Consider the following 142,439-nt stretch of genomic DNA (forward strand, 5'->3'; position numbering starts at 1 on the left):
TCATACGTAGCTCGGAGTCTCGATTGTAAAAATGTTTTATTTCGTCATGGCACAACGAGGTTGCGGTTCTGCTGAGCAACAGGGTATCGTGATGTGATCCGTGAAGAAACACGTGTGTGTGTGTGACGTAACCCCCTGTACGATGGCCGCGGAGGGTCCGATTATTTGTCTACTTCTCTCCATCTCTCAGGCGGTTTTTAACAAACAATTTGGCGGATAATCTGCTCCCGTACCGTTGAACCCAAAGACACAGACGATGCCCCCTTTTAACCATGTGTTCATTTCTCTGGTCAAACTAAAAAAAAGAAACAACTGAAAAAGAAAAAGCACAGCAACTGTCGTCGTCGTCTGTCTCCCTCCGTCTCTATGTGTGCAGCAGAATCCACAACTGGGCACTTTAGGGTGACATTTTACTTGAAGACTTGCTTATTAATCAGCGCTGCCTCGTTTATAAGCACCATGTAAAATGCCCCTCCTTCATCACTCACGCCCACTTTAAACTACTTCACATGTGGAGTTACTGTAAATAAGCATAAGGTAGTTCAACGACACGTTAGGAAGAGCTTCAAGTAAGATGTTACCCATGTAAAGAAAACCTGTACCCGCTGTCTTTCTGGGAATATGTCCTTTGTAACCAGGAAATATTGTTACAGTAGGAGGTTCAATGTTGCTATATACTGTAAAATACAGCTTATTAACGATGCTCATGATATATTGTATTTGACACATCCACTCTTCAGATCAATCGGATAATACTAGCAAAATGTGAATATGTAACTAAAGGTTCCACTCCATAGCTTTTCCTTTTTTTTTATTTTCCAAGTTGACAATGAATCCGTTGTTATCGACGTGTTGTGTTCGGCACAAATGTGAGGTCCTGTTTAACACTCAGAAAAGATTTGCATTGTAAACACACCCTTTACTCGTTAGACACCAGGGATTTGCTCATTCGAACTCTTTTTCGTTTTGTCGATTTCCACCCGCGTTATTTTTCAGAAACGGGAGATCTGGGTTTGTCTTGTGCTCGTTAAGATGGAGTGAAAAGCACTGAAGCTTAAAAAACAACAACAACAACAACAGCTGGAAATAACATGTAACAGCCCTCAGACTCGCCTCTGGTCTGATCTGATGCTTAGCTACCGGCGGCGGGGGGGGGGGGATGGTTTGCACACGCTGCATAAATATCAGCTTGACACATCTGATTGCCTCACGCAGAATGCCAGATTGCGAGCGCATGTTTGTGCAATGTGTTGTTCTGCTGACGTCTGTACAGGAGACTGTCGCTGCTCATGTTCCTGCGTGGAATATGATACAGCGGGGCGGAAAAAACAATGAGGCAGCGTTCGAGAGCGGCATACGGACAACAAGCTGGAGCGGGAGGGAAGGGAGCTGTGCTATTAATAGAAGTGGTGTGAAAATGTGGAGTGCAACTGCACCAACCGTGGCCTGTGTACGACTCAAATGTGTGTGTGTGTGTGTGTGTGTGAGTCCGCTGAGTTTCCTCCCATGGCTTGTCTCATCTCATTTAACAAAGAAACATATTCACTGCTGCTGTGTGTGTTGTGTGTGTGACTACGTGCGTTTATCCATCTATGAATGCAATCACCTATTTGCATATTTTGCCTATCACTCTGGCCTGCATACGTTTGTGTATGTGCTTGTGTGTGTTTACGTGTGCGTGTGTGTGCTGTTGTTGCACCATCTTGTGAAGTGTCTGTCAGATGTTTGAAGCTCTTCCTGTGGAGAATGCCTACACATTCTGCATGAGTCATCCTGCACTGCTCAGTACTCACACACACACACACACACACACACACACAGTATATTCAGCTGTATGGAAGCTGAACATACAGACTGCATGCCTTCATGCACACTTACACAACTTGCACACACACATTCTATTCACACAGGCCTCGTCACTGGCTGTTTTCCTCCTCGTCGCTCTCCTACACGTCACCTCTGCTTCTCCACCAATTCTCTCCCCTGAAACTCCCGAGTTTCTTTCATTTCCTTCCCTCCCATTTTTCTGTGAGTCGCTTGCACTTGAACAGACTGAAGGTCGACACCGCTCACGCCCGATTGTAGATAGTTGTAAATAGTGTTTAAAGGACTTAATATTTCAGAGATGAGAGCGGAGGAGGAGGAGGAAGAACGGAAGCTGTGGGTGGAAGGTGCCTGCATTTCTTTCTTATAGGGAAAGTGTCCACTTGGAAGCTTGTACTTGGCTCCAGAAGAGAGCTTCTTTATGTCGGCTGCCATGAAGTTAAAACTTTGGGCTGTTTCCAAAGTGTGCTATAATTTTCTCTGCAAGGTAAACCGACAAACTGACATTTGCAGAGACCCAAAGTGCCCAATATCCGATGAATGAACAGGATGATCACAAATAAATATCAACTAATTCTGAAATAATCCAGTAAATGTTCCAAATTCATCCTCCTTTCTTTCATAATAACAACAGAGTTTTTTTGTCATTTTTATTTAATTCCAGCAGGTTTTATTTTGGACTTCTCTTATTATCATTATTTAAGTGTTATATTTTCCTCAGTGGTTTTATTTTATAACACCACCTTTCATCACAGTCTTTGTCCATCAGTCAAAAAAACAAATTCAGTGATGTGATTGGCTGACTGCTAAATCAGATCTAAAGCAGCAGCCAATTACATAACAGGATCATCTCGGTTTTGAACTAAATTTGCACCGCGATGGTGTTGTATAGTAAACGCAGACTTTGGAAGGAGGACATTTGACGCGCAGAATTGCTGGAAAGAAATAAAAATGTTGTGTTATTGATAAAAGAAGCAGGATAAAGTGGCATTTAATGAAACTGAAGCTGGATCGGTACCAGGCAAAGTTCACCTCAGAGGTCACAGGGGGGACAGGCTCATACTGCAGAGGAAGCTTGGTTCACGTGTGTTCTTCCATTGCAGGCAGGGAAACACGACCATGTGGCGCTGAAACAAAGGGTAAAGTGTTGGACCTGAATACACGATAACAAGTTTTATTTGTCCATCAGTCTCATTTTTACCAACGAGGGCGGGTCACCGTCCTGTCAGAGGATCTGGAGGAATATCAGCTCTGGAGGACTAGAACTGAAAAAAAAAAAAATGCACCCACTGACCCCGTTGACCTCTCCTGCTCACCCCTTTACTTCTCGTCTGATTGGCTCAGAGCCTCACAAAAACGTTTCTGCGGACGGGGTGTGGGGAAGGGGCGTAAAGTGGGGGGGTTGTGGGTAATGTAGTTTGGTACTATCCTGTCGCTCTGGCTCTTCATCCCTGCATGGTCCCTTATTGGTGTTTCAGCCAGCATGAGAACAAGGACACAAACTGTGAATCATCTTTGTATTTTTTAAAATAAAATTCCTCAGCAGCATTTACGGCTTCAGTTTTGCAAATGGTTTATTTCTTTTTAGCACTTGTTGTTTTTTGTAAATTATTGGAAAACGAAAATACTTCTGTTGGAACTTTTTATTTATTTAACTAATTATGATGTAAAGATATTTATTCTAGCAATAGTCTTCCTATTAAGATATACTGTGCTGATGCATCCTCTGAATAACTGAAAATAATTATATATATATAATTATATATACGATCATAATTATATATATATATGGTAATAATAATATTCAATCTGCAAAATGATTTTCCTAATAAAAATGTGAACTGCAGTGTTTCTCGTCTCTTTGATTTGTGGCTTATGGTTTACTGAAGGTTGGTAGTTTCAATAAAATTATTTTATGCATAATAATGTATTTATCAATTATATTCTTATTATTAATCTGAAACTGCAAAGTATCTAGAAACTTAAGTTATCAAATAATGTAGTTGAGTCAAAAGCTCTTTCCTCGTCAAAGTGGAGTAGAAGAAGTATTACAAAATAAAAACACTCTTGTTGGCCTAAGAATAGTACTTGAGTAAATGTACTCAGTTACATTCCACCGCCTCATGCTAAAGCTAAACATGTTAAACATCACAGCTGCTTTAGAACATGTCAGTATTTTCACTGTGAGCATGTGAGCTATGGCTGAAGTTAGTGTTTCTCTCATGGCGGCAGCAGCAGCAGAGCAGCGGCAGCAGCTCGGCCTCAGACCTCTGACGTGTCCTCGCTGAATTCACATGAAACACTCCGAGACAAAGTGAGTGCAGAGATGCTGAGTTCACAGCCTCCCGCTCCTCCCTCCCCTCACTCCCACCTCTCCCTTTTAACCCTCGCACATCTGCTCGGGGATGCTGGGCCCCGCACGGTTGCTATGGAGACCGTGTGACGTTGACAACGGTTGTCGCATCAGAGCGTGGTGTGACCCTGGTGGGGACTGAGATGCGTTACGACAGGCACAGGTCTCCCAGGCCTCTGCTGCTGCTGCTGCTGCTGCTGCTGCTGCTGTGTACATCAAAGCATAAATAGGAGTCTCACCCTCCAGGGCCAGTGTGGTAACCCCTCCTCTGGATCTTAATGAGAGAACCCTCTCGTACACACACACACACACACAACACACACACACACACACACACACACACACACACACACACACACACACACACACACACACACATAGGCTTCGGGACATCTGGGAGAGCCTGTGTTTTAGGTCAGAGATATGAGTTCAGAGCTGCATGATCCAGGACTCAAATTTGTTCTTAAGCACCACTGACCTCCAGCTTCTCAGATTGAAGTATTCACTATTTTCTTGGTTTTCCGTGATGATAAAATTTCAAATTTGGGTGTTAGTCAAATCCCAAATGAATAAATGCCGCAGTTGACCAAAGTGCTTCGCAAAAAGAAGAAGACACAATGTGAAATGCAAAGAGTAAAATAACAAAGACAGGTGAGAGTGCTGTACAATAAAAAAAAAGAAAGACACAATGTAAATACAAGAACAGAATAAAATTACAAAGACTAGCAAAAAGCTTTTGGGGCCCCTGAGGGTGTGGGGGGGCCCCTTGGTTGCCTGCTTTATTCCAGCCTCAAAAAAACATGTGGATTCGAGCACCACCACCTCCTTCAACCTGCGTAGCATCTTTATGTCGTGACTCATGGGTTTCCACCAGTTATTTCTTAGAAAATGAAGAACCCTGCTGTAATCGACTGTAACCTACTGCCTCCTCAACACAAACACACACACAGGAAGAAGGGGAAAAGGGAGGGGAAAGAGGGAGGCATGGAGGAAGGAAGCAAGACAGATGAAAGGGGGGAGAGGGGGGAGAACAGTGGCGGGAGACGGAGGAAGAGAGAGCTAAAAGGTGAGGAGAGAAATGTATAGGCATCAGCATAATTTCACACATCAGTGGAAATGAGGCCAATGCGGTACTGTGTGAGATATAAATATAGCTCTCCTGTGGCTATATTAAGCAGCTTGAAACGGTTTCCATAGAGCCACAACGAAGACCCAGCCGCAGAAGTGGGTTTGCAAGAAAGCAGCATATTTTCAACTCTGTATGTTTCTCAGTCTGTGCATGAAGTATAACGCATCTGCAGCTGTTCAGTTGTATACTGGAAAATATCCGTTTAAGGAGGTATTGCCTGATTAAAAATGAAAGTCAAGTTTCCCCTCTGTGCACATAACTCCCAATTCCAGCATATATACACAACAAGTAAAGACAATGAATCAAGAAGAAAAGATAGAGGTATGAAAAAGTCAAAAACTTTAACTATAAATATATTAAACTATCAATAAGAATTTGTCAAACACTGAATTAATCGTAAATGCATTATTTTATTAGCTACAATATTATATATATATATATATATGATGTATAATACATATCGTAATACATTCTTATATTGATGAAGCTCTTGAAAAGAAAACAAATTGGTTTAGAGTCTGTTTTCAACAAGAATATAACATAGAAACATTTATTTGTCCTGAGAATGACCTGTTTGTCTAATTGTCCTTATAATTTGTAAATACAGTTCTGAAAATCCATCCAAAACATGATGCACTTCATGTAGGGGCACAGGGGGGCACTGGTCCCAACTGAAATCTAATTGGCCCCTGAAGTGCCCCTGTCCGGTCGGTAGTCTTTAAAACAACAAGAAAATAGGCACCTTACTGAATTGTGCATGGAGGATGAACATATAATTGGCCCCCCTGTGTAAATTGTGGCCCCTGATTTGGAAAATTCCTACATCCGCCACTGACTCCATGCACTGCTCTCCATCTCGATCCGCATCACCAGGATTTACAGCCTCACAAGCCAGATTTAGTGTAAAAATAAAACCTTTTCCTACACATTAGACCTTTGTCCTCTTCATACAGATGCAGCCAGCGATCCTGCAGCAGATGCAGCACATCCCAGCGTCGTGTGGAGGAGGAGTGGACTGTGCAGCTCGGTGGAGACGGAGGATGCGTGTTTGCACTGGGCCTGCCAGGAATAGAAGGAGCGGCCCACACCTCCCCGGAGAAGAGGGGAAACACGGTTACAGGCCGATGGCGCCACCGTGTGGCAGCACAGCGCAGTGGACTCATGTCGGGAAGGAAGTCATCTGTCGCACAGATCTCCAGATGTGCGTGTTGGAGGAAATGAAATCCATGTTGCAGGTTGGACAAACAGGGAGCAAAGGTCACAGCTGTGGTGTGGAGCGGACGTCTTTCTGTCAAACAAGGTCAGGCCATTTCATTTGAGCACAAAGACTTTAGTTAAATAAGAGTCAGAGCAGAGCAAAGTCAACAAGTATTTATTTTTCATATCCAGAATTCAGAATCAGGGTTTATTGGCGAGTAGGTTTACACATACAATGAATTTGCTGTGGTGTGTTTGTTCAAGCATACATATAAAAATGTTTTTAAAAAATTGGAAACAATATAAAAGTATTATAAACACTAGAATAAGGATTGTGCAATATGAACAATCGATATTTACAATCTGAAGTATGTAAAGTACTTGCTTAAGTCAAGCACAAAAAGAGTATTATGACGAGATATGAAGTGAGTATAAAGCTGGAGATTAAGTTTGTTTACATAGTTTATACATATATATATATGTTTTATTATATGTTCTTCGATAACATGTAAAGCAATATGACGTATTTCAAACCCAAGAATATGTATAAAGTGGCTAAATAGATATTTGTAGCCTTTTTGTGAGACACTTAAAGGTTAAATGCAGTTTTTGTCAATTAAATGGCTGTAAATGGAAAAAAATATTATGCTAAATTCAACAGTAGCCTGTGTTGTGTTCACTTTAACCAACAGCTGCAATCTCAATAAAATAAATACGCTAAAAGTGTATATATACATGTATATATATAATCTGAAAACTTGCAGGCTGAGTCTTTATCAGCTCCAAACAAGGCACCAGGGGTCCTCAAGAAAAAACACATGATCTACTTTATCGCCTGCAATTGTTTCTGCCTCCATGAGGATATATTTGGCACATGTGCATATTCAAAATCCTAATGATTAGTTGGTGCTGGTGTTATGTGATGTTGGTCTGGGAGCCCCCGGGTTACAGCGGCTTGTCACCGGCTCGGTTGGATGAAGGGAGGGAGAGAGGGAGAGAGGGAGGCAGAGAGGGGGGGCAGAGGAGTGGACAGACACTGGTATCGGAGGGGGAGGCGTTTGGCTCGGTGAGGACGGGGAGCGAGCGAGCGGAGCGGGCGAGGAAGCAGCGGATCTGTCCCTTTAAATCACCAATACAGCGCAATCGGAGGTGAGTTTGGAGATATTCGGGTATTTTGTTTTTTTCCTCCCCCGTGTATAATAATCCTTACGCGTCCGTGCGCCTCTGCACACAAAAAAAACATCCCCCGTTCTCCCGACACCGAGGGCGGCTGCAGCAGCAGGAGAGAGAGAAGAGAGAAGAGAGAAGAGAGAAGAGAGAAGAGAGAAGAGAGAGAGAGAGAGGGGCTTCATCAGTGTCACGAATCCGGATTTCCCCAGCCCTTTGCCGGCAGAGAGGGTGGGGAGGACCGTGGACAGGGTCAGTGGAAGATTTCCTTCAGCTCGCCAGGACGCACGAACCACTGTATTCCCCCCCCCCCAAAAAGACAACAACCTCTGGATCTCGTGCGTTGAAGTAGAGGCCGTGTCAATTTGCGTAATAGCGGACCATAAAGGCACGCGCTCCCGTCTTGTGCCCACTGTCGCTGGAGGGGTTTACATACTGGGCTGCCTCCCTCCGAACATGTCACCACCCCGCTGCCATGCACGGCTAACAACAACCAGGGCCTTTTCTGTAACAGGGCTGAAACGCTGGTGCCCACAGGAGAAAACGTCTCAGGCTTTCTGATACAGTATGTGCACAAGGTCTGCGCGTCTGTGTGTGGTGTGTTTGTGTGTGTGTGTGTGTGTGTGTGTGTGTGTGTGTGTGTGTGTGTGTGTGTGTGTGTGTGTGTGTGTGTGTGTGTGTGTGTGTGTGGATAGCCATGGGAGAGAGAGGACATGCTGTTCTATCCATCAAAATGCCCGCATTGTGTTTTCACACGGCGGAGCAGCGAGCAGGGGCCTGTGGTGGAGGATGTGGCTCCGTGCTGCAGGCCCCGGCCCCGGCCGCGCTCCGGAGCTGCTGCTGCTGCTGCTGCTGGGATCGATAAGGGTTGATGCATGTTTGCGCGTCTTGAGAGCGGCCGTGCTGGGCTCGCGTGGCTGCAGGCTGCGTGGCTGGGGCCTGTCCAGCTCGGGTGATGTGTTTGGTCCAGGCCAAGACAAATGTCCATCTCAGTGCATGGGTCCCTGCCCCTGCTCTCTCTCTCTCTCTCTCTCTCTCTCTCTCTCTCTCTCTCTCTCTCTCTCTCTCTCTCTCTTTATATATATATATATATATATATTTATGGGTGTTTTCAATTTGGGGGTGTGAAGGAAACAAAGGCTGTGACTATGTGTGCTGGTTTTGTTAATGGTCCAGCTCCATTCTCCCAGCAAAGAAAGTTAGATCCAATCAACAGGCTGAGGCAATCCAAGCTAATAATATCTCTCTGTGTTCTCTCCACTTCTTAAAGGTGTTTCCACGTTTGTCGCTTTGGAAAAACGTGGAAACAGCAGAACCGTCTTTTGCTTTTGAACGTTCAACTTTCAGAAAACACACCGAAGAATCCCACGTGAAAGTTACAACAGGTTGTAAAAGGAGGAGGACGAGGAGGAGGGTGTGAGGAGAAGAGTCAGCTTGTTTCAACATCACCCTGGTGTGAGGGATTGGTGTCACTTTTATCCGTTCGCCTCAAAAGCTCCAGTCCTGTGTGTCCAAGTGTTTTTTGTGGTAAATGTAGAGGTTGTAGTGTGTGATGTTGTTGTGTCCTGCAGTTTAGCATTTCCTGTTTAGTGTCTATCTACAGTATGTAGATGTGGCACACGGGGTGATTTAGGGACACGGCTCAAATCCTGACAGATAAGGACCAGCATGCAATATGGTGTGATGGAAAAAGTGTGTGTGTGTGCGTGCGTGTGCGTGTGTGTGTTTGTGAGATAAACATATTTAGCTGCAGAAATCTATTGGCACATTCACAACACGGTCACTTACCTCCCATTAGGGGACAAAAGGCCTGTCCCACAAGGTAAACATGACCTCAGAGGATTTAAACCTGTCCTATTTATTCACTATTTGTCATAACCTCGGTCTTGCTCAGTGCTTCTGTGATATGGTTCAGTGGTCAGGTTCAAATTAGAGTAAATTTCCAATAGGGCATAATAAATATTATAATCTGATACCAAGTAATCCCAGGGCCAGAATCTGCAATAATAATAATAATAATAATACCTAAACCTTTTAAGATTTAAGTGGCTAATGTAGGGAGAGCTATGTGCCAGAATTTGTCTCACTGGGATTAGGATTTGGGCTCAGGATTAAGGTTGGGATTTGGATTAGTATCAGGGTTAGACTGGGGGCACAGCAGCAGACACTGATTTTCCTCACAAGTATAATAATAATGAATGAGTGTGTAGGGATGGCGAGAAAGAGAGAATTTCACCTGGTGCTAAAATGTAAGTCTTTTCAACCCTCACACACACACACACACACACACACACACACACACACACACACACACACACACACACACACACACACACACACACACACACACACACACACACACAGGCCCTAATTACAGGCATGAATCTCCGAGCTACTCCACAGTCGGAGTAATTAAAGCAGGTCTCGCTCTCCTCGGGAGAGAGGGCGACAGACAGAGAGACAGAGTGAGAGACTCAGTGGTAACACTCGGAGTGACGTGCGTGAAGAGCGAGGTGTTTTTTGATCGTATGTGGTGCTGGTGGGGAAACTTCCAGGCTGCGATGAGAGAAGTGTAACAGACAGAAAATACAACATTTACAGGGTTTTACCTGCTAAAGGTGAAAGATAACTTTTGAAAGGGGCTTGATTTGTGTCAATAATACAGTAATAATACCCACTATCTGATCAGTGAAGTGGGGGGGATGGAAAAGGTTGTGATGGTGGATATGATAAAGCCCAGGATCTTTATAAATAGTTTGTTTGTTGTTGTTTTTTAAACTTGACCTTTATAGTTTTTTTTGCTTTAGCATACAAGCACAAATATTTTCGAATTTGAACTTGAATTTGAACTTCTGAAGTTAATGTGCATTTTCCACTTCGTCATAAATTGTCGAGTTCTTCCATTTATGAGTAAAACATTTTCTCTCACTCCAAGCAGATATTTTTCTCAATGGTAAAAACCTGTCTCTTTATTTATAGTAGTTAGTAGTTGGTAGACAGTTTGAAATCTTTCTCATTGAAGCCTGTTTTTTTAATTCTTAGAAAGAATAACAGTTTATTTAATTCTCAATTTCATGTTCAAATTCAAATGTTATGTCTCCAGGCAAACCTCTACCACTCTTTACTAAAACAAAAATCTACCCATACAGTTTTGGGCTTGAAAAATGTGGAGATCCCCGGGTTTACGCACAAATGCTTATGGAAACTATTTTAAGTGTATAAATAAATATGAATTTGCTTTATCTTAGTTCCACAATCGCCTGCTCATGTCCCCTGTTCTCCTTCTACTTCCAGAGTCAAGCCGATGTGAGCTCAGCCCTGCGCCCGGCTCTGTCGTTTTGACTCAGCAACTGTTTTACGGCCGCCCCCCCACCCCACCCCACCCCACCCCACCCCCACATCAGTGTCCAGAGAGAGAGTCCTGTCTGTGCACCATCACCCAGGTAGCACACTCACTCTGTTCCCACAGCACTCGGTCTGAAGAACATCTGTGAGCTCACTGGAGTTCCACTGAAATAAGTCTTCTTGCGAAATAACAAAGTGAACTCACAAATCTTGGAAACATTGAACGAGGGTTTATTTGAAGGATTTTACCCAAAAGTCACATTTGTGTGTGATATTCTGCATAAATTCGGAATATTGATCCAACATATTTTGACAAGCAACGCCCCATTCTTAGTTATACTGTGCACAGTATCTCCACAAACTGTATTTTCATCAGGAAACTGCCATATTTCTATATTTTCTTGATTATTAGTGTCTTGCACCACCATGTTTTCACCTCAGGGTGGTGCTATAAATCTACAGCTGAGGCCACACTGTCCTCTGAATGCAGGCAAAATGACTCACGTGCTAATTCACTTTAAATCAGTGCAACACCAATGCAGATTAATCACAGTTTAATTATTGTCTTACTAAACAATTGTACCAATATTAAGATGTGAATTTGCATAAGATTATTAGTGAGGTGTCAAAAATATACTTTCTTTTGTTTTCAATCTGCCACCAACAGTGATGCAAAAGTGAAAATGAAAGAAATGGCCTCTGTGCGAGTGCTTCGTGATTTATTGTTTTATTTTATCATTAACACTGATGCATGAATGGCCTCATTTTAATGTTATCTATCAGGGCAAAGCTCGTTTTAAGCACTGTTAAGTTCAGTGGTTCCCACAGTAAGATGATGTCCAGAAGTCTTTTATAGTCTTTTAAATTTAAACATGACCAGAGGGTTGCATGTTTTAGCCATGATTATTGCAAAAATACAAAAATAGTGGTTAATTTAAAAATAAAATCATTCAAATAAAACAGCCCTCAGTTTTGCTCTGCTGTTAAAGTAAAGTGAAACCAGTTTCATTGACTAAAGTGCAGGTTCCTTGACTCCTACTTGAGATTCTCAGGCTTTTTCCAGCCGACACATGAGGATTCGAATGTTGTATTTGATACATTAGTTTAAATAGAGTGTGTTTATTCATAATCCTAATTTAGAGGACAATGTGATCCTGTTTTAAGACAAATCTGTACATACTGTCAATGCAGATATTCAAAGGGGCTGGTTGCAGTTAGACTACCTAAGGCGTGCCAGCATATTTGATGATAATCATTTATCACAATCATGCATAGTGAACATTTTTTGGACATCTCCCTCTTGCTCTCTTTCAGTTTCCTCCTGTGCTGGTCAACTCTGATGGATCAGTATGTCTACTTCTAATAATATCGCCCAGGCCAGGAAACTGGTGGAACAGCTGAGGATTGAGGCAGGGATCGAACGCATCAAGGTAGGACGGCAGTTTACTGCCATGTGTGTGTGTGTGTGTGTGTGTGTGTGTGTGTGTGTGTGTGTGTGTGTGTGTGTGTGTGTGTGTGTGTGTGTGTGTGTGTGTGTTTGTTTGTGTGTATTCATCCATCAATATCTGACCATATACTCTCTTTACCTCCTTTATCATCCCCCTTTCTCTTCCTTGTTGGTCCTGCTCCTTATGCTCCTCCTTTCTTTTTCCCATACTTGTCCTATCCTTATCTACATCTCCTCCCGTTTAAATCACTCACCCTCTTTTCTCCCTTCCCCTCCCCTCCCCTCCCCCTTCTCCCATCAGGTGTCTAAAGCAGCAGCAGACCTAATGAGCTACTGTGAGCAGCACGCTCGTAGCGACCCTCTGCTGGTCGGGGTTCCCACCTCCGAAAACCCGTTCAAGGACAAGAAACCCTGCATCATCCTATAGCTGCGTTCTACTCCTCCTGCCCACACACACACACACACTCACAGAAAAACGCACATAGACACACACAAACAAACATACACTCAGTACCGTAAATTGACCCCCAGACGCACACATGCAAACACACAACTTCAAGCACCTTATTTTAGGGGGCTATATCTAGAAACCACACGCACGCACACACACACACACACACACACACACACACACACACACTCCCAAAAGAGCCACTCTGGAAAAGCGCCATACCCCAGAGCCACAGCTCAGGGGCAGGTATCATGTGCACCCAGTGGCCGACATCAGTATATCACTGAGTATGATCCAAGGTGCTTTGGTAATATTCATACATGCTGGTAAATTAACTACAAGTGTCATATTAACTTGAAAAGGGATTTGGACATTATTAACTAACAGAAAAGTGGGATTTTTCTTTATTTTGGTTTGTGTGTGAGGGGTTGGGTGAAGGACGGACAGCTGAGCCATAGGCCGGGAGTGGGAGGATGCATGTGGGCTACAGACACGGGCGGTAGGTGCTTCTTCCAACCGAGCCAAACACGTCCTGGTGTCCCGCTAACAGGCTTAAAAGTTATTTTTATGTGAGAGTTCAAAGGGTCCGAGAGCTTTGTCCCGGTGCAAAATCATAGCAGGGCCTTTTTGGAGCAAGTGGCCAAAGGCTTTTCCTTTATCGGACTATAGCATGTTCCCACTCAAACCGGCATCACCAGACCTTCTCTGCCTGTGGCCTCACTGCGGCCGTCTTCAGCCTTTGGCCAAACCTCCCAGCTGTGCCAACCTGTGCGGAGAGTCCTCTCTATAGATGCCGATCTGCCGTCACTGATTCCGCCGCAGTTTGTTATGGTGGCTGAAATCAACGTCTAACCCGACCTCAGATCTGCACCTATGAGGTGAACACAGCTGGACACAGAACTCAAGCTATTAACCCCGGACGTTTACTGCATTTTTCTTATCAAAAGATACTTGTTTGTGAACTCAATGTACATTTTGATATTTTTCGTTGAAGCGTTACTTAACAGACGATACTGTACTTTTGGGGTTTTTTAATGTTTGCTTTGTGTTGCCCCTGGTTGATCAGGTTTCTTTTTTTCCCAGCTAGTGTTAATGAAACGGGAGGAGATCTGATCGAAAACCGAGGGTACAAACCTAACCAGATACCTGCTATAGCAGCTTCAAGGTTTCTATTGTACATCAAGCCTCCCTGTGCTTTAACCCGAGAGAGGGCGAGGTCGCAGTTTGACCCTACCCGAGAGACGGCTGGGGGAGAAACCCCAGACTTAAAAAAACTAGAAATGAAGCTGTCCCCAAAAGTTAAAAAAAATGAAGCTTTCTGTTTCTTACCTTCTCCGCTCATGTTCTTTTTACTCGTAGCGTCAAAAGGTCGAAATGAAGAGAAATCATTGGATTGTGCAAAGCTGGAGGAGTTTGTTTTATTTGCCTCTACAGTCGAGAAGGGAATCTTGTTTTAGTGCAAAAATAATTCTGCCTCTAAATCAGATAAAATGCTCGGCTTTATCAGTTTTCAAAGTTTCCAGTCTCCTCCAGTGTAACAGCTCACTTTAACGTGAGCTAACACTCGGTTTCCTCTTCTCTCCGCTCCTCCACGATTCTCCTCCTTTCTGAAAAACCAAACTTGATTGTAAAAACTGAAGATGACGTGGGGGGAACAATGAACTTAAGAGAAACAAACTAAGTGTATAAACTTTCTTTCAGACATGTGCAGAAGTGATAAGTTGAAGAGTAGCTGTTTTGGGTTTTCTTTTTTTGAGTTTTCTTCTCTCTGTGGAGTCCATGGAACCTGGTCAGTTGAGTATTACCCTGTACAGTGTTTGTAAGATACAAAATCTAAACACAGAATCCCCCTGTGGATGTTTGGATTTTTTAGTACTACTTATTCTGTTCTGTCGGTCAGGATCATGTCTGTCATCTTTTATTTATTTTCACTTTTCTGTTAATCTGGTTTTAGAGGCTTGTGATAGCGTTTTTTAACGACAGATGCAAATACAACCAACACAATGAGGATGAATAATTTAAAACAGAAATGCGAGTCGTGTTTGGTTTAGGATTTTACTCTGTTAGAGGATGAATCGACTCATTCGAGATGCAAAAACCAACCTCCTGATCCGTCCTCTAACACCGGAGCAGCCCACGGGTTTTATTCTTCTCCAGTGTTGATTTTGGTGGGCGACAGACGACGAGGACAACACACACATCCACACACACGCACACCTACACTCTCCCACATTTGCTTTTTAGACTCGAAGGATGAATGTCAGAGGTCAAAAGTTGGAGCCGTAAGGACTGAGCATAGAGGGCTGGTTTTGACGGTTAATCGCTGAAAGAAGAAAGCTTTGTGCCATCATATTTACACTTTAGCATTTAGCTCAAGGCTTTTGTGAGGAGTTGCGTACAGTGACAGAGCAGGGTGGGGTCACTTGTACAGGACTTAACACCACTGACGTACTGTCACGGGGGGGGTTGAGCCCACTGCTCTGTTCGCTAATGACTAGGTCAATACGGCCCACCTGTTAGGCTGAGGTCTGGGAGTTTGGAGTTGGAGGTGGTGAGAGCTGGGCAGTTTGTGTGTGAATGGCTCCACACCTGCTTATCGATGAGCGTGTGCCTGAGTGTTGAAGGCCACTGGAGGAAACCCTGCTAAAAAATATACTCCTTAAAAAGTAATATTGTGTTGCATCTGAGGTGTTATTGCGCTCCATGTTTTCCGACTTCTTTTTGACAGAAAATGCAGAATAATCTGAAAAATTTGTTCCCAAGCAGGAAAATTCACGTGAACACCATGTCGAGTCGGAATAACAACTGGGTACACGAGTTGCTGCTCATCACTTCTAAACCAATTAACATAATCAATCTAACCCCTCTTTAGCCAATACAGACATTTGTATGATTAATGTGCATATGTTCAAAATTATCTATATGCCCATCACATCCGATCCTTTTTCTTTGCTCTTCGTTATACTAAGTTAATGAATGCACAGTGGTACCACTCATGTCTGCTGCGTAACTATCAAGCTATTGCCAGCCTTGAGGTAGCTTAGCTCTGCATAGGCTGACCATCTCTAAACCTCAAATATTTACACATCATTTTATTATTTATTCACAGTTTTGAACTATACAGGTGCTTGAAGGTTGATTTCCTCACCTGTAAACACAGTAGCTGTAGATGTTTCCCCTTTGTTCAGTCTTTAACAAGCTAACAAGCTGTAGCTTCATTTTTAACGTAGATCATGCGAGTGGTGTTCATTTTCTCATCTAACTACCAGCAAGAAAGTATATATTCCCCCTAAATATCATACATTTCACTATCCTGATGAAACAATGTTAAAACACTAATTAGTTTGCCTGATACAAAGCCCTGCTTCATCTTTCCTTTGCGTCTGGTCCTGACAAAGAGCAGAGATAGTAGGAGCTGGAGAAAGGCCACAGTGAGGGTAGATATCGAGGGGGTGTTTGGATGTATACATGTGTGTGGGTGGGGTGTTGGTCAGATGTTAGCTTTTGGTAGCTGAAAACGATGATGTGGCAGAGCAGTCGGCAGAGAGGAGAAAATAGAGGTGTGTGTGTGTGTGTGTATGTGTGTGTAGGAGAGACACAGTGTTTATGAACACAAGGGGCCTCTGGAGTGATGCTGTACCTCAGTCCTGCCATTCCAGGTCATGGTGACTCTGACCGGAGACGAGGTCATGTGACAAGCAGCACGTATGGCCTCCCCCTCCAGGCCAGTGTTCACATTTTAGGGAAGCATAACCGTAATTATTCAGTTTAGGGTTAGGAAGCTATTTTTGATGAGATGACCACTGATAATAGTCACAAAGCTGTGAAATTCAATGATTTGAAGACTTCCCTTTTCAGACTAGTTATCCCAGGGTCTTATGCTAAGCTAAGCTAGCTGTCTGCGGACTCTAGCTTTATATTTAGCAAACAAACGTGTCTGTGTCTCATGTCTTTCTTTTGCCAAGCAAGCAAACCAGCGTGTTTCTCGAAATACCAAATTGTCCCTTATAATTACATGAATATATTTTATCTATATGTGTGGAGATAAACGAAGAGGAAAACTACAAGGAACCAACTGAGGAATGATGAAAACTGCACAAACAGCTCCTTACCCTAACCTTTACCATCACAACTAAACGCCTAACCCTAACCTAATTCTAACCCCAACCCTAAAAACAAGTCTTAACCCTCAAACAAGCATTTGAATTTGGTATTGAACCAAAATTGGCCCTCATAACTACAGATAGATATCCACATACACACAAACATACACACATACACTGGTGTTGTCCTGATGGTGACTGACAGATACGGTTTTATTTTGTCATCGTTGTTCATTTCAGTCATTCCATAGCTGGTTGGGCTTACAATCAGAGACAGCCGTCCCCCATCGCTGGTTCGGCTGACAGTTTGTCTGATTGGTTGGTTGTTAGTTTGCCTTATAGTGGCGTATATTGTGTTAATGCTGGTGTTGGGGTTATCAGATCCACAGAATGAACAGTCTTAAAGTACATCACGTGGCTCCAGATGGAAATCCACAGCGAGCCCGGTGAAATTCATGTCTGCTCGGGTGGGGAGAGCTGCGGCTCCTCGCCGGTGGACTTTCATATCAAACATCAGTGAAGCGGCTCTGAGCCCTTTTCCGAGACTCATGTTTTGTGTTCTGATCTCCTGTGTATGCATACGGTATATGTAACTTTTTTGCCTTGATTGATTATGAAGAAAATATATCTATTTTTTGTAACTGTTCTCTGATGTGCCATAACTCATGTTTTCTTGCACACTGTTAATATTTTGTGGATATTGCTGTTAAAAAAGATGATATTGAGAAGTAGATAACATTAATAAAAAGATGATATAATAACTTGTCCCCTTGTGTGTGTTTTATTTGACGCTGATGTCAATCTGCCGGCTGGTTGGTCCAGACTGAAACATCTCAACAGCTATTGGATGGATTCCTACGAAATTTCTGTACAAACATTCATGGTCCCCAGATTTAAAATCCATAGACTTTGTTTAAAGATGGACGACATGACAGATCCCCAAAAGTGAAGCCAAAACGTCTGGATCGCCCCCTGATGGCTGGCTGCAGTATAGGTCATCACTCCTCCTTCTCAGTGTTAGTGGATGGGACTTGGACCAAATTAAATAGTCAAAGCACAGGTTCTTATAACACTGATGTATGTTCAAGTGTTTATTTTTAATACTGCGCGGACAATGACATCAAAACCACAAGATGGCAGCACCCATATCCAGATATTCTGGCTTCATTTTTGTTCAACGGGATGAAGTGAACACGTGTCGTCCATCTTTATTTACAGTCTATGCTTATATCTATTGACTGTGGAAATCACACTACTTCAGGTGCATTTATCCTGTGATAAATTGGCACAAAATTTGGTACAGACATCTGGGATGTTCAAGGTTCCCAGACAATGCATCATTCTTTCTTTCATGAGCCCCCTACTTTTTGTCTAGCGCCACCATGAGGTTTGGGTTTTAACTTTTCATTCGGCACAAGGATCATGTCCAATACTTCGGTGTTTGAGCCTCAGTTTTACTTCCCTACTTCAGTTTTACTTCCAATGCAAATACCATAGTGGGCAAACCAATTTAGGAGAACATTGCACATATTATCTTCCATCAGCATGTGAGCTGCTTTGCTTAAGTGCAACATGTCAGAGCCACATGAATCCCTGCAGACTCTTTAGACTTGTTAATTATTAGCTGCATTTTATTGAGTTTCTGTTTTCTTTTCTTGAACTCTCTAAGTTACAGGGTACGGCTTTCTCACACCGATTGCAAAGACAGAAATGTGCAAGCACACGTGAATACATGTGCGTGTGCAGTACACTGGACACAGTAACAAAGAACACAAGGTAAATCCTCCCCTGTTGTGTCATTTCGTAGAAATGCTATTGTTGCAAGTCCTCTGTCTTGGGCCATGTGTGTGTGAGTGTGCTCTTTGAAACTGTGCTCCAGCAGTCACGAGTCTCTTCCAACTTTCAAACCACACTTCCCCCATGTCCCCTCTGCAAGTCAGAGCCAATAAGATTTAAGGTGGGTGCGCTACAGCCAATCAGAAGTCACTTCCTTGCTCGGCTGCTCGTAAACAAATGGGAGGCCCATGTGCCGGAGTGTTCCCTCTCTCCTCTGCTCTGCATGTCAGGGCTGTGAGCAGACATGTGAGAGTGGGGGGAGAGCAAAACAGAGCTGAGGACAAACTACTTGTTCCTCGTTGCAGAACACATCCTGCTACCTGAACATGATAATGTGGCTCGGGTGGAGTAACATCAGAGAATCATTTGTAGAGGCCTTGGCTGGCAGCAATTTGGAACTTACATCTGAAGGTTTAGCAAAATCATGAGTACACATTAAACTGCAAATTGCTTTCATCGAGTCTTGAGTTTCGACAGGTAACTTGAATTTTTTCCCAGCAACCCCCCACCTCACAACCCACCCACACACACACTTCTTGACTTGTAGGGGCTGTGGTTCTGCTCCAGCTTGTTTTTCCTCTTCATCCCAACACAATGAGTTTCTGTCTCCACCCTGGTTTCTCTCTGCAACGGACTTACGCTTGCGGCAATAGAAAAGCGTGACAACACAACACGAGCCGCACCGATGACTAAGTCTTTGTCCCGACTGCGCATGCTTTTTTTTTTTTCCATGACTTAAACTCAAATGTAAACTGTAGTCGTGTGACGCGGCTGCTTCCATGACGCACGTGTGATGGTTGTTCTTTAAATGACCACTGAGCAGAAAGCTTTTGATGAAGCAATAATCATTTATTGACTTAGTTAACAGAGCACAAAATCAGATAATAAATACCTTCTCAAACACCTGATACAATCAATAAATTAACAGTGTGTTCACTTAATGTTTGTTTGACAGCATTTTATCAAAAAGGTGTTATTCTTGAAGGCACAGCAATATTATTCTCTAACAATTTCAGACAACACAGTTCAATCGGTGTCCTCCTCTGACCAGAGAGTACAATTATTTTCTTCGGCCCTGCGATGCCGATAAATCCTGTGTGAGTTCAACTTCCAACATCGTTTTCATTTCAGTTTCCATGGTGACGATTCCTCCGCAGGTTCAGCAGCTCATTTTCAAGAAACGCACGCCTAGTCTTTCTCTAAAGAAAGACTTCAGCATTGTACACGCATACCACACATTCTCTCTCTCTCACACACACACCTTTCCTCCAAGGACCTCTCCCGTGTCAGATCACAGGAATGTTGGGCATAGTTCACCACTGCAGCATTCCTGTCCAGTCCATAGAAACACACACATCTCCCAGGAACTAGTCGGGGTGTGGAAGTCTTGTTTTCGAAGCTACTACACCTCGATTACCGTCACACCCCATAAACATTGTGAGCAGCCAAACAGAAGCATGACAAATGAGCTTAGATTGTGTTTAACTGACAACGTGATCTTTCCTGTCTGTATCTTTTGCACAAAACCAATCATAGAAACCAGTCTCCACTCCCGACTGCGTCACTACAGTCGCTGAAAGGGAGTCCTTCATCCCCGCTCGTCATCGGTCAGGACGGCCCGTCACAGACCCCTCCAGGACATCCCTGCTTGACGGGACATCCGATCCGTCAGTTCATCCCCATCCGAACCCAGAAAGAGCTCATGTTTGTAGGTGTGTTTTGGGGCCGCAGACCCCTCAACGTTCTTGCAGGACCAGTTCGGGAACCCACTGGTTGTGGCGTCGGCTCTCCAGGCAGTAGGTCCCCACCTCTTGTAGCCTGCAGTGGTCAGCCTGGGGGTTCTGCATGGGAAACAAACAAGACGTCAAATTCATGGTCATTACAGAAATCGATTTAAATCACGAGGAAATGACCGGTATATAGTTGATAAATGTTCCAGAATGTGCAACAACAGATTATACCAGGAGTACAAAGCAACATTTTTAGCCACTTCATGAACACTGCTAGTAATAACACATTCCCACTCTCTGTTACATAAGAGCTAAGTGGTGCTGAGTCAACGCACCGTCACCAGCATGCAGTGAAGGTCTTCCTGGTTTCTGTTGGCATCCATCGATCCGATCAGCTGCTGGAGCCGCTGAAAGCCGGAGACTCGCAGGATGGTGATGCCGCTGTCGCAGCAAAACGACTGCAGCAGGGTGAAGTGGATCTGCAGCGCCACGTCGTCTTCATCGTCGGCTGCCAGGACGCACAGCACCACACTGTCTGGATCCCTGAGGAGGAGAGAGACAATGAGAAAATGATGAGTGCTAAGGCAGAAACTTGCGCTCACGTGCCAGGGACTGTTGGGTTGGGCAAAGTTAATAACTGAAGAGAAAGAGAACAGCACATCCAGTGCCCGTGTGTTCTGAAAATTACAGGTGTAAAGCCAAAGTAAATAATTCCAACTCACGCAGTAAAAAGTTTTGCAGATTCGTAGATGCCGATGGTGAGGCAGTCTTGTTTCTGAGCCGTTACCAGCAGCTCCTCCAGAGCCAGACCCGCAGACTGCATCCTGAGGGGGAGAGGACGGAACAAACAAGAAGAATCAAAACACAGGATCATGGACACAAAGCTGCTGCAGAAGCTTGTTTTCAAAATTAATCCATGGAAGCATCAATTGAATTCACAGCTGCACGTGAAGTTCATGTTACATGTTGATGACTGTGATAAAATAAAGATGATAATGTCAATTTATGATTCAGATTCAGGGTCCAGATAAAAACACAACATAGATTCAACTACATACAAAAGCCCAAAGGAGAAAAACAATATATTAACATATACATATTAATATAATATTAGTAGTGCTAAACTTTATAATTGATAAAAACCAAGATGTTTTTACTGAGCCTGCAAATAAATGTAAAGACATGAAGTATCAGTTGTGTGGGTCCACACATGAGACTTTACTGCAGACGGTGCAACATGCATGGACAGAAGTGTGCAAACAGAGCTTCAGAATGACATCGGGGGGGGTTTTAACGACGTTTCTAACTTTTAAATAACTTCATGCATCAGTTGTTGAAGTTGTAATGTGCCTCGGTGTTGTCAAACATGTATGGTTTAAAAGGTCAAGGGAGGTTTCGGGTTGCAAATCTGTGCACTGCAGAAACACACAGTGCTAAATACACACAGTATCCACACTTATCATCAGTGACTCTGACAGTAAGAGCAGACACTCATCAGGAAACCTCACCTGTTCTCGGTGGAGTCAAAGCTCTCGCCTGGAATCATGCTTCAAAAATCAAAGTAATTAATCCCACTGCGTAGAAAGCGTGATAGTCCGATTCCGTGGATCCGTGGATCCCTGAGTGTGCGTGTGTGAGCTCCGGAGCGCGTGCAGCAGTTTGTTGTGGCAACGTTGCGAAACTCTTTTTATACCAGGGCTGAGAAGAGGGCGGGGCCTAAACGCTGCAAATGCAAAAACTAAATAATAAATAAATAAATAAAAATTAATCCAGCGTATCTCCTGTTTGTTTGGTTACATATCAGCGGGGACTTTTTTTACGCAACGCTGCTTCGGTGGTTGTGGTTCCTGTGTCACATAACAACGCGTGAAATCTGGTGATTATCAATGAAATTAATCGATTTACATCATCTGATATTAAAAAATAATCCGCTCGAATGCGTTAGAAACTGTTGTGCAACATGATCCTCACGTTTTCATAACGTTGCGTTTCCATAACTGAGGAGGACTGCGTTCATTATGAGACTGTGACTGACATCTGGTGGCCGACTGAGGGAAGGTAAGAAGGTAGGTAGGTAGGTAGGTAGGTAGGTAGGTAGGTAGGTAGGTAGGTAGGTAGGTAGGTAGGTAGGTAGATAAGTAAACTCCTACCTGGATGAATTTCCTGAGAGTGGGAGTTTGAGACCTTTTTAAAACACGATGTTCAAAATAAAACAGGTTCAGGTCAAACTAAATGTTTAGAATTTTGTATAAAATCCATTCTCTCAGGCCATCACTGCTTCCTCCTCCAGCTCCTGCTTCCTCCTCTCTGCTGCAGCAGGTGCCGTGCAGCTCAGTCCTAAATGAGATCAGGCGACAGTCGAGGGTTTTCTACCTGTTCAGCCTGAACAGGTCTCGAGTTCCCTTCACGGGACGTTTAGAGTTGCCGTCCTGCAGATTGATGACATGTCATCCAGTGAGTTGTGATGCTTTTTGGTGAATGTGGGTTGACAGAATGCTCCTGTAAACCTCTGAATTCATCCTGTTGTCTCCGTCAGCAGATAAATCAACGGTAAGAGCCAGTGTGATCAAACCGTAACAGAACCATTACCACCACGATAGATGAGGTGGTGGACTTGGGTCATTTGTTCTCTACACTCCTCTCCCCATCATGTTGTTTTTGTGGTTATTTCATCATTAGCTGCAGCCTGACCTTTCTTCTTTTGAGCTGTTTTTTTTTTAACCTTGTGGTGCATCCTCTTCTTATCTTCTCTTATCTCGTTGACGAGGAAACACATCTGCCTACGACGTGGAGAGTATTTGTGGCTTACGGTGATTTTCCACTCATCATTAAATAAGACTTTATAAGGCTCTGCAGTCTTGATTGTTATTTTCTAGTTGTCCTGTGAGCACCATCATTTTTTGTGAAGTGTTCACCCACTCTCCATTTGTTTGTTTGGTTTGTTTCTCAGTAGGAAGCCATGAATCGTGGTGGAGGGACGAGACATGGGCCAAGAAAGAAGTCAGTAACTTTTGGCACAGATGTGGACAAAGGAGAGGATACAGGAATTTTTTTTCACGTACTTAAACATGGTGTTATTTATTTATTTACATTTTCACAAATTTCCCTGGGGATAATTCATGGATCAGGTATATTTAGGTATGTCAATGATAGTGTTCAGTTTAGTGCAGCTTGCCTGAATTTAAGGGGACTGTCGGGCCGAGGAGGAGATGGCCAGTCTACCAGTGCCAATTTAGCTTTACCCAGTTGTTTATTTTGGCAAACCGACTACTCTCCATAAATTGCAGTTATAGTTTGTTGGAACTTACGCAAAATAAAAAACCACAGTGGATGTGAATGGGGCGGCATGGTGGTAAAGTGTTCAGCCCCCGAAGGCCAGCAGAGGGCTTTCTGTGTGGAGTTTGCATGTTCTTCCCTTGTCCCGTGTGTGATAGCATGTGGCACCATCCAAGGTCAACACCACATCTCACCCACTGTCGGCTGGGATTGGCTCCACCCCCCCCCCTCAAAGGATACGCACTGCAGACCTGAGCAGAAACTTCAACAGTATAATATTACAATAATAATCAAGTTTTGAGCTGCTGCACATTCATCATTTTATTCAATATCCACGAGGCTGCATTTGCATTGACGTGACTTTCAACAGACTTTTTCTTTTTAAATGGTGATGCACATTCTTTATTCATTACATTACTCCCCCAACCCCCAACATCTCGACATTGTAGAGACAAGTACAAAGTGACAGCTTCTCAATCTTCATCCCATCAAGTTTTAATCCAAAACACTCTCCTCTGCCTCTGCTTACCCACAGTGCTTTGCTCTCTGTCTTCATGAATATCATGAATGAAACAACACACGGTACATACACGACTTTTGCACATGCGGGACACATACATGTACAGACAGTTACAATTCACTTGGCTACTCTGGGGTTCGAGTAACCGTTACAGAGCTGGTTCGACCCTGCGATCCCGGTCAATCGGTGAATGTGGCCAGTGTGTGTGTGTGTGTGTGTGTGTGTGTGTGAGGTTTGGAGGGAATCGTGAGAGTTGTGATGAATCTGAGTCGGAACAACATGTGTGAAAAGTGTAATTCCATCCACATTATTTGAGAAAGTGATAAAATAAGAAATTGATTGCACTAAATAGAAACTAGTTGCATTCTTCTCGCGGATAAACAAGTGTGTTTAAAAGTGCATTTATATAATTAGAAAATATCTTGAGGACAATTTAGAGGTATTGAAAATGCTATTTTTTCGTGCAGCATTCACACTAAGAGGAGAATGGTCGGTGGTGTCGTTTTGTTCTCGTGCTTTGGTATTGAAGAATCTCTGTGTGTCTCATTTACACCGGCGTCAACGTTTTAAAGGTAAAACAGCAACAGAGCTTTTAACCTGCGAATCTTACACATCTCAGCATGTGACGTCCAGAGAGGATTGAAGAAGGAAATCCACGTGGTTAAAATGTAATACATTACATCAGATATTTCCAATTACTCACTTGTGATTGTATTTAACATACACTGAGTCTAAATCTGTGAAATATGGTCTGAATTACAGGGAAACTAGTGAGGTGAGAGCATTTAAGCTGCTTTTTATTTCCATTGAGGAAGTCCATCATTTAAACCCAAGTAAAAATGTATTTATCATTTATTTATTATCTAAAAAACCCTCTCCCGTATACTTTCCTGTACACAGATTTAACGTTAATTAGGATTGTAATTAATAGGCAATGTGGCACCAAATTCCATAATGTATTTCAGGAAACTTGTGAGAATTTATTGGGAAGGTTTTATACTTTATACTTTTTATTTATTTAATTTTCAATGTCCAGGATTACTTTGCCTCCAATTATATTATATATAACATTCGTTTTATTCATTCTTGATTTACAGAGAACATCTTGTAAATCTCTCATTTACATTGACTTGATCGACTCACCCTTGATTTTACACTGTGCAAGTTAGTCGACAACATACTTGATTGACGACTATGATCATGTCCATCACATTTACGATTAAAATACATTACATGTCAATAGTTTTAACATTTTCTGAATATAAGATAAAAAGTCAGCACATGACTCTACAAAAGCATCTGTAGTCTGATTCCTTGTTAGCATTTTTATCAGCACATGTAATGGATTACAATTACGGAGCCATTAATTAATAAGATTACTTTTGTAATGCTGCTGAATTAAATCCAGTATTCTAATCCCTGCTGACAGATTTGTCTTTGCCCACTCAGGTTCATTAATCTCAGGCTCAGTGGGCGATGATGATCGCTCACTGGCAGCGGACACAACAACGTCTTGTTTGCTCGGCGGCACAATTCCTCTGAAAGCAGGTACGACACACGGCACAATTCACCTGTTTGCTCACAACAAACACCTGGACGCTGTGAATTTGAGTGAATCAAAATAAATACAAAGCAAGCAATATCTTCACAAAGTTTGCACACTCTTGTCATTAGGGAAAATCTTGAGCTGTTTTTTTACACTTTTTTCTCCTGTTTTTATCCAAGACCGTGATCTTTCAATTTGAAAACAGGACATTGATTATACTTTCAGATTTTAAGTTGCTTTCACTAAAAACCCAACGCTCGCACTAAAATACCACCAGAGAGCAAACGTTTCACACGTGCACAGATGCGGCGTGAGCGCTATGGGTACGCTAGGGTTTTGAGTAAAAGTCTAACAAATTCTGAATGTGAAATCAATACGTCCTGCTTTCAAACTGAAACATCAGGCTCTTGAATGAAGATAGGAGAAAAACAACCTTTGAATTTCTCACAGGTGAACTGGTAGAACTGAACTGGGCCCAGAAACACATCTTAGGCTGCTGTCACTCAAACAACTATCACACAGTGCCTCTAACCTTGTGTTTGCTAATAACTTTGACTAATACATCCTCAGCTTTTGTGGAGCTGCATGTTTGCAGCTCGTCTTACAGTCAGTGTGGTTTCCTCTCCTGTTGGGCACAGGGTCATTGGTCAATAACATCATGCAGTTCTCTCCACAGGGACATGTGTTCTCCATGGACGAAGAGAAGTAAGGGCTCTTAATGCAAAAGAAGCCCACAGAGGGGATGGGGAGGATTTTACCAATTGTTTTCATGCAGTAAAGAGCCTTCAATTTCCTTTATGTCCCCCTTATCTCCATTTCTACAAAACTCTTTTGACTCCTAACAAACACATTTCCATCCCTTAGCTCATATTCACCCTCCACCTCTGCACCTCGCAGCGAGCCTCAGAACTCGATCTTGCAGGCGGGGAAGGTCTCGTCCTGCATGGCGACAGTGCTGTTGGATCCCAGCACGGTGATGCCCAGCTCTTTCTGTCTGTCCTGGGTGTGCTGGTACCACTCCTGCATCGGCACGGACTCAAAGGTAGGGATCACCGTCACCTGGAGATACGCAGAAAAAGGCTCACATTTAACCTCAGCTGTTTGTCGATGTCCTAGTCAGATGATATAGTTTTCCATGACTCCAGTTTCTGCAGTAAACCATGGATACTTAACAGTCAGAGTGAATCCAGTTGTTTAAGTGTGTGTCTACCTGTATGGTGTCAGACCAGGACGCCTTTCCATCCAGCAGAGCGTCCAGTGTTTGCCTCATAAGCTCCTCCCTCTCCTGACTGTCGCCGCTGATGATGTAGCAGGAGGAGCGGACACACCTGAAGAAGTCCACGGTGACGGTTGGCGAGGAGGCTCCAGAGGGGATGTACGCCAGGTCCACGTACACGCTGGCTTCTCCGACAGAGGTAGCCTTAGAGCCTGGGGTAGAAAACGACGTGAGAGGAGTCAGTGGACACGCTTCAGTCTGCAGAGCTACTATTTGAGAGGAGAAAGAAAACACCTGTACCGGGACTGGGGGAGGATTTTGCTGGTGCTGAGCGGGTGCTGGACGAAGGCGTACGAGTGGAAGACACGCTCCCTTTGGTGACTCCACTTTGGATTCCCGTCCTGCTTTTCCCCGAGGCGGATCTGTGGGGACCCTCGACAACCTGGTTACACAAAAAACAGCAAAGCTCTAGACAAGGCTCGGTTTCAGATTTCACTCCACACACATGCCACACCAATGTCTGTATAGAACGGTGACTGGTTCAGGGCCACAATAAAACTGTTTATAATATAACAAATTCAGCCTAAATATATACGTTTATGCACGGCCCTAAAACAGACATCCTTATCTTCAATGCTCATAAGACAAACTCACCCCTGGCATCTTTTTCCCTCGCATGCCGCCGGCTTTCGCTCTCTTCCCGTGGGCGTCAGGGTCAGACTGGGGAACAGGCATGGAGGTGTCAGGGTGTGGAGGCAGAGGCGGACTGTCCCTGAGCGCGGCAGGAGGAGGGTCGCAGGGCAGAGCCTGACTGGCGCAGTGGTCGTGTGGGGAGTTTGTCGGCTCACTACACGACTCGTCCTCGTCTGAGTCCAGAGCTCCATCCGCCGTGGTGGACGGGCAGTCCTCTGTACAAACGGGGGCGTTTGATTCGCTGGGTGACGCGTCCTTTGGGTTGTTGTTGTTGTTGCCGTAATGATGCGACGAGAAGGCTCCTCTGGACGGTTCACTGGTGGCCGAGCTGGAGTCAGGATGTTTGAAATGCTTGAACTCACAAGGAGAAACCAGACAAAGATCCACGTCATGAGGTGAAGACTCAAAATGAAGCGTGCCAGGAGCCGGAGGTCGCCCCATCTCTGAACCTTGACCTAAAGATCTGGGCGGCTTCTTCATTGGTAAAGACATCCCGGCAAAATGGGCTCCGTTGGAGTGGGAGTGATGAATGCTGTCATCCCCCTCTCTCTGGCTCACATAGCCTGGTCCCTGCTCAAACGACATGGACAGTGACTCATCTACTTCTGTGGACTGAGGTGAGCTCACCTCTGCTGGCATGGAGTGTGTGGTGGTGGTGGTGGTGGTGGTGGTGGCCACAGAGGCAGACGGGTCTGAAGGTCCGTCTTTAAAAGTCCCCAATGACAGGAAACTGAGATGCTTCTCCCTGGGGTTTGCGTGGCTCTCTGGAGGGTTTTTGTTCTGGGATGGCTGCCCCTCACTTTGTCTGGACGATCCACTCTGCAGGTTGACGTCACCGGACTCTGAGTTTCCCATCTGGGCCTGTAACTTGCTGAGAGTGGCACTGTTGCACCACACGTCGTCCGGGGAGAGACAGTACGGAGTGTGGCCTGCGCTGTTGGGCCGTGAGTCAGGGGAGGCCGGCTCCACAGTCTCCTCATCAAGGCTGACGGGGGCCTGGTTCTCTGGAGAGGATCGGGAGGGGGGGCTGTGTTTCAAAGCGCCGTCTAGGAGAGTGTACTCAGTCGGCGTTAGGTCTAACTGGCCTTCGTGTTCGTTATTTGGCGGGTTGTTCAAGGGGGATGGAAATCCCACAACTTTTGCAGGTTTGGCAGCATTTCCAGAACCTCTCTGCAAGTCTGCACCAGCTTTCTCTTCATTATCACCACCCTCTCCTCCCACTATCCCTGTGCCACCTGCTTCTTCTTCTTCAGCTTCCCTACTCGTCTCTTTGCTCAGACCTCCCAGGCTCTTTTCATTTCCTGACTCACTGCTTCTCTGCTTTGCTTCATCCACTCTTTCCTCCTGCAGCTTGAGAAAATCAGCGGTCATGTCCTCGGGGGTAGACGTTTTGGAGCCGTAGGGTTTCTCTTCAGGTTCTGACACCGCTTTTTGATTCTGCTGCTCAGTAGAAGGGATCTCCGGCTCTGGGATTTCTGACGCAGTCCCAGCATTGGGCTTTGTTGAGTTGTTGTTCGGCAGTTCAGTGTTTACATGTGTCTTCTTGCCATCGTTTGCCTCCTTTCCTGGTGGTTTTCTCGTTTTCTTCGCCCCTGTTTTAGAGTCATTTTTTGCTTCCTTTTTGAGCTTAGTTATATTTTCATTCTTTGGTTTGGAAGGGACACTTTCCTTTTTCACCTGATCATGCTTCGTTACGCCATACTCGTCTTTATTGCCTCTCTTTGACATATTCTTCTCTGATGTTGCTGCTTTTTGCTTTACACCCACCTCTTTGATTTTTGTTTTATCAGCATCTCTTAAACCTTTTCCCTTTTCCTTCACCAACACCTCTTTGACATGTTTTGATGTTGTATCCTTCCCTTGTGACTTGCCACTATCCTGGCTGTCCGTCCTCTTGTTCTTTCCGTCTTCACCCAGCCTCTCCAGGTCCCCGGTTGTCACAGTTGGTTTTCGGAGGAAGGCCAGGCCCTTCAGCTTCTCCAGCCCCTGCAGCAGCTTCGCCTGGGGCGTAACACCGGGGAACAGCATCCTCACCACCTTCTCTTGAGGGCACGCTGGGTGCCACACAAGCAGAGCGGACACCGAGGCCAGGGCTGGGAGAGGCAGAGCTTGAGATTTGGATGCTGACGACGAGTCAGGCCAGTTCTGCATGAATGTCTGGTACTCCTGGCTGTTTTTAACAGGACTGAGGAGGTACAAGTCCAGTTGTCCCACTCCCATCTTCTGGAACAGGGTCAGGGGCTCGATGGGGACTCCCTGCGGTCGAAACATTGGTTGTGGTCTGATGTCTAACTTCTTCAATAACTGTAAGGTTAGGGCCGCCTGCTGCGTGCTCTTCAACACATTGTCCACACCTGACAGGAGGAGAGTGTCAGCTGTAGTCACTTGCAACTTTGGGTTTTCATACATTTAGAAATCTACAGGGGGTCCTTACAGAAAACAACAGGGTGTGGAAGAGTTTGATGCAGCTGGTTGTTACAAGTTAAAAAACAGTAATAACCACTTTTGTTGCTACACTATATTAAAAACATTAATTCATATATTAGGGCAAATTAGCACGATTGAATCTAATTTTCTAGGTTAGGGTTAACACGAACCCTTGCAGTAACGTGCAAAGAAATATATTAATGCACTGCAGAAAAAGAGGCCTGAATTTACATGCTTTGGTATCTATCTCCATGGCGACTAAGCAAATGTGGTATCCTCGGAAAAAACATTCTGAGGTTGATTTATATTTCAAAGTTCAAAGAAAAAATATTAAAGACATATTCCATGCACATTAAAAGTATTAATACAAATGTATATGATTATTTTTATACATGTATCTGATTAACAAGAAGGTTTTTAGCCCATATTCCCTGTTACGTTATGTCTTATTTACTTCTACAATGTACTGCAGTGGGTTCCTCTCACTCACAAGGCTGTTGCTCCACCTGCAGCCTGCTGGGGGCATTAAAGAACACGACTCCAAGCTCTGGGGAGATCAGCCTCTTGGACAAGTCCTCTGCTGAAATAAAACAACATGAGGATGCACAGAGACACACAAACATTTAGAAAATTTTACATGAAACAGGATAAGATCTCCTCATTACATCGTCTTCCTTCAGGACCATGATCAACATAACCATCTGACCTTTGACATCCGAAATCAGCTCCAGCTCGGCCACCTTCCTCTCCAGGAAGGCGTTGACCCCCGGCAGGTTCTCTGTCCCGATGTGCGTCAACAAAACGGCATCAACGCGGTCCAGGTGGCGGACCAGCTTCCAGAAGCAGGCCTGAGTGTCCGAACCGCCGTCCAACAGCACCGTGAAGCCGTTGACGGCGAAGAAGGCACAGTCGCCTCGGCCGGCAGGAAAGACGTAGCAGCAGGGACGGGACAGCTTGAGGAAACCAACAGTGATGGGAGGAGGCAGGAGGTCGAAGGTGGACGGAGGGCAAAGGGTGCCGGAGATGAGGGAGGTGAAGTCCCCCAGGGCCTCCATGGCAGGCAGCACCTCTGGGGGATTGATGTGGAGCATGAACGGACGCTGCTGAGGCTGGTTCCCCAAGAGAGTATTCCTCCACTCGCCGATGTTGGGACAGCTGAGGGTCAGGCTGAGCTTAGAGGAGGAGGAGGCAGAGCTCTCTTCATCGAGAAACTGAACACACAGAGACAACAGTCAATTGTAATTTTTAGTCCACATTGCCGGGGTGAATATTATTCACTATGTTATCTTATTATCTGAAGATTCATATTGGGATATTGTGTTCGTAAGAAAGAAAATGCTAACAAAACAAAAAGATATGTTTGCCTCCTGGTCAGAAGATATCTTCAGTATTTTGATTCTTTAAAAACCCAATTTGAAAAATTTGAATGTTATATTTTCACATGTGATGTGTTTTTGTGAGAAAAGAGAAAAGATGAATATCAGCTGATATATTATCAGATTCTTTTAAATACATCAGCATGAGACTTACTGGTGTATGGGGGAATAAGTTGCTTGACAAATGTTAACATTGTGTATATTTTGACTTTATATCTACTTAATTGTTCCAATAATTTTAGTCAACTCTCATATATTTCTTGGTTGCATCTCCTCAGAATGTGATTTGTTTTTCTGTCTTTAAGATCAATGTAAATGCAACGTGAGTTTGGGCTGCTGGTCAAACAAGATCATCAGAAATACTTCATTGATCTTCAGGGGAAAATGAGGTAAAGAACCAAGTGTGGAGATGCTGGGGATTGAACCCAGGACCTCATACATGCGAAGCACGCGCTCTACAACTGAGCTACATCCCCTCTTTAAGCACTGGATTGGATTCTTGCTACCATTGCTCCTCAAAGTAGAAGCAGTACCGATAATGCAGGGATTTTTTCCTTTATTTTCATGAAACAAATCAAGAGAAAATAAGCAGCAAATAATTAATTTGTCTTGTACTTGCAGCGTTAAAATAAAACTAAATTTGTATTGATCAATAATATAAGCAACATTATATAACATACAACAGTTTGATGCAGATAAATACAAATGGGGGTGGGGGTGTCACCTGCTCTGTCAGTATTTGTTTCAGCTGGTTTGGTGAAAACAGTCCTCTGTGAAACAGCAGGTCTCCGCTGTCCTCCACGCTCTGTCCACACAGGATCAAGAGCTTCTGAGCCGAATCCCTCGACAGCAGAGCAAACACCTGAGCAGGCGAGAGAGAAGGGGAGTTGTGTTGTTTTATATTTTCACTGCACAGCCTTAGATGTGAGTATTTTCTGCTTTCTCTCTTCGTAGATTTGATATCTTTGAGGTTTGATGCTTAAAGTCGCACAAAATAAACAATGAAAATGTAGTTGTTTAAAAATAGTTGTTAGTTGTGACTCATCAATTACAGTAAATCATATGACAATATTTCAGTATAGCTGCATGACACTATTTGTAATCATATTAACATCACGATAAAATAGAAAGTAAAAGGAAAATGATTATTAAAAACACCAATAAAGTCATGTTCCCTCCTTTGTTTCAGGTTTCAAATTGGAAAAATGCATTCATTTTCCTCATTTTTATCCATTTTAAATTGTCAAAATCTAAATAATTGCACAGCTGTATCATTTTGCTTTTAACCTGGTAAACTATCTCCCATGAGCTCGATGTAGCTCTGTAGAATTTGTCCTCTCACCTCTGAATGAACCTGCTCCTGAGACGGACTGATCAGCACCTGAGTGTCCAACGCTTTGGTGCCGTGGCGCAGACACTTCTGTCCTGAGGGGGCAGAGAAAAACAACAACAGATGGAGAGAGAGGGACAGACGAGCGAGGGACCGAGTCTCTGCTGAGGGAGTCACAGGGAACCAGCTCAAAGAGGTCAGAGAGAAAGTGAAGTTGGGTAAAACACAAAGAGGAAGGAAGAAAAGTGGAAGAGCTGAGTCAGAGGGGGTGTCTGCGGACGAGATGACAACTTTACTCAGTCAGCAGTGAGGATCCAGTCTGAGGGGAAGTGGATGAACGAACGAGGCAAAGAGGCGAACACAGCCAACTGGAAAATAATGACCTAAATACGAACAAAGGTTTCTTTAACTCAAGTTAGAAACAAAAGAGAGAAGCAAAATACATCACTTTCTATTGCAGTGAATTACATTCTTCACATTTTTTATGCTTTGCAAGTTTGATCTTGTGAAACTGTGGCTCACGGCTTGAGGAAGACTTAAGCGCCCAATAACAGTCTAATGTTTGTACACTGAATGTGAAGCTACATCCAGCTTAACAGGAGGACACAGTTAAAAAAAAATGGCAGCACAGACAGTAGGCAGCACAGACAGTAGAGATCTAACTCTCAGCCAGAAATGAAACTACAGGGAATATATCATCCATCCTAAATCTCATCTATTTCTCTGTCAATGTTACAAAACCCTGACAAAATCACATGTTAGCACTTCACCTTATCAGAAGAAAATTCAGTTTTATTTACCAGATACAGAACAGACACGCTTCCCGGCTGCTGTTCTTTCCTCCCTAATGAAAAATATGTCTGTTCCTGTCTGTGTTTGTCACCAATACTTCACAGCTGAGCTGTAACACGACTGCCTGTCGGCCTTTCCACTGTTTTCCCTGCTCGTCCTTGACTCTGCATACTAACAGAGAGAGAGAGAGAGAGAGAGAGAGAGAGAGAGAGAGAGAGAGAGAGAGAGAGGGAGGAGAGGGAGAGCTGGCACAGCTTGGACACTATTGTTTTCTGTCCACAGGGCCCACCCATGTCAAACAATCATCCAACTGCTCCTCCACTTTCCTTCCTTCCTCCGCTGTCGACCCCTCTGACCCGCCGAGCTGGCGGGTTACCACAGAGACGGTTCTTTCTGTGAGGTCGGAGAGTTTATGGGTGGAGGGATCACACGCAGTTTCTTACCTGCACCCTTGAATGAAGCCGTGTGATGGGACAGGAACTCTTGGAGATGGAGGTTCAGGTTACAGGATTTTAAGTCAATGTCCCAGGACCGGATACCTGCAGATGTGAGAGACATTAGGCATTTGTACACAGGATTTATATGCTAAAAACCACAATATTAACCATGTTTGACCATTTTCTTGTCCTATTCCTACATTGTGTTTTGACGTGTGATAGAAATAAAATATTCTATTTGGTTCAAATACAGGTTCATATATGTTTCCCGCAGCCAACATCAGCCATCTTTGCAAAAACAACGGACACGATAAGACAGAAAATCATGACAATGAAAAACAGCAACATCTCCAAATGATTATTAATTTTACAGATTATCTGAAGAACTCAGCACTTTAAAATGAATAAAAGCTGCATTAGATTATCCACAAAAGAGACAGTGAAAGAGATGAAAACATGGCTGTTTGTCTGAGCTCATTAAAAGTTGATGATATACTGGTGGTGAGTGGTTTGCATGGTTTAGTGTTGGGACCAGTGGGAATGATAAATATCTCGATTTCTCGATTTCTCTCTCACATCAATCATTACGTTTCAGTTTCAGTTTTCTATTATCAAAGCCTTTTCGCATAGATTATGAGCTCAAATGTGGCATCATTAAACATCCTCATACATCTATGAGACTCACAGATTATAACGCATTATTACAGCGTCATGCCTTTCCGCCTCTGTACCCACAGTCTCTTAATGGCACGTCGTTCACAAGTGGATATGTGTTGACTGAACATCCGCCCTGCAACATTTCCCTCAAAGCTTCTCCATAAAACGATAAGTGATGCGAAAGCAGCTCCTGCAGGCTGCTTTTAATTATAACGCGTCCACAGGGAGCAGCAGCAGCAGCGAGGAGGAGGAGGAGGAGGTGATGCTGATGGTGGAGCATCTCCAGATGACGCATCCTCGGTCAGTGGGGTGGATAAAATCACATATAAACACTGCAACGGGGTCAGTGTCACACCCTCGCCGATGAGAGGTCTGCATCGGATTTGTTTTCCTCCATTAAACATTACGCACAGTGGCTATAAGAGGGTGGTTTGAAATGCACGTACCTCGCTGGATCTCCCTGCTGATGTGCGCCTGTGTGTGTCCGAGGTGAGCGGTGCGTCCGACGATGATGAGCACGGAGTATTTGTGCGGGCAGAAGTCGAGGTTTGCGGTGCAGGCTGCGCGTCTCGGCTCCTCCCGGACCTCCCTCTCCAGCACCCGGCTGGACGCCATGTTGGAAACTTGCGTTGGGATGTGATGTCATTGAATAGGGGGAAAAAAAAAACACCCTGCAAGCGCCTTTTATTATTACAGGGAGATGACAGCTGATGTGTTGGAATGCAGCCGTGCATTAGGGAATGTGAAGGAAGAGGCTGAATTATTGATGACGCACGGAAAAAGGGGATCGATATCGTTTTTATTGTTTTATTGTTTTCCTTTTAAGTGGCGCAGAGTGACCGTTATAATCAAATGACCAACAAGTGATGGTCATGCAATAATATATATTTTTTAATTACTACATCTTCATAATACTACACATTTGTAAAGTTTATCCCTCTTGTACACAGACACATCATTGAATCCAAAGAGTTTATTTATTGGCTTTATTGTGAAAAATGTTTCCAGAGACCAAATTTATCAACATACAGAACAACGACCTAAAAATATGACCAAAACACTGATTTGTGACAAATGCCACATTCAAACAGACACATTCACAAGATGCCTTAATCCTACACAAATAACTTCCCCAGCCTACGATCACAAACTCTGAGAAAACACAAAGACAAACACAGAACATTGAACCTACCTAAAATAATATGGGGCAAGGTTTATAAAAGAAAAACGTCCTTTATTAATGACATGCAGTACTACAACTAATTTTTTTTTTATTATCATCACAAGAAGAATAACAACAGTTGCAGCCATATCTCACAATAAGGAGGGGACACCTTCTTGTTTTGACCTCAAACCCCCGGGCTCTCTCCCGCCATCTCTTGTTTTCTTGGGTTCTTCTTTCACAAACATTTAAGAACATAGAAGTTGCAGGAAGTCCCCCGGGGACAGCTGCACATGGTACCAATACGCGCGCCTTTACGCACGGCGCATGGCTCCCCTGCATCACACTGGGAAGACAAAAACAACATTGATTCAGTAAATTGCAGATATGGGTTATGGAGTTATTTTCTAGATAATGACGAAAATGAAGGTGTTTCCAAAGTCTTATTTGCATAACTCGATCTAAAAGTAATTTACCCAGATACAAAGATTTCAAAGTTTCCAAATTGCAGACTGAACAAATCCTTTGTCCTCTCCAAAATTATTATTTATATTATATACAATGTTACTAAGAAACACCAATAATCCAAAGAAGTTAGTGCAACAGATTCACAGAGCTGAAAATGTGTTTACTTACCGAAGGCAACCAGCCAAGCTTTTTCTCAGAGGGCATCTCCTTGCTCCTCAGCTTCTCCAGCACTTCTTGCAACGCATCAATCTGCACAGGGATAAAGTATTTTTGTAAAAGAAATCATGCTTTTAAAACGCAACACGGTGTGAACCTGAATAGCTCAGACATGTTGGGTATAGATCTTCAATACCTGTTCTATAGAATAAGTTGTAAGAGTGTCACTTTTCTGAACAATGTAATGTTTCATGAATCCAGCTGAAAACATGTCACACATCTCTCACCAGGTCTTTCTCCTGTTGTCTTTTCGGCGAGAAATCCAACGAGCGCGTCTCCAGTGAAGAGTCTCCCTCTGCACGAGCGAGCCACAGGTACGCACAGCAGCAGGTGACCGCGAGGAGGAGAGCTCGTGTGCTGACCATGGTGCTGAAACACAGGCGGGATGAAGAAGAGGAGGAGGAGGAAGGGTCCTTGTCTTCAGCAGGTGGAGGGTCTGGAGCGTCTCCTGGACAGAGATCCCCCTCTTTATAGCTGCTCCTCATCAGCCGGCCTCTGAAATATTCATGGGGACTCTGACATGGGTGACACCACTCAGCACCTTTGTGTGTTTAACCGGAAGGCTGGTTAGAGGTGGGTTAACATTTGATAAAACATATTTGACAAAGTATAGGTGTTTGATGTAAAAACCCTTCCCCTCACATCTTTTGTTCTCGCTTCCGATCTATTTCAGTTGAGCCATAGGAAAAAAAATCGAGTTTTAATCAAGTTTGAAATCAGAAAAACTGGTCTTTTCATTAAATCTCTCTGTTGTGCAAACCGAGCATTTGAGTGACACATGTATATGACTCACCGATGAGTCATTTTGATGTGTCAGAAAACAGAAAACACCACACACAGTGAACAGTGAATCAGAATAAGAAACAATCTAATCTTGAAATGTAACATCGTGAGGAGGGGGGCTGATATAAATGCAGATATTTCCCTTCTCTGTTTCACTGCTAACCTTTTCTGTCCATCTTCTTGTGTCACCTCTGTTCAATAAAGAAATCAGACCTCCGGTTAACCCACACTGACATCAATCTGCAATCAGGATCCAATTTCCTTTCATTGGAATAACCCTTAAGCAGTGTGTAAGTGTGTGTGTGTGTGTGTGTGTGTGTGTGTGTGTGTGTGTGTGTGTGTGTGTGTGTGTGTGTGTGTGTGTGTGTGTGTCTGTGTTTACACACCGACAATGTCAGAGACCATACGTCACTGGCAAGTCACGTAACCCCTGAGGGACAATTCCTCCATCATGTTGGTCCTGATCTCCTCCACTGTCTCATGGGGGAAACGGCAGGCAACAGCATTAGAACAGAGGTCGATACAGGAAACGTTTTACTCCCCCCATGAAATATTTCAAGGTGTAATTTGAGGGGGATTTGGTTTGACACAATTTTAACATTGATGTAACAGCAAACAGGACTTTTGTCACCAACAAACATGCAGCTAAGCTGGTGGAGCAGTCAGGGATTGGTTGGTTTAGGCACAAAAAGGGAAAGATTGTGGTCGAGATCAAAATGTATTTGTTTGTTGACACGGTTACAAGAGTGTTTGAAGTTTGGGGCCATTCCCATGAAATCAATAGCTTTAAAATTATGATTAAAATTACATAAAAACCACGAGTTGTTTCTTCTGATCATGCCTGATTGCAGTTTGCAGACGCCTTGATTACGACTGCATGCTGCAACAAGATGACAACGGCTAAATAGATTCCATCTTCTGCCAGATGTTGGAGAACCGCACGATTCCAAGATGGAGATGGAGGCTTTAGAGAATCTTCAGGAGCGGAAACCAATTTACTGAGTAAGGTTAAAATAGACAATGGACAGTAAAGAAAATGTAAAACTTAAATATTTTTTAAGTTTATTCCATAATTAAATAAATATAAGTAGTTTGCCGACCTTCTTAAGACTGCATGGCCACTGCATGATCTCCCATGGACCTGATCTCTGCCCATGTCTTGATATGTTTTGTCATATTCACTCTTCTAATAATCAATGTAGACTTGAGCAGGAATCATGAAAAAACAGAGCAAAGACTGAATTCAGACATTGTTTCTCAGGGACATGTTGGACGAGCCCTCGTGAAAACACTGAGAGATTCTGACTCTGACTCCGAGAATGAAGAAGAGTTTACACTACAATATACACATTTTTTAATAAATGTTGGTTGAACGGTGGGAGGCCCTATTGAAATTGTAAGGATTTTTACTATTATTAGGGCCCGAGCACTGGGAGGCCCTATTGTATTTCGAAGGATTTGTATTTCCCTTTTGGGGCTTTTTCGGGGCCTAGACATGCTCAAATTGTTACCAAAGTTTGCAGGGAATTCAAAACCCCAAAAAGTAATTGCATTCTGGAGTAATTTGAAATGGGCTTGGAAAAATGGCTCAACAGCACCATCTAAGGAAAAGCCCCTCAGTTAGCTTTCACCGATCTCATAAAAATCGTAGCCCAGGTGTATCATGACCAGACAAACAAAAAAGGTCAGAGGTGCAATAGGATAAAAGCAACAGGAAGCCCGCCATTTTGACTTTAGTGGCCATATGGGCCATTTTCCACATTTTTACTTTGACGTAGGGCTTTCATCAGATCAACTTCATATGGAGATGCGTGTCATCACAGCAAGATGGAGATGAAAACTACCTCAAAGATCGATTTTGCGTCACACGGTGTGACCGTGGCGTGGCATCAAAGTTTGATTACACGCCATCAAAACATGAGGTTCTGTATCTCTGACATATTTGTTCCAATCGAGTTCCAAACTAGACATGTAAGACAAAGGTCCCGGCCTGGTGACATCTACACAGAAATCTTGACTTAAAATCACAGCGCCACCTGCTGGCTGCAGGAAGTGACATGTTTTTACTTTGATGAACTGCTCCTGGCTGCTTTACAATATACAGCTCAAAAGAGCTCAGTCAAGTCATTGGATCATGGTCAGAATTGTGACATTTCCTCAAACCGTGTGAACACTGAGGTGCGGCGAAGGGTCATCCTTCGCCAAAGGAGATGATGTTGTCATAAGTCCAGTGTGCATTGTCCTATCACCGCCAAACTGATGTCTCATGATCAGAGACCAAGCCTGAACAGCTCTATTCTACTCTTTGTAGTTACTTTTGTACTTTTAGTTACTTTTTAGTTACTTTCGTACTTTTAGTTACTTTTTAGTTACTTTCGTACTTTTAGTTACTTTTAGTTATCGTACTTTTAGTTACGTTCTTACTTTTAGTTACGTTCGGCTTTACGTTACGTTGCACGTGACGTGACGTGACGTGACGTGACGTGACGTGACTTTACGTTACGTGACGTGACGTGACATGACGTGACGTGACGTTACGTGACTTTACGCTACGTTACGTTACGTTACGTTACTTTACGTAAGTTTTAGTTACTTTACGTAACGTTACTTTACGTTACTTTATGTTACTTTACGTTACTTTTTAGGTACTTTTGTACTTTTAGTTACTTTTTAGTTACTTTTGTACTTTCAGTTACTTTTTAGTTACTTTCGTACTTTTAGTTACTTTTGTACTTTTAGTTACTTTTTAGTTACTTTTAGTTACTTTTAGTTACTTTTAGTTACTTTACGTAACTTTAAGTTACTTCACGTTACGTTACGGTACTTTACGTTACTTTTTAGTTACTTTTGTACTTTTAGTTACTTTTTAGTTACTTTTGTACTTTTAGTTACTTTTGTACTTTCAGTTACTTTTTAGTTACTTTCGTACTTTTAGTTACTTTAGAGTTGCTTTTGTACTTTGAGTTACTTTGTAGTTACTTTCGTACTTTTAGTTACTTTTTAGTTACTTTCGTACTTTTAGTTACTTTTTAGTTGCTTATGTACTTTTAGTTACTTTTTAGTTACTTTTGTACTTTTAGTTACTTTTGTACTTTCAGTTACTTTTTAGTTACTTTCGTACTTTTAGTTACTTTTTAGTTACGTTCGTACTTTTAGGTACTTTTTAGTTACTTTTGTACTTTTAGTTACTTTTTAGTTACTTTTGTACTTTTAGTTACTTTTGTACTTTCAGTTACTTTGTAGTTACTTTCGTACTTTTAGTTACTTTTTAGTGCCCTTTTCTGTCAGGGCAGGAGGAGAGGAGGAGGAGGCCGCTGATTGGATGGATCCATTAAGATGTGTAGAGTCCTTGTTAACCTCCTCACTCTGGCTGTGATAGGAGGTGGTGTGAAACCCTGGGCCTCTCTTGGTGTGAATGAGAGATCCGATGGTGAGGATCATCCCAGCAGTCACAGTGCACAGCTGCAGATGGCTGACGTCCCCACGCGGTAGAATCTCTGTGATGAAGAGGTAATACATGTAGGCCAGAGAGAACAGCGCCAGAGTGAGGAAGAAGAGGGTGCGTCTCCTCTTGCGGTGCGTGGCGTAGTAGTACCAGAGGACCAGGCTGGGCAGAGCTGTCAGGATGATGATGCCCAGCAGGTAGTGCAGCGCTGCGGCCCGGAGCAGCAGAGGCAGCAGCACCAGGGCCGGGATCATGGAGATCTCCAGGTTGTCAATCAGGGCCCCGAGAACAGGAGAGTGACATCCGCTGTGAGGGGGTTTGTGTCTCAGCCACCTGCAGCGCACACATTCAGGCAGAGTTACAAACACTTGAAAATAAAAAAACTTAATTAGGAATGATGCTAATACACTTTCATTGATCAAACTAATAAGATGATATGAGGAAAAATCACATGTTGTTTTCTTATTAGAAGGGTCAGACCCTGTAATTTTAATATTGTGCTTTGGTGTGATGTCACACGTGTTTGGTTTTAAATAAACTGTAAAAAGATAAATAAATGGATAAAATGAAATGAATTTATGATTAAATACATTGCAAGTCATGAAGTCTCAGAAGGATCTGGGGCCCTGGGACATTCCTTCACTCGGCCTGAAGTTTATTGTACTAAAGCCGGGATTCCAAAACCTTTGAGTCCTTGATGCCCAAAATAACCGAGTCAGAGATATGTGACCCCCATTATCCCAAAGGATATTTTAGCTGAGCTTGTTCACAAAAAATCTCCCATGTGCAATGTTTCCTGTGGTGCTGTAAACTGACCTGCTGCAACTGATGCTGTCACTCATCTGTCATAATCACCATGCATGGTTATTTACATGGTTTTATTCTAACAAGTACTTTTTTTAGCTTTTGGAACAATTATGGCTAAAATATGATATTGAGAATTGCATCTAAATTGTATTTGATGTCTGTAAATCACCTTGTGACCCTTTTGTGTCTCATTAAAGGTCATACTTCTTCTAACCTGTTAAAGGCCTCGTCCAGATCTTCACTGTCACAGCAGCATCTGTACTGGTAGATATCACACTCGCAGCAGCACATGGGATCATCTGGCTCCGGAGGCTTTAACTTCTCCCATTTCATTATGGCTTCCTGAAGTTCACAGGGCAACTTCGTTCTCTGGAGCGATGCACAAATGAACTACACCATTAAAACAAACTATTAGTGCAGGGAACATATCTATGGAAATGTACTGACAGAATCTATAACACAAAAACACACACACACGATCTATTACTTTGAAAAAAGCACATATATACATACATATCAACATATATATAGGAGCAATTATCGTAATTATAGAGGGTTTACTTTACATCTGAATTGGCAGCAATATTTCATCTATCTTACTGTCTATAATGATATAAAACCACTTATCAATTAAAAGCAACTAATTAGGGCCCGAGCACCGAACGATGGGAGGCCCTATTGATCGCTCTCTCCACTAACCGCAACAGGCTTCAAAATGCCTGTGCTCGGCCCGTTAGTGCTACAACGTAGCCCTAGTTTTTTTTTTCTTTTTTCGTCCGTCTGTCTGTCTGTCCCCGTCTGTCTGTCCGTATACATTTTTTTTGGGACGGACGGACGGAGACAATTTTATTTATTTATTTATTTTTGTGCTCGGGCCCGTTAGTGCTACAACGTAGCCCTAGTTTAAATATGTTGTTGTAAGTTATCATCCTTTCTGCAGCAGCGGAACATTTGCACTTTGAACTACTTTCACAGCCGGACGATAAAACAGAACGGGACAACCAGAAGTTGCCGAGTGGTCTACTTCCTGCTGGATTAGCTCTCGGGAACATTTCCTCCGAGAGACATCAAGTTGAAATCGTACGGGCACTTCCGGTGGCAATAGAAACTGCCACTGATTTGTAAAGGCAGCTGTCAGTTGCCACAGCTGTTTGGGGGCAGTTGCCACTTTGAGGGCAACCACCGCTGGTTGTGACTTATCCCTTGAGATTTATACGTAGTTTATGAATGTTTAACAGCGTGTTACTGTTCTGAGAACCAAGAATAATCGATCTGTATTTCTCCGCTTGTGTTGTGAAACATGCTCGTTGATATATGTGATTTCTTTGTTATATTTGTACCGATTCTGCTTAAATGCTGTTAATGGCAGCCTGTGTTTTGTCTCATTGAACTGAAACATTAATCAAACATAAGAAAATAAAAGGCGACTATTTACACATTTCAATGACTATCTGTCATCAAAAGCAACATTTTATTTTTATTTTTCAAGTTGAACTTGATAACCTTGGTGGAGATGTACCTGAAATTACTGGTTAGCCAGGAAAGTATAAATAACAGTTTGCTTCAATATCAGTACATTTCACATACTTTCAACAGGATATGCCAGCCTGTATCAATATTGCTGTCCACGGAGTCATTGTCAGTAAACTGAATATATCTAAATATTGAAGACATGAGAATAAAACTTTGTCATACAAAATATTTTGAAGTTGAAGTTGAAGTTAAACAATACGTCTATTTTACACGTTCTTATGGATGTTAGTGTATTTAACTAAGAGTCCTTGGAAAATTCCTATGAGATCCCGTCGTATGGAAAACATTTGGGCCAAAGTCAACTTATGATAGTAAATAAAACTGTAAATGGTTTATATGCAATTGGAAAGTAAACTGAATACAATTATTCAGCCTAGAGAGAACATACATGTAAATGGAGAGTGTGTCTGGTCCGACATTTACTAAAAAACGTTGTTCCTTTGAGGTATTTCCATCTACTTTGGTACAGTTGTAGTCAATACATTGCTACATGAGCAGTGGCATCTCTGTGCATCAACGCTATCATGGAGCTATTCACCATCTTCTGTAGAAGTAAAAGGCAAGGATAACAATGTACATTTTTTCTTTGATTTACCACAGTTTACTCGGGCACAGAGTTCTTACCCATCCATAGACACCAAGATCATGCATATGGATCTGATAGATCTGGAGCTTTTCTGGATTCATTTTGAGTCCAACCCCCCCGAGAGCTATCAAACTACCCAATACACTTTCATAAACCAGTATATATCTCACTGAATAAATCACAAACAGCTTTAGTTGCTCTCAGACAGTGACAACTGCCTCCAACACAAAGGCAGCTGCCTCAAAACAGTGTGGCAACAAAGGCAGCTGTCTTTACACATCAGTCTCTGTTGACACCGGAAGTGCCTCTAAGATCTGCCGCTGCCACGATTTGAGCTTGCCCCTTCTGCCCTCATCTGCTTAGGAGCCAGTATTAGCTCGCTAGCACGACGCTACATGATTAAATCACAGCGTTAAACATGTTTACGGTTAAATACACTGTTGTTTGTGGATGTACACGAGAGGAACCGTCTCTGTCCCGGAATATTCACGAGGAAAATGGGATTCGCTGAGTGCAACTTTGCAATGGAGTCGAGAACAGGTTGGTGAATGCTGTTAGCATTAGCCAGCTAACAGGCTAACTAATCAGCAGATGTAAGCAGATCCGAATGGTGCTTGGGCAGCAAAGTAAAGATAAACTCACACTGACTGAGACACTAATGTGTCCTCTGGTTGTCTGGACCAGACAAGGATCATCTCTTTACTTAAACTGCTTGTTCTCTAAACTCAATACGAGGCTCCAGCTTACTGCTAATGTTAGTTTATATCAAAATAACACTTAATAGTTTCATGTTGTTAGCTTTTGTAGAGGCGTCTTACTCTTTATCAGTGTAACTATACCAACATCTGAAAAACCTAAATAAAGGTAACACTGACAACACTAAAGCTGATGTTTATTTCGAAAATAATTCATTTATTCTTTGCAAATACTACTACTACTACTACTAATAATAATACATAACAACATATTGGAGATACAACAGGAATGTATAAGCACCATTTAAATAATATATTCCCCCTTTTGAGCAATGCAGTATTAATGTAACAATATTAGTAAAAAATCTCTTGTATAAAATTCTAATACTATTTTTAAATAATGACACATTCCCATCACTAGAGCTGCTCAGTAGAGCGTTTAACGTTTTCTGACCATGATGACATAGTATGCAGAAATAGTGGATCTTCTAATTATCTTAGCTTATTAAATGATTAATACTTTGTTATTTTATTAAATCCGTCATTGATAAACTGTCAACATGTCCATAATCCTCTATTTTTATTTTAGGGAGTGTCTCATCTGGCCTGGGGAGCCGCTCTGGTGTGAGAGGGCAGAGTGTGAAAAGTAGCCGTAAGTATTCACATCAGCTGATATTACCATGAGAAATAAAAGTGAGTAAGATGAGACCTCCTTTTAACAGTCTATTGTATGTTGTCCTCTCTCTCTTGTGCTTTTAGCTTTTTGCCCGCGCTCCTCCAGCAAGATGACACAGTCCATCGTCAGGGACCACATGGTGTCTCATTACAAAAAGGTTTACTCAGCTAAAGGTGAGGCAGAAATACATTAAGATTCTTATAGTGACATTCAGTGAACCAAACAAATTCAGCCCCTACATGCATATGTATATATCCTGAGGTGGTTAAAACATGCATCTCTGTTGCACAACAAACATAATAATCTATTGTTGGAATTGTAAAATGATGTTATAATCTTACATTTTGATTTGTTTTTTCTTCTTCTTCCACAGCTGCCGTTGATGCCTCAGTTCCCAAAAGCATAACATTTAGTGTAAAATGTAAGTACCCAAGAATGAAATGCTAATTGATTAATTCAGTTCAAAACACTTTTTTAGAGTGTGTTCAATTTCTTGTCTGTATTTGAGGTATAATAGTTCTCATTTTAGCCTGAACACAATGGTGAACAGTTGCACAGTTATTAGTTTAAATGCTTTGCCATTGATTGTGCAGTAGTTCGAGAAGAGGTTCATCTTGGAGCAGGCTGTGCTGACAGAAGCCTCAATAAGCAATAACATAATGCAGCCAGTCATCACATTTGAGTACAGGATGCAACGTATCCTCAGCTCTAATGGCTGCAGTCATCCTCTGTTGTTGTTACTGCACTATCATACTTGCTCTACTGACCCTCACACACCTCACAGTTAATTGCAGCAAGTCCTTGCTAGTTCTCGTGGGGTTATGCAGAGTCATTCCTGGAAATGAAGTAAATCAGAAGGAAGATTAAGGGGATGTGAGACCAATGTAGATATTTATCACATAATAATCCATATGTGTGTGTATTGAATATCAGTGCATGTATGTACAGTGTTGGATTATAACACACATGAAATTGTAAAAGACTGATTTGCTGCCAGTGATAGTTAGACAGCGCTGAGTAAACTCTTCTCTGTACTTATTCATGTCATACCTGTTTACAGACAATGACCAGATCAGGCAGGATCGCTTGGGGAAAGGGGGCCGTCCTCAGTCAGCCCATTCTCTCTCACAGAGGAATAGCAGAGCCTCCTCCTCCTCGTCCCAGGTGAGACATCAAGACACACTCACCGTTGTGTTTTCTCATTGTTTAATGTAATTATAATGTCAACTTTATTTGTCATTCAAACTTTTTCAGAACGTACTATATCTGATTTATTGATTTTTAGAGTACATTATCCGTGCAGTATGATGACAACCCGTACCTCTGCTCGAGGAGTTCCATGGTGTCCAGTCCGAGGTTCAACACCTCCTTTCATGCCAAGGAGATTGTTTATCAATCATGTAAACGGGACCTTTCTCATCACACTCGCTCAGCATCAGAGTTTAAGTTCCACAGCCCGGAGTCGGCTTTGCACAGAAAGCACTCGGCATGTTCACTGGCCGCTTCAGGAGGTCAGAGTTGCTACAAGACTTTCCAGGACCCTATCCAGAAGACATACAGTGGAGATATACTCCAGAAACACTCACAGCACTTTACCCAGGAAAAACCTTTCACCCCCAAGACCCTGAAGTCAGAGAAGAGTTCATACCTGGAAAAATATCGCTACTACAGAGCACCACGAAGGAAGATCACTCAGGACAGCACCAGCTCCAAGTTGATGCGACAGGAGACGAATCACAGAAGGTATTTAACAAACCTTTCAGTGGGTCTCAAATGTTAATAGATAGAAATAAAGCATCCAGCGTATGTAGCATGTGTGTCTTGAAATATCTTCACTTCTGTGTCTTCTTTGCAGCACAAAAACCAAGGAATACACTCAGGACTTTGATGAGCCATCTCAGGTAATTTTAAGCATTAGATATGAATATTCATATACATTTTTATATGCTCAACATCAGCAATAGTGGTAAATATTAAGCTGAATTTAAAGTACAGCCACACAAGCTAAAATATGCATTTGATCATGTGAAAACCTCGACAATATTGACTTCTCATTTCTCGTTCCTTTTGGTTTTACAGGGATTTACTACAGACCATGAGTGGTCTGAGGATGAGTTCAATGGCACATATCTGTCAGAATCAAGACAACAGAGTCAACTAAACAAGAGCAGAGAGCGTTATTTATTCAACTCCTCATCCAGGTAAAACTGAAGTTGAAATACTATGTTGTGTTTAATCTGTAATGTTGTGCCTTGTGTTTTTCCTGCATAAAGATTCTAAAGAATTTAACGCTCATCTTCTAGGTTCTCACAGGAGTGTGTGAAATCTCCACTGATGAAGAAAATATCTGCAGAGTAAGTTCTCTATTTTATAATAATGTTAATAATAATAATAATGAATAATGTTTTATTCTCTATATAATAATTATTCTCATTTGTTCTTCAACAGAGAAGAAGAACTAATGTACCTCGAGTTTATTTCTGCTGTAACAGAGGACATCTTGTCCAGGGGGCATATCTCCGACAGGTCTGTTGCCACAAAACTGAGTAAATTAAATCCTGACTTGTGCTTATTACAACCTCCTGAGTCATTACTGTGGTGTAAGTGTCTATGTCCTCTGCCAGGGTCCTAGATCGGGTGACAATGCACCATATTGAAATGAATCGCCATCAGCTTGATGAGGTGAGTATGGAACTTAGGCAGGGGAAAAATGAGGGCTCTTGAATTTCTTCTCATAACTCTGAATGTATTGTTTGTTTTAGGGTAAAATGCGCCACCTTCTGGTAGTGCTGCGTAAAGACTTTGAAGAGCCAGCCAACACATCCACCTCCACTGCAGAGCTTGAAAAGAAGGAGAATGGTCTGCTCGACTCACTCCTGCCCTATTTGGAATCAGGGAGGAAACAAGTGAAGACCAAAGACAGCGACATGCTCCCCTATGCGTCACTGATCAAAATCAGTGATTCACTTGATTACACTGATGCCTTATCGGTGTCTGCAACGTTACGTTCTCCTGAGAGGACTGCTTCACCAACAAAAACAAATGAAACGGACAAGGAGGATGATAAGGAAAAGTGCACTGGCTCTGAGAATGTTTCAGGTGTCAGTGAAGAGGACGTCCAACACAATCAACCAGACACGACTGCAACAAATGAAGAAATCAGCAATGAAAACCATGAGAAAACCACTATAACCAGCGATGAAGAATTTCATCAAGACCAAGCTGAGGTCAGTCACGATGATGGACAATCGAAAGAGCTCGAAGATCTGGGAAGACGTTTGTCCGAGTCGCTTCACGTGTCCAGCAACACAAACTCTCATGACCCTGACGCTGCCAATGAGCAACACGAAAATACGGTAGCTTCTGTCAGCGATGATGAGTTCTGAGTTTTTGCTGTGTTCAGGGATTGAAAGTTCTTTAATGTTTTTATTACCAGATGAGATAAATGTAATATTTGATTTTCCTGAGAGAATAGTTTTGTACATGTGATTTTTACACTGGTTGAGTTTTCAAAGCCCAGACCAAGAGGCGTCGTATTTAGTTTTTCTGCTTTTCTGAAATATTCACGTAAGCAAACCAAAGTTCTGCAATAAAATCAGCACCATTATAATCTAATTTGGGATAGAGGTCCAATTCATTTCCAAAGTAATGCTGTAGCATTTTCAAAATTATTGCTCCGTGAAACTAGCGTGATGTGTGATAGCCTGTAGCACTACACTGACGTCAGATGTGTGGAATTAACTGGATGAATTAGTGGCATCCTTTAGTTTGAGTGGTTTGCAGTGTTAAAGATCCAGTGTGTAAGAATTAGGTGAAAGGGATCAATAGGCAGAAATCGAATTTAAAATAATCCTTGTTTTAACTACTGTTTTTCATCTAAATTGTACAATTGTAATTGTTGTTTTCGTTACCTTACAATGGGCCCTTTATATTTATAAACGTATTATTTACATCGGGAATGGGTCCTCTTTACGGAGGCCGCCATGTTTTTTACAGTAGCCCAACCGGGACAAACTAAATACCTTCTGAGTTTTTAAGACAACAGAAGGCTACCAAAGGTTCTCTTTCATGTTTGGAAGGGGAGGATGAGGGATTTTTTTTCCAGCTGCAACATGCAACTTCACCACTAGATGTCACTAAATTCTACACACTGAACCTTTAAGTCTTCAGCATGTTGCAGCTTCATTTTTATTATGAATAAACTTCTAATTGTATTCCAGCATGGTTTCACTTGACCTCTGACATGTAGCAGACTGTCACCAGAAAGTGTCTTTACAGTTGCAATAAATTTTCTATTCTTCTGATTCCTGTATGCTTGCATGTGATTATTAAAACAAAAACGACTTTACAAACGGGTAATTACACAACCTGCAACTTTACACACACACACACAAACGTTATTACCACAAAATTTAGGATTACATGTGGGGACACTTTGCAAACAGATACGAAGGGAAACTTGTGAATAAATATAAAATAACGCCGTTCCAGCTGTCAGTCGATGTAAAAGGTAAACAGACAGATCGGCGGACAGCAGCTGTCCCGTTCACACTGAGCGGCATTCCAGCTGTCTGATGTCATGACTCGCCGCGTGGATTCATCCGCCGCGGGGACACTATAATGGGGATTTCAAGCGTACAATCCAGTAAATACTGTTAAAATAATAACCAGTATTAATATATAGTCACTTTGATTTATACACCGGGGTAGTTTCGGTGTTAAAATCAGCTGCTTGAAGCGCGAGGGGGTAAAACTATAGAGCCGCGGATGTGGACGGAATCCACTTGTTGCTCTTCCAATCCCAGGAAGCGAACCACGCCGGGGACTTGAGTGGAGTGTCGGAGCAGCAGCGGGAGGCGTGGGGCTGCACCGTCCGTTGCGATCCAGAGACTAACCGCAGCCAAGTCCGCCGCCTCTCAATCTGCTCCGTGTTTCAAAGTGGACATTTATTGACCTTTAATGGCGGAAACTTAAAGGACTGACCCCCTCCAGCTGGACTGCTCGTTAACATCCGGGAACTGGGACGTGTTTTTTTTGTTGTCTTGTCCAAAATATTTACCGGCGACGTCAGCTTCCCCCCCCCACCCCCAAGGGTGTCGTCTACTCGCTGGAACGTAAGTTAGCTCGCTAGCGCCCAAGCTAAATTTAAGTTATGGTTAATAGTTTTGTTGAAGGTGCAATGTTTGTTGGGTGAGTGTTTAACATTTGGTACGAAAGTCTGTGGACGTGGCATTGAAGCAAGGGACGTTGTTCCAGGGTAGATAGTGATATTAATATGGTGGATGCACGGGCAGGGATTTGCCTGCTGCGTATTCAAACAGGTTGCTGTTTGGATCTGGCTATTCACTGGAAAGGGGGTTTGTTTTAACCACAACCTTAGGGGGAGATACAAATGGCTGGCAAAGCGTATACTCAGGTTGGATATCATACTAGAAGTTACTCAGAAGTCAATAGATGTTTTAAAAAATGGGTTTAAAGTGAGTGTAATTGTAATTTATGATGAAATCAATGTGGTAACTTGAAATGCAGTGTTCAGGGGGATCACTCTCCGATACAGTGACAGGACCTGGTTTGTTTACTAAATGCTGTGTGTGTGTGTGTGTGTGTGTGTGTGTGTGTGTGTGTGTGTGTGTGTGTGTGTGTGTGTGTGTGTGTGTGTGTGTGTGTGTGTGTGTGTGTGTGTGTGTGTGTGTGTGTGTGTCAGTGATGGCGTGATGGCTGTGATTGTTGTGATTCTCCCACCTCTTGCATCACCTCCTCCATTACTGCATGCTCGCCTGTTTTGGTTCAATGTGCCAGTTTTGAGACGTTTCTTGTCTTTCTCTCCCCCCCCCAGACCCGTGTGTCAATGATGAACCTGGTCACATTCACACAAGTTGCGAGAGGACAGAGAGGAGGATAATCTCTCCTGGACCAAGTGAAGACCCCCCTCCCCTCCCCGGGGGGAAGTGTGAAACATGCCCTTGCCATTTGGCCTAAAACTCAAAAGGACCAGGAGGTATACGGTGTCAAGCAAGAGCTGTCTTGTCACACGGATCCAGCAGCTCAATGGAGAGTTTGTTGAGTTTACACTTTCGGTGGAGAGCACCGGGCAGGAATGTTTGGAGGCAGTTGCCCAGAGACTCGAGTTAAGAGAGGTATGTATGTATGTATGTGCCTTCTGCAAATACAAGTGCTGATTGTTCCCCGTTTTAGATTTTTATCACATTTCCCAGCAGCAAGAAAGTGCTGTGGAGGTGTTTTTTTGCCTTCGGGACACATTCTTACCTGGACCAACAGAAACCAAGATAACCAGTTTCTCATTGTTTACTCACATTGTGGAATATGTGTGTGACAAAGTTTAGCATTTGCTTTAAATTACTTATTCTATGTTTTTATGTAATAACATGTATGTATCTAACTCATCACACAGATTGGCAAACATGCTACGTTTGCTTTTGAAATGATCGTTTAAACAGAGCTACAGAGTCTCACATAGTTCTTAGTCAGGACACCTACCGTTGGTCACTATTGATCACAGTGACACCAGTTAGTCATGTTGAATTGAAGCAAATGTAAGTGGAGCACTTTCATACCCAGTTGTGCATTAGATCAGTAGTAGAACCTGCTGAATATACAGGTGATGAGTGGTAGAAACTTGCTTTCAATGACAACACAACCAAATTGATTGTGGCACTTGTTTATTACATGCTTGTGTGTATTAATATCGGTTATTTCAGCCTCAGTCTGATGTTTGTAAATCCTAATGAGGACCACAATTCATATCGGATTGTAGGCAATTTCCATTCACAGAAATTAGATTCCCTAATCTATGTCATAATTGTCTCTGCTCCGGGTCATTATTGTTTCACATTAATATCTTACTTGAGTAATGTCTACACAAAATGTTTACCCACAGTCGGGTCCTGATGCTATCTGTTGTATCTACTTGCCAACAGTTATGTTGACATGTAATTTTCTAGTTTTTCGTTTGAGCATGCTGCAAATCACAAAAGATCTCTTTCAGCTAAATTGTCTAAGCCCACAGGGGCTACTTTCCCTACCAGTGTTAATTTTGAGATGTTCAGACAGTCACAAGACTGAGTGCCAACAGCCTAGTCTAGAAAAGTTTGAGGTCTGCATTATTGTACGATTAAGAGAAAAGCAGCAGATGTGCTGTTTAATATGTAATATAATTATTGGTAAGTATGCATTGCTTCTAGTAAAATGAAATTTACTAAATGTAACATTTTCTGCTAGAGTTTCCTTGATCACAGTGTGGTTGTGGTGTAATGTGTTTGCTTTCTTTCTTTGTTTCATAGATAACATACTTCAGTCTGTGGTACTTCAACAAGCAAAACCTGCAGAGATGGATTGACTTGGAGAAGCCGCTGAAAAAGCAGCTGGACAAGTACGGGCTGGAGCCCACCGTTTACTTTGGCGTCGTGTTTTACATACCCAGCGTCACCCAGCTGCAACAGGAGATCACAAGGTGATGCTCCACCAGTGACACGAGGCGTCTTATCTAAGACACTAATCACATCAGCTTGGTTAAAGAATCTCGAAGAAAATCAGTCAAAAGTTATGAATTTGAGTATGTACGTTTTGTGCAGCCACATCAGGCATTTTATATTTCTGTAAATCAGCTCTGTTCAAGCTGGTGACTAAAGCAACGTACTGTAGATGCACAGTGGCTCCCAAAGAACCAGATAGCGGTGCATCATGGCAGTTTCTCTCCTCATCCATTTGTAGTGCCAAGCAGAAAATGACACATCAAGGTTTAAATACTATATATCATAAGGTATTTTGATACTACTGTATTGAGATATTTTTCACAGTTTCAGCATACCTGATAAAGTTATAATGTTTGGTTGTTTGCTGCTTGTTTCTTCCCCACTCAACTACCTCTCTCTTTCCCCACAGATATCAGTATTACCTACAGCTGAAGAAGGATGTTCTGGAGGGCAGGATCCAATGCTCACTAGAACAAGCTGTACGTTTAGCAAGCCTGGCAGTGCAAGGTAATGTGAATGTATAATACTAGTCTTATAGAAGATAAACTGCAGTTGGACTAGGGTTGTGTTTCATTGTGTAAATCATTTTGCAGTGACTATAAGTAGCTGTAAGTCACAGACAACGTAATTACTGGAGCAATTACAAGGCAATTGTCAATAAATCACAAGTCAATAAATAATAAGGAAACACTCTTGACAGAAGGGCTTGTACCAGTTTTTTAAGATTTTCATTTAACTCAAGTTTGCAAGTTTGTAAGTTTGTTATGGATGAGGTGTCGGAAATCTGAAATAAGCCTGTTGTTTACCTGTTGTTCACCTTTTGATCTACGTCAGAGCAAGAGCACAGCTTGGAAATTGAGACTTAATTTCATAAAATGTTGTGAAACACATTGTTTTTTACATTCAATGTCTTGTTTTAATTGTCTGCTGCTGAACAGAATAATAGAAACCGCTGTTCATACAGAGGTGTGTGTGTGTAAAAGTGTGCTTGAGAGAGTGTGTGAACATCCCTTGTATGAGCTTCAGCCCTGACACATCCTCCCACTCTTGCCCATCCAGAAGAATCTCAAACCCTGCTGGCAAAGTTATATCAGGCGCTGCAGTTTACTGACCTGGGTGTTTGCATAGCAGAGCTGCTCAGATCACTTACTGTTGCAGCCATGTTGAAATGACCAACCTGCTGTATGTGCCTCGTAAAAAAAGCCCCATGAATCTTCTTGCACATGCTCTTAGGATTTAGTGATTGCCTAAGTTGTCTTGCAAACTTGTGTGTGTGTGTGTGTGTGTGTGTGTGATTTTGTGCTGTAAATATAGTTGTGTAGTTCCTATTTTGTGTCCCTGCCTGGGATATTTTGGAGTGAAGGGCAGTTGTAGCTAGTGAGCATGGCTGATGCCTGGGATACTCAAGATAGTTGTGAGTGTTTGCCAGCAGGCAGCCTGGAGCTGAGACAGTTTTGAATCTCTACGTTGTCAGACACTGAAGCAATTCCCCTCAATAACAAACGGGCCGCTCCTCTCCTAAAATTAGTCCATCTGGTCATCACACACTGCAGCTTTTCTAAATGCATGACACCCTTCTGTAATTCCTGAATGTCCCGACTGTCTATTTTGTCTTGTACTAAATGCAGAAATGGACATGCAATAGGATTTATTCAAGAGGCAGTGTCATGTTTCTTTCTTTCTTTCATTTCAGTTACATTAGTTCTATAGGAACACTGTAGAGAACAACGTGCCGCTTTGTTTTGTGCTACTTGTAATTTTTGAATCTGTTTCTTTGAGGCACTAGACCAGATCATGGAACAATAATCAAGCTGTGACAGAACTAAAGCCTTTAGAACTTGTCTAATGATGTTTTGTGACATAACTTTTGAGACTCTTCTTACAACTGACACACCTCCCTTATTTTGCTCACAACTTTGTCAATCTGTTTCGACCATGATAATTTATGGTCCAGGATTATGCCCAGAAGTTTTATTTCTTGTACTTGTTCAATGTGAGGTCTGCTGTGCTGCATTAACTCACTTAGTGTATCTTTCTTTACGATCACAGCTGACTTTGGAGACTTCAATCGATATGACTCCCAGGAGTTCCTCCAGAAGTTTGTGCTATTCCCCATTGTGAGTTCTTTATGTTGCACGTTCAACACAAGAAATATTTCAGACTGGTTCTGTTCATCTAGTTTTATACCAACATCATATCAATCCCGTCTCTGCAGGACTGGATTCAGGATGAGCGAGTGCTGGAAGAAGCCACTCAGAAAGTGGCTCTGCTTTATCAGTCCTTCAGGTGAGCAGGTTTTTAAAAGCATCAGCCTGTCTGTTCCGTGTTTTCATCAACAGACAGTTTCACATATTACACAGGAAAACATGCTTTTTTTGCATCGTCCTGAGAGAAAGAAATCTGTTAAAGCCGCTCATCGTCTGAAATTAATTTAGTTTCTCTCAGGACTTACAGTACTTGATCTCCTGTGATCTCCTGTGATTAATTTTACACACTGTTTTAGGGTTACGTAACCCTAACCCTAACCGGGTCCATGTCTTTGCATTTTATACAAGTTCAGTGTTTGTTTTTTCATGTCTTTCTTGCCATTTTTGTCCTTTTCAGGGGTTTGTCGGCACCAGAGGCAGAGATGTTGTACATGCAGGAGGTGGAGCAAATGGAGGGCTATGGCCAGGAGAGCTATCAAGCCAAGGTAGGTCTACAACATCCACCCTGTATCTTCCCAACAGCCCCAGACCTCAAAGAAGTGTAACACTGTGTATTATTGCGAGTACTGCTTTAGATTCTTTCACCCAAACATCTGTGAATGTCCATTTTTTCTTATCTTAACAGGACAGCACAGGCACAGACGTCACCATTGGATCTTGCCTCGACGGCATCTTTGTCAAGCACAAAAACGGAAGGCCGCTTCTTTTATTCAGGTAAGAGACAAGTTGGACAACTTTTGTTTGAACATTTGTTTCCGCCGAACAGTCAACCTATATGAGCCACTTCTTGGAATGAAAGCATTGAATAAAAGCTTTGTCTGCAAACTTGTGACTCTCGGCAGTAATTACATTGAATCAGATGATTCTGTCAGTGTAGTGGTATAGCTCTACCAAGCTATTCTTGGCAGAGCTTGTCTCCCATAATGTTTCTTAATGCTCTCTCGACCTGAACGTGGCCTGAGAGGAAATGAGTCAGGTAGACGGTCATGGCTGATAAGGATTGTGGGGGCGTTATTTGTCAGTCATGTGAGTAAGTGAACATTCTTGGCCTAGGCTGAACTGTATCTGTACATACCATTTAAGCCCCAGACAGCTTGACTCGCAAATGGGTTTATATTATGCATTGTTAAAGCAGACAGTCTATTAAAAAATGCCCTGAGGTTTTGGGATGTGTATGGGTTTTTATTATGCATTGTTAAAGCAGACAGTCTCTTCACAAATGCCATGAGGTTTTGGGACCGCCATGACATCATGTGTTGTTTTTTTCTTCTCTCCCTCTCTCTTTTTGCCACTGGGTTTTAATTGGCTGCGTAGGTGGAATGAAATTAACAACATGAGTCACAACAGGTCCTTCTTTGCACTGGAGCTCGCCAACAGAGAGGAGAGTGTTCAGTTCCAGACCGTAAGTCTCTGCTGCCATTACACCTTCTTCTCTCGCCCCATCCCCTGGGACATAGCAGTCTCTTATTGGATTTAGCCCAACTTGGAGATGGCCTTTGTGGTTGAGATTATCATAAGCTAGTCTTCACAAAGCACCTGTGTGTTTGTGTGTGCGTGTTAGTGGCTGTAACCTGTGTTGTTTGGGTATGAGTAGGTCATAAAGTCACATACCATTAATAGAGGGAATACACAGATGCTTTTATTTGCACAGTGGGGTCCAAAGGTCTGAGACCACTTGAATGGGAACCTGGTCTCGGCAAACTTGACTCAGCAAAAAACAAGGTTACCGCTGAGTCTTAAAAAGTTTAAAAATAAAATCTAACCCTAATTTAGACCTTTGAAAAGTAAATATAAATATGTTAACACATGTGCTAGGTCTTTAATATATACAGCTAGGTTCCCGTTAATATTCATTTAATACTTCATCATGCTTTAAAATGAGAAATGTTTTGGCAGCATGCAGTTTGTAATGTTATGAGCACGATTTAATAAAACTACTAACACGACCAATGTGGAACCAGTAGCCTACAAACAGCCCGGTCAAACAAAGACTAAGGATACTTACTGTCTCGGTCTGTAGTTTGCAAGATAATGTGGCATTTCAAGGGCTGTTCTGTACTCGGCTGTTTCAGCTTATCTTCAATTATAAGGAAGTGTAAGCAGTTCTGGGATGTTCCTCCATAAGGCATTGCTTTTAAATTTATGTCATTGTGGTCTTAAAAAGTCTTAAATTTAACTCGTTGAAACCTGCAGAAACTTTAAAACAACACATCTGGACTAATCCTCTTGCCATCTGATTATTTTCTGTTTCTCTTTTTTCATGTAGGAAGACATGGAAACCTCCAAATATGTTTGCCGGATGTGTCTGGCCAGACTCAAGTTTTATAAGATTAACAAGAGTAGCCTGTAAGTGTTTTCCTTTCCCCCCCCCCTCTTCTTTTTAACATGTCTAGCCTAGTTCCTGTTTCTTTGTTCCTTGTCGTCTCATGCGTGTGTCTCCTCTTTCTTTGGCGTTGCCTTCACTTCACTTCTATCCTCCTCTCCTCCTCTCTTCTTCAGAGAGGAGTGTGACCCCCTCCCCACTGAGGGCTCCCAGAAGTCCCTCCTCACTCTATCCTTTCCTCGCTTTCCAATGCTCTCTCGTCCCTCTCTGCCTTCTAATAAGGGGTGAGCAACACAGTCAGCCACTGCCTACACTATGCCTATCGAGCAGGTGCCAACACCCATTCCTTTGTCACTCCCCTTCCTAAAAGTAACCAAAGCAAACAGATTCTATGTGTCTGAATGGAACTTTGGCCTCAGAAACATGTAGTGACTTTTTTTTATCAACGTAAAATAAATGTATATTTAAAATGTGTAGCCTAAAGTTTTTTTTTTTTTCAAATCCACATCTTCTCTGACTTTTAGGTGATCAAACCTCAGTCCTTGTTGCATACCATCTGAAATGTGACCACATTTAACACGCAAATATTTAACAGGTTTTGTTAATTTCAAATTAAGATTAATCTCCAGTTCCGCGTGTTTGCCTTTGCACTGCAGCAAAAATGTTACATGGTGAATTTGGGAAGTGATGGGTGACGAGTTTTAAATCTGATGGCCTGTACACTGTGTTTTACCTTGCTGTGTTTGTTTGTGTGTGCGTCCCAAAGTTAAACAGCAATAAGTAATATATATATTCCTCAGTAAGAAATTGGAAAAGTATCAGTAATCGTTTGGTTATGTTTGTTTTCCCAACAGCCAAACGCAGCCCGCAGTTGTAAACCCAGTTCGACGGAGATCCTCGACTAGAATCTCTCTGGTAATGTTCAAGTTCACGCAAAACACACCGTTCACATTATGTATGTTATGTTTACATTTCTTGCAAGCATTTCAGCCTGTGGTGTCTGTTAAATTGTTAAAGTCTGTTTTATTCCTCTCTTGTTGATTTACAGCCAAAGCCTCAGGCCTACATGATGCCACCTCCCCAAATGCACTACAATGGCCATTTCACAGAGCCTTACACATCATCACAAGGTAATTACTGTATAAAAAGAAACTTCCAGCGAGTGCCCAAGAAGATTTAAGTCATTACATGATGTTACTTGTGTTTTTGCTTTATGTTGAGCTAAATAAAATTGTTATTTAATTATAATTCTGTACCCATCTGGGGCTGTCCTTATTCTCACAGACAACCTGTACATGAACAGTCAGAATGGTTACTACTACCACTCTCAGACCAGCCTGGACTGCTCTCCTCTGGAATACAGCAGTGGGGGGCGTCTACGTAACGGCAGCGTCTACAGCGCCCACAGCACCAGCTCTCTAACCAATCCTCAACACTACCTTCAACCCTCACCCATGTCCTCCAATCCCTCCATCACCAGCGATATCACCAGGCCAGACTACGTCCCCTCTCATCGCCACAGCGCTCTAATCCCGCCTTCTTACCGTGCCACCCCTGATTACGAGTCAGTGATGCGTCAGAAGAGCCGAGGAGTGGGAGGAGGGATGGTTTTGTCTCAAGAGCATCGTCAGAGCCACTCAATGAGGAACCTAAACATTGGAAACTCGTACGCCTACAGCAGACCAGACCCTCTAGTATACAGCCAGCCAGAGATAAGGGGGGAGCATGGCGGAGCAGCCCAACACTACCATTATCCTTTCCATCTGGGCTCCAGCTTTCATAGCCCCTCTCCATACCCCTACCCTACTGAGAGGAGGCCTGTAGTGGGGGCGGTTAGTGTCCCAGAGCTCACTAATGTCCAGTTACAACAAGCCCAGGAGTATCCAGCTCCCAACATCATGAGAACACAAGTGTACCGACCACCTCCCCCCTACCCATACGCCCACCCTCGGCCTGCAAACAGCACACCTGACCTGTCACGTCACCTGTATGTCAGCAGCAGCAACCCAGACCTCATCATCACGAGGCGCGTGCACCACTCAGTCCAGACTTTCCAGGAGGACAGTCTGCCTGTTGCTCACTCTCTGCAGGAGGTGTCGGAGCCTCTGTTCAGCGGACCCCCTCATAGACACCCGTACCACTCTCAGAAGCGTAATTCCATTGAGATCGCTGGACTGGCTCATAGTCTCGAGGGGATGAGGGTCAAAGAACGGACTGTGTCTTCCTCGGCAGCTGAAGCTGCTACGCCCCCTCCAGTCTTGCGTAGCGGTCGCTCTCAGGGCTCCCAGCTCAATGTGTTCTTAGAGCGTACAAAGACAGAGGACAGGGGCGACATTAAGGAGGACGTGCAGTATGGACACAAGAAGTCCCTTTCAGATGCCACCATGCTGGTTCACAGCAGCGGCGAGGAAGAGGAGTTTGAGGATGAAAGCGGCCGTCACACTCCACTTTCTCAGGACGCAATCGCAGCCATTGTTCCTGAGCAGCAGACGCCCCATCAGCATCACAGCCTCACATCTCTCTCCTCTCTGCCGACTCAGCAACAGACTCCCATAGAGCCTCCTCCTGCGTATCCGATAGGCTCTTCCCTCGACCCCTCCATAACTGGCTCCTTGACGTACAAGGCTCACCCCCTGATCCAGGAGAGCGAGCCTCTGTACCTGCTGTCGGAATTACGACAGCCCAGGATTATGCCCTCAGTCTCAGAGGGAGACCTGAGTGGTCAGGCCAAGCAGAAGACTAAAACAGACTTCAAGAAGAGGCCTGTGTCGGATGTGCCTCCTGGGAAGAAAACTGTGGAAGGTTTACCCCCTGCTGTGAGTCTTGTTATTAAATTATACAATAATGTATTTTTATTTTAACCTACTTCACCTTATATATTTATTAATTCTGTTGTTTTTACCCGTTCTGAGTTTATACATGTGTCTGATGATACTGTCTGTGAGCTTGAGTCAGAGAGAGAGAGAGAGAGAGAGAGAGTGTGTGTGTCTCTCTCTCTCTCTCTCAAGTTCTGGGACTATCACAAAGAAGCTACTCAATTCTTTTATAGTAATCAACCGCTTATAGTATCACTACAGTCACATGATGTCTGTGACTCATATCAAGATTACAAGAGTATGCTTGTAGAAAGCATTTGGAGTCATCTCATTGGCCAGCGCCGACTGACGTACACAGACTCACTTTGACTCATAGAAAGAATGTCGCCGGACTACCTCTGCAAACTGGATTGGTGACATTCTGCTCGAAAGCTGGGCTGTCTCTCCCCTCTCTTACCTGATCCCTCTCTCTCTCTCTCTCTCTCTCTGTGACATTCACACACATTCATCTTCACCTTGTCTCTGTCTCTCCACGCTGTCGCCACGTCAGGGCATGAAGAAAGGAGCGAGGTCAGAGGTGAAGAAGATGGGCCCCCTGAAGGTGGCGAAGCTCAATGGCCTGTCGGTGTCCAGGCAGCCGATGTTTGACGAGATCAAGGACGACCCAGAACGAGCCTCCAATGACGAGAGGGTAGGGCCGAGCTTTTGATGTTGCCAGTGATTTGCTCTTAAAAGACGCAGGTTTTTAAAGCAATAACAATTGTAATGTTAAGTTTATACATTGAAAACCAATGAGATTTATTATTCATTGTAAAAAGCTAATTACCAGGAGCTGCTTGTTTAGTTGGTGTTGGTGACACCTGGTAGCTGCTGCCTTGTTATGACGGATACATGTAGAGAGAAAATGTTCCCACTGTAAACATACGACTCAGCTGCTCAACATTATTGATCATGACCGTGTGGACATACAACACTTAAATAAATGACCTCTCTACCTAAGGGGATCATGACTAAATAAAAGCAAATGAGAACAAGGTTCATTCCTAAATGTCTCACACATGCAAGTATTTTCAACAACACACATAGATTATTGCTAACTCACAGTTCACTACTTCTACACATGGCAGTGGCTTACATTGTAAATTATTGTATGAATTCTCCTGTTGATTTACACGTGGAACAACTTCCACCACTGCAGATCAAACGTCATCAGAACTAATATATTACAACATCTCATTCTTCAAGGAGCAGATTAATCTAATGACGACAGTTTACAGGAAACTATGTCGTCCAACAGCTATAGGTTGTTACCGAAATAGAAAGTAGAACTACAGTAACAGAAAGTAACTGAGCTGCTGCTCGTGTATCAGACTCCTAACTAGTAATGATTCAAAGATTATGGAATGTTACCAGACATCTTAACACATAACACGTGTTTATTAAACTAACGACAGCTGTTCCTGTATCAGGATTGTGTTATGCATGACAGCGATGTATTTACATTTTCCCTTTCTTGTGTGTGTCAGTGTAAATTGCTGGAGCAGCACATGGACATGGGCGAGCTGTTGAAGGAATACGAGAAAATCCCAAAGCGTCCAGGAGGGGAATACACCGTCGCCCAGCTGCCCGAGAGCGGAGACAAGAACCGCTTCCAGGACGTCCTGCCTTACGACAGCAACCGAGTGGAGCTGGTTCCCACTAAAGAGAACAACACGGGATACATCAATGCCTCACACATCAGAGTAAGTTGTGCAGAGATGCAACACGACATGTACGGGTTTTAATCTCAATCAGGCTCTACACAGGCTGATGTGCTGTTTCAGAGTAAAGACTAAAATGTATGTTTTCTTCCATGGCCACATGTTTTTCGTGTCTGTCATGGACTACTGAGTAAAAAAAAGAAAAGTAAATATTTCACTTGTTTTGGACATTAAGGTTCTGAATGATTTCCATTCTCTGCTCTTATTACTGATGAGGTCCAACTTTAAACACACTGGTGTTGTCTCTCATTAGATCACAGTCGCTGGACAGGAATGGAGCTACATTGCGTCGCAGGGTCCCATGTCCAACACGTGTCAGGACTTCTGGCAGATGGTGTGGGAGCAGGGCGTCTCCATCATCGGGATGGTCACTGCTGAGGAGGTGTGTTACGCTTCATATTTACAGCTCCACATATTTCAGTTCTCATCCCAGCCGGGACTGACCCTCCTCTGTCACCCTCTCCCTGCAGGAGAGCGGCCGAGAGAAGAGCTTCCGGTACTGGCCTCGGCTGGGAACGCGACACAACACGGTGACGTACGGGCGCTTCAAAATCACCACCCGCTTCCGCACCGAGTCCGGCTGCTACGCCACCACGGGGCTTAAGATCAAACACCTCCTGACGGGCCAGGAGAGGACGGTCTGGCACCTGCAGTACACAGACTGGCCTGATCACGGCTGCCCTGAGGACTTCAAAGGTTTTCTCAGTGAGTGAACCTTTTGGATCAAGGCCTGTGTTACGTCTGCGTTTATTGCAACAATTAATTCCCTATGTGCCATGGAGGCAACTCACTTTTCACATATAAAGAACGCCGCGGGAGATGGTCGTGGTCAGAGGCTTTCACAACAACAGGAACATGTCCAGAGCATTCAGGCGAGGGATGGCGTGTTGGAAGCAGCTGACCCTGACATTTGTGTTCTCATATCACACAGTTCTGGAAAATTTCAGGGAAATGTCTGCAGTTCGTTGCATGTCTGAAAGAAACCAGAGCAAAATATCCAGTCCTGCAATGAGGAAATATTAGTTAACTCCGCCAAGGACGTTGTTTTCATCTGGGATTGGTATTTAGCAAGATTATGCAAAAACGACTGAACTGGTTTTCTCAACTTGGTGGAAGGGTGGGGTCCAGGCCGAGGAAAAACCCAGCGGATGTTATTTGGGGGGTGATGCCAGGATTTTTCAGAAGTCTTCCAGAGACCTTGAAAAAAAATTGTAAAATGTGTAGACTGTTAATATTTAGAAACAGGTGAACAAACAGGTCCGGTTGATGAGGTTTTAATAAGTCTCATGTGAACCTTCTCGTGTTTTTCCAGCATACCTGGAGGAGATCCAGTCTGTGAGGAGACACACCAACAGCATCAGTGACCCAAAGAACACAAACCTACCTGTACTGGTCCACTGCAGCGCCGGAGTGGGACGCACTGGAGTGGTCGTCCTGTCTGAGATCATGATCGCCTGTCTGGAGCACAACGAGGTAACGTCCTCACTTTGAAAACATATGGTATTAAAAACAGGGTCTTCACGCTTCAATTTATGAATTATTAATCTTCATAGACATTCATAGTTTATAACGTCTGTGTTGTAGGTCTTTCTCAACGATACAGATACTAACTGATCAGTCAGAATTTAATTAGTACGCTTAGCTGTGGTAAATACTGTGGCTACCTACTGTCTCTGCCTGTTGTTTGAGGGATAACGCAGCGTTTTGAGGGTTATTCTCCATTTTCAATTACGGGGGAAGTTAAAGTAATTCTGCACCTCTAACACTCTTACATCTTAAATCAACGTTTTCAAAAAGTAAAACCTGTCGTACAAGTGTTTCTAAGTGACGACCACGTCTCGCTTTCATTTTCTCTTTGTTTTCTCTGCCATCAGTGTTTTTAGATCACCGCTCTCTCACACACATTCTGTGTCTTGTCTGTTTCAGCCGCTGAACGTCCCAGAGGTCTTGTGGAAGCTGCGCACTCAGAGGATGATGATGGTTCAGACTCTGTCTCAGTACAACTTCATCTACAAGGTCCTCATCCAGTACCTGCGCAACTCCCGGCTGATCTGAGCACGGGGCGTCTGTCGGGCCCCCGTCAGCGTGCGCCGCCATCAAGAGACGATTTCAGGGTGGACGTTGTTCCAGGTTTATGCCAAACTGCACAGTGACGATGAAGTAGCTGTAGAAACCTGCTTTAATGTAGCAGCCGTGTGGTGGAGCCTGTTTGGGCCGAGTATTAAACTGGGCAGGGCTGAAGTATTGATGTGTGGTTATACAAAAACAAAAAAAAGACGCCATGCCACATGAAGGAGCATGAAGAGCGAAAACCTGCCTCTAAACAGTATTATATTATTTTTTACGAACCTTATTTCTTAATAAAGCCCCAGCACTTTTGTAGTACGTCGCTGTACATAATGAACCAATGTTAAGCTGCATTAAAAAAACTGATCTTTATCATAGATGTGTATTGAAAACGGTTGATTTAATTTTGTTTGAGGACACTTTTTGAAATGTCTTGGTTTGCCGTTGCTATTGATTCTGATCGTGAAGGACTTTTCTGTGTCGATGAGGTGAACACTTTCTGATCAGGGTTTGATTTCGGAGCCGACGGTTCAAAGATGCAGTAACACGTATCTCACCCCCCCCCCACTCATCTGTGTGAAACATCTGTTCCCCCTGTTACAAACCACCTGCTGAAATAAAGACGGGTATGTCGGAAAGTAGAAACGCGTCGCACATCTGCAGCGGGGTTTGTTTTTTCGGGGTTGAGAGTAAAACTGGAAAAGTAATTTTATACTATTCATGACTTTTTCTTTTTTATTATGAAATGTTTTTAAGAAATCAACTCAGTGCTGTATTTGAAGGATGAAGTGCCTGAATGGAACTTGCTGTATATTTTTTGCATAATATGAAGGAAATTTTGACATTTTCTCCCTCGGTGTCATTTATTGCTCGTGTTGCATTGTAGTGATGCCGTTTGAGAAACATCTCTGCAAACAATCATATATTCATGAATTCAGTTTAGATCCCCAAGAGTCCAGATGTGCTCTTATTTTGAAGTGCATTAAAAACCAACAGCGGGATCTTAACAGTTGGATCCACTGCGTCTGGTTTTTCTTGTTTTCAATCCAGTGAGAAATCTCTCTCTCTTCTGTGGCCCCTGGACTATTTAACAGTCAAACACAGCATCGCTCAACTGGAGCCGGACACAGTCTATTTCCTGCAGCTGCTCTAAGGAGCATTTAGAAATGGAGTGAATCTGTTCAGGAACTATGTAAAGTTTACACTAAGTGAAATCATGTTAATTATATCGGTTTGATATAAATTTGCAGATTTACAGTTTAAGGAATCAACTAAATTTCTATTGTGGCCAAAGTGAAGAGATTGTCGCTCATTTTTCTTACCCTGATATTTTTGTTGACAAAGATACACAGGCAGTGATGTTATCGGATCTTTTGAACATCCTTATATTGTTTTGTTTTTTTATTGCTTGAGATTTGTTTGTTTGTGGTTTTGAGAAACTGCTTGAGTCTTAGTTTGGAGACTGAAAAAGAAAGAGCCCTGTGGCCAAGGTGTAACTGTACAGGTCTGTTGTTCATAATGTAAAATTCTGCTTGAATGAATATTGGTTATTGTACAAACTATGTGTAAACTATCTATTGAAGAACAATTGGAAAAACAAACGAGAATAAATATTTGGAAACAATCCGTCACCTGCTATGTTGCTCAGTTTGAGAGTCTGTTACGCCACCATGTGGTAGGAATGAGCCACTGTCTGGTAATTACAAACATCAGAGGGAGGTTACATCATAATTCTTTATTTTTTTCTTTACAAATCCAGAGATCAAAGAGAATTACAGTCGTGTGTAGAGCTGATAAATGAGGTAATAATTGATATTTTATAGTTGATCGTTCACAGAGGAACTAGAACATGAGTCAGATGCTGAAACTCCTGCTTTAGTCCAATCTTCTCACTTCTTCCTCAACTTACGTCTACATTTGTCTTTAATGACTTTTTCTTAAAAAAAAAAAAGTCAGTTAAAAACACTTGTTCATGATAAAGATTCTTAATTTGTATCCCTATCGTAGTGATATAATATCTGATATTTTCTGATATTATGAGTATTAGAGATTTAAACACTGATTTAAGTTTTCTTAAAAAAAAAGGAGCATTTGAAATCCTCCAGATGAGGAAGATTTGTCTCTGAATGCTGCAAAGTCTGCTTTCGTTTGTTGGAAATGTTCCTCGTCCATGAAAACACAGGAAGCAGGATTCAGTTCATATGAAAAAAATCACTGCACAAAAAATGAAAGTCTGTAGAAAATGAATGCTAGAACCGTCCTCTCTTCCCTCCGTGTCCATCATGTCCTCCTTGGTTCCACCCGCCGCCGCCGCCTCTCCAACCACCTCCACCTCCTCCTCCATGTCCCCAGCCTCCTCCTCCACGTCCTCTTCCTCCACGTCCTCTGCCGCCATGTCCTCCCCAGCCACCCCCGCCATCTTGTCTTGCCTTCCAGGCTGGCATCTCGGGAGGCGGGGCTTCAATCTCTGAGGGACGTCCCCCTCTGTCTGGCACTCTGCCCATCCGGACCTGTGAGAAGAGACAGAAGAGAAATGTTGTTTCCGACAGACGACAAATTTCCGATTGAGGAGGTTGCAGGGAAAAGGGAAAACGTCTGTCTCTACCTTGTTGACGGCACAGGTGGTTTTGTCTCTGCTGGAGCCGCTGCTCGTCTTCACCACGTTGCAGATGTCCTCTCTGGCAGCCAGCAGCTTGGCCATGTCCACATGGGACTGTGGCCTCAGACAGTGTCTCTTAGGCTGATAGGCCCTCGCCATGCTGTCCACCTTCACCTACACACACACAGAGAGAGAGAGAGTCCAGGCCTTCAGGGTGAGGATTCTGTTCTTCAGAGTCAGAGCTTTAAGCGCATTGAATTTCAAATTATACATCGAACATTAACAAACCTTTAAACACACAGGGGTTCAATCTTAGGGGGTTTATTAGTATTTGGACACTTGGCCTCTGTGTCTTTTTTGAACTTGAATTAAAAACGTTCTCCAGAATGTGGGCAGACGTGTTTCTTTGTCGATGATCCAGTTTGATTTTGCAGTTAAAGTCCCACTCATCAGTTTGTGAACGTACCTTAGCTCGGTCGGACCACCCGAACGACTGAACTGTGACGTCAAGTCGTTTAATCAGCATCTTGCGCCGACACTCGTACTCTGAGGACAGGACCGTGTTGATGCTTTGCAACTTCGCCTGCAGAGTCAAAGACACAGACTTAGATCCAAATTGCACAAATACATGATACAAAAAACAACCAGCCCCTGAAACACATAATCACTCATGCAACGTGGATTATTTCAGGTTGTTGTTTTACGTACCCACTGTTCAGCGCTCAGAGATTTGTTCAGAACTGGACTTTCAATGGAGCCATTAGGAAGATCTTTGAGGAGTTTATCAACCTATGATGACACAACATGGTTTTATGTGTTAACACAATACATTTAATGACAGATGTTCCAAGGGAAACGAAAAACATTTTTTTAATAATAAATACACACAATTATGTGCATGCAGGTTATTAAAGTATATAATGTAATGTACAGTATGTATAATAGGTTTTTCCAGGTAGCATCTCTGTTCTTTTAAGTACTGTGATAAAAGTAGAATAAAACATCCAGTTGCTTTACTCATACTATTTACTAATAATAGTGATGGTGTCTTTATTCTATAGCCAATACATTGTTCTATCAACATGTGCTTTATAATAATTCGTTGAAGCAAACATCTGGTCAACTGCCACTTTCAATTATGGGATGGAAATAAACATAATATTGACATAGAACGCTCATTTTTATTTATAAAACAACTTAAACTATGTAATAGTTATAATCAATGTGTGAAGTCATTGTAGTTATATAAGTGAAGAGTTCTGTAACAGTTATTGTCCCAAATTCAAATTAGTTTCTAAACCATAGTTTAGAATATGTCATCAAGTTATAAACATAAAACCAAACGACGTATCAAAAAGAGGTTTGTCAGTGGTGATTGAATAAATCGACTTTATAAAGCATCACTTGGTCCCACCGTGTTTTGGATCTGGCCGAAGACTCCCTCTGCGGCGGCTCCTCTGGGCGCCGGCAGCTTCAGGGTCTCACAGATTGCTGAAACGTCCTGAAACAGCGGATTCTCGTCCTGATGTTTGTCGGAGACTCGTCTGCTCCTCACAATCTGAGCTGTTTGAAGCTCCGAGCTGAGGAACACTAACATGACACAGACACAGGAACATAGTCTTTAAGAACTAACACACTCAGAGCCCGTAACACAACGGGTGAAGGGACGGTCACTTACACACAAACTTGAGATGATCTTTTGTGTTCCGCACGGCGCCCTTGAGAATCCCCGACACGGCTTCTTCATGGGGACAGTGCAGCTCCTTCAGCAAACCGCTCATCTCGAGCTGGAGGCTGTCCACGTCGTCTGAGGTTTAATGGGACGGAAAACAGACACCATATTGTGTTCAAATGTCCAATGGGATGTAAATCTTTAGAGGACAGTGGCCAGTTTATTTACATTCATCTATTAACGCTTATCCTTTTTGAGGGTTGCGGTGGGGGGGCAGCTGGAGCCGGGTTTCATCCCAGACCGGTCACCAGTCCATCGCAGGACCAACATACAAAGACAAGCAACCGTTCACTATCACATTCACACCTACAGTCAACTTAGAGGCTGGGGGTTCAGTATCTTGCCCAAGGACACTTCGGCATGCAGACTAGGGAAGACTGGGATCGAACCGCCGAACTTCCGGCTAGAGGCTGACTGCTCTAACCCCTGAGCCGTAGTTTTTCCCTACTCTTGTTGACAGCTAAGGACGGAGGATGTCACACCTTAAGCCCTATGCGACAAATTATCATTTGTAAATATGGGCTTCACAAATGTTGTCAATCGATGTTTGATTGATTGACAACATGCAAACACAGAAATGCCTCGGGATGGGATTCGAACCTGCAACAGTGCTGACCACCACCACCACCACAACAAACTCTTCCAGTTTACACCTGCGTGCATCTCCTGTGCTGGTGCTACATCCCGGGTTCAAACTACATACATGTGCTGCATAAACACGGGATCATCACCAGAAGCTAAATCATGGCTGCAACATGCCCTGCGCCGTCACAGAGGAGGCGTGGTCTCGCGTGTCTCACCTGGACCGGACGTGATTGTCTCCTCCAGTCCACACAGCGGCTGCAGTCTGGACGCTAACCACCGGCACAGCTCCACGTACTCCTGCGAGGACAGGCCTCCCTCTGCGGCCCGGAGCAGCGCCTCCTCCTCCAGCAGGGGCCCGTCGTACCTGAGGAGGTCAGAGGAGAAACACGCACACACGCACACACACACAGGAGTCAGAGACAGGGGAAGCTAACACCAAGCTAACCAGGCTAACGTAAACATGCTAACCCTCCATTAGCTTACCCCAGCTGCTCCAGCGAGTCCAGGATGTCGCACTCCATCGCTTTTTATATCCACGTGAGTTTATCCGCTCACAACATCACCACGTGTCGAGTTTCTTCTTCCAGCGTCAACACGAACACTCGGTTTTCATCCATTCATGAAAGTGCCTCCATGCTGCTCCGCTGGGGTAAAGGAGCCGGAGGGAAACGTGTGGACAACGAGACTAGTTCCGCCACAAAGGTTCCGTACCAGTACTAAGAAAAACAAATGAGCAAAGAAGTAATAAAAAGGTTGAAAGCTCCTTTTTTTTTTTTATTATATTGTAATTTTTATTATCATTTTACACAATTCTATCTCATTTATTTGGAGTATTTCTCTTTCAAAATCATACAGATTTATCCTTTTTATTTCTTTTACCTCTTTTATTCTACTCTTTATAATTTATTTATACATTTTTTTGCTTGACAATCGTTTTAAACTGTGCTTTCAGATTTTAAATAGTTTTCTTTTCATTCTGTGCACCTTGGATCTACCTCTGTATAAATAAAACTGCCTTCCCTTAATGTTCGTAGTGAAAATATTGATGCTTGAGTATTGATTATTAGGTATTTCCCATTATATGCAACTTTATACACTTTACTCTAACATTATAGTGCAGCTTCCATTCTCAACAGCCTATGACACAATAATCTAACACCAACAAGTGCAGTTGTTACTGAACAATCAGTTCATTTATGTTTGGCACTTTCAACATCATTTTAATATCATCATTAATTCATATTTTACAAATTATATTACAAAATCTTTTAAAATTAAAATTTGAAAGCACGTTAAAACTGTGATGGGCATTAATAAGAAAGCAATAACAAAGATATTTACCTTCTCATGTCTCTTAACTGGTTTGGTTCTGGATAAAGGTTTTAAAGGGAAAGTTCAACTTCAGATTATACTCACAACAGTTCCACACACTCACCATGAGCCGAGCAGAGGCCAGAGGTCGTCCGTTCTGTTCTTATATATATATATATACATGATAAAAGATTTTATACCTTTACATTTCATTGGAGATGAAGAAGAAGAAGCAGTTTCTGTTAATGGGAGGAAAAACTGCCACCTACTGGCTACTACAGGTTAGCTCACATCAAACTAGAAGGACTCTCAGTACTGTGAAACAAATTCAATCAAGCTGCAACATATCGCACACACACACAGATACAAGTTTCCTTAATGTAAGAGTTATTTTCTGAGGAAACAGTGAAAATGTCAAAAAACAGAAAAGAAATCCTGGATCCACCCCCGATCCAGATCAGCACCAAAATCTCTCGTCATTCCACAAGTTTCGTCGTATCCATCTAGTAGTTTTTGCTTCCAAACAAACAGACGGGTGAAAACACAACTTCCTTGGCCGAGGTAAAAGAAGTTTTGTGCCTTCTTCTAATCAATGTTATACTTTTATGGTTTGACTTCTTCGTTTCTTCTTCTTCTTCTTCTTCTTCTTCTTCTTGCCGAGCACATAACTTTGTTGTGTCCGATCTGTCGCGACGACCACATCATCAGCTTGAATGAACTTTATCCACTGTACGTTCAGATGTAAACGTATATAGAGGAACACAATAAAGCCTAGACAGCAAAAGATTAAAACTCACCATTTTATTATGATAATGTTATTTGATATGTCAAATTACAAGTGTATGATGTAACATAAAAACAGTTACAAACATATGTATGCATATTTACATTATATATTTATGAAAAGTAATGAGCTACATCTGTATGAAGAAAATACAACTATGACATGAGTTATTGGGACTATAAATTTTACATCATATACTTGGTATTCTCGAACCATGAGAGGAAATACCTAGACGTGTAGAAACCAATAGAACCAGAACGAGAGATGTTAAAATTGTAAGATGGAAACTAGGATGGACGTGAGGCACTTTTTTGAGGTTGTCAGGATGTGAAAGCCGATGGCACTAAAAGGGGGGAGGGAGGGGGTAGGAGGGGGATGCACAGGAAAGAAATATGCACAAAGAGTGGAAAAAAGAAAAAGAAAGCAAACAGGCAGTGTTTACAGAATAGTTAAGAGTAGTACCATTTATACTGCAAGTTTCAAAACACAAATGTTTTCCACTATTTAGAACTAATCACATAAATGTTACATCAAGCGCTGTAAGATGAAAAAAAGCTTACATAGAGTATCATCAGTGCACCAAAGCATCGGAGAATCGAAACATAACCACTCAACTGCTGTGAAAAGTAACCGTTTTTAAAAACAATACACTGAAGAGAAACAGGTTTATATAGCTTCTTTCTTTTTTTTTTTTTTAAATCTACACAATGTCAAGAATGTACACTTGTATGCATTCCCAAAGATATGCACAATTTTCCAAGATTGAAAGAGGATAAAAGACTAGCAGCAAAGTGGTTAAAACTGAAGTCTTATATAATGCAGGTCAAAAAAATATATATATTAAAGCGGACAGACACATGTTGCATATATAATACAGTACATGACAGGAAGTTGCACTGTGCTGGTTAATGCAGAATGAGAAGTGTTATTTCAGCATTCTCTACACTTTGTATAAATGCACATCCTACATTTTGCTTCTCAGCCAGCAAGTTTTAATCAGGTTCATCAAACCTTGGTTCAGCTTGCAATAAATGCAGGGCAATCCAATTCCAATGGGAGAATATGGCGGCCAACCAAACATTTGGTTACACACCAACCCCACACGCGCACAGAACACACACACACACACACACACATGGGCATACAAGAACACACATAGAGTAACACTCGCGCACACATGCACAAGAGTCCACTTCATCACGCAGAGCAATCGGACATTTATAAACTCGCCGTCATGGTTGTACGGCGGCGTCGAACGGCGAGACCGGACGCCGCCGGAGATTTTTAGGGTTTAACAGTCGTTCATAGCTGATTTTCTCTGTCAACACAATAAAATTAGTGATTGTATCTAGCAGCTTTATATGTATGTATGTAAATATATATATTTATATATTTATATATCAAACTTTTGAAACAAGTGGACTGACACAACTGTACCGTGTTAGCACTATCCTTCCTTCTACCGTACAAAACTAGAGAGAAACTCTATTAGAAGCTCAATAGTCATTTTCCATCACAGACGCCCTCTACTTTTCAATGTGAAATAATACTAAAAGGTGACCTATGTACATAATGCTGTCAATTGAAGCTACAGTATATGCTGACAGCGACGATAAATACAGTTCTATCTTTAAAATTTCAACAACAACAAAAATAAAAGACAAACAAAAAAAAAAGCTGGGATTATTATCAGTACTTAAATATAGTGTTAAGTATTTACAGGTGTTTGGAGTTTGGTACCAGGAGTTGTTTGTCTACCTACGTAGCGTTAAAGTGTCCTGTTCCCGTCACTGACTCGCTCTGCACGGAGGTCAATGTGTTTCCCACGTTAGAAAGTTTGCATAGTAAGTAAAGGGAGCATCGGTCGGGGGAGTTAGGGAGATGAATGTTTCTCCTGCCACGACATTATTCTGTTGTTTTTTAACCAGGAGTGACGGGAGGCGAGAAGAGATGCATATCTGTTAGCAACAGCAAACATGGACGTGGTCACACCAATTTGGCTGCACATTTCAAACATGCCAGTGCCTTAGGGAGGGAGAATTTCAGCCGGGTAGCCAATCAGAGCTGCTATTCCTCAGAATAGTTAAATGTTTTGTGAGTCAGATATCTTCAGTTTTGGTTTGCAGCCTGCCTGGCCTCATTAGCTGTCTTTTTCCAAGGGTCATGCGAGAGAAAAATCAATGCGGCTCTCATTCTGTACGGTAAACATGAAGCTACAGCCAGAATCTGGTTAGCTTAGCTTAGCATAAAGACTGGAAACATTGGGGAACAGCTAGCCTGGCACTGTTCAGAGCTGAGAAATCCACCTACACCTCTGAAGCTCCCTGATTAACATGTTATATCACGTTTGTTTACATAAGCCAAGTGTAGAAATGACAAGTTGCAGTTTAAGTATCATTCCTACACTTTGTTTTTTTAAGTGAATTAAAGAAAAAGGATACAACATGTTAAAGAGGGAGTTTTAGAGGGTTTAAGTGAATTTCCTGAAATGACAAATGCATCTTCTGATCATCTCTTTGTTCACTTTTAGACACGAGGACATTTTGTGAAACCTGATGCTGGGTCAGTACTGTTTAGAGTCAAAGCCTTAATCACATGGTCAGTGGTAACGTTACATGACATCAGATCACCAGTGCATATGAAGACCTATACGTGCACACACACGCACGCACACACACACGCACACACACATTCATAACATCCGTACGTTTTTTTGTCTTTTCTTTTTTCAAACACATGACTAAGATACTCTAAGGTATTCCTGCAACAATGCATTCATTCACTCAGGGCCTGTTTTTAAAAGAAGACACATGGAAGGAGTGGACTAACTTCAGAAGAACGACAAACGATTCATGGGACAAATATGGGAATTTGAAGAGGGTGCTGCAACCAAAGCTTGGAGAGCAGTGCTTAGAGGAGGGTTTCCCCTCACACCAAATACGATGTTTAAATTAGCAAAACAATTTATGTACAGACTAATTCTGAAATCTGAGGGTGTTCTCAATCAAAGAATAGCCTAATTTAAGTGCCTCATCATTTTAACCAAGGAGCACTGTAACCCCTGTACTCACCAAAACAAAACTTGCTGGTTGAGCAACATTTCAGCCTTTGTTTAAAAAAAAAAAAAAATTATAAAATGAGCAGGAAAAATAACAATGAGGAAACAAAACAACAATTTCACTACAGCAGTAAATAAAAGGACTAAAAGTGAGATTCACTGGAGTAAATGAAATCGTCATGTATCCGGTTTCGATTTGAATGGTTCAAGAGGTTCTAATGCTATTTGTGTGGCGTGGAAAACACTATTTTCGGGGAACTGAGCATGGTAGAGTCGTTACCATTTTTCCCTTCTAATCATGGAATCGATCCCTTTATTTTGGAATGCAATCAGATGGTCTGAATCACCTCGGGAAGGCAAGGTAATCATTGAAACATCTTATTATGAATGTCAAAAGCTATGCCAGCTGTACCTTCAGAAACAAGCTTACGTTTTGAGTCGATGGAAAGGAAAACAAGGAAATCAATTGGCCAAACATCCACCACAGCAACATCTCTCAAATGTTAGAATGACACTAAATATGGTGGCGTGAGTACCCCAAGAATTTGAGAGGGGTACCTTTACTTAACGGGGGAAATACCATTTCTAGTGCACTTGTCTTCTTGTCCAGTCATTACATTGTCAGCAAATGCTTAAGCCATAGAGGAAAGGCCACTGTTACCCAACTGCAAATTCACAAAAAGCAAGAACATATCCCTTTTAGCATACTCAAACAGCAAGTAGTTTTCTGAATGCAGAATTGTTTTGTTTTCTTTTTTGTCGTTATTTTGCTGCTCTCTGTACAAAAGACAATTTTCCTTCATAAAGTTACACATTACTTGTAGTAGAGTTCTGATATTTGTGGCCTGGCTCCATCAATGCACGTGTGTGTGTATGTGTGTGTGTGTACAGATGTGTTTAGTAACATCTCCAAGTCTATTAATCTTGACGTTTCCTCTTCCTCTCCTTAGATTAAGCTCCTGAACTTAGCTTGATGCTCAGAGCCCCCACAAAGCATATGGTTTGTCCTCCACCGCTGCTTGTCGGCGACAAACACAAACTGAAATCTCCAAAAGCCCTCAGAGCTGGGGATCAACAACATATCACCCCGTCTGAGAGGGGAATGAAAAAAGGATGCCGGCTTTTAATTTTCCGCTTTTATCCACTTCCTGTGTTAGCTAGCTTTGAGGGTGTCCCAGAGCCCTGAGTCGGGTCACCCCGCAGCCTTGTGCTTGCCCCCACAGCAACGGCAGGCCTCGCCACAATGGTGGCAGGCGCGCAGGGGCAGGTAGCAGCACATGCAGGGTGCGATGAAGGAGAGCGCCACCAGGGCCAGCCAACGTAGGCAGAACTGCTCGTCAGATGTGTCACATGAGCAGGGGTCTGAGAAGTCGCCCTCGGAGTCGGACATGCAGTGGTACAGCATGCTCTCGGCACACAGCATGCAGCTGACTTTGTAGATGCACTGCTTGATTGGGTCGGGGGCATCTTGGCACTGCCCCCGCCAGTTGTCTTCGTGGTTAAACATCTCCCGACAGTAGATGCAGCGCGAGCGCTCACCGTCCTCTCGCCGCCGCCGGCCATTCTTAGACTTCAATAGGGATGAGGGCTGAGTCTTGATGGCTGTGTCAATTCCAGGGCCAGAGTGGGAGTCCCCACCAGGGCCGTCGGGGAAGAGGTACTCGCACTTCTTACTGTCCAGTTTTTGGAAGGCGTTGGGGAAGTCAAGGTCCTCGCGGTCAGACTCCTGTTTCCACATGACAGGGTGGCGGTAGTCCTCGTAGCCACGGATGAGCACGTCTTTACGTGGGTTGATGCGAACGATCTCTTCGTCCATGTGGAAACTGACGTGACGAGTCGACTTGAAGGAGACCTTCAAAAGAAGAGAAATTGACAGCCGTCAGTTGGAGGGAATTTGACATTCACTTTTTAATTCATCAAGTTTCACTCAACTCCAAACTTTCATAACCAACATGGCTTTTGGGGAACATGTAATTAACGATTGACGGTGCAGAGGACAGGCAGACCTGTGGAGGCAGGTAGCGGCGGTTGCTGCAGGGGAACTCGTCGAAGGGCTGGGCGCGGACGTAGCAGCCCCTGAATGGCTCGGTGGAGACAACGTTGTTCAGGGGAGAAAATGGCTCTTTCATTGGGGTACAGATGGAGGGAGGCTCATCACACACCTGGAGAAATACAGGAAACAAATCAAGTAAGGTCAGGTCAGTTTGAGAGGTTGGAAGAAAGAGAAAAATAACATTATGGCCCTGCCCAGATCTTGTGTTTCCCCTTCGCAGGACGTATATAAATGAAAAAAACATGAATATTTCTGAGCAACCCAAGTAGCAATATACTATTTTTTTTTAAATGTTCTCTATGAAATTGTGATGTGTATCATTATTACATGATTTATACATATACTATGATTTGGAAACATGAACATCTAGGATTGTCACAGTCATTTCCAATAACATTCAAAGGTACCACAGGTCAATCAGTTCATTTTCATGACAGTTTTGACTCAGGCTGTGTAGGCTGTGCGTGTTCCACTTGTAACCACCAGGGGGCATCCTGCGCCCACTCTTGGCCAAATGACTGTGCTGAGTGGTGATGACTCAAGGCCCTTCCGTTAAGAACTCAGAGTTCCCATCAGCCTTGCATGTGTTCCCACAAACATTTAACTGATGCAAAATCTACAAACACAGGCCTAAATAAAGAGGCGCTTGAAGCACGTAACGACAAAATAAATCAGAGAAATGTTGGAAACCAAGCGAGGAAAAGCAAATACGAGCGAACATTCCTCCCGACTCACGCCAAACAATCGCATAATTACAAGAGGGAAGCTCAGTGTTGACTTCAGTGAGGATGACACGTCTATTAATAATAATAATATCTTGTGAATGTCAAAGACGAGATCGAATTCAGCAAAAATATTTCTACACATCTGACACGATGCAAAATAAGTAGTTGTAATAGAAAAAGTGTGACGCTTCAGTGCTCATGGCAACAAAGTGAAAAGGAATGGTTTCATGATTCATGTGTGCAGAGGTGATGAGAGATGGGGGAGGAGAGTCACTTATTACATCACCAGCCTTCTGATGATCTTTGGTGTCCGGCGTTATTTCAGCACAACCAACTTCCGGCTTGTTCACGCAACAAATGAAAGTAAGGGGTTGATTAAATTCTAAATATGAAGTTGTGTTGTCTCTCCGCCGATTGAATTATAAAACATGTCTCTTCAAGGTCAAGTCCAACTCAGAAACACACAAACATGGATGGACACACGCTGAGGTATCCTCACACGTATGATCCAACTGGCCTCGTCGACACTAACCAACTGGCCCTCTTTTCCCACACTCACCCCTTACCTCATCAAGGAAGGTTTAGTCCTCCTCTCTCCTCCTTCTCCCTCCCTCTCTCCCTCACTCCCTCTCTCTGCTCTGCATGTGGAGGAGGCTGCTGGCTCTGGTTAGTCAGTGCCGTGTGTAAAGTAGCCCACGCCAGTGCTTTAACGCACAGCGGAAATCTGGTTTGCTCCCAGCTGCTGCTACAGTAATTACTGTCCTGTGGTTGCTAAGAGATGCTTCCTTTGACTTCTTTTTTTCCCCTCTCTTTCTCTTCTACCCCCCTCTCCCCTCCTGTTTGCCCCCCTCCCTCTCAGACTGCTAACACATGGTGTGTGTATGTGTGTGACTTTGCTCCCTTCTTGCCTCCAAACATACCAAGTGGTGTAACACATCCACAGCGTCTACAGGGGAATGTGAGGAATAGGAGACAGTGGAGGGAGAGAGGAGAAAGAACAGAACAGGAAAAAGTGAGTTTGTGTTGAATTTGTGAGAGAGAGAGAGCGAGAGAGAGCAAGAGGCCAAAGAGTCTGCAGAGGGAATGTCATAAACCAGCTCCAGCTGGAGAAATGCAGCACAGAACTTAAAAAGCCAGATGACAGCTGTGTGTGTATGTGAGAGAAAGAGAGAAAGGAGCGCGGGGTGGAGAGGTGGGGGGGCGAAATGGGAAACAGACTTGGGCTTCCTTTTAAAGCGCTCGCCTAAGCCCCACCATTCAAAGGCATGCGTGGGGGCCAATCTGGAGCTGATCTGACCCTAGAGATGTGGCTGGGTGAGGGAGGAGAGGAGACGGGGGAGATGGGAGGGATGGAGGGGAGGGAGGGGGTGGTGGGAGCCAGGGGCAACCTGGCTCCACACCAACATCAGGGATCCGTGCACTTCCACCCGCAAAGGCACAGGGGCTCAGGACAGGGAAGGTTGGGGTCGGCCCACATACTGGAAACCCACTCAGCGTACAAGCTCTGTGCATCACACAGAGAGGAGAATGGAGGAGAAAAGATGACGAGCATGTTCAAAAGTCTGATCGCCAATATTAAATCCATTATGTCTGTGCAAATATGCGTTTCTCACACTCATGAAGCAAATCTAGCGTAGCTCTTACCTCTGGGTTTTAACTTAAAGACAGGACAATCAAGTTACAGGGCATTTCCCACGTATCCCTTAAAGTAATCAGAAATACACTCGATGAGATTGTGACTAGAAAACAGGAGAACCAGCTATTCTGGCTCTTTCCAACTACCAATACCTTCAATAATAAATGAACATTAAACCACAAGAAACCAGTCTCAAACTTTCAGCTTAAAGTGTGAGGCAGCACAAGTCAAGTAGGCAGCAGAACTTCTGTGAACTAAACTGATAAGAGAACAAAAAAAAACTTCCTGCCAGAGCTAAATTAGATGCGGATGTTTTCCTGTGGCATTCAAAAAAAAAAAAGTGCATTTTTCTGTGTACTAGCGGAAAGACTGGCGGTACGGCATAATTCTTGGCAGTGGGTCATAACAGCTGAGTAGGATGTTGTGCAACCATGTTGTTTTTTTAAATGGGTATAATATGTTGCATGTGCATATAGTGTGTGCGCGTGTCAAGGACATGCAAGTGCAAGTCTGACCACATGCAATGCAAGGCTACCATGAATTAGATTATATATAGATATATGTATATATATATATATATCTGCATATATATCTAGAGAGAGAGAGAGAGTATTCCATCAGGATATATGTACTGTACAAACAGCAGGGTGAATTTATTTCGGAACATAAAGCCATGCAGATAATGTCACAACTTATACTGTGGTGGTATTTGCTACTTCTCTGGCTGCAGCACTTGCCACTGGCTCACTTCTCTCTTTCTCTGTAGCCCAGGTCTCAGACCGCAACATTCGGATGCCAAATCACCATGGTGACACCCTCGGTGGTTCACTCACTGAACCTTGTGAACACCCCCCCCCCCCACCTCCCTTACACCCCCACCCCACCCCCGCTGCCTAGCAACAGTGGTGCAATTGGATTTCCTGTATGTTTCAGGCTGATTCCTTAAAGAGGAACTTTGCCGGAGGAACAGGAACGCCGCTCTGCCTCCTTCGCTGCACATGGCCGGACACTAGGGCAGGTCGAAAGGGATGATGACAGGTCGCTGGCAAATATAACGAACCCAGAGCCCGAGAACAGGCCAATGGTGTCGAGAGGAATGTCCAAAATATGATCACATGGACGGCTTGTGGAACTGCTGGGGCATTTTCTATAAGCAGTCAGCGAAAACGGGAAACAACCTGCTCAGCAATACAACAGCTCTTAAAATAAACACTTGTTAAAGCTACCATTTTAGTTGTTTGCACTTTGGCACACTTCTGTGATATGTTTTGTTTAAGCTGTACTTTTCTGTAGACCATACAGCGTGAAAAATGAGCAGGGTGGAATCAATACCTCTCTGACACAGTGTCAACACTCATCAATTACAACTTTAACAAAAGTTGTACCTATGGCAGGACAGTTGTGTGTACTGTGCTACATTACAGACGTGCTGAGGTGTCACTCAGTGTTACAAGAACTGCCCTGCCTCCCACTCAAGTGTCTTTTCACCTACTTTGCAATCAGACGTCGAACAGGTGACCGACGTTCCTGTAACCAGCCTGATATCTAAAACAAATGAACATGGGCGTGTAGACTTGAACTATATACCTGCTGTCTGTCTCTGCAACACAGCGCTGTTAACCACACACGACACAACGCAGCGCTGCGTGCCAAATATATACAATTCCTAACATAGTGCACCTTAACAGTTCTGAATCTGTCAACAAAAGGAGGCCGAGCCCGAGCCCATGAGTGAACACATCTAGGTTGGAGAAGATTTAAATCCCAGAGCGTTTTCACCAAGCTGCGTTTGAACAACCAGCTCCTGAGGCAATAGTTACATTACATCACCGTCTATTGTAATAAGAGTGACAGCTACCAGGTTAGATTGATAGAGAGGCAGCTAAGCTTGCTCTGGCACATTCGCTGGCCAACACCCAGCTTCACCTCAGGGTCTGGCGGGCACTGGTTGAACACCTGTAAATCTCTAAGAACAACTGTTCGAAAACAAAGGCAGGTGTCAGCGCCGGGCTGGGACACATCGGAGCTCAAACACATGGCGACGGTTCGAGCTATGACCTGCCTCCTATTCAATGGTGGGTGAGTGAAAAATATAACTTTAAATATCGCTACAGTTGGTGCAGTTTAACACTCAAATCGACCAATTCTCAGTCCAATTCACTCCGTTTAAAAATGATCAGTGTGTTTTAAAGAGGTTTAGATTTGTGAATCTGATGTACTGTAAAAAAAAATAAGAAGAAAAAAGGTAACTACTCTCCAAATACATTTGTCTAAATGCTCTAAAACAGAGAACAATAAGACTCTCTCCAAAGAAAGCAAGAAAAACACACAACACATTTTCTTTATACTGAAATCTCACTCACCGGTAGTCCATCCTCAGGAATATCCCCTTCCCCAAACTGCCGACAGCCTGGAAGACAGGGAGGAAATGATTCAATTCATGACTCCATAAAAAGCATTGTTACAGTTAAATAAATGAACAACAACTTGGATCATGGCAGTTATCTCACTTAAAAGCCCCTCATACAGTCAACATACTGAGATGTAGCCTCAGGTTTTTGTATACATTACAAAAAGGCACTAACACATAGACCTTTAGTGTCTCAGCTAAATATGTTACACAAAAAAAAAAGACATTTTTAGGGTCATCGGGATCAAAACATTATGGAAAACAAGTCAAATAGAAAACTTCACTTTCTCGTACAAATGCTTGCAACAAGAAATTATCTATTTCAAGCCTTAGCTACATTTTCGTGTAATTCATAACATATTCATCGAAACTTTTCCGCCGTCAATAGATACATCTCCTCTACAAAGCATGTTTGAGCCAATAGATTTACAACACTGATTCTTGTCAGGGCAGAATAGGCCAAGACTTCTGCTTTCCTCTCACTGTGCATAATGGGGAAATGAAAGCTGCTTTGTGTCATTGAGGCACGCAGGACTTAATGAAATATGCATGCCTAGAATAACGTAACCCCGACCTTGGCTAAAACGCCATGTGCCATTTCCGCATCCGAAACACCTCGTCTGCTGATGCTGGAGTCGAAGCTTGTGTTTCAGGTATCAGGCTGACCACGTTACAGCTTTTCATTACCAGAGAATTAAACTGGTTCTGTGGATGGTGGAACCCGAGGAGAGACACTAATGTCACTGGTATTTCTTACACAAAATGCTGTTTTGTTAAATGCTTTTCTACTAATAAAAGCAAGTTGCACATTTTCTAATTTAGAAGTCAATTGTTGTGGTATTCTCCTGAATCAAAAAATATTGGATAAATGTACTGTTGTTACTTTTAATAGTTTTCACACGTGAAGTTCAGCTTGTGCAATCTGAACAGGCTCTGGATAGGTCTGTACTAGTCTTGGATGTCAATGCATGCTTTTCAGGTATTCACTGAATCAAATGATAAAGTACAAACGAAAGATGGCAATAATGTCAATCAAACTATTCTGCTATGAGATAACCACCTAGGTTTATCTGTAACATGTTAGGCATAACTGTGATTTGTTTCGATCCTACATTAATGGTATTCATGTAACTTTGAGTCTATAATATAATGATATAATATAGAACAACTTGACATCATTGTCACCTCACATGTACTGATGGCCTCATTAAAAACGTCATTCATACACAACTCCATTAAGAAAACAAACAGAGAAATAGATTTCGAGCAGCAGCCTGAAAACACTTAAGAGAAAGTTAATAGAAATAGAAAAGGTTGAGGTTAGGTTCTTAGCAATGTTGAACAAATCAGTGATTAAGCCATTTCCACTGAGATGAAGGGGAAACTGGAAACTGTTTGTACCTGGAGCATGAGGGGGTCCTTTTGTGAAACTTAGGTTCACCTAATTATTAGCATCAGTGAGCCTGTCTGCATTCAGGGAGGAAATACAGCAGTACATGGTAATACTGTCTCTGCCCCAGAGAGGATGAGAGGAATTCACTGGGCTTGTGTTAGACAGTCTGTCCATCAGTGTGTCTGTCTATCTCTGAATCACACGGAGAAAGGTGTGTGTGTGTGTGTGTGTGTGTGTGTGTGTGTGTGTGTGTGTGTGTGTGTGTGTGTGTGTGTGTGTGTGTGTGTGTGTGTGTGTGTGTGTGTGTGTGTGTGTGTGTGTGTGTGCATTGCTCCACTACTGAGAGAACACGGCTTCCTGCAGCACGACTCTGGCAGTGCTGGGCCGCGAAGCTGCCTGAGCCATGTGCCCGATGTTACCATGGCAACAGAGGACTGCAAGACTGATACACACACATGCGCACGCACACACATAGGCAAAACATATTCTCTCTCTCTCTCTCTCTCGCTGCCTCTTCTCTCCCCACGCACATTCACGCAGCAGTCCAGCAGCAGAGCGATGCAACAGGAATACAGAAGAACCTGGCTGCCTGGGCTGAGGAGAGGCATTACACAACACTGGCAGAATACAGAGGATGCCAGGAGAGAGGGGAGAACAGAGGGAGGAGAGGACAGCAGAGGAAAGAGTTGGGAGGGATAAAGAAGTGCAGGCACCGGGGAGACTAAGCTCACCATCACCTGCTGTAGCTGACATGCACAGGAAAGAGTTGAAGCATGTACTAACAGAAAGAAACTAAACAGCCTCTGGGAGAGGTGAGGGGAATGTGTTTACAGGAATGACAACTTCAACTAAATTCTGATTTAAGAATTGACACATGTATCCTCTTTTCATCTTGAAATTTGTTATGTCCGGGCCAACTGTCCGAAATCGATAAAAGACAATGTGGAAAAAGTGACTTTCTGTCATTTTACTTGGAAAAATGGTAGAAAATTATTTTCTGCCATTAAATTAATTTATCAATTGAGTAACACGGCTTTAGACAACTCTGTCTTAAACCAACCAATCAGCCCGGACAAATGACCTCCCTATATGAAAGGTCACCCCAGTCATTAATTCAGTTTTACATTTATAGTAATCCATTATTCTCTGTTTTTCTGTGAAATTCACAGAAAAAAAGACCATGTACAAACCCAGCCACACACTTGTTGCCAATGATGTTACCTTTTACCTAGACTCTTCTGTGTGGACCTGCTCCCAGGAAGTTCAAATCTCAGATAATAGGTTGCGGCCAAGAAGCAACTGACGCCCAACAGTGATAAGCCTTTACGATATGTTCTGCTGTACCTCCTCTATGCTCCCCAGGGTTCCTGGGTCTAGAGAGTAATAGAGATTATAGCTCCTGAGCCAGCCGCTTGTGTAACATGCGGCTGGGTGGCAGATTGCTGAGCTGGCAATTCTCCTGCTAATTGGATGACTTTGCAACCTCCTCTGGCACGGTACTGAAAAATAATGCTTATCAGGACCAAACTTAAATCAGAGACTCAACTCCACTCAAGTGTAATATCTAGTTTAGCTTAAAATGTGTATAAATGCCACGTTATACACAGCCAGACCGACCTGTTTTAAGACCAGCCTAGCCCGTCTTCAAACTTACTTCCAAGTCTGAGCAGCACAAAAGCCCAACCTGGTCAAGTTTCTTCCGACTAAAGCTCTGGCCCTATCTCCAGTTGCCATCTATTCTATGTCTCAACTCCTGCCTCCCCCCTTCTTTCTTAGCCACCCTCCCTTTCTGTCCCATATCACCCACTACCTGGGCACAGGACCGCCCTGCCAGTCTCTACAGGAAGTGGAGCGTTTATCTGGGCAGCTGGCACTGATAAGATAAAGCAGGAGGGGTCATGCTTGGGTGACTGAGCAGGCAGCAGTGGGAGTGGGGGGAGGGGGGGGGAGTCATCGACGCTAATCAACTCTATACATCTCTCCTAGAACAGATGCTAGGTCAGCCATTACGAGCTTGTGACAGACAGACAGGAATACAAGGCCGTAGACACCCGGCAACAGAATGCATACCACGTTTGCACACATACACCCGTATTACTTTACACGTATTGGATGGCAGCCAGCACACAGAGTATAGTGCAACCTCTTCAGAGGGAATTCCAAACAACCCTGGTGTTTTGTTGGTGGTGTGAGAGGGTGAAAAACGGGTGAGGGTAGTGAAAAGAAAATCTGTGGGCTGCTCAGATTTTCTGATACGGAAACGGAGCAGATGCTGGTTGCTTGATTTTGTAGTTAAGGTACGTTCCGCTGACTTGCTACTGACTTTGTTATCTGGTTTCTCTTGCTTTTAAACTCCAGAAATTCACACATGCAGGCACCATAAACAATAGAACACACACACACAGCGCACACACACCTTGGTTGATGTCCTCAATGGCCCGGCGTATGCCTCGGTCGAAGGCACGGGCGTCAGCGGGGCTCTGGAAGGTCAGTCCAAACTTCTTGTCGTTGATTCTCCAGTGGTGGAAGATGGGGTTGACCTTGTTGTATACAATGCCTTTCTGTAGGACACACTCCAGGACCACCTGACAAGACACACAAAAAGTTTGAGAAACAAGCAAATTAGCGCTAAATTAAAGATGGGCTCAAATAGGAACGACAAAATGTACTCTTTTGTTTTTTTGTAGTTACATTTGATAAAGCTATAGGTTGTTTGAAACTGCATTATTCAAAGGTTGGATGATGCTGATGAATCTCAGTGGGGAACACACATGTAAATCCCTTGTCTTGTTCCTCAGCCTAACCTGTTTAAATGTGTCACATTCTTTCATTCCACCACAACATGGGTAAAAGGGAAAAACAGAGAGAGAGAGAGAGAGAGAGACTGAGAGGAGAGGCCTGCATCTGGAACTACACATCACATCAGAGCTTCTAAAATGAAAAGAAGAAAAAAATCTCCATAAGCCCAATAATTTCACATACTTTTTGGGATAATTTGTAAAACACATTCTAAATGGTGGGGTTTTCATTACAGTTGATGATAAAGTTGGAGAGCAGCGGTGGTGGCAGCAGAAGAAGGGGGGGCCGTGAGTGTGTTTTGGAGCCAGGCAGCCCAAGTGTGTGGCAGAGAGAGACTGTGTTTCCAAAGCCTATTATTAATCAGGGCTACTGGGCCGCCTCCCGGCCTTCCTCTAGGCAGATTAAATGAAATGAGAGACAGCCATTACAGTCTTTGAGGTTTTTTACCGACGTACACGAGAGGTGGCTTAATGGGGTGTGAATGTGTGAGCGAGCGTGCACACAGCGATCTGCGTGAGCTGGTGTGATGAAAAGCTCAATGACCCAAGTGCTACACTGTGCATCTTCGCAGCGCAAATGCCTTGTCAGAGGATAACGGTCGCAAACCAATACTCGATGGCTGAAAGCAGATGGCCCCGCTCCCCCTGGATCGGGACAACAGTCAACGTGCACGCTTTAAGACGCGGATACATGGCAGCTGTACGAGAGGATGAGGATATGTGATATGTGTGTGTCAGAGTGCGAGTGCACTGGTATATATTTCATTCTGAATGTCTGAGTGAGAGTTGCTTTTTACACTCTTTGATATGATTGTATCTGGATGTGGTAAGGATGTGCTTTCACAGTGTCTACCCTTGTGTCACTATAACATACATGCCTTCCCAAGAAAAGCAGGGGCAAGGGCTAAGCCTGTGTGTTTACCCAGAGGCAGTGGATGAAGGGAGGGATGGATGTGAGGAGGATGGCGTGGAGTTTGGGGGTAGGATGGGGTGAAGAGGTGGTGGTGGTGGTGGTGGTGTTGGGTCCTCTGTGCCTCTGGGGCCGATTGTGGAGGCGAGACTGAATGGAGCCGGAGCAGGTAAGGTGAGCGCACAGCGAGGCCGACGGAGGAGGAAGTATCACAGTTGCATGGAAGGACGATACTTAACACCACATTCCACACTGTGCTCAGAGAAAAGAGAGGGGAGGAGCCACGCTGACAGAAACGGAACAGAGGCAGGGGAGATGTTAGAGGAGAAGAGGAGAGGGGACGGAGACAGACGGAGGTGAGACGTGCAGGGAGTAGTGAACAGCTAGCGTGGGAGCAGAAATGGAGGGGAGATAGAGATTTACATGCATGTAAGAGACGAGGTGGAAATCAGGCTGCACTGCCATTTTCTATCAGAACTCAAATTACAACCTTAAAGACATTTTAGTAAAAATGCTCGGAATAAAAGGATATAGGATCATCTTATTTGTCCCTTGCTCTGTATTGGTTATATAATAATAATGATACTCAAGGATTGACTTTAAGTTTTGGGCTTTGTTGAAACCGACATACCGAGACTTAAAGCTGATAAACTGCATTTTACAAGCAAAAAAAATAAGTCAATCAAATGATACAGTTAACAACTGTATCCGTTCAGAGTGAGCCTGGTCCACACCACAGTCACAGCTGTATCAATCACAGGGAGTCGCAGGCGCCGAACGACAGGAAACGAGGTGGAGTGGCAGAGAGCTTAGCCAGAGATTTGTCATAATCCAAGAGCCAGTATGGTAAGTAATCATTAACTAATTAGATCTGTAGTTTTTAAGAGTCGGCGGGAGAGAGTGAGGGAGCGAGAGCGAGACGGAGAGTGTGAGAGAGGGGAGGGGGCAAGGAGGAGAGTGATTGGTAGCTATATGGAGAGCCAGCTGAGTCATCACCAGTACACTCTGTGCCGCATCACTGCGCATATAGACAGATCCCCTCCATTTCTCCTCTTCCGTCTCCCGTCTATCTGGCTCCACCTCTGTTTCCTGCTCTTTGACTACACCCACAGCTCCCTGATTCCTCTCAAATCTTATTCTCCCCAATCACCTCGTTTCTTGCAGATGAAATCGTGCCTCTTTTCCTATTTCAAAAAAATCTCCATCTCTGATCTGCTTTTCATCCAGCTCAGGTCTCTTTCAGGTGCGGGAGATGTCCCCATGCTTAGAAAATACATATCTACACGGAACAGTATTTTCATTTTTTGTGTATTACACAATAACAACTCAAACCAAACGGCCTTTCTAACACCACGAGCTCTTCACTTTTTCCAGTCATCCACATCATTCATACAGAATGAATATGGTCTTTCATTCACGTCTGAAATCAAAACTCTGACGCTGCTGTTGTAAACAAAACAGTAGAAAACAAGCAGTGATATCGCCCCGCATTTTTTCTGACTATAGCTAAAATGTTCCTTTGTGGTTGTGTCTGTTGCTGTTGTTTTCTTGGACTCTTCACTCCGCCTGTCTCTTCTGATGCTCTCAGACTTTTGGTAGCGTCGTGGTTGACGCCAACACCCTGGCACTGGGTGGCATCCCGACAGACCTACATATGGCTGGGTGTTTGTTGTGGTGGCTGGGGGTAGACTGGCGATGATTGGGGTGTTTTACCACATCCCAGAACAGTTGTCGGGGTCTCTGAGCCATGTCTATACCCTGTCTGACTAAGAGCGCTGCCGTCACGCCCTTTCCCGTGCCACACACACGCTTGGATAGCAACGCGCAAATACAAAAACGCCATAAAAGACAAAACACACGTAAAACATGTTTAGTTAAAGAAGATAAAAAGGTGATTTTGACGCCCTGCTGTAACAAGCCGAGACAGTAGAATACAGTGCATCGTGGTGGCCTCCTCTGTCCCCTAGCATCTGACAGACACACACACACAAATACAGATTTACACTCTCATTACCGCAGACCAGGATTATTCCAGTGCATCTACTTGATCTTTTTTTACATCTACAACACAGAATGACTCTGTGACATGTAGGTCATCAGTTTAACAGAATCTACAGCAAAAGCCATAAGGATTAGAAGCACAACAAATTACTAGATCTAGACCTGACGTTGATGGTGAAGAAGCAGAATGACCCAACACTGTAGTTTGTGGTTAAGGTGTCCGGTACAAGTTACCCAATGTGCCAAAAACAATCAGCATTTTGAAGACTTTATGTCAATAAAGCTCCATATCTTCAACTGCAAGCCATGTTTACAATACTGCAGCTAATTTACGAGCCTTTTAAATCAATGCTAATATTTGCATTTCAACTTAATTCTATTTTGTTTACATAGCAACCAATGACAACATTATCTTCAGGCACTTAGGGCAAGACCTTACAACATTACAGAGAGAAACCCAAGAGTTCCCACAATGAGCAAGCAGTGGGAAGGAAAAACAGAAAGACGCAGGTAGGGAAAGTCACCATCTTGTCCTAGGTTCCAAAATGATTGATGTTATTAGATAAAACATTGATTCAGTATTCTATAAACTTGTATGTGGTGTTTCTGTGCCCAAAGCAAAATACAATGAGTGCAAAGACACTGAGAGGAAAGATAGCAATGCAGCTGTAGCATGATAATGCACACTTTGTTCTTCAAAAGCCTTTACCTTAGAGCCAAAAGGAATAGTGAATTAATCAATAAGAAGACTCACAGCGCTTGACAGACAATCAGATATTTTTATAACAAATTACTAGTTGGCTCAAATGTCTTTATTTGGCTTATATGATAATTAAGTCAGATTCTTTGAGATTTTTGAAAATGAACATATTACTCAATAATTAACACAAATGCTAGTGGCTGCTATACAGTAAAATAAATGTTTTTAAAGCCAAGTCCTTTTTAAAAGGCTTTGTAGCTTAATGTGTCAGGTTACAACTAATAAGATTACAGAGTGTAATACTAGCAGGTCTGAGCTTTACAATTAACTAGAGACTGCTTTACACGTATTTGGGATTGTTAGTAGTAACCACGAACACAAGTTCTTGGTTTGATTTACTTCACATACAGAGACATTGCTTATAAAAAAAGGCAAATATTTGTGTACTTAAAGAAAACCATTATGAGTGTGAATTTCCAGCCCCTATTCCATCCTTAAACTCCCTTCCAGACTCTTTGTTCGCTTCCCACATCCCTCATCCCACATTCTCCCCACTTGAGTAATCTGCCCTTCTCCCTGATGATGTCATCATGCATCACAGCATCATGCAGTTTGCTCCTATTTTCAGACACCTGCGCCATGGAGGAAAGCCAAACAACCACTTCCTGTGTGGGTGTTTGTGTGTGAATGTGTGTGTGAGTGAGACAGAGAGAGGGGTGTCTGGGAAAGGGGGGCTCGTGGTGATCTCATCCTAGAGAATAAACCGTGTCTGGTTCGTACACCTGAATGTGCACGAGTGGCAGAATGACCCAATAACGGAAAGATCAAAAGCATAACTCACTAGTTACATGTACAGTAGGAAATGAATGTATGCAGTGTAGCTTACAAAGACACTATTCACATACAGGTTATGATCTAGATGTTCCCTTACCAATTTGTCTTTGAGCCTCTCGCCCCTGATGTGGAACTCCACAGCAGTCGGGCTAGGACTGGGGCTGGGACTTGGACTAGAACTGGGGCTACAGGAGCCGAGGTTGCTGCTGCTTCCTCCGCTGCTTGAACTGTGGGTGCTGCCGCTGTCCTCCGCCCGGCTGACCTTATACACAGTGACACAGCTAAGGCCTCCGCCCCCCAGGGGAAGCCACCCACCGCTGGAGTCATCCCGAGTCATGACCACTGCTCTCACACGCGCATAACTGTCACTGTGGAGGAAAAAGTGAGGAAGAGGAGGAGGGTGGGAGGGAAAAAAGGACATGGGAAAAGCAAAGGTAAGACATTGACATTAGTGATTATATCCAGTGGTAACAAGCATCTAATATTTTTCTAACACGATCTTTCCTTGAGGTCTCTTGGGGGCCTTCACACAACATATCACCTAGATCACAAAAGCATTTCAACTATTCACTCCACATCAAATACCAGCCTCCAACATATTTTTGAACTGAAGCAAAAACAAGTTGGACTACAGTTTATGTAGCCTACACAAAGAAGTGTCCGCCATTAATTACTGAGACTGTGTGGGCCTGCCACAGTTTAATCTGTCCTGCCTCAGTTTCATAATGACCTAAAAAGCTTTTTATGCTTCTCATTATAAATACAAAATCTGTAGTGTTGTGCCATTGTTTATTTGCAGAGCTGCACACAGCGCATTGATTCTCTTAGTCCCTCCTTGCACTGTCATAGTCAGACTGGCAGTCCGGAGCATTGGTGGCCTAGTGGACCATCAAAAAATCCATAAAGTTTTTACCGTCCGATGTGTGTTACTGCGACATGCACACAATTCTAAGCAGGCAGGAAGGACTCTGCATAACACCAGGGCTCTTTGTTTACCTGTCGTTCAGGTACACATCACAATGAATCACAACATCCCCATCCCACCCCTATCAGCCAAAGATAGAATCCAGTTCAAAGTGGACCACTGCAAAATAGTGAATTTGAATGATTTTACTCAACATTCAACACAAACCACATCATACTAGAACTACTCTGATGATTCTTGTGGGAAATCTATGTGGTGACAGAAGATATAACAAATAACAAGCAAGGATGCAACAAAACTAAAAATAGAATAGGGGATCAGAAGTTCAACTTTGGATTTAATGTATTTGGGGTTTAGTTGCACATTTATCAGACTATTGGCTACGTCTCCTGAAGTCTGAGGCCGTAGTGTATGTTTAACCTCAGCCAGAGGGTGATTGACCATGTGGCCGAGTTTGGGCTCTGGTCTATGATAATTTCCAACCTTTCCCTTAAAGTAGGTTGTTTTGAACTAGATGACCCATGACAATGACTCCATCTCACATCACCCTCTCTCTAGTCTGATCTCCCAGGATGCTAATGATGTTGGTTGTCTTGTCCCTCTCTCATGTCACCTACTAGAGCTTTGAATTTTGGGGTAATGCATTGTAATGCAGCCACATATGTAAATGAAGGAAACCATGTAGTCATAAGAAGGCAAATGTGGGTTTTTTCACAAATAAGGAATGAAATGTGGGAGAAATCAGTCAAGAAAGTTTCAAAGGTTTATAGAAAGTTGATGTGAAGCAGTGTGCACAGAAAAAGCATAGAGCTTCCGTTTTTTTGAGACATTCAAAGCGTTGTACAGAACTAAAATCGCTGAGTTTAACATTAGGTAAATATCTTATATCACAATGCCCAATTTCACTCTCTTTGGCCACAATTTGTACATTTTAGGGTTAATCTACAGTCTGCATTTGAAGTGTTTAGGGGGCATCTGTAAATTTCTGCAGAAAAGAAATTAGGATAACCCTTTCTCCCCTTCCAAACTACATGAGGTTTGGATTTTCATCCAAATCTAAAAAGTCTGAACTAAAAAAAACACATCCACCACAATATCAAAACTAAATGTTTTACTATGACACTTTAACAAAGGTACCAAATATAAATTACTGTATGGCAACTTATATTGACGGGTAATCATAGATCTGCGCCTTATTACATTTCTCTCCCTTCCCATCTCCTGTGATTCTGTCCCTTCACTCAGAGTCAGATGTTTCCCTGATTAGATAACACAGACTGCATTGGGACACCGGAAATGACAAAGGTCAGGGTGTGCTGAGGGCAGCATTTTGCACAAACTCCTGGTAACATATTAAAGACTGAGTAAGATCTGAGAGCTGAAATAAACAGGCAATGTGAGTGAAGAGTGTGACTGCCGGATGTCTTCCTGTGGCACATTGCTCCCTGGCCAACATCCGAGTTCACCAATGAAGATGATATTACAAAGTCTGTTGTAAAAAATATTAAATCTCTGACAGTGAACAAATTTGAAACAGTGACTGAGGGGGAGAAACAACATGAAATGTGATACAAAGTTAACTAGTAGCTCGTGCTCCAATAGCAGAATAGCTGCGTCCTCCTACTTACTGCCTCTCCTCTCTAAATCTTTCCTACTCAATGAGACCAACCTTTGCTCTCCTGCCTTCCACACCCTTGACAAACCTCAGTCTCCAGGTTATTGGTTAGTAATTTATCTAAGAACCAGTGAGCATAAAATCTGAAGGAAATTGTTTCATGGGAAAACTTTGATATCATGGCACCTGTTGATAGTTGAACAAAGTTCCCTCAAAAGTACTGACGGGCAAGATAAATATTGAAAATATTATATTTCTTATATACACTGACTCTCACAGAACTCGGAATATTGTAATCTGCAAAGAATAAGCTCTAAAGGCAACACCAGACACACACAGTTAGCAACTGGCATGTAAATATATTGCAGCATTTATTACTTAAAGCAATCACTCATTAAGCGGTAGAGACCAAACACAGAGTTAAAAGAAAAGGAATAGTCGTCCCTCCAATACTGGCTAAGTAGCCATGAGCACAACTCTAAATGAATGAGAACATTGCTCCATAACTACCGGATGTGTAAATAATAAGTTTTCTATTTCATATAAAAGGGTGATGGTGACAATATTGTGTTAATGGCTTTCTGTCCAAAAATGTTATTTCAGGTTTAAATTAAAAGTTTTCTGTTTTTAATTACCGTTGTTGTGGCAAGGAAATCACTCAAATATGATGACTTGTCAATTACCAAGGAAAGAAATTCCATGCTATTTGTCCAATATTCTTTAAAGTTTAAAAGAAATTGTAAAATTCACAAAATTACCCATGAAAATAATCACAAATAAATAGAAGCAGTAAGGAAAGACAATAACAGAATAACTGCATCTCTAATTAACCTAAATGTATATCGCAATCATCGGTTCTCTTTTCTCATGCTGCCCCGAGCTTAGACAACAGTAACAGACCGTGGGAAACTGACAGAAAAACACAAGCACGACTAACTTCCTCCTTGCAATCTCCAAGCAACAGCCTTTCTGGTTACACCTTATAACTATGCCACATAAGTAGTGCTTTCACTTACAAGAGAACCCCTGCAACAGCAGAAAAGTGCATTTTTGAGCAGTATAACAGGCAGTAAAAGAAGGAAATAGTGTTGCTGTTAGACCCTTGTATGGCCCCCAATAAAGGATGCCGGAGATGAGTGCAGGAGGGGCTGTCAGTCAGGCAGGGGTCCCTGGGGTGAACAGAAGGCAGGCGGTGGTGTCGCTCAGCCATGACCAGGGCACAATGACCAGGGCCTGACCCTTCAGACCTACCATCACACACATGCCAGCAACCATGACACTCTCAGAGAGGGGGGCTGGGCGCAAAAGAGGAAGTTAAGTTGACTGTGTATACGTGCATTTTTGCATCTAGCTTAAAACAGCAAAGTCACGCTCGTTTTCAGAGGGAAAACTGATAATTACTCTCCTAAATGGTCAATAATTGAAAACCACAACATGCAGACCAACAACTAAACTCAACCGAGAACAAACAAGTGTGCTAGCTCCAATTAACACACAAAATCATTACAACAGGAGAATGAAAATGCTCCATCCACTCCTCTTCTTCTATAAAAATCTATACTTTACTTCACTAAAAACAGTGCTACAAAAAGAGCTTCAAGTGCAACCTGCTGCAAACCACACAAACACACACACTGTTCAGAGTGGGATGGTGGAGACAAAGGCTGGACTCAACATCCCTTGCTGGGAGCACACAGTCGACTGGACACACAATTGAGAGCGGAAGCAGATCAGCTGGCCTGGGCCTGTGAGCAGGGGAGAGAAAGGGGGAGGAGGAGGAGGGAGAGATAAAGAGAAAGGAACCCCCCATTCCAAATTATTCCAAGTTATTCTGCTGGATGACTGACTTCATTTCCGACTAAAAGCAGGAGAGAAAAACAGGGGGAGGGTTGAGAGTGTAACAGAGGACGGTGGGGGGAGGAGGAGGTGGCTGTGGATGGGAACAGGGTGGAGACCAAGGTGACAGTCAACAGCTCTCACCCGCATTTGAATATGGCCTCCACAAAAACTATTTCCATAGACTATTACGGCATTAAAAGTATCTTAACATTTCAAACCTGTGACAGCAAAGAGCAGACAAAACACCATGAAATCATGGTGTCACGTTAGAATGTAGCTCCAACTTTGAATAAATTGTACAAAGCAACGACATGATGGGAGAGCACGTGCAGATCAGGCAGGCCTAGGCCTCAAGGCCGGCTGCTCCAGTGTGTGTTGGAGAAGGGGGATCCTGGGACAACCATTTCTTAAGTGGACAAAGTGGCTGTTTGTCTGCTGCTGCGGCCCATGGCTCACTGGGCTCCAACATGCCATCATGCTTTGCTCCTGTCTCAGCCTTGGGCTTCCCTTAGAGGAGAGGAATGGATGGGAGGGAAGGGGTGTTTTTGGGGAGGCTTGAAAGAAAGACAGGAGAGGGAGAAGAAGGAAAGGAGGAGAAGGAAGAGGAGGAGAGGAGAGGAGAGAAAGGATGTGGCCTGAGCCCTGGGTGCTCGCCAAGTCACCCTCCCTTTCCTCCGCTCCGTCTCCCTCCTCTACCCAACCCCTCCTCGGCTGCCTCTCTCTACACAATGGCCGCTTCTCTGCTGAAATTTCACGTTATTGGATCCCGGGCCTGGAGTTTTGTCCTCCCACAATGTCCAGGCAGCGGAGCATGCTGCAGGGGAGACACACTCTGCAAGCTAAAAGCTGGAAAACCATTCCTCCTTTCATTAGCATCAGAAAAGGGGAGAAAAGTCCCCCCCCTACCTCTTTTTTCCATCGGTCTTTTTCCTCCCCATCTCTACCCTGTATCAAAACTGGAGGAAGGCTGTCAAGCTCGGTCAAGCTCCACCAGACCACTTTGGCAGGACTTTTGACAGGGGAATCATTAAAATATCATTGGGAAAATAAACACAAGCTACTTATCCCAATCCGATTCTATAGATTATCCTCCAGAAGGAAAGCAATCACAAGGAAAGCAGAGGGGGGAATGGAAGACGGTGTGAAAAGCTACACTGGGTGTGACTCATTCGCTTTGCTTACTAAAATGTGTGGTTATATTCAACACCTGATCTCATAGAAAGTATATGATACTTTCACATTTCCTTAACAAGGATTTAGCTTGACTGAATAATAAACTAATAATCATTCATTGTAAAACATTCATAAAAATGTAATCCGCTAAAATATTCCAGTCTTAAACCAAAATAGGCTAACAAACAGTAACTTGGAGCTAAGAGGATAAAGTGGTGCAGTTTCCTTCCCATGCGATCACGCCTCATTGAAGAAATAAATAACACGCAATCTGGGACTCCACCATCGATTCCAACAGTGCATCTAATCTGAACGGTGGAGACTAGCTTGCCAATTAGCCACGGTTCAAAGCCCCTAAATAACCAGTGGCAAACTCAAGAGCACTGACATACCCAAAACAAACACCAATATGACCTAACATGGATGCGGTGCAAATTATGACATAGCACCAGAACAAGACGCTTTTGAAAGGCCTGTCTGTTAGCCATTAAAAAGAAAAAAACAGAACCAATAATGGGACAATGCCTAAAGAAAGACGAAGCCAGCATCACAAGCCTGCTACATTAGATGCAGTGAAAACTAATACGCTGGCTATAGAAAGAGAAGTGAAAGAGAAATTTGCCCTATCTCCTCTCAACACCTCAGGCTGCTGGTGAGTCATCGCCCTCACAAGAACATTCAGCTTAGATACCAACTGACTCAGGAAAAAAAAAAACAGAACAAGCCTACTCTGCTGCTGCACCACGCAGCGAATCTACAAATTTACCACCATCCTTTCACAGAAATACCATCTAATATGACGACAAATTAACTGATCATAGTCACTTCTGGTAGCATCCGTCACAGATCGCAGTTAGTGGGTCAAATTTGCCTGTGGCGCGAATCAAAGATAGACCTAAATCAGTAAATGAATGACAAAACTGCTCATTCAGACACGGCTTCTAACATTCATTTTCTAACCAACCCCTCTATTACTGGCTTGGGCCTGCAACCCCAACAACAATGTTCTAGGTGCCGCTGGGCTGTGGCACTATAAATCATAAGAGTCCCATATGTGTATCAAATGCCAGAAAACTATTCTCAAGCATCAATCACAGCGACATATTGAGATGATCTTAATTTGAACCGCAAGCATTTGGAAAATTAAAACCTTTTGCTTGCCATTACCAAAAAAATAAAAATAAATCACAAATTTCGACTGCTGCGGTGTCTCTGGTTGGCTTTGATGTAAGAGTAGTCCCCAGGGACCCGAGACTCTACTTGTTATAGTAACTCTGAGACCAAGGGGGGAAACGGGAAGCTGAGGGGACAAGGCAGCCTTCTTGCTGTGGAAGAAACTATCAATTCACCTCAGGAGAAACTCGGGAAGGATAAACCACCAAACCATGATGAAGGCCCATGGATGTAGAGAAACTGCTCAGAGAGATTGTAAACCATCACAGCGTGCCCTGTTGTTCGGGAATAACATACTATTATCATCATCACTATTACTATAAACATTAGAAACCAACCTATGAGACCATCTTGAAAATCAATTACAATCATATTCAAGTAGCTTTCAATTGAACCTCTAGGAATTAGAGGAATAAAGAAACGCTTTCATCAACCAATACAAGCCTTTTCTTAGTTCTAAATATAACCACTAGATAGGACAGAATCTGATCAAACATTTACTGAGAAGACAAAAATACATTTTCTTACAGGCCTCCAATTTAAACCTATTTGAAAATGTGACACATTTGATGATATAAAGCTATGTTTGCTTAAATTCACTCATTCTAGAATGCAGGCCTATCTCTCCCCTAAACACATACACACACACCAAATGTTCCCAGTGAAATAAACACACAAGCATGTGCACAGACGCACACACAGAAACCCCTTCCTGTTTTCAAAGTGTTTGGAAACTCAATCAAAGACACAAGGTTTAGGATTTACATCTGTGCCCTTTTATGTCTGCGGCCTCGCAGGAAAGAACCATCTCAGCCCAGCTGCAGCAAAGAGCTCACAACAAGGCCCAGCCTTCATGCTCCCACATGCAGCACAACTGAAAACAATATCCATAATTCAGACACTTAGTGCTAAAAGCACTTCTTAGAGGTATTGAGATATGGTCGGTGAACATCAGAGGCCCTCCTTGACAATGATATAAAGACATGCCCTGCTATCTGGATGTTGTGATGAAGACACAAAAAAGATCAGCGAGTTGTTTTTGTGGAGGCTAGTGGAGTTTACAACAACACCGAGTCTTTGTCTTGAAAATTGGTTTAAAATACTCAACATACACTGCTGACATTTACGCCAGTTTATGCATGCTCCTAAAATACTTGAAGAGGAAATGAAAATTATAAGAGGGAAGTGGCACGGGTTTAAAATACACAGAATCCAGACCCAAATCTGGCCATGGGAATGGAACAGTCCACCACTATACAAGGCCTGCTCAGTTTGTTGGCTTGTCTCAGTTACAGACAGTCCAAGCCCTCTGGTAATACAGAGGATCATTGTCATTAATCAGACTAACAATAAGACAGCTTCTAATAGAATCTGTAGACACTGGGGCATAAATATTCAGAATGCTAAATAACTTTTAGGATTATATAACTGTTCAGCTTATGTAAAGAAATGTGAAACTGAAAGAAATTTCAAGTAAATACACACCAAATGTGTGCCTAGCAACCCATAATGCTAACAACCCATAAAGTGAAATGCTGTTACACGTGTCCTTAAGTGTATTGTCAAATAACACACTTTATTAGCCTCTTAAAACCACTGTAGTCACAAGCATCACTTCCCTAAAAGAGTACAGAGGCAAAACCAAATGTTTTTTTCAGCTCAGCAGACTTTATCAAGGGTTAGATGTGTGTATAGCTTAGACTTGGCCAGCTAGTAAAGCTAAGTGTTCATGGAGGTCACAGCGAACAACTGGCAGCAACCCCAAATAATACAATCTATAAAAAGGTCCAGGAAATTATTTAGCTTAACATAAGGGCCACAGGATATAGGCAATTAACTAGGCTATAAAGCACTAGCCCTAACAGCTGAAGTAGCTGTCTCCCTTTGTCGTTTTAGGACATGATGGGGGCTGTTTGGGAGGAATGTGTTTGGAAAGCTCTCCAACAGGAATGGGAGTGTGAAACAGCCCTCAGGTGATAAGATCACGACACCCGCATTGGCAGATAAAACGCTGAGCTGTCAAATCAATCACACAGATAGGAAGAGGACACAGAAGAGAGAGAGGAATCACTGAGGATCACCTGACCGGCAACAGAGAATACCACAGAACTGCAGGAATCTAAAACAATGAGGCCGTGCCCTGTGCATGTTCACTGGAGTATAGAGGCAACTGACCTTCACTGATAAAAGTGGATGAGGGTCTGAATAATGTTTGCAAAACCAGTATGTAGGCAAGCAAAGACTTAAATATAAATGAACATGTTTGATTGCTTGTTTTCTTAGAGTAAACATTGGGGAAACTCTATTTGTCCAACAAAACCCTATTTAATGTTTTTAAAAAGGAAAACTAATTCAGAAAGGAGAAACATGCCATTCTAGCTGGGAGTCATCATCGAAACAGCCATATTCTCATGTATTCCATGACTACATAAAAAGAGTAGCGACAACACACGGACAAAAGACACTACAGGCCACTGCCTAGGCTGAAATAAATATATTAGATAAACGTGACATTCAGAGACAAGCTGCTACCTTCGTGAATCTTCCACTTCTTCCAGTATGACCATAGCCCTTGTCAGCAAAATTTACATTAGCCTCATAACACGCCACACTCTCCGGTCCACGCCAACGTACACATGCAAACCAAATTCTGACGAGGCTTTATGCGCCTTCTTGTCATCTCAGCCTTGTGACCATAGCTGCACCAAGGCCAAGTAACATGTTCTCAGCAAAGGGTGTGCTGCGTGTACACCAGTTTGGCTTACCACCCATCATTCAGACAAAACCACACCGGGACTATCTCTTCACACGTTTCAATGGGGGGGGTTTGAATCGATTATGTTTACAGTGCAGGCTACACACGTTTCTTAAATCAAGCTTGTAAAGTGAAGCATAAAGTCAAAACATAAACAGGATTTAAACAAAAATAAATCCATCTATTAAAGAAAGATTGAAGTTCATTGTATCAATGGAAAACAGCATGTGTAACTGTGAAGAAAATCTTGATCATTATCCCTGATGCTAAGAAATTACAGAAAACCAAAAATTTGGTTGTTTACGTCATTAGAAATGGTTTATTAAGGAGATTATCTTCAGCATTCTACTTGCTCCATTACCATGAACCGTATAACAAACCAGAAAGGAGGTGGAATCCTAGCAACAATGTTTGGATCACCATCTTAGCTGCTATTATCGGACGGTGTGTGACAAACCCAGCACACACTGTAGCTTACACACCAGTGATGATCTGTAGCCTGTAGCAGTGGCTCCCAAAGCGGGGCCTGGAGAAACCCCTAATCCTCAGGGGGGTCAAATTATATTTGCCAAATGATTTGATCTCAATGTGCTACAGTGAGAAAAGGTGCTTAGATCACTCAAATCAGAGGTGTCTCCCCTCCAACTAGCATCAAACACGCTAGGTTATTACACAACTACAAACTTAATCATGCAACAACAACAACAAATAATTGCTCAGATGAATATCCCTAAAACAATATGTGTAATAGACAACAAGTGCTTGTGTTGCTAGCGATTCTGGGCGCCTTGAAATGAGGAAAAAGAACTCAGTGACATGTGTTACATAAAAAACAGAAGTGTAGTTCAAGGACAAAGCCTCCGTGTATTAAATCAATCAACCTCATAAAAGAAAAAAAGGGACCAGATTGATGGGATGGGGGGAAAACATGGGTGTGTTTCCAGCATTAAACCATGACACTGTAAATGGCCGAAAAGGGCATATGACTTCCTCTGTGACAAATACATTATGGGAGAAAAATCCTCGGGAGGCGGTGGAGAAACGTCGGTTCAATACAACATGCGCGGCCGCTTACATAAAAAAATAAAATAAAGAAACGATGATGAAGAAGGGGAAGAAGAAGACGAGCTGTGGTGTTTACATGTGACGCTTCGTGCAGGAAACGCATTGTGTGCTCGTCGGTGCAATGCGAAACAGTGTACAGTGCTGTGAATGGGCAGGCAGGTACTTTATGAATGGAGGGGGATCATGTGACCGCAGCACCTCCCGAAGCAGATATTTCTCACTGACTGTCAACAAGCGCACACAAGGGATCGGCCCATTGAAACAACACACACACACGCACACACGCACACACAACACACGACTCGAAATGGGCGCGACGTGCACAAACACAACCTCGTACACGGATTTAAAAAAATAATAATAATAATCGACATCCGAGGATTGTGTGGAGTCGATGACTTTTTTTTTTTTTTAAGCGTTTCTTTTTTTTTTTTATGAATGGAGATTGTGATATGTAAATGAGTGTGATTGAGAAAAAAAAAATGGCATCTTCAGCTTTTCAACCCCGCAACCAGCTCGATGGGATTTTTTATTTTATCTCTTTTAACTAAAAAGACTAAAATACAGAAACAAGGGCTGCAGGATTTTTAAAAAAATCGATCGTCATTTTTCTGAAATCATGGCGGACTACAGCTTAACACACACACACACACACACACACACACATGTAGGCTGTCAATAAAACGCTGTGTGATCACGAGCTGACGTGTTTGGGAAATCATAGGTTTAGCTTTCATCGTTGCTGTGTATGTGATCACAAATAATAATCTAACTATCCCAATAACTGCAGCAATACTGGTTATTAATGGTGTATATTTTCCAGCTAACCAAATCATACATAGGTTGATCATTGACACCACTAAGATACAGTGGGTTATAATGGATTCCTGCAGCATACATGCTTTGTATAGATGAGTTATAAGAGGGATAATATCCCCAAAAAAGCAGACGGGCCTGTGTCAGTGCTTGTCACACACTGTGCTTCATAAACTCACGTTATAATCCACTCACTACCTTTCTATTAACCAACAAACACAGATTCTGTATGGTTGTTCAGTATCAGTGGACGTGAGGGGATGAGGCAGCAGCGTTGCCCGGTTGGAAATGTCACTGGGAGCCGTGGTGGTGCTGCTGCTGCTGCTGCTGGTGCTGGTGGTGGTAGCATTGTGCCCACCGAGTACAGCGTGTGTTTAACAGATAAAAACACACACACACACATCCACGGTGGTTCTTTACTGGGAGCTGCATGTCGCTGTGTGTGTGTCTGTGTGTGTGTGCGTGTGTGTGTGTGTGTGTGTGAGAGAGAACGGAAGTGGAAGGAGATAAAGTATTAAAAGACACTCACTCGTTGTTTGGATTTGTTGAATCTTCACTCATTTTTTTCCTCACGGGGATCCAAGTCCTAGCAATAGCATCGACGGCGCAGTGACGGCGGGACAGAATACCACGAATATCACCATTTTCCTTCGCATGTACAAATCACTCTCTTTATTGCGGGTGGTGGGCAGAGGGGGACGAGCGATGGGGCATTGCCTGGATAAAAGCGTCCCTGGCGAGGGGAGGAAGAGGGGAGAAGGGCTGGGTGGGTGGTGGTGGGGAAGCCTCCAGAGAGAGGAGCTAGCTTAACGTTAGCCTCGCTGGCTGGAACTAACGTTAAATCGCGAGGAGGAATGACAACCGTTGATTCATTTTGTCCTCCCTGGAAGTAGAATCCCACCACAACAAATGGGCCGTGGGCACCATCCTCTCCGGGCGAAATCGCAGATCTCCCCCTCTCCGCTTTTGCAACCACACACACTCACACACAGACACACAGACACACACACACACACAAAAAAAAAAAAAATAATGCGCATAGATCCTCTAGAAAACGCAGGGACAGGCTGTGGTGTTCGGCAGGTTATTTATGGCTGAGTGTCGAGCATCCATTCGCCAACTTCAGGTCCAGGACAACACTTGTGGGGGGTGGGGGAGACAAGGAGGAAGGAGGAAGGAGGAGGAGGAGGAGGAGGAGGAGGCGGAGGAGGAGAAAAAAAAAAGCGCTGTGCGGCGTTGCTCCGTCAACGTGTCCGAGGAATCTGCGGTAAAGGCATCCGAAGAACCACCGGGAGACAGAGGACACAAAGAACAACCCCCCCTCCGACTGCCTTCTGTGTCGACGCCGCGGCCGAGAGACGCGAGGACGTCCCGGTGTTTGAGTCTCCTGGAGAAGTTGGTGGACATCTGCTTTAATCGAACTCCATTTTCAACTCAGGGGAGGAGGAGGAGGAGGAGGAGGAGGGGTGTGTGTGTGAGTGGGGAGGGGGGGTGAAACATCGGAAAACTGGGCGGATGTGTCGACCCTCGCTTTGAGAAAATTAGATCCTTCCGCGACGTAGTAAAAAAAAAAGCACACACACACACACACACACACACACACACTCACACAACGCTCCCGCGGTGAAACGCGGCGAAGCAGCGCGCGGTTTGTCACAACATGTTACGAGAATAAACGCGTCTTGTGGTGAAGTCGCGTTCCCCTCGTGGCCCCGTGCGATGCGTTAGAAGTGTTCCCCCTCGCGAAGTCGACCCAAAGTAGTCCCCGCACTTCCCAAAAGAAGTTTCCCTTCAATCACGCATTGATACATGAGGGAAGCGTCTGTGTGATAGCACGCGAAGTAGAAAATAATCTGGAGGAAGGACTTGGACTGACACACACACACACACACTCACACGCACACACTCACACACAGCTCGGCCATTAACAAATTCAGTTGCGTTTTTTTCATTAAGTGTATTTTTTTTTTTTTTTACCGCCCACGAGACACTTTATAAAAAAATCCTGACATGAAACTGTGTGAAATGTACAAATGCAGGACGGCTGCAGCACGTGGAATTACATCAGATCCTATTCATGATTAATGCAGCTGAAACCAAGTAGTATTTCTATAGAAAAATTATTATTATTATTATTATTATTATTATTATTATTATTATTATTATTATTCAGTCAAGTAAGAAGGGTAATTGAAAGCATGAGAAAAAGGCAATTATCAAAATAAAATGAGGACATATAATTAAAACAGCTGCAGATCGTGATGTGGATTGTGTATCATGATCGTGGATTGTGTATCATTACATTACATTACATTTCATTTAGCTGACGCTTTTATCCTAAGCAACTTACAATAAGTGCATTCAACCCTGAGGGTATAAACCCGGAACATAAAGAATCAAGAAAGTACAATTTCTTCAAGAAAGCCAAACTACAAAGTGCTATAATTAAGTGCCATTTAAGTGCTACTAAATTGTTAGTTTAAACTTTTATTCAAGGTTTAGTCGGATCGTGATAGTCGGATCGTGATGGTGGATCATGATCATGATGGTGGATCGCGGTCGTGAAGGTGGATTGTGGACCTTGATCGTGGTGGCAGCTGATCATGGGTCATGATTACAACTGTATTGCTAAAATATACAATATGCCTTCTTACACACACTACCATGACTGACAATACCTTTATCATTGCAATTGTTATTACTGCTCCCTTCATCTCTGTTAGACTTATGTTGTTTAAATACTTTGATACATTGATACTTTGTCCTTTCTCATGAATGTTGAATGTTGATGTGCTCTGCTACACGCTGCATCTTCGGCACTTCTGTCTGTCCTGGGAGAAGGATGTGGCTCTCACTGACGTTTGTATATAAAAAATACAATTTTCCTTACTCATGCTGAGGGTTAAGGGCAGAGGATGTCACACCTTGTTAAGCCTTATGAGATAAATAATGATTTGTGAAAATGGGCTATACGAATAAAATTTGATTGATTGATTGGAGTAGTGTGAAATGGCAGCGTGTGGTTCATTCAGTAATTCAATAGTCTATAGTGGTGAATAAAACAAAATGAGACACAAGATTAATTTTCTTCACCACCAAAAACCACAAACAGGGGTTTTGGGCAAAGACTAGCAAATGTGGTTGAAGTGACAGCTTAAATAGTAGAGTCATGTAGTTGAAGCTGCCCCACCCCCCACCTTCTTGCTCCCCAGATTCTGTCATGGGCAGCTGAAGCACCCTTCAAAATAAAACAGTCCAAGAAGTTACTGGGGGGAAAAAATCCATGTACGCTCCTATGAATTGTATTTGCAAATGTTTTTTTAAAAAAAGGAGAAAGACTCAAATCGGTGGCCCGGTTGCATAAGACTTAAATGCTATTGGATTTCTGCGCTGTGTGGAATGGCAAGAGATCAGGCTAAATGATTCTGCCTGGTTGTCATAGTGACAGCATGTTGTGTGAGAAGTTTCTTTGTGTTTTTCTGGCTTTCATACAGCTTGTGCCACAGTCCTTATGTTAGCGGCCATATAAAATATCCCTCTGTGTCACTCTGTACAGTATAAATAGCCCATGCATGCAGGATCCTCACATGTGCAGCCCTGACACATATTGTCGACATCCTGTGGTATTTGAATTAACTCTTTTTGTGTGCGTGGAGTGTGTACTGCTATCCCCTGTGGTGGTTTTCTCACCAGAAATATAGATATCAGTCAGTAAAATGTTATATGTGCTTATTCATACAAAAAAAAACATGTTTAAACACCTCAAACTAAGTAATTGAGTAACAGAGGACAGTCTCTGCCTGTGTTTTCCTAAAATCGACACCTTTTGCATTCCCTTTTTCCTTTTTTAATTCCGTTACAATTGTCATCATCAAGCTTGCACATCCGAATAAAGTTTCCCTTGTTTCAAATGGAGCAGAAAAGCCAGTGACCATGAATTTTTCCCACTAGCATGTTTGTATCCTTCAGAGTATTCAGAGTTCAGGAAGTCAGCCCTCTTTCTCATCTCACAAATGTGGATAGCCAAAGTGCATTTCCTGTGTTTTTCGCACGCTGCACACAACACACTGTAGTGTACTTAAACGAGGCAACCGGATGTTTAGCTAACACAGGCGTCCCCTCGCTAAATGCAATCAGGGTCACTGCATTTCTCTGTAAGGCAGTAAACAAGCCAACATTCCTGTATTGGCAACAGGCAACGGCAGGATAAAAGACGCAAACGTCATTCAGTAGATTGAAACACATACAATCTTAAACATGTATACAAACTTTATTTTACTGGATTTGACTTGTTATTCCACTCATGAACTTGCAACCTTTAATTTCTGACATGGACTATGAGTTTAGACTTGAAATACACCGATTATAGATTATCTGTGATTTTGACGTTAATCCCAATTACTCCGTGCAGACCTTTCAAAGGGTTTATAGGTTTATGGAAGTTGATTGTGAAGCTTATTGAGCTGTTTTTCACATAAAAACTAGAATGGCACTTGGTAACAAGAAAACAATAACGTATCTCGCAATGTGAAAGAAAGTGAAAGTTCCTGGATCCGCCCCTTGAACTGGGTCTACACCAAAATTATGTTTTTTATACAGTTCAGTATACTTTTTGCATCATATTGTTACAAGCAAACAAACTAACTAATAAGCAGACAGGGGTGAAAACTCGTTCATTCATTCCATAACTCATTAATTAATAATTATCTTGTACTTAACCAGCTTATATAAATATGTTGTTTATATATGTACATATACAGACTCATACACCTTAATAACCAAATTGAGATATAAACAAATTTGCATTAATGCAAGTTTTAAATTAAAATGTGTGCATGACAGAAATGGGATATGACATTTCTCAACATGTAAAATTCAGGGACAAGCTATGGTCAGGGACAAACCTATACAACTATAAAAAACCAAAACATAAAACGTATCTCCATGGCCACTCTAGTTACGGTAGCATGAAAGATTAATTATTGGTTCATGACTAGAATCAGATGACGACTTCAAATCACAGGTGATGTGATCACCAGCTCCCAGCAGCACAGGCAGCCTCTGGTCACAAGAGAGGAGTGAAGGCCTCTCTTTGTACAGCAACTATGCAAAGGAAACGACCCGAGGTGGCTGCTGACAGCTCTCGGTAAATAACCTGATCTGAGGATCCTCTGCCTTATATTTGCTTTGTCTTGTGTCAAATAGTTGCTTAAACCAAGTTCAGGCTCCTGCAGTTTGTGTTGACGTGTGACCTCCAGGGTTTTCAGAGTGCTAAAATGTCATGTCTCCAAGAGAGGACCCCTTCACTTTAGCAGTGTGACCCATCGGACAACGTTGCAGGACTCTTGGCAGTTTGGACCGAGAGGTGTGGCTTAAACAAGACGTGCTGATTTTTAAAGGCCTGGCAGCTGAACACAACAATGCATACCTATGATTAGTGTGGGCCCGGCCTCGGAAGCCTGCAAGTTTTAGGCACGCTAATTGCAGGGTGGTGAGTAGAAAAGGTGTAGTGGCTGGAGGGGAAGGAAGTGTGAGGGCCTTCAGGCATGTTTGACTAAGTTCTGTGAACCCGCTCTCCCTCTCTCTCTCTCTTACCCTTGCTCTCACGCTCTCTCTCTTTCTGACTGTGTGTGTGTGTATGTGCATATAACCAGTGTGAACACTTACAATATATCTTAATCGTCCTGGCTAAGGAATATTTGATGTTGTAGAATCAACATCACAGAGTTTTCTCTTTCAAGATTTTGTTTCAGGAATGTCTTCGAAGGGAGATGGATATGATAATTCGATGAGTGTGTCAATGTTCAAGAGGAGCCGGTCTTGTGACCATGCACAAGGATGTTGGTTCAGATGCAAAGTCGTTACCGTGTGCAAAGCCCTTGAGAGACGTACATCTCTGGAATTGTCTAGGTTCTGTAAATATCCAGAATGTTAACTTTGCAAGCGTCCAAAAAACAGCACACTGAAGGTTGTTGCAGAAGTAAATAAGTTATGTGCTCATGCTTAAGCTCAGAATTAACAGGAACCAAATGTGTGGTACTGTACTTTAAAGAAAGATTTAGTTTCATACTATATATTTAACAGCTTTTAACGTCTTATATAGTGCATGTTTTGAGGCTAAAACAGTCTTTTGCTGCACTCAAGATTTGCTGTGAGGGTTAGATTACGGTTTGTGTTCAAGATCTGCTTTACAGTAAATTTGCACCAGTCGCTGACGTCCCAACTACAAAAATGGGAAACTAAATTGGTTTCAGTCGCAGTTCGCTTTTTCAGTGCTCGGGGCTCTGTTACTTCATATTGTTTATGTGTTGTGCGTGGGCTTGATTGAAACCTGATCTAGATGGGGAAGCTGTGTTTAGGGTGAGGTGGACAGGCCTTTGTTGCTGCCTGAGGGGTGTTTATTTGGGCGGCTTCAGTTGGCTTCCCTGTAATCATCATCCAGCCCCACAGGATAGAGGGGATTAATGAATATGTTGGAGGGGAAGTTACAGATGACTATTTACCATTCTCGTGGGGATGAGACGGAACAGCATGAGAAGTGCAGGGGGAAAAGTTTCAATGTGTGTTTGTGTGCGTGTGTGGGCATGTGCATGCATGTGCAGGTGTTTGTGTGCGTTTTGATGTCTAAAGAAACAGATTCTAATGTCATTTTAGTATTTTTATCATAATAAACTTGAAATATACTTTGACAATCTGAGAAATGTGCTTATTTCGTTTCTTGGCAAAACTAAAATAAGAAAATGACATGATTGTACAGTTCATGCAAAGCTGCCACAAAGTTGTTAGCATGTTAGCACAACTACTGGACACCATAGATTGTATACAAAGATGCACAATATGACTGCTCCCCAAAAGTGAAGCCAAAGCATCTCGAGCACCACCTGGTGGATGGCTGCAGTGCAGGTCACAAACCCATCCTCCACCATGTTAGCGAATAGGACATGGACAAAACTAAAAAGTAAACGTAAAATTAAATTCTCTCAAAGATGTTTGTTAATTTTAGGTCGTTTTTTAAGTGCAAGTTTGGTTTGGTTGTGATTGGTCGAGTGCATGCATCTATGCAAACTAATTAACAGACATATATAATTATGTTTAGCTACAGTAAAGTTTTTGTGCAGATTACACAAAGGTTATGAATTTTATAATTTTTTAGTTAAGCTAAGCTAACACACTGCTTTAGCAGTGGCTTCATAACTACCATGATAAGAGTTTTATCAATATTCTCATTCAACTCTCAAGGAAGTAAATTTGTGCATTTTCCAAACATGTCCCACTCCTTTATGAGAAACACCTTTGATATTCAGCGACCATAAACAGGCCTTTTCTTTCAAGACAATCAATTTTCATTGTGTCGTTTTGTTTCCATTCCACATCAAACAAGATGGAGCCAATGAGTGAGCAACTGTGACTCAGACGTGAGTCCTCGTATTACTCTTTGAGAGAATATTCAGAAATCTTCCCTGTCCCAAAACATCCTGTCACCCACACATACACACATTTTGTGATGAAAAATAGGTTGCTTACCCCCCCTAAACCACCCCCACCCTCAGCTGTGTACACCCCATCCCCATCCCTCTCCCCTATGGCCTCCTCCACTTAATCCTCCCGCTCATCTGGGAACCACCAGCACCCCTCCATGAAGAGACGCATTGTGCCCAGATTATTTGATTGTTTTCAGATGTCGGAGCTTTCCTACACAAAAGGGGAAGAACAGGGTTTGTCCGAAAGCCCAAGGCTGACTTGGCCAATAGACGGACACACAGGGAGGAGGCGTGGGGAGGAGAGGGGCTCGGGGAACGGACACACGAGTCAGGAAGTGACCCCTGCAATGCCAGATTACAAACAATGTGCTCTCTCAACTTCTGCAGTCCTCGCTCTGGAACATACCACTCCTGCGTCTGCCAAGGGGGTGGCGCTTGTGGGAGGAAGGAAGGACGGTTTCGGCCCTCTCTCTCTCTCTCTCTCTCTCTCTCTCTCTCTCTCCCTCTCTCCTTCATGCTGCATCCATTCAGTGAGTGGTGGAGGGAGTAGATGGGGTGGGGGTAGTCAGGCCAGGAAGGCACTTCACTGATGAAAAGTCGCCACATGGAAATGGATGAGAAGTGGGCTGATGGGGGGGGGGAGTAGGGAGAAGGGTGGGAAAATGGCTTGTGCTACCAGCAGGCAGGAGCTGGGGGATAAAAGGGGAGGGAGGAAGGATGGCAGACGAGGAGGGAGAAAAAGGATAGGGATAGCGATGGGGAATGCAAGAATAGGGGAAGTGAGCATAACGGTGAGGGAGGAATACCAAAGACTAATGGTCTGATTCAGAGCTTGTCAAGCATGGAGTCTTGTGCCTGTGAAATAGCATGTAACCAACAACCTTTCCCTCTGTCTCACCATGGAGTAGTGTGGAGGGGAAGCAGCGCGTTAACACTGAATGGAGCTTTTGTTCCGGGCTTGTTGTGCCTTTACATTCGATCAAGCTTGCAAATGAAACTGACTTTGCATGAGGCGAGCACCAACATGAGACCCTGTCCTCGCTCTCCTCAGTCCCGTCCGTCTGTCCTTCCCCATTTCCCTGCATTTGTCTCCCAGCAACTCCTTTTATCCAATTAACTTGCCTGCATCAGCACTGACAAGAGGTGGCTTCTGTCACGTTCTTCCTCTCTGTGCCGTGTTTGTTCAAGTAAAAACTACCTGGCGTTTTCTTTTTTCTTTTTTTATTCTTCTCAAGTCTAGAGAGAAAAAGGAGCACAAGCAAATCTCCTGATAAATGAAAGGAGATGTCATGTGTGGCTGACATGTGCATCACAGTGCATCGCAGCACCGTATGAACTTCAAAAAGAGGCTGGTTGTACATTCACAGTGTATTCAACCCCTGCTCTTTAAATAGCTCAGCCTCCTCCAAACAGAAAAATCCATGCATTAAAAATGACTGAATCATACAAGAACTAAAGAGGCAGAGAGCATCCTTTCATACGGTGCAGCACAACAACGCCAGCACCGCACAGACAATGCTGGTTTGTCCTGGTTTTGAGCCTACATGTATGTATGCGAGTGAGGCAACACATGTGTGTGTGTGCACAGAGAATATGTACACTATGTGCATTGTACAAAGATTGACGTGGCTGAGTGTGTTGAGCAATATGTTCACATTTGGTCCTCGTGCTGCTTTCTAATCGCCGATACACAACGACATTAAAACCACGCAGCCACAACATTAAAACAAGTTCATCTTTGAATGTTGTAACAAGTTCATCTTTGAATGTTGTAACAAGTTCATCTTTTAATGTTGTAACAAGTTCATCTTTTAATGTTGTAGCTGATTGATGTTTGCACATAGAGATATACTGTACTATCAACTGTTAGTGCCTATATGCACACACGTACAAGTCTATGCCTGCTGTATGAACATAATGTGTTGTCTAAGTTTATGATATTTGTCTCAATGTATTTGTGACCGTGTGTGTGTGTGTGTGTGTGTGTGTGTGTTCTGGAATGCACCTGGCCTGATAGGCAGGGAGAGGAATGCTGAATACTGTCTCTCGCCCAGGGAGGCAGGGCTGGAATGTGGCCCAGGCCCTATTCTTCTCTCCGCTGCACAGCACAGGAGAACTGCAGGTTCACACACACACACACACACACACACACACACACACACACACACACACACACACACACACACACACACACACACACACACACACACACACACGGTTGCACATCCACTGAGTGTAAAGGCCTGGTTGTACTTGCAGCCAAGGTTCCACATGCGTGCGTGTGTGTGCTTTCCTGCCTTCCCATGTGTGTGTGTGCACACGTGTGCTTGAATGAACAAACTTCTCTGGAGTGCAACCTGAGAGCAATTAATTTTTCCTTTCGAGCGGGAGCTGTGTAATTTTCATTGCTTCACGCATTGTTATTAAGTCGTTCCATGGCGCTACAAATTCCAACAAACAAAGCAAACTCGCCGCTCCTTTTAAAAGTTGCCAGATCTGCTGCCCCTCCACACGGAGCCCCTCGAATCCCAGTGCACTGAAGGTTGAGTCCTTAAAACAACGCATCTGTGTGACCCAGTCATTGTCATGTAGCAAACCAATTCAGACTTTAGGGAGGAGGATTTTGCTGTTGATACAAAATGTTGCATTATGTGTCACATACATGTCATCGAGTTGAACCAAGATGTTGTTTACCAAAAGTAAACAAGCATATAAACAAAATGTATGTCAGCATTTTTCCTCTTCTCCCCCCCCCCCTGTACATGAAATGCTATCCATTCTCTCCTTGGCCCTTCAGACTGCCTCTGGCCTGTGCTCACTACATAGCGCTCACATCAAAGAGTTAATTAAAGAGTCTAGGAAGTATGGGGGAAGTTGGCCTCCATGGTTTATATGTCTGTCACCCGCCAGCACACATGCAGACTGGAAAACTAGGTCCCTTAATTGATCGGGAGTAATTAGTCTGTTTCCTACAGCGGGTATGGCTTTTCAGAGTACTGTCACATTTGACTATCACGATGAAAGTTCTGCTCTTTAAGGAGCCATGGATTTGAATGGACTTGGCCAGAAAATTTAGTCAGTTTAAAACAACTAGTATTCGTTCCTATAGGCATTATTTAAAAAATAAAAACACACACACACAAACGCTTGGTTTCTGCAAATTTGTCCACTTGGGAATGACGGTACCACAAAACCTATCACATGCTTTCAGTCAAAAGTCCCTTGACATAAATTTCAGAGAGAGGAAGGCTGCAGTTGTGCGCTCCAAGTTCGCCCAAGTTTGTTTTTATTTTTTTTCTTTCTTTTTAAAGAGTAACTATAAAAAAAAAGACGGTCTGCATAGTGCTGTCATTCAGAGCCAATTTACTGCATGGCAGTCTTGAGACTTGCAGAGCCAATTGATTTTTGCATTGCTTTTTTTGATCTCCTGCACAGTGCCAGGATCTCTGGACTGTTTTCCTCAAATGGGACAAATAAACAGGGTCTGTGTGTTTATTTGGAGGGGAGGGGGGGGCATGGAGGACTGGAGAATACAGGAGGGAAGAGGGGGGTAGAAAAAGAGCATGTGGGTAAGGGTGAATGGAAGGAAAGTGGGAGATGAAGGGGTAAAAATGGTGGGAGGAATTCCACTATTAGAGCCTGTTGCATTGACTCTGACCGTGGCCTGGAAGCCAAATCAATGCATTTCCATTCACACTGGAAGTGGCTTTATGTGGCCTGACAGTAGCATTGGGGCTGCATGACAGAGCCCTGGCGTCACATCTCCCACACAGCCTCTTTTTAACACTGCTCGGTTAACTTCCAATGTTTTTCACTTGTTTAAATTCAATTATTTATTGTTTGTGTTTTCAAAGGCCTACTGCATTTTCATGTTAGCGTGCACGGATGAATGCGATTTTACGTAGTGACCATCAGCCTGTAACTGTGTGTAATTGTACCTGAGCTGCCTGTGTGCACTTGTGATGGATTGTTTGCACATGTGAAAGTGGAAGGGCATCACGTGTAACCAAGTAGGTGTGTGAATGAACAAGCAGCAACCCTGTTGCTAGGTGAAATTTGAACCGCCTCGTTGTCAAGGCTTTCTTTTGGTCTATACTGCCACCAAGTGGATGAGAGCAATATTGCAATTTGTGTTTCTCCTGCAACAAAATGTCGTGGGTTAATCAGAGCTGTGCTTCAGAAAGTCAAGAGGAGATTGAGTCATGCTCAAGAACGAAGAGAGGTTAAGTCAAGACTCTGGTTTTGTAATATACTATAAGGCTGAAAAGTATCTATCATTTCTGCCCATTAGGTTATTTTGCATTGGGTTGAAAGGCAGAATTACTAACCACGCTAAACCAAGGTCAAGACTGAAACATGGCTCAAAGGTTTGACAGGAATCAGCAACAAACCTTAGATTAACGAAAGGTTCTCATCTATAATATACATCCATCCATCCATTATCTATATACCAGTAGAAGAGGTACAGCCTTTATAGGTCACCAGTCCATCACAGGGCCGACACACAGACAAACAACCATTCACACTCACATTCACACCTATGGATAACCAACAACCTAGGATGCATGTCTTTGGACTGTGGGAACCTGGAGTACCCAGAGGAACTAAGAGAAGACACAGAAAGGCCCCTGGTTGGCCGGCAGGTTCGAACCCAGAATCGTCTTGTGGACCTGACTGGGAATTCCACAGGGACTCGTCTTGTGCCAACTGTGAAACATGGAGGTAGGTGTGTGTGCTGTGGAGGGGAGATTACTTAATTACTTATTTATACTATGAGTGCAAATGTTGTGTACTCAGACAATGAAGGAAAAGATTATTCTCTATCTGAAGAAGCGTTTCTAACATGACATAGATCCAATCTGCAAAAAGACAACATAAAAACATTTAAAAAGTAAATTAGAATTAGAATTAGAAGATTAGAATTTCACTATTAGAGGGTGTCCTTACATATGTTGCACTTTTTTATTTTTAATATGGACCCTCTGCTTGGGCTTTGGCCAAAAATACATTCAGTATATTTCAAACATGTGTCTCTAGCAGCCCCTTGTGGATAAAGGTATGACGTTCGTTTTATCAGTCAGCTCTAATGTATAGCAGCACAAGCCAGTTGATATACTTTAGTTTCCCAGATTATTTATATTAAAATATAAATACATAGAAATATAAATCATTTTATATTTTGTTACAGTCAACAAATCCAAATAAAAAGACCAAAACCAACCATGTGTTCCAACAAGTCCATCTGTCACCGCTTTACAAGTTCCCCTGTGTATTAGTAGCACACAGCCCGAGCCCATTTGCTCCAAATGAACACATACATCTTTTAAAAAATAGGTCATGAATACATAGCTTTATTTTTATTTAAACTTCAGTGATTTCCCAAAACAGCCAGGCACGGCAGATTTTAGCAAATGTTACTGAAAAATAAGAAAAATGTGTGTTTTTAGGGACTATTTTCAGCTGAGGAATAATACACATGATTAATGCTTTTGTGTTTATGGCAGCAGGATGGAGTGAGTGAGACTGACTCTAAACAAATCAGCCAAGCAGATCATCAACAAAATGGTTTACTCTGATGATGAAAGCAAAGGCTTGATGAATACAGTACACTGTGTTTAATGTTGCCACTTTAATGGTTGCATTGTTTATACACTTTATTGCTCCACTGACTTTTCTCTGTGGATGTATTACTTGTAATGGGAGGCAGAATAAAAGGAAGAAACAAAAAAAAAGTTCTGGCTCTGATTTATGATTTGATTTGTCTCAAAGAGTAAAATTCCTCAAACTGAAACATTCAAACATTCAATAAACTCTTGAATCTTGAATCTGGACCGTGTTCTTATCGGTGTTGATATTGATATAACCGTCAGTTATAGCTTCTCCAGCCTGGACCTGTGATGGAAGCATCTGCCCATCTTTACTTACCTACACCTATGTTGCTACCTTCGTAATTTCTTGTTCTTATTCCGACCTCCTTTCCTTGACCTAGATTTAAGAAACAATTTGGACTCAAGGGAGATTTTTTAAAGGAATTCTCAGTGCCAATGGAATCCAACAGAAAAACAAATATAAAAAACGTTGTGTCTCTCAACTTCTGTCATCACATTACAATTCATAAACTGCAACTACAATTTTTAAACTTGACTTTTTTTTAAATGAAAAAACAGAACCCCCCCCACAATAATTTCCATATTCTTGTTATCTGCTATCTGACTGGTTGTTATTCAAATATTCTTTAACCAACTCTTGGATTTAGGAATGCACCTGTGTGTGCGTATGGTGCTTTTGACATTAGATATATTTTATAGAAAAACATAATACAGACATTTTGAACACATCGTGTGTGTATGTATAAGAACTTTCTCAGGGCCTTTATAGGACTAACGACTAACATTAACAGTAGCTGTATTTATAGTATTATTATCATATTAAGGCCCCTGACACTCGACACTGATTGATAAATTGACCAGAAAGAAAACAGCAAGTACTTTGATATTCATTTTCATAATTTCAGCCATTTTTTCTTGAATAAACTGAATATTTGAGGGTTTTAAACTGTTGTCTCTTTTTACATTTTTCGATGCTAACAATCTTTGATGAAATCCACCTCTGTGAGTAAAGTTGGTTTGAAAAGTTTTTCTAAAAATGTTATTCCCAGACTTCCCACCAGCAGGCAGTGTTCTCTCTGTCCCGGGTGTGTTTTAATTTCTGTAGACTGCAATATCAATGATGGTGCAGCTACAAATTGTGCTTGATAGTTGATACGACTCAGATAAGACTGAATCTGCTGTGACCTTACACCACAGACTGTATATAAAAGCCTTATACATCAGTGACTGAGGGCACCGCCCGGCCAGCACGCTCCAGTAGTCCAAATCAAACACACCCCAAATGGCGCCCGCGTGTCCTCCGTTGATGGAGGATTTACTGAGATATACAAAAACTTAAACTGAATAAAAGTAGCAGATAAAGCAGGAAAATAAACAAACACTGAGAACAACAAACAAACAAAGACATGGGAGTTAGTTTACCTGTGTCCTCGTCAGCAAAGGAAGAGGAAGATCTACCTGCACCAGGTGAGTTGACATTGACCTTACCTGTTGTGGTGTTTTTTCTCTGTACCTGTTTTCAGTTGAGTGCACGAGAAGGTTTATTAGTTTGTCAGTATGGTAACACTTCATAATAAAAGGCCTTAATCCTGGTTCAGACTTATTTAAACCCTGATTTTCACAGTTTCTCTGTGGCTTTACCTTGTTGCTGGTACTAACCCTAACCCCTAACCCTGAGATTAACATGTTAGAGGTTTCAGGTGAAGAATTTGAACCGGCCTCATTTGTGAAGCTTGCTTGTATTATGGTAAGATGTGGTCAAATCAATCGCTTTATTTCTTCAAATACAACCTTGTATCAATATTTGAGGGTTCCACCACCAATGGACATGGGGATATTTAGATTTGAAGAACTGCTGTAGCATTTTCAGTCATCTTCGTAGGACCTTTAAGAACATTTAATGTGGAGTTGTAGGAACATAAAAATGCATGTGGGGATTACTAAATATGGTTTTGTATATCTAAATCTAAATAGGGTCACAGTGCAAGATGACCGCCCCTGTATCCAGGATATTTTGGCTTCATTTCTAAACAGTGGGAGGAGGTGGAGACGTGTTTTCCATATAATCCAAAAAGACTCCTTGCGAAAAACCTTTGCTGCTTTCGTGTTACCCTGCGATAAAACACACCTCTCTGCATTAAGTCTGTGTAACTTCAAACTGAGCTGATGCATGAATAGAATTGTTCAAACGTAAAATACAAACAGATTTATTGTAAATTTGATAATATTAAAATACTGTTGGGAGTATGAGAAAAGTTTAAACAGATAAAGGGATAAGACCAGCTGATATTAGGCAGAATGCAATTACGACGCAATGATGTCATAATGCTCATTTACGTATTGTAGGACAGTTTTCAACTACGACCTCGATTTTGCTCATTGACCATTCACAGCTCAGCCCTAGTATAGTAAGTTTTGACCTGGTCCTGTCCCATCTTTGATTTTCTGTCAGATTTTGTGTGTTGGTTAAACCTTCTTCTTGTCAAAATCAGCCGGGATGAACCATGACACCAAGCTTAACGTTGTGGGTACTGGAAGGTGCTGGTAAATCTCAGATGTTTTTGTATTTTGTATCAGTTTGTCTATGTTAGCCTATCATATCATTCTTACAACAACTTTTACCAGATTATATTTCTTTGACGTCTTTGTGGGGCAACTGCTTCACGGCTTTTTCTGCTTTCAAATCACTCCGTTCATCTGAGTTGTGAGGCATCGAGGAGCTTTCAACACGCGGCGGTAACCCACAGATCCAAACAAGAGAGCAGAGGGAGACATGACATTATCAGAGACAAGCACATGTTTACAGATGCTGAGAGAAACTTAGTTTGAATTGTTTTGCGGACACCAAACCCCCACCCTAACACGTAAAGCACATGTCTGTCTCCTCAAGGCGTGTCACCAGCGCTTTGATCACCCTGATGCGTTCATCCTGTTGCCATGAAGGGATGAGTGTCACTGTCATTTAGCACACCCCCTCGCAAAGGGAAACGGCGGCGAATCCCAGATATCTATACGTGCACGGACGCACACACACACAGGAATGATATTTTTTCTGCCATCAACGCCGTCAGTTTGTGGCATCTTGGCAAAACATCGCGTCGACATCTGGCATCGAAAGTATGCCAAGCAACTACTTTGTGAGAACATCCCAACTTCCCATGAAGTGTCGAGCGCGTGTTTTTTCCTCCTAAGTATACTTCTCGCAGCGTGATGAGTGAGGCTTGGCGAATTTCTTTTGAACTTGATAACGTTGGAGTTGAGGAGGGCGAGGAGCAACACGCCAGATGCAGAGTAGCCAGTCAATAGCGTTCAGTAGAGATGTGGAGGGAAATGTAGCCAGGGGAAGTATTTATGGACGAGGTGCAGACAGGACGGTTAAACGCTGCCTGTTGTCTGTGAGTCCTCTTTGATGCTGGAGTCATCGCACATCAACAACGTTCAGCTTTTTATTTTGCACGTTTTCCTTTGGATTTTGCTCGAGGTTTCAGAGGTTACCGCTCCGTAGAATGATGCTTCACGGTGTTTTAGTAATATAATGGCAGCATGACAAAAGTAGAATTATTGTTTGAGTTTCTTTTTTAAAGATTTTTTTGACTAATTATTTTTCTGATCTTTTCTCTCCTGCTTGATTTCTCTCCTCTTTTACGTTTTCCCATGATTCAAAGTAGAAGTGTTGCACCAACAATAAGTGTGATTGAGACGGCAAATATCATCGGAAGCTTCCACTTTTCAGTTTAGTCTGAATTAAAACAAGTGTGTAAGGTGCCTTGGACCACAGTGATTTAGTCTGGCCAACAAAGGTGGTCTTGGTCCTTAGGTGATACAAGTTATTCATCTCCTCCCTAAACTTCAATGTGAAACCAAAACTAATCACATGTAGACAAAACTACAGACTCAACCTTGGTTCTGCTTTGAGGTGTGAAACGCGCTCAACGTTGGTTACTACACGTCAGCAGTGATGTGGACGTTGAGCTGCAAAAGAAAAGCTTTTGATTTACCGGTTGATCTACGTTTCAACCCTCACCTCTAGTCACAAGCTCTGGGTACTGACAGAAAGAACAAGTTCACTAGTGCAGGCATCCGAAGGGAGTTTTCTCCGTTGGGTGGCTGGGCCTAGCCTTGGAGATAGGGTGAGGAGGTCAGACATCAGCTCGGAGGAGAACCGCTGCTCCTTCACGTCGGAAGGGGACAGCTGAGGTGGTTCGGGCATCTGATTGAGCCTTCTGTCGGAGGTTTACCCGGCATGCCCAACAGGGAGGAGAGCCAGACTTAAGAAGAAAATGTGACTCCTGCAACTGACGCCAGAGAGAAGCTGGCCCGATGTCAAGTTTCTCACAGGATTAATGTTAATCGGTGACAGCTATTAAGAAACGAGAAGCTGCTACCTGAATGTTTTGTAAGCCGCTTATCTTTGTTAAAAGGGAAGGAAAGAGTTTAGTAAAAGTTTGGAGTGAAACTTCAGCTTTAGTGAAACCAAACTAAACGTGATCCTCAGAACTCAAGAGCACTTTCAATCTTTTTCTTTTCACATTTACAGAATTAGATTTCATTGTGAGGAGGGTGTCCGGTTGATGACGGTTCATTATTGGGTTCATGTTCATTATTGCGCGCACACAGAGGACAGGTGTTATGCTGAGGTCTGTGTGTCTGCTGACTCGTCTGTCGGGGGATCATAAAAGCAGAAATGATATCCAGAAACAGTAAATACTTTCCCGTCAGCCCACAGATGCAGAGGGATTTCTCCCAGTGTTGCCGACACACATTCTCCCATTGTCTGCGGAGATATGCCTGTTTTTTACTGGCCTAGAAGTTTGAAGTTCATCTGCTGTTGCCTTAGGTGGCGTTTATGATGTGTGCTACCAGCCTGGAGCCCACCCACTGAATTTATTAAATATAAATATCCATGAGTTAATGATTACAAGTACAGTTGCCATTAACTGGCTGATAGTTGATGGGTGTTATTCAATCTGAGATGGTCAGAACATCATCTGAACAGAAATTCACACTGAGAGCAGGGCTGGATTTACTGTTTTGGGGACTGCCGGCAAGATTTTATTTTGTTTTATTTTGTTTTAGAATCACAAGTAAGAGATTAAATTTGACATAATCCAACTTTTCTGATTTGTTTTGATTTGAGTTAAATTATCTTGAAGACTATGGTTGCCAAAAACAAAAAATGCGGATATGTGACTTTTTATGTGATTTTTCTTTTTTTGTATGGATTTCTCAGTATAGGTTAGTATTTATATCACAAGAGAGATTTGAATTTGTATGAGGCCTACTTTTTATTTTAGTTTACCCCTGGGGCATCAAAACTCAAAAGCTGACATATGTTAACAGATCTGTTTATTTCTTTTTGTTTAATTTCCAAGTTTTAAAACGAGGCCGGGGATGTTTTGTAGTGTTCTTCCTCTTTGTTTTAAAACTTCAGCGTGAAATATTGTGCCAGCTCCTTGTTTTGTCTCTGGCTTGGTCGGAGACACTTTCCTGTTCGGAGTCGAACTCGGCTCCGTGTCACGTTCACTCTCCTCCATGTCTGTTTGTGTTCATGCAAACTTCCTGCCTGTGCAACACAACGATAAGACATTTTTCCACTGTTACACACTATATGTCATCATATTGCACACACAGGCCATATTGGTGTGGTCATCTCTAATTTACAAGCATATTTTGTAACTTTTGAGAAGAGTGTGACATCGTGTTATGTGGGGATGTCACAGTACATCTATTTTTTTCCACCACACTATTTCTGGTATCGTGACATCTCTGTGTGTTTCGGCTCCTGTAGCCTGCTGCTCAATATCTGTTCACTTCTGTTGCAATTTCCTTATAACAAGCTTGAGGCCGGGAATATCTCATGTCAGCTGATTTGTCCTGCTCACAGAGAGGCAGTGTTTCATGGGACAGTCCACAGGTAAACACCACATGGATAGATGGCCTGATGTGGGGGAGATTTCATACCTCTTACCCAGCAGCACCTTGCACTTGCATGAACTTCCTGGCCAATGAAACAGGTCTTGTTGCTTTGAATCAGTGTTGTAGTTAATTTCTGTTTAATTTCAATTGGAAGCGGCTCCTTCCCTTAGTTCTTTATTGGCAGGTCAGTTTTCACTTTTTCTAATTGTTGCTGCAGCTTGTCTCAAGGCTAATTCTGTTTTACTAAACCTCACACAATTAAGAGTTTATTTAAATGAAAAAGTGTAATGGAAGTGAGTCTTAAGGGGGGTAATGGAGGTTTGAGTCCTCTGCCGCAGGTTCATCCCGACCCAACTCTTTGCCGTGTCTTCCCATCTCTCTCACGGTGCGGCTCTGGCTCAGGAGGTAGAGTGGGTCGCCCGGTCGCGGTTCGATTCCCAGTCTCCGACCATTCCGCATGCCACAGTGTCCTGGGGCAAAATACTGAACCTCAAAGTTGCCCTGATGGCTGTGTAAGAGTGATGTGTGATAGAGAAAGTGTTGCACGTACATGTATGAATGTGTGTGTGAATGGATGAATGGCAAAACTGTACTGTAAGGCTGAGAAGTGCTGTATAAATACAAATCATTTACCATTTACCATCGCTCTGTCTCGCCCTTTTACTTGTGAACTCTGTCCTATCATTGAATGTCTCAATGCCCCAAAAATCTAAAATGAGGTAAGTCTTGACATTCTGCAGATTTAGGCGTGTCGTGCTTTGATAAAACCAAAGCTACTGAATCAGGGTCATCGAAAATGATTAACAAACATTATTCTCGTGCAAATTAGTTTAATAAGATAAGATAAAACGTTATTGATCCACATGATGGGGAAATTCAGTTGTTACAGCAGCAAACAAGAGAATAAAAAAAATGGCAATAGAATAAAAATATTTTGCTGAGTATGTACATTATATACACGTTTCAATGTAGTGGTTTGAACTGAAATGTTATAAAGTAAAGTGCAGTGGCACAGGATGAAGTACATAAATATATAAGGATGTATCGTGACGTGCAGATGATACAAATGTGTTATTATCATATGAAATAAGTTATTTTCCGTTAGAAATGGTGCAAAAAGTATGAGTAGAGCGACATGAGAAGAAAAAATAAATGATTTCAATAACTGGCTTCAAGACCCTGCTAACACCAGTTGGTTTTGAAAGACAAACACACTCCAGTAACTTTCTGAACGTTGCAGTGTCAGAACTTTTTGGTTCATCTCAACTCTGGATCTTTTAACCAACTCTAACAGTAGCAGTGACGCGAGATGTCCACTAGAGCGCAGCATTGAAACTGGATTGAACAGCACTTCTGAGGTCTCACATTCCCAACACGACACTAATGCAGCACTGTATTATTCACTGTATGTTCAGATCTTGTAATATTCAATGATTAAACATTGTGTTTGTTGGTATAGAGCCGATGTGTTTTATTCACTGTGTGATCAAATGAGAAAGGCAGAAAAAGCAATGACTTATATTGCATGAAATTATAAGTGTTAATGAGCCGTGCCTTAAAAGATTAGGTTTTATACAAGCGTGCCAAATACTACTGTGCTGTTTTATTACGTACACCAACTTCCATTATGTGGCGGATCAAACTGGATAAAACCACAATGATACAGATGGAGAATTATGTGACGCTGACATTCAGAGGGGAGGAATCATCTCGAAATAAGTTTAAGGCAACAATTGTTAAGATGCTTTTAAGGAGGTTGGATATTGTTAAAACCCTGCAATATACATATGAATATTCATAAAGGTGATGCAACAATATACTGTGAGCTGATTTATACATTAAGTTAGTTGGATTCAGGAATGTGTGTGATCTTTGTCCTCATGTTTTCGGCCTTAAAAATGTTACTTCTTTTCATTTCTTCAATGAAATGAATCTAGTTGCATTCCAGGAAACCAAAAATAGATTATCTGGGAGTTACCACACACAGATACCAGGCTGAAATTATTAGGAACACTTGGCTTCAACAGGGTTATATCAAGTTTTAAAAAACTATCAAGGTAAAAATCTTCATGTCGGTCAATATTGAATTGTCACGATTAATGTATTTCATTTTTAAAAATTGTATTTCTTTTAAGTTTAAAGACTTTTAGACTAAGTTTAAAGGTTATTGCTCCAGAGTGAAGGTTTCCGTCGATACATTGGACTATTTTGTTTTTGCTAATGATGAAAATTATATTGGGATAATCACTGACATTGTTTTATCACCCAGCCGTATTCATAAAGTGAATTTTTCTTTCTCAGCACATCTTAAGCCTTCATGGAAGTAGGATTGTTGCATTAAACTGCAGTAGTTCACGCTAGGTGTACCTAATAAACTGTCAACTGAGAGCATGTAGGCCAGGATCATATAAACCCTATATTCAGACGTCCCACATTCTCCCTGCTCTTAAGTGTGCCACGGCGTCTATGCAGGGACAAAACCCCGAGCTCCCAGAGAGTGACGCTCTGTGTGACGACAGCTGCTCCTCTTGCTCTCTGAACTCTGGAGCTTCACCTTCAACTGCAGTCTGAGAGGAGAGGAGAGGGAGGGGAAGGAAGGAAGGAAAGAGGAGAGGAAGGAGGAGACGACGGGGGGGGGAAATGCGCCACATTAAAAGAGGAAGTTCATCCTCTGATAAACACATAGCTACACATCCCACTGGACCCACTGTCTGAGATGGCAGCCAGTGCTAAATGTGAGCCTGTCTGAGCCGCGCCACTACAAGGGGAGAAACCGCGCGGAATTCGTGTTTTGTCCCTAGGTTGTTCGTTTGAGAGCGTTAGAGGATTTTAATGCGCCTCTCTGTACCTCGCAGTTTCCATTCAAGGGGCTCTCGAGACGCAGTGCAGCTCTTCACAGAAGACACGCATAATCACTGTAGAGGGGAGGGGATGAAACAAAGAGGAGACGTGTAAGGCGTCATATCCATATGGCACTTTAGATTGTACCCCTTTCAGGTATTCTTATGGGTGTTTTGGTTTTAGGTTTGATTTTGAACGTTGTTACACACAAAGGGAACAGCCGCAGCTCAGGTACTTCAAAGGGGCCCCGGCAATCCCACATAGACAGACCACATTTCAGCGGAGCGTGCTGTGCTGTGCCGTGCCGTGCTACACACAGACGAGAGCTGTTACAGAGAGAGGGGAGAGACTATGGCTTCTCATTAAAAAAAACACCACAGTTTCTTTCCACCACAGATTACGCTGCTCGGGGAAAACTACACACACATCCAGCACATCTACAGCCGAAAGATGCAGTGTTACATGATTGGAACTGTCAAATAAAGCATACAGGCGTTCACACACACACAAAAAGAACGACAAAACATTTTTTAATGGAAATGATTGACAGGTTGTTTACAGAGGAATTCCAGTTTTCTTGATGTTTTGAAAACGTCTTGGCTTTTTTTTTTTTTTTTTTGAGGGGAACGCTGACTGTCGACTTGTTTTTGTGCCGTACTCCTGGTCAAGGCCCCCGAACAGACCCTCACGGCTACAAGGCCAGAAAAGTCCACAGGCTTCTATACACAAGGCCGTAAACACGTACGTGGCACCACAAAGCCACACGATGAAATATGTGTATTGAGGGAATATTTTGTGATTACAGGGCCTCTTTCATAGTTTTATGATACACACCTACATGCGAAGTGTCTTGTACATGCGTGTTATTGGAGAGTATCAGACTTGAATGCTTTACGGAAGGTCACAACCCGACCTCTGACCTTTAAAACCAGCAGGCTCTGTGCTCCTTTTAGTACCCATACTCCCCTTTAAGGCCCATACCTCTGCATTGCTTTAGACCAATTCATACCAAAGTTTTTAAAGCTCAAGTTTCGTGCTTGCAACTTTTCTCCCATGAATATGACCCAGAGAGTAATCCAGTGAATTCAAGAGGGTAAAAAGAGGTGTAAACATCTTTTAATGTATATAAGGTCTCTCACTTCCATTTTGTTCAGCAGACTCTCACACTAAAAACTGTTTCTGGGGAAATATCTGACTCAGGATGACCAGGGTGCATATTGTGCCACCAGCGAGGGGGGGTTCTGTGGAGAGTGCAGAGACATTTATTAGGGAAGCCAGAGGTGGTGCACTTTCATTTCCTGGTTTTAATGGAAAGTGTCCACATGGGTCAAAATGAAAGAAAAAGAAAAGTTATTTTTATTTAATGCTTTTATTTCACAGCTTTTGAGGACAGTACAAACAGAACAGGGACTGAAATCCATAGTTTTCATGCATATGTTTAGAGGTGAGATCTGTAGAGCCTGACCAAATGTTTAGAACTTAATTTTCTTTTTGGTCAAATGTAAACATAGACCTTGATGATATGTAGCCATGCAAAATGTCAAGATAAAATGTTCATATCACTTGATATTCATAATTATGATGACGGATATCACTTTATTATTCCTTTTAAGTTTCTTTTTGCTCCTGAATCAAGGTTCTGGTTTCAAACATCGAAACATCAACACAAATCTGAGATAAATCAGTTATGTGTAGGCTAAAGCAGTAAATCAATATATATTGGACTGTTGTTGTATTGCTTTGGATGAAAAGTAAACTGTGATAGTTATTAATATTGTTTTATTGCCATATTTCATTGTAAACCAAGATTAGAAATGAGTAATATACACAACGAGCTTTGGGATTAGGACACTGACATACAGGCAGTATCCTAATCCCATAGGTCGTAGTGTGGGGTCTCTGCATGTGAACAGGTTACTAATCACTATTTTCTCCCTTGTGAGTACGGGTTGTCACAAAGGTAGCGTTCAGTCACATGTACAAATAAAGTATAATAACATTACTAGACGATATGTAGGACAGTTCTCCTCTTACAGTCATGGTGCCTGCGACTCGCTGCCACACAGTGACCTGATTCGGACGACTGCGTGTTTATGAGGACATTCCAACCATCAAGACTAAACCCACACCTTATTCTAGCCCTAACCCTAAAACCAAGTCTTAACCCTGAAGCAGTGGGTCAGGAAGTGAGGACCGGACAATTTGTCGTCACTCTTTAGGTTGTAGGCTCAAAATGGTCCTCGCAAAGATATCTGTACAACACACAGCCATAAACTCATTACCGTTATTAAGGCACATCACACCTACACACACCTGAGATCCACACAGACACAGTATGGCTGCCGTGTCACAGGCCTTTTGTGTGGACGCCGTCAGCGGTTAATTGTTCGTTTGTTCTATATTTTTTTCTTTCCAAGCTCTGGTTAAGTGCAGTTTCTGGCAGTGTAATTTCAAACGCCGTCAAAGAGTCATCAAAGTGGAGAAAGTGTAAACATGATAATTGACCACCATAAGCACCACAGCTGCATTGCACAGAGCAGCCTCTGGATGGCAGTGTCAGGCTGTGCCACCCGCCGTCAGTCGGGCCCTCTCTCATTAGTGAGGTCTAGCAGGCCCCCTCCGACATGTCTCATAAATGTCAACACCAGTACAGCAGGGGACAGTGGGCCTGGATGTAACAAACACAGACGCCATGAAAGTCCACTCTGTCTGTCAAATCAATCACCCGGGCGGGCTGCGTGTTCACACCTCACATGGAAACTACCTGCAAGTTGGCATTTGGTTAGTTTAAAGGCACAAAGAATAAATCCCTGTGGGGTTGTTACAAATTATTTCGATGGTGTAAGTAAGATGAAATGTGTAACATACAGTGTACAGACCCCGGCACTGGTCTGTGTGTTTATATGCATATGCCTGTAGTATATCTCCTGAAGTTATTCTCACCTTGCTGTGGTCAGTAAGTCCCCTTCACCATACCCCCCCAAGCCCACCCTCTCCCCTCCTTCTCCTCCATTGCTCCTTTCCATTCTCTTCCCTCTTCTCTTTCCCATTATCAAGCAATGTGCTGCCCGCACTCTTTTCCATTCTCTTCCAATCGGGCCACAGGAGCAGGTGTATTGGAGATAAGTTGCGCTGTGCTTTGTTTTCGCCCTGACACTGTCATTAATCATTGCCCAAGCCACACTTCAACATATAATAATAAGGACTGGCTGCTGTGTGGGGGCTGCCGCCCAATTGCCTTTCATTGCGCGGATGCCAAATTGGAGGTGAACGGCCATAGCCAGACACTACTCCCCTGTCCCCAGACTGTCTCATCATTTAGGTATTTATCCATCTCAGCCTTGTCTGTGGAGCTTCTCCCTTCCCTCCCAAGAGGCCCGAGATTGTTAGGGGGAGGATCAGATTTGTTGCTCCGGCTTTTTGGCTTTGATTCTGTGCCTATAAGTTAGGGATTAGAAGCAAATTTCCCACAGGGCAGTGCTGGATTTGCTGGTGTTTAACTGTTTAACCTGTCTTAGTCCTGTGTGGCAAAGGGTGGCGGCGGTGGTGGTGGGAGGGAGAGGAAACAGGGGTTTGTAGAGAGACTGGTCAAGAGGCCCTGAGAGACCCATGTGGGTTAAGCCCTGAACCAGGTCAGCATTGATAAGAGAGACCGCCTTATCCATCACATCTCCAGTGGAGTTGTTAGAGTACTAGCGTGTGTGTGTGTGTGTGTGTGTGTGCGTCAGTGGCTTCCCCTGAGTACCACAGACCAATAAATCTGATTCATATTGGTCGTCCTTCAGTTACAACCCTCACATCTTGCCTGTGATACACAACATGTAAATTTATATGGCTTCAGTATATTTCACCAACAGGCCAGAGTGAGACATATTTACAGAAACACAATCTTTGGATTTGACCTTTTTATATTTATACATAAATGAAACAAATATGAACATGACTTTTTTTTGTGTTGTCTACTGAGTTGTTTTGCTGTATGTTGATTAATGTAGATATAACATTCAAAGATAAAGATCAAATTAGACAGTGGTTGAAGATACTTAAAATATGTTTTTTACCTGGAAGATAACAAAAAATTGGGATTTTAAAAATCAAGAATTGCAGTAAATAGCAAACAAAGCTTTGTAGTTGACCATGAATATTCTGTTGTAACAGTGACTGGCCGCTTATAGAACGGCTCTGGTTCCGGAAACAAATTTCCCATTTGTTTCTTCTGATGACATTTCAGAAAACCCTTAAAAAAAGGGTTTGAAGCATTGATCCAGTCTGACCAGCTACAAGATGAATTGTGACCATAAAACATTTGATTTGGAGCAAAAATATTTTGTAAAAGCAAAGGTACAAGACTGTGTACATATTTTTTTTAAGATTGAAGGAACTACACGTCCCATAAACCATTACGAATGATTCCTTTTCGATGTCTTCCTGCATGTTAGCAAGGAAGTCGTGGTAGTTCTGTGTTAAACGTAATGTAATTTTTACGATTGTGGTAAAACATTTTCAAGCTAACACTGCAGTCGCTATCACACCTGAGGATTGTGGGTAGAACTTCTTGACATTGTGAATAAAACACCTTTTTCTTAAAACCCAGTTGATACTTGTGGCTTTTACAGAATCATTAAACATCATTTCTCTTTACAGTCTCGTCGTAAATTTACCTTAGATTGTTGCAATACAATGGCTGATAATCAAAATCTCTATTAAGAAAATGAATGGGATTTTGACTGGAGCTCATCTGCAGAGCTCAAGGAGGCTGCAGATACACTCTGGGAGTGAAAAGGTCCATGTTCTCAAGCTGCTTGTGGACTTTGGCAGACCGGTGCCTGGTTTGGGTCTGGGGTCAGGGTTCTGGTGTGGGTTGTACTCTGGAGCGTACAGGGGGTTCAGGCCCGCAGGAGGATCCCTGTCCTGTCAGAAACAATCCAGGTGGATTACGATGATCTGAGGGGAACTTTGGAGCCTTGAGTGTGAAGGTGTGCTCTTTGGGCCCTGCCGTCTTTACTTTTACAAACAAGGACTAAATCCTGAGGATTGAGCGGTCCGGGCTTTGATCTCAACCATCACCGCTGCTCCTCAGCTACTTTGCTAAGTGTGCAGGTGTATTAGTAAGCAAAGGAAGACAGGTGGACGTCAACAAAGACTGAAAGAACAGCCTGGCACGGCTGCTGTGCTCATTACCTCTCATCTTAATGGGCTGGTGTATTTGGGGTCAAGCTCAGACCTGCAGGAAGGGGAACTTGCATTACTGCTACAAACGTAACGTCTTTCCCAGCATCATTTTGCACTCTCTGTTTACACATTTCTTGTGAATTTCCATATCATTCTGAGGCGTAGACAGTAAAGAGCTCCATGTCTCCTTTGGTGCTGTAGAAATATACGGCAAAACCGTATTGATCTTTAATTAAAGAAGCTCTTAACCTTGGCTGGGCAGAGGACCCCCAGGCCAGCGAGTTAATTAATGTACTAATAGTCATAATATTTGTGCTGTGCACGGGAGGTACATAAAAGATTATCTATTGTATGAGCAGTTTATCAGCCCAATGATGCTCGAGCCCCGTGCTGTGCGTATATCAATATTATGGGCGGAAATCTGCAATACAGACAGAAGACGAGGGAGAGTTGGTCTTTTAATATCTCCCTCAGTTCATCAGCAGTTTAGCGAGGCCCCCGTTTTACCTCCTGGGATTCTCCCCTGATCGTAACCAGGCGGCGTCGATGGGCCTTTACAGGCACTAATGCTCCGCTACCTTGACAACACACAGCGGCTATAAGCCCGCTCAAAGATCCACTCCTTCTCCAGACGAGTCAGGGGTCCCTCTCCGCCGTTTACCCCACACTCCCGAGGCGGGTGTCTCATCCCTGGATCAAAACCTCATACTACTGACCTTTCAGTTGCTCCCACCAACCACCAGACCCCCTCATAAACAGGTCCCGCTGAGGGAGGGAGGGGAGGGAGTGAGAGAGGGGGGAGAATGTGTGCACGGGGGCCCAGACACCCTGTGATATCACCCTTTATAGCCGTATTGATTTCCTCTCAGGATGCAACTATTAACATTGAGCTGCTATGGTGGCTGCTGCTGTGTTGTTCTCTGCAGGTAAGAACACTGGCTCACACCCCCGGCCTTGTGGATTGTATATAGGGTGAGGGGTGGCGGTGGTGGTGGTGGTGGGGGAGCACAGGGGAGGCACATGCTTTTATAATTAAGGTCAGCTGGGATGCATTACAGCATTTGGAGGTGTTAAAACGGGCCCTCCTCAGAGAGTATGTTGGCATTGCCCACGCTCGTAAATTAGCCGCGCTCCCTGCTGATGTTAGGAACAGTAGAATGGGGGGAGGCAGGAGGGGAATTAGGTACATGATTGGATGTAGACATGAGGCCGGGTTAGATTGTATTGGATTTCTTTTATTCAATTTCTTTTTTTACCAAATCATTGATTTTTATGTCCGCGTTAAAAGGAACCGTAACCGCCGCGTTGAAGTTAAAACAAGTGGAGTCCAATGAGATCACGTTTGCTGCATGAAGCTTCATAATTTCATTTAATTATGCATATAGTTACCTCATGGTTTACTGAGTACTGAGCCAATGCTACAAAATATTAGAGCGGATATGGCTTTTGGCGGCTGATACCGACGTTAATTTTAGCAAACATAGATGTAGATAACATGTCTTGTGAAAGGCTCATATTGGCTGTTTATTAATTGTTTAAAAATGTATGATAAATAACTGTTAATAAAAAGAGCCAACCGATAAATCTGTCAGATTTTACAAAACATAAATTGTCATATATTTAAAGCTAAAGCGCCAGATGTTTAAAATCTAGAAATAAAGATAAAATATCCAGTGTGTTTGTAAAGAGATAAACGACTGTGGTGCTGCCAACAGGTACAATGACACAAAAAAGGACATTTTTCGCAATGTATGGTAAATGCAACTATATTTACATGTTATCACTTTCCAAAATATAAAAATAAACTGTATGTTCGATCCTTGGTTATATTAGGACCATAAGTCCACCTTCAAATGTTTGAAACTCCACAAAACCTCCCAGAGAACGTGACAAATGGGCAGAAAAAGGTAAATAATGGGCAGGTAAGTCAACAGATGAGCTCAGAGGACGAGCGGAGGTGTGAGCGCGAGCCCTCTTTTGGACCAACGCTGGCTCCAGTGAGGCGGGCGAAACAAAGCCGGGGCCCTTCACACTCACAATGGAGACGCTGTCAGCGAGGACAGGGGAGGGCAGAGGGAACAAACAGAACACAGGAGTTTCACAAACAACCTGTCATAAGGCATTCAGCAGGACAGGTCTGACTGGGACACCCAGCTCACACCCTGCGCCGGGGGTGAGGCAGGGGTCACCTCTCTGATGCGTAGTGGGAGAGGTGCGACAGGCAGAGCGAGCTGGAGAGACGGAGATGAGCAGGTTACATGGCATCTTCATGTAGCCGACTTCTGACATGTGAGGTTTTATTGTCTGGAGCCGGGTTACGTAAAGTGTTATTATGTCACTGTTACAGATAGAAGCAAAACCGCAGAACGTGTTTACCAGACAGACACAGGCGGTTCCAACCTCTAATAAGACAAGGAATTTAAATGTGAAACCACTTTCTTTATTAACGCTAGAATATACGATGCTTTTATTAATGAGAAATAAGCTATAGCAAAGTTATTAACCCTATAACTTTAGGGTTATAAATCCATGCCCTATTCATTCACCTCTATAAAACTCTTAAGGCCGAAAATACTAATTACTTTAATTATTGATCAATCTGGCAATCATTTCCCTGATTAAAAGATTAACAGTTTGCTCTATAAAAGGTCGAACATTAGTGGAAACGACTCATTACGAGTCTCCAGAGCTGTTGTGTTATTTTGTCTCACAAAATGTGAGTTTACCGTCATAAAAATGTAAAATATTCACATTTATGGCATTTTTTGCTTAAAGTCCAAATCATTTAACTAATTTCCAAAACTGTTGCCAGTTCTCACTCCCTCTACTGCACATTCACTGCAGGGCATCTGGACCAACGTGCATTTAATGTCTTGTTACTGATCTACAAAGCAATAATAGATGATACATTCATTTATAGATAAAGGTCAGATGTTTTTTGAAGTAGTTACTTTTAGAAGCTTCCATAAGGACCAAGCAGACTTTGAAACGCTGTCAGTTCAGTTCTGTTTTTAAATCTTCTTCTACCCTGTGGCGATGCTTATTACTTAGACTCCATAGTTAAGGGGGAAAAAATGGTATGCTAAAGGAAAATCCTCATTTTATAGACAGCCATTATTGTGTCATCGATTTCAGTTGTGGGCTGATCATTCTGGCCGACTTTGACAGAGTGTAGATACCAGTCATCACTGGGACCCTCCTGAGACGCCGAGCGCCAGAAGAACTGTCACAAAGTGAGTAATCAGAGCTGGTCCACTGCTGTTTGTGTGTTAACCTGAACTCACCCAGTGAACTGACCCAGTCTCCGAGTGCTGCTGTGGTTGTGGAGAACCAAAGAAAAACATTGTACACAAGATACATAATTAAGTATTTATTTAATAGTAAATATATATATTTTTAGTTTCTAAGGAATTATATTAGATTTTATAATTTAGATCCTTCTTAGATTTGAACTGCTCAACCTTTTCTTCTGCCTGAGACGTGTTTAAAGGGTAAATCCACACAGGGCACGCTGCCAGTTCTCTGTGCTCCAGCAGTTAGCATAATTACCATCTTCCCACTCGTACATACCGTTTACCTTGTGATTCAGACTAAGACGAGCACTACTTTTTTTAATAGCTGTGACAATGTGCAGCCGGGTGTGACTTCAACTTTTGAACCAACAGAGAGTGATGCAACAGGCTGCGTTTTTTTCTTTTTCGTACCTTTTGTCTAGTGCGTGTGTCGTAAAGTCGTCGAGAGCAAAGAGTACGGGAATGAAAAGAATGAGGAACTAAGAGTAAAGTTTCTGATTATTTCCCCATCGTTGCATTGCTTTCTGCGTCCCTCACCTCTGCCTGGTTCTCTGCGCTGCACTCGCTGCTTCTCCAACCTGCAGCACAAACCTCGGCTTTTTACAAAATGGAACGAAATCTCCTCTACAGAGCTGTCACTCAAAAATACAGTAAAGAGCCTCAACCTGCCCCCGCTGTTCACAGGTGTTTTTTTTTTTTAAAAACAGTATTTATTTGACCATTATGTTAAATTGTCCCCATAAAGCCGCACTTGGCAGCTCCATCCTCTGAATCTGTTTGTGAGCCACTTAACTATACCACTGGGGGTTAGCGTGTTCCATGGACCCAATATGGTGGCTTAAAACTGAATATATAAAGCTGGTTTAGTTGGGATGGGGTGGGGGGCGGGGGGGCTGTTAAGGGCACTTGCAGAGTGAAAGAAAATGTGCATTTATGTTTATATTTTACATTAAAAAAAGTTACTTTATTTAAGTTTTATGTATTTGAGTGTAATTCTTGTTCTTTTATTTATAGTTATTTTTAAGTTTATGGTTAATCTATGAAATACGAAGCCTCAGTTACGACATCTCAAGAATCATTGACAATTTTCCTTTTTGAAATATTTCGGCTTATTCATCTGTATCGGAATTTACTGTCTCCCTAATATCGGCATACAGAACATTCTGTGATGTGTTTTGAATGTATTAGTTGCTACTCTTTGATACAGACTTTCTGTAAGAAGTTAAATAGCTTATAGGGAACCAGTTTCTACAATATTTTGTGAAATAATTCCATATCCTCATGCACTTATAAGTTTCAGAGTTTGAGTTTTTTTACATTCTCTCCCCTTGTGGTGCCGTTGTGATCTTGAGGGCTGCTGACCGCAGGCAGGCAGCCACAAAAACGAGGAGGCCTAACTCTGTTGAGACCACCTCTATTCACGGCCCCCGGAGCCACTGGATGCTAAGTGGCAGCCGGAAAATCACAGCTGTGGGATCAAGCACTGCACATTAGGGGAGAGAGTCTGGCCCCAGACGTGGGTACAGTACAGCACACACAGAATCCCAAAGGCGAGTGGGCCCTCGCGCTGATCTCTGAAAGGTGTATGCTCCCGTTGAGGCACCTGCACCGGTTGGAAAATGAGCAGACGCCTTCCTTTTTGACAAGACGTGTGATTTCATGATGATGCTGCGGCGTTTAATTCAAATGACTTCTTAAGTTTTCAGAAAAATCACGCCAAATAAGTTTCTCCACTCTCCACACTCTCTGCTTACACAAAGAGACACTTCATTATACCCTTTAGGTGCATTTCTGCTGAATTTCAGAGACAGGGCATTTTTCTACAGCAATTTACACTCCCACAATTATAGCGCTCTGGTGCCGATATGGTGTCGGCACCTCCTCCTTGACCTCTGCCCTTTGCGAAGCAGTGGAAAGTGTGTTTCCTGATTAACGGCTGGCCGAGGTACACGGCTCCGGCTCCCAAACCGAGGTGACAGTCTGCGAGGCTCTTTATGGAAATTAACTGCAAAACATAGCCAATTAGACCTGCGTTATTTAGAACGACTCAGCTTTTCACCCTGAATAAAAGCAGGCCCGGATAAGACCTGTACACTCGCACTGCAGCAAATTAATGTGAAGTTGGTGGCCTGCCAGTAAGACAGTCCATCTAAAAAGAGGACGTTAAAAGCATGAAGTTTTTGTATGAGCTGTAAATTATCGCAGAACAGAGCACAGGGTGATTAAAGACCCGGGTTTGTGAATAACTTTAGAGACAATTATAAATTGAGCACATTACAAGTTGGAAATGGTGATGCAAGTTTTTTTTTAAGATTTGAGCAAAGAGATTCCAGGATTTGAGAGTTCCCAGCTCTTACAGCGTAGTTGGTGGAAAAATATTTTCCCAGGTTCTGCACCTTTTATTCCAAATGTGTAACTGGGAATTAAGCATCTGTATAAAGTCTTTTCACTCCACCAGCTAAAGATAGGGCTCTGAGCCTGATACGCTGTCTTAATTTTCCCTTTCTCAGGTCACTGCGAGAGCGACAGCATTAGAGTGAGGAGGAGGGCCCTCGCTCTATGTGCAAGAATACACTGTGGAAGTTGCAAAGGGCAGAGTCTCTAGGAAATCTACTCTTTCTTTGAAAAAATGTCACGGGAGAGATAGGAGATTGGCACCACAAAGAGCCCAAAATAGCACGGGTTGCTACGCGTTGTCAGACGAGATTTGGGCTGAGACATTGACTTTTGTTCTGCAAAGTATCGGCCCCTGAAAGGGAGATGGGAGGTGTAAAAATTGTGATTTCTCCTCTTCCCCTGGTTATGTGCGATACATTACCCTGATAATGCAACGCTGCTGGGACTGAGGTTTGTAACGTCACAATTATTCCTTGTCGGCAACAAATGAGCTGTGGGAGTGGGACAGAGGTGGGGAATGGGTAAATATGGACTGTAGTTTTTTTGGGTGAGTGTATTCAGTGGTTACAGTGGTCGTTTTTAATCAAAAATCCGGCCTGTCATGACCCTGCTGCTTTCCCATAACTCCAGTGCACCCAGATTCAACATCGCTTCCTTCTGCCTTCCCCATGATAACAAAGGCCTCATATATTTTATGCAGCTTTGCCCCTTGTCCACATAATAGGATTATGAATAATTTCTACAAATTTACAAAAACAAATCACATGGCACAGCTTAGAGTTTGCTAATAATTTCTCCATAGCTGATAGATCAAAGCGAAGTGCAGGGACCGCAGAGCCAGGCAGTAGGTTGACCCTGGTCAGGCATTTTTAATGAAAGGGTTAATCTCCTCAGAGGTGACTATTCAGGAGCAAGCAGTGTGACCAAATGAAGAATTCAGGTCTGGGATAAGAGGGAGAATAGTGGTTTTGAGGGTGCTGTTGGGTGACAGCGAGGAAGCCCTGAGGTAAAACTGTGTGATGCTGTGTTTGAGCCCATCTGACCAGACCTCCTCCCCGGTCCTCTGCTAAAAGAAAGAGAAAGGTGGGAAAGAAAGGAGGCTGTTTGAAGAACCTATGGCTTACAGGCCCAAGGCTGTTTCATGGACGACCAGAAAGAAAAAAACAGTTTTATCGGCTCCGACGCTACATCCATACTGATGTGTTTTTGTTTTATAACCTATAAATGATCTCCGTTTAGATCCGAATCCGTAATAATCCCTGTCATATCAACACAGCTGTAAACGTACACTGGGCACGTGCATGGCGGTGTAAACAGGAAGCAGATTGTCTACTCTGCAACCGGTTGCTTAGTTACAGAAAATACTGTGAACAAAAAACAACAATGGTCGAGGGATTTCTTTTCTTGGACCATTGAAGAGGGGGAACTTTTACACACTGTAAAAAGTTTTGCTTACACTGCCGGTAGTTTGACCAATAACAACCAATCAGGAAGCAGCTGCAGGTGACATTGTTTCTGAACATCTTAGTTTTTGCTCGTCTGTCCTAAAACACAACCCCTGAGTTCTCAAACTAAAATCGCGCAACTTCTCGGTTTGAGGCACTAGAAAATTCAGGAGTATTGTGGATGGCAGGCGGAAACCTAGCAAATGTGACAAGTGACACGTCTTTGGGCAAGCTGTTAAAACCACTGAGTGTTTACACCTTAACACTTCAGTAAATAAAAGGCCAGTCTGAAAAAAAGACTCCAAACCTGACTGGGCCAGAGACGAAAACCAACAACCCCCAACCTGACAGGTTTTCAGTTTTTTTGCGTCTGAATCTGACCCAAACCTGATGTTTTTCCAGATTCCAGGCACATGTAGTGTAAAACAATCAAAGAAGATAACGCAGCCAATGGGACCGAACCCGGTGGGTCCCGACCGGCTTGGGTTGGGGAGTCAGGTGCGGGGGCCATATTCATTCATTCATTCATCATTCATAGATCGCAGTCATAAAATGAGGAAGGAAGGTGTTGAGTTGCATTTAAGAGATTTTTGTTTGTAAAATGTAATTCTGAGGAATGAAGAAGCGTTTTCGTTGGTTTACTAAATCTGCTGGAGAAGGACTTTAAAATAAAATGAAGTAATGTGGATGTAGAATGAAACCCCATCACTTTAATATGAATGCAAACACAAGGCATGATTGTGGCTGTGAGTATACTCTCACACACACATGCACATGAACACACACACACTTTCCCATTAGGAAAACCAGTGTTTGTCTCAAAAAGTAGCTGAATGTACTCGGGAGTCCTGGCTGTTTGGGATAAACTTTGTAGTGAAGCACCTCTTGTGCTACTGTAAGCACACATGCCCTCTTCTGAGTAATTAGACTTGAATACCTTCCAAAAGCAGAGAGCGAGAGAGAGTCAGGGGGAAAAAAAGATGCTTTTAGAAATGTATAAGCCTTGGCTGGTTAAGGAGGTTTAGAAATCTCATCATGACAGTGGCAAAATGGGCCTCTTAGTAATTAGGAACAAATGAAATTGCTTATCACTTAGCGAGTTACTGTGCCAGCCAATTGGCTGTGTTCAGGGGGATTAATCAGAGGGGCTATTGACATTACATTGTTCCACAATTATCATTCATACGTTTTATGGTAATTGGGCATTTTTTCACAGAGGAATTAAGGTGCCTATGTAATTCTAGAACAGAATGAATATGCGCAAATACAAACATTAATCAAAAACCCTGGAATAACGCAACAACGCAGCAACAGCGTGCTGGAATGAAATGTTAGAAATGAGGCTATCAGTCTTCTCTTTGAGAGAAACCGAAATGCCATGTTAATAATTCATTCATGTAAATGATGGTTATTCATATGGTGTTCTGGGAAATATTTGCAGCTAAATTAACCAGTGATTAAAAGCATAGAGAGGGTTTATACAACATCATCTAAATAAGTAAGGTCGAAATATGAGAAACGGATTTCTTACACACTGTTTGACCCTGTTATCACTATAAAGACAACTCTTCATCTAAGATTTCTTCATAAGCTTGGTTGCCTTGTTGCATCGAGTCTTCTAATTAGAAGAAGAAACAAACCTCAAAGTGACATCATTGCAATAACGCCACCGAAACACACTTTGTCCTGAATCCAATCAAAAGTGCGACGTGTGACTCCTCCCCCGTGCTCTTTCTCCAATACCTTCACCACAGTTCCGACACGTGAAAATTACATGTTGTTGTCCTAATGGCCTGAGGGGGTTGATAAAGGAAGACTTTGCCTAATGCTTCCATAAACGTGTTAGGCAAAGTCCAGCAGGACGTAATTGCATCTAATATATTTACGAAGGATTGATTTCCCTCCCGCGACTCCCACCCACCCACCCGGCAGCAACAAGCTGCGGTCAGTTCACCCAGGTCACGACAGATGAGTTCTGTGTCCACTCCGTCCTCTTTACACCACGTAACAAGGCCGAGCCGCAGAGACCACGGGAAGTATTGGAGTGCAGCTTAATGAGGTAATTAGTCAAAGGCCATGAGGATCCTCGGAGGCTAATACCTGTGACCTCTTGATCCTGGATTCCTGACGCACGTCTCTGGTGACTGTATGGTAAAGATGGCCGGAAAACCAAAACACTGTCGCCACGGCCGCAAACACTGTCGCCACGGCCTCTTAAAAAACGAGAATGTGTGATATTACACTTGAAGAAACGAGGACTTGGGACTCAAGCTGAGCAGCACCCCCACCCCCCCCCATTTCTCTTCCTTTTTTTAGTTTAATTACTCCCACAATGCAGTAATAGGCCTGTCCCCCTTTCTTCCCTGAAGAAAAATAAACCTTAGCAAACTAATACTACTTCACCTGTTTACTTGGAGATGGAAGTTTGAGAGAATTGACAAAGGCAGAGAAAAAGCACAAGAATGGGGGAAGGATGAAGAACACAGACCAGGTTGATATATTTTCCCTTCTCCCATCCCTTTTCTTTTTATCAGGTTACGTGACTGGAGGCTTCATTAATCACCGGCTCGACAGCCTCTGCCAGGGGGAACTAACTGCATTTGGCCCAATTAGGCGCTGTAGAGACAATAGGAACAGCACAAGTTGCGCCTCTATGCCAGGAGCCAAGCGTTGCCTCCCTGTCATTACCTAGAGAAAGGGAAGAATTAACCCCTACCAGCTTCCCTGCTTTCCTCCATTGATCCGAGGCTTTTGTGGTGTCCCTGGAGCACGGCAGACAATTACAGATATTATTACATCTGCATTGATTTTTTTTAAAGAGAGCAGAGTGTCTCCAAGCAATTAAAAAAATTACAGTTCGGAAGTGGGCCAATTAAAATGCCCCCAGCCTTGCAGGGTGGCAGTGGTGTTGGTAGGAATGGAGGGGGCCGGCTTGACTGTCAGAATGTTGCAGGTTTTTTTAGACCATGTGTGCAATTTGACACATGCTTCTACAAGTGACAGGCACGTGCATGTGGGATGATGTGAAAAAAGAAACTTGAAGGTTTATATATTATTAAAACGACAATATATACATACATCAATAAGTCAATGTTGCCTCAAGTTTTAGTCTGTATAACTATTTATTTTTATGTATTATTGATACTATATTATTATTATTTATAATCAAAATGATGTTGATAAAATATATTTTAAAGTTGCAAATAAGTCTTTAAGTCTTTTTGTCTTTCTGTAAACCTGCAATGTTTGTTATTAGCCCAAAATACTGTTTTGGTCCAATTTTAGCCTCAAATGAACGTCCCCGTAACTATTGTGAATTGGTTTTATTTCTGCCTTGATACAACTTACTCTTTCATTTGTCTCTATGTGTGTTGTTTGCTTTCTTATTAATAGGAATCTCAAGTCTTCTCTAATACATGCTGTTTAAGTATCAAACCATTGCCAATCAACTCCTCTGTCATCTTTTATTTCTATTTGTTCGACCAAACCCTGAAACTCGAACCCTGCGAACTTTCTCACCCTCGCGTTGTTGATCTTGCTGCATCCATCTCTCAATCTGTTTTTACTCACCCTCTCTCCCTCATACTGACACACACACACACACACACACTTCCTCCTTTTCCATCTTGGGTCTTGGTGTTGCGTTTTTTTCCCCCACGGAGCAAAGTTGGCCTTTACTGTGGCCATCTGACCAGACTTCCTGAAACCACAAAGAAAGAGAGAGTGCTAATTGGAGTTACGGGTAGATGGAAGACTGGCTGTGTAGAGATAAGGGCTCAGTGTGATGCAAATAGAGGCTGCATCCAGTGGCTGCAGAGTCTCCTAAGGGCCCATTGTTTTCTTGCTCTGCAATTAGAGAAAGGGAAGGAATTACCCTGTATTATAGCTATGTTTGGTGGGTGACTGAAGCGCACACACATACTTGGACTCACTTTGGAGAGGTTTGAGTTGAGCAGGTGGGCTGTGGGATTATTCAAACCAGCTTGTGATTTAGGAGGTAAACAATACATCCGAATAGAGAGGACGCATTTACAGAGACACCCAGACACTGAGAAACCCTAAAAAAAAGAAAGGGAACAGTTTAAATAAACTATTTTGGAGCGGGAGGAAAAAGGGACAATCAAACTGTGGTTCTGAGCTGCAGCCGTTTTTATCACCCGACACTCTGCATGTGTTTGAAGTGGAAAATCGCAGTTTCTTTAATCCATGGAGCATTCAAATAAATTTATTTCCCTCGGATTAAAAAAGAGTAACAATGGCAGACAGTTAAAAACAAACAACTCCAAACAAATGGCGACGGGGCTGAGGCGCCCGGTTTACGGGTTTAGCTCTACATGCATCGTGGTCGGTTTCATTAGCTGAAATGTGTTATTATTGTTTATCTATTGAGCTTCCTGATAAAAAACGAGCCATGCTTCCCCCTTTTGGATTACGGAGTTAGAAAAGGGTTCAGGGGTGGCTTGCCAGTGTAATCCACAGAATTCTTTTTTCCAACAACAACCACCGGAAGATGGGGGAACAAAAATGGAGTTTTCAACACCTGAACACCACGGCGCATTTGATTAGGGCTAATTTCAGAATATCATCAAAGGGGGGAAAGCAGCGTGGTCTGTGTGATTGTGCGAGACTTGTTCGTTGCAAATTCCTGGCAGCGGTTTAAATAAGCAAAATTGAGGAGTTGTTTCACGCAATCCTAAATTAGGAAGAGGAAAATTCTGGACAATACGTCCTCAAAGAGTTCAGAGCTTTGAGTCATTCTTCGTGTAGCTGCTCACACATGAAAAGTTGGATTTGAGGACAAACTTACAGCAAGATGTCACAGGACGCTACATGAAGAGCCCGACAGATATTAGCCAGTGAAAAATTCTGATGAGAGAAACAACAAAGAGAGACATTTAATTGAGTAAATAAACACATTTTTACGTAAAAAAAAAAAAAGTAAACATAAGTGCAAATCTTTTCTGCATTGTTCTGTAAAATATAAGTTTGTGCACGTATCAGCATAAACACAGATACAGATATATATATGTGAAGGTCAGGTTCTAGTTGCATGTGCATACAAACGGTGTAATTTAGGTGCATTATCAGTCAGAAAACACACTTCATGTAGTTGAAGTTACGTCAAACACTTGCATCATGTATAGTTTGCAAAGGCTCTTTGCCATCTGACATCCGCACAAATGTTTAACGTTGTTTTCCAGCTGTCAAAGTTGTAATTCAACAGCAGTGGTAAATGTGAAATAAATATCAGATAGACAGGAATATACCAGATGAACCAGGACTGGGTCCCAAGCGGATCAAGCCAAGCCTCAGGTTCCACCAGGGGAGCTGGAGGGACAGGGGAGGGCGGCAGACAGAATATTCTCATTTTATAGTGAAATATCCAAACAAATTCACCTGGAATTGTCGCACTGGTTCCTTCTGAGGTGACCGACTACGAAAGCTATTGGTTACAATTCAGCAGGTATAAATGTAAGATGAAGGAATTGGCTGTTCCTTCTGGATTTATTCCGACTATAAGCTGTTATCAGACAGCTACGACTCACATTTACACTTTGAGCCCACAATCATTCTCAACAGTCACCTCGGAGAAGCCCCCCCCCCCACTGAAGTGAAATGCTCTCCCCCAAAAAAACATGAACATTTAAATGAAATCATGGGACCTGCCTCTCCCGACAGTCAGTGTGATGACACGCTTTCAGATCCTGTTTGCAAAGGGTTTGAATGTGGTGAAATGTAAATGACTGGATGCACGGAGGCCCAAATGGGAAGCTAGATTCTACATGGGTCAAAGACAGGAAGACTATAGAAGTGAGATAAACGGAGGGAGGGAGGAGGGAGAGATTCCTACTCGAATCGTTTAGCAGCGGACACACCGTGCCACTTGCATTATGGTGACTGTTGCATCAAGGGGCAATGCAAAGGGGCCCCCTTTTTTTTTGGGCTATGCACCCTAGGGTTTTGGGTTTTCCTCTGAAAAAGAAAGTGAACCAGATTTGAGACTGAGCTGCTAACTCTTGTTATGGAATCAGATATCAGGTTTGTTTCGGCAAAAATACACGAAATACCTTCTAGAATCGCCAAAATCTTCAGCCGGATACCATTTCTATTTTCGAAATTTGAAAGATTATGTTTTAAAATAGCTTGACAACAAATGTAGAAGATGTACTCGTACTTTAAATATGAATAAGTTAGGTGTAAGTTATCTGAGTCGTGCCTAAAAGCTCATGTTTACGTCATGCACCTCACCCTTTAACTGCCTGTCAGTGTCATTATATCTACACATGCAGCTCATTCATGGGGTCTGACATGCCTTCCTCCATCAGGCTGTTGAAACACACACTCTATGTTCCCTGGAAGCTCAACGCAGCCTTTTAATAGCAGCGATGCCTTCTTGTTAGCCAGGAGAAAGCAAAAAAAAAAGGTCATACAATTGGATTTCCGAGCTCTGGAAATCCCTGGGTGTTTACCTCAAACACGATGCGTGCCTCACCCTCTCGGCTCACCTTTCATTTTCTCTAACCGCTCTCATGCTGATTTGTCAACCATAGACGGGATCAATTAATCTATTGAGTCCGAACAGCATGGAAGATTTAAATTGTCCATACTCGCAGCCATGTGGCCACAAAGCCCACTCTATCTATTTATAGTCCTCGTCAGATCACGCTGAGAGTGCTGGAGACAAAAGCCTGTCAATTAAAAATAGATGCCCCCAGTCGTCTTTGTGGAGTCTCTGAGAGGAATGTTTTACCTTGATTCTCAGTTGCTTGTTTTTTGCACGAGACAATAACGATTTTTCTTTTCTTATAAAATCAGAGATGTACTGTAAGTCATCAAACATCGTTCATCCAATGTCTTCACATCGGAAATAAACAGGTTTCATTGCACACTAACTGCTTTGAATATTCGGTATTGTTTTCCTTATCGGAAGATAGGAACACTGTGTTGTTTCTTTCAAGCTTGGAAGATAAGACACAGGTAAAAAAAAGATTTCAGTGATTCCCGTCTTATTCCTTTCTTCCGGCTGGAAACAAGCAGGTACTGCACCACCACATCCATGTAGAAGTTTCCCCTGAAGCCAGCAAGTGCCAAGCTGTGTCAAAAATGACATGCATCCCCTGCTTCCATGTCATGCCATGCATGTGATGTGATGGGCGAATGAAGGCAGTTCCTGCAGAGAATGGCAGGGGGTCATTATTAAGCCTCTTAAATTAGCGCACCCCCACTCCCCACAAAGCCCTCGCAATTTTCCGAGCTCCACAACCACGCGTACACCCACTGAACTCGACTCATTAGAATTGACAAAGCAAATCTTTCCCAAAGTTTACTTGCAGCAAACTCATTTCAGATGTGATTGAATTGCACCTGTATGGTATGACCCATTTAGACTCTGAGTCACACATGGACGCCTCGAGAAACCTATCTGAGCAGAGCCATGCTGTTAGCTTGCTCTGGACTCTGCCAATTGCATGTCCTATGCGTTGCAATTTACATGTCTCTCCATCA

The 142,439-nt window shown here is 42.8% G+C and overlaps 8 protein-coding genes and 1 non-coding gene across 16 annotated transcripts; 3 read left to right on the plus strand and 6 right to left on the minus strand.

Annotated features, from left to right (window-relative positions):
* Positions 1-7,499: 7,499 nt before the first annotated feature.
* On the plus strand, positions 7,500-17,781 carry gng7 (guanine nucleotide binding protein (G protein), gamma 7). 5 transcript variants are annotated; one of them, XM_035168585.2, is made up of 4 exons: positions 7,524-7,652; positions 10,965-11,113; positions 12,330-12,445; positions 12,764-17,781. In XM_035168585.2, exons 3-4 carry the CDS (start codon positions 12,365-12,367, stop codon positions 12,887-12,889), a joined length of 207 nt encoding a protein of 68 aa, XP_035024476.1. In that variant the 5' UTR covers positions 7,524-7,652; positions 10,965-11,113; positions 12,330-12,364; the 3' UTR covers positions 12,890-17,781. The 5 variants fall into 5 exon arrangements, with proteins under 5 accessions (XP_035024475.1, XP_035024476.1, XP_035024479.1 ...); XM_035168588.2 differs by lacking the exon at positions 7,524-7,652 and adding an exon at positions 7,659-7,922; XM_035168587.2 differs by lacking the exon at positions 7,524-7,652 and adding an exon at positions 7,997-8,235.
* A 1,899-nt stretch (positions 17,782-19,680) lies between these two features.
* LOC118115882 (growth arrest and DNA damage-inducible protein GADD45 beta) lies at positions 19,681-22,228 on the minus strand. Its single transcript, XM_035167081.2, has 4 exons — positions 22,091-22,228; positions 21,305-21,406; positions 20,918-21,125; positions 19,681-20,693 (listed from the first exon to the last, which is right to left on the minus strand). Exons 1-4 carry the CDS (start codon positions 22,126-22,128, stop codon positions 20,589-20,591), a joined length of 453 nt encoding a protein of 150 aa, XP_035022972.1. The 5' UTR covers positions 22,129-22,228; the 3' UTR covers positions 19,681-20,588.
* Positions 22,229-24,153: 1,925 nt separating this feature from the next.
* Positions 24,154-35,506, minus strand: LOC118116835 (microtubule-associated protein 1S). 2 transcript variants are annotated; one of them, XM_035168758.2, is made up of 10 exons: positions 35,299-35,506; positions 34,202-34,297; positions 32,979-33,061; positions 32,361-32,498; positions 30,967-31,471; positions 30,751-30,840; positions 27,795-30,187; positions 27,441-27,582; positions 27,135-27,352; positions 24,154-26,983 (listed from the first exon to the last, which is right to left on the minus strand). In XM_035168758.2, exons 1-10 carry the CDS (start codon positions 35,465-35,467, stop codon positions 26,828-26,830), a joined length of 3,990 nt encoding a protein of 1,329 aa, XP_035024649.2. In that variant the 5' UTR covers positions 35,468-35,506; the 3' UTR covers positions 24,154-26,827. The 2 variants fall into 2 exon arrangements, with proteins under 2 accessions (XP_035024649.2, XP_035024650.2); XM_035168759.2 differs by having other exon boundaries at positions 30,751-30,837; positions 35,299-35,505.
* On the minus strand, positions 32,041-32,112 carry trnaa-cgc. Its single transcript has one exon. It is a non-coding gene; the product is annotated as a tRNA-Ala (tRNA).
* Positions 35,507-35,869: 363 nt separating the features above from the next.
* On the minus strand, positions 35,870-37,126 carry LOC118116743 (cocaine- and amphetamine-regulated transcript protein-like). The gene is made up of 3 exons (XM_035168578.2): positions 36,926-37,126; positions 36,651-36,731; positions 35,870-36,360 (listed from the first exon to the last, which is right to left on the minus strand). The coding sequence occupies exons 1-3, from the start codon at positions 37,061-37,063 to the stop codon at positions 36,253-36,255; spliced, it is 327 nt and encodes a 108-aa protein (XP_035024469.1). The 5' UTR covers positions 37,064-37,126; the 3' UTR covers positions 35,870-36,252.
* Positions 37,127-44,169: 7,043 nt separating this feature from the next.
* spata7 (spermatogenesis associated 7) lies at positions 44,170-49,527 on the plus strand. Of its 2 annotated transcripts, none has more exons than XM_035167261.2 (12): positions 44,170-44,392; positions 45,137-45,199; positions 45,307-45,396; positions 45,597-45,644; positions 46,284-46,387; positions 46,527-46,966; positions 47,079-47,124; positions 47,303-47,424; positions 47,527-47,577; positions 47,672-47,749; positions 47,848-47,905; positions 47,986-49,527. In XM_035167261.2, the coding sequence occupies exons 1-12, from the start codon at positions 44,350-44,352 to the stop codon at positions 48,607-48,609; spliced, it is 1,767 nt and encodes a 588-aa protein (XP_035023152.1). In that variant the 5' UTR covers positions 44,170-44,349; the 3' UTR covers positions 48,610-49,527. The 2 variants fall into 2 exon arrangements, with proteins under 2 accessions (XP_035023152.1, XP_035023150.1); XM_035167259.2 differs by having other exon boundaries at positions 44,171-44,392; positions 46,509-46,966.
* A 492-nt stretch (positions 49,528-50,019) lies between these two features.
* Positions 50,020-65,513, plus strand: ptpn21 (protein tyrosine phosphatase non-receptor type 21). Of its 2 annotated transcripts, XM_035167257.2 has the most exons (20): positions 50,020-50,337; positions 51,060-51,360; positions 52,525-52,694; positions 53,126-53,223; positions 54,766-54,833; positions 54,932-55,002; positions 55,321-55,408; positions 55,549-55,637; positions 56,238-56,325; positions 57,190-57,269; positions 57,423-57,530; positions 58,101-58,161; positions 58,295-58,376; positions 58,531-60,062; positions 60,613-60,753; positions 61,589-61,804; positions 62,076-62,204; positions 62,293-62,527; positions 63,135-63,295; positions 63,749-65,513. In XM_035167257.2, the coding sequence occupies exons 2-20, from the start codon at positions 51,181-51,183 to the stop codon at positions 63,875-63,877; spliced, it is 3,726 nt and encodes a 1,241-aa protein (XP_035023148.1). In that variant the 5' UTR covers positions 50,020-50,337; positions 51,060-51,180; the 3' UTR covers positions 63,878-65,513. The 2 variants fall into 2 exon arrangements, with proteins under 2 accessions (XP_035023148.1, XP_035023149.1); XM_035167258.2 differs by lacking the exon at positions 57,423-57,530.
* A 92-nt stretch (positions 65,514-65,605) lies between these two features.
* Positions 65,606-69,473, minus strand: fam98b (family with sequence similarity 98 member B). Its single transcript, XM_035167262.2, has 8 exons — positions 69,289-69,473; positions 69,021-69,169; positions 68,167-68,295; positions 67,903-68,078; positions 67,197-67,277; positions 66,955-67,071; positions 66,495-66,662; positions 65,606-66,399 (listed from the first exon to the last, which is right to left on the minus strand). Exons 1-8 carry the CDS (start codon positions 69,324-69,326, stop codon positions 66,139-66,141), a joined length of 1,119 nt encoding a protein of 372 aa, XP_035023153.2. The 5' UTR covers positions 69,327-69,473; the 3' UTR covers positions 65,606-66,138.
* A 1,424-nt stretch (positions 69,474-70,897) lies between these two features.
* On the minus strand, positions 70,898-102,325 carry spred1 (sprouty related EVH1 domain containing 1). The gene is made up of 6 exons (XM_035168033.2): positions 101,309-102,325; positions 89,516-89,786; positions 84,592-84,760; positions 80,736-80,782; positions 75,965-76,120; positions 70,898-75,810 (listed from the first exon to the last, which is right to left on the minus strand). Exons 1-6 carry the CDS (start codon positions 101,338-101,340, stop codon positions 75,151-75,153), a joined length of 1,335 nt encoding a protein of 444 aa, XP_035023924.1. The 5' UTR covers positions 101,341-102,325; the 3' UTR covers positions 70,898-75,150.
* Positions 102,326-142,439: the final 40,114 nt, after the last annotated feature.

This window comes from Hippoglossus stenolepis, chromosome 10 (assembly GCF_022539355.2).
Source record: "Hippoglossus stenolepis isolate QCI-W04-F060 chromosome 10, HSTE1.2, whole genome shotgun sequence".
Taxonomy (NCBI): domain Eukaryota; kingdom Metazoa; phylum Chordata; class Actinopteri; order Pleuronectiformes; family Pleuronectidae; genus Hippoglossus; species Hippoglossus stenolepis.

What these genes read in the sequence shown, in the direction of transcription:
- gng7 (XM_035168584.2), top strand. Translation starts at nt 12,365, where the DNA reads ATGTCTACTTCTAATAATATCGCCCAGGCCAGGAAACTGGTGGAACAG. An exon ending in CAGGGATCGAACGCATCAAG is followed by an intron (nt 12,446 to 12,763) that starts GTAGGACGGCAG and finishes TTCTCCCATCAG; the next exon opens with GTGTCTAAAGCAGCAGCAGA.
- LOC118115882 (XM_035167081.2), bottom strand. Translation starts at nt 22,128, where the DNA reads ATGATTCCAGGCGAGAGCTTTGACTCCACCGAGAACAG. An exon ending in TTTGACTCCACCGAGAACAG is followed by an intron (nt 21,407 to 22,090) that starts GTGAGGTTTCCT and finishes TCTCCCCCTCAG; the next exon opens with GATGCAGTCTGCGGGTCTGG. An exon ending in TTCACTGCATGCTGGTGACG is followed by an intron (nt 20,694 to 20,917) that starts GTGCGTTGACTC and finishes TTTCCCATGCAG; the next exon opens with AACCCCCAGGCTGACCACTG.
- LOC118116835 (XM_035168758.2), bottom strand. Translation starts at nt 35,467, where the DNA reads ATGGCGTCCAGCCGGGTGCTGGAGAGGGAGGTCCGGGAGGAGCCGAGA. An exon ending in CAGCAGGGAGATCCAGCGAG is followed by an intron (nt 34,298 to 35,298) that starts GTACGTGCATTT and finishes TCACATCTGCAG; the next exon opens with GTATCCGGTCCTGGGACATT. An exon ending in GAGGGAAAAAGATGCCAGGG is followed by an intron (nt 27,583 to 27,794) that starts GTGAGTTTGTCT and finishes TTGTGTAACCAG; the next exon opens with GTTGTCGAGGGTCCCCACAG.
- LOC118116743 (XM_035168578.2), bottom strand. Translation starts at nt 37,063, where the DNA reads ATGGTCAGCACACGAGCTCTCCTCCTCGCGGTCACCTGCTGCTGTGCG. An exon ending in GACAACAGGAGAAAGACCTG is followed by an intron (nt 36,732 to 36,925) that starts GTGAGAGATGTG and finishes ATCCCTGTGCAG; the next exon opens with ATTGATGCGTTGCAAGAAGT. An exon ending in AGCTTGGCTGGTTGCCTTCG is followed by an intron (nt 36,361 to 36,650) that starts GTAAGTAAACAC and finishes TTGTCTTCCCAG; the next exon opens with TGTGATGCAGGGGAGCCATG.
- spata7 (XM_035167259.2), top strand. Translation starts at nt 44,350, where the DNA reads ATGGGATTCGCTGAGTGCAACTTTGCAATGGAGTCGAGAACAG. An exon ending in GCAGAGTGTGAAAAGTAGCC is followed by an intron (nt 45,200 to 45,306) that starts GTAAGTATTCAC and finishes TTGTGCTTTTAG; the next exon opens with CTTTTTGCCCGCGCTCCTCC. An exon ending in TTATTCAACTCCTCATCCAG is followed by an intron (nt 47,425 to 47,526) that starts GTAAAACTGAAG and finishes CTCATCTTCTAG; the next exon opens with GTTCTCACAGGAGTGTGTGA.
- ptpn21 (XM_035167257.2), top strand. Translation starts at nt 51,181, where the DNA reads ATGCCCTTGCCATTTGGCCTAAAACTCAAAAGGACCAGGAGGTATACG. An exon ending in AGAGACTCGAGTTAAGAGAG is followed by an intron (nt 51,361 to 52,524) that starts GTATGTATGTAT and finishes TTTGTTTCATAG; the next exon opens with ATAACATACTTCAGTCTGTG. An exon ending in GCCTTACACATCATCACAAG is followed by an intron (nt 58,377 to 58,530) that starts GTAATTACTGTA and finishes TTATTCTCACAG; the next exon opens with ACAACCTGTACATGAACAGT.
- fam98b (XM_035167262.2), bottom strand. Translation starts at nt 69,326, where the DNA reads ATGGAGTGCGACATCCTGGACTCGCTGGAGCAGCTGGG. An exon ending in GACTCGCTGGAGCAGCTGGG is followed by an intron (nt 69,170 to 69,288) that starts GTAAGCTAATGG and finishes TGACCTCCTCAG; the next exon opens with GTACGACGGGCCCCTGCTGG. An exon ending in GGTGGTCCGACCGAGCTAAG is followed by an intron (nt 66,663 to 66,954) that starts GTACGTTCACAA and finishes GTGTGTGTGTAG; the next exon opens with GTGAAGGTGGACAGCATGGC.
- spred1 (XM_035168033.2), bottom strand. Translation starts at nt 101,340, where the DNA reads ATGAGTGAAGATTCAACAAATCCAAACAACGA. An exon ending in AGAGGCTCAAAGACAAATTG is followed by an intron (nt 84,761 to 89,515) that starts GTAAGGGAACAT and finishes GTGTCTTGTCAG; the next exon opens with GTGGTCCTGGAGTGTGTCCT. An exon ending in GCCGCTACCTGCCTCCACAG is followed by an intron (nt 75,811 to 75,964) that starts GTCTGCCTGTCC and finishes CTTCTTTTGAAG; the next exon opens with GTCTCCTTCAAGTCGACTCG.